This window comes from Dermacentor silvarum, chromosome 7 (assembly GCF_013339745.2).
Source record: "Dermacentor silvarum isolate Dsil-2018 chromosome 7, BIME_Dsil_1.4, whole genome shotgun sequence".
In the NCBI taxonomy this organism is placed as follows: Eukaryota; Metazoa; Arthropoda; class Arachnida; order Ixodida; family Ixodidae; genus Dermacentor; species Dermacentor silvarum.
In genome coordinates, this window is record NC_051160.1 from 162,554,477 (window position 1) to 162,656,387 (window position 101,911).

A 101,911-nucleotide genomic window follows, 5' to 3' on the forward strand; every position below is an offset into this window, starting at 1 on the left:
TCTCTGCTGTTGCTGGATCTGTTGTCTGAACTACACTTTTTCTCGTGCTGAAGTTATCCCTAATAACCTAATAACTGATGTACCGCAGCGCATCATCTCCTTCGTAGATGTTACCGTCTTCATCCCTTATAGCTGTTTGAGAGTTTTTAGTTGGAGCTCCGAGTGCTTTTATATGGTTCCAGAATATTTTTGGGGCGCCTTTGTCTCTTTTGTGAATGTTCTGCACCCAACGTTCACTTGCGCATTTAATTTTCTCTTGCACAAGCTCACTCGCCACCCTTTTCTTTTCTCGGTATGTATTCCATCTAAGGATCGAGTACCTCTTCTTGTAATCCAAACTTTTTGGCTTCTCGATGAGCCCTAGATGCCTCTTTACGCTCTTCTATAGCTTGTTTTATTTCCTTGTTCCACCACTTACGTGGTTTCCTCTTTCCAATCCAACAATTGTTTTGCCGTGTCTGCCTTATTTTATGCTGCATAACGTCCACCAGTTCCTTATATTCCCAGACTGCTGCAGGAAAAGCCTCAATTTTCTTCTCTACGACAGCGTCGCCACCCGGGCTGTCGGAGAAGCACATATTGTAGACGTTCGTGGAGGCGCCGCTCCACGAACGTCGGAGCCCTCCACTACAGCATGCCTCATGGCATGCCGTGGTGGAGGGCTCCGGATTAATTTTGACCACCTGGGGTTCTTTAATGTGCACTACAATGCAAGCACGTGGGTGTTTTTGCATTTCGTCTCTATCGAAATGCAGCCTGGATTCGATCCCAGGACCTCGTGCCCAGCAGCGCAACGCTTTAGCTAACTGAGCCACTTTTCTTACGAGCGCAGTATAAAAGACAGGTCACATTACATCAACACATGAAGCCAAGTTTATTATTATGCAGCACTGCACAGTGTGAACAGTTAATAATTATATAAGTGGAGTTAGAACACATGAACCTTGTAAATGCCACCTGGGCCACAAATATGATTGTGTGCCTTTATGCTAGAGCACTCTGCTTTAAAGAGATGGTGGTGCCACTAGCGAGACCTGCGATGATAAGGTGCAATGTCAAGAGCCTCCATTTGACGCTTTTGATGATGGTCCCTCAGTGCCATGAGCTGCAACAAAACAGAACTTGCATTAGCTGCAGTACAGTCACGTACGGAGCCCAACACTAGGAAATAATTTCTCCAACTCTACAAAAAAAGAAAAAAACTTCTTAAGCTTCACAAGATATTTACGAAAAACACGTGGTTGTTAAGTCTGCAAATATGTTTTTTTGGAAAAGTGAGCTTGGGTAGACTTTTATGCAAAATGATAGCAAATTTAGTAGTTTCAATATTTTTTTTTTCTAGCTTTAGAACACTTGGATTGGGTATTCGTGCTTAAATTGATGCTGTTTTGCAACAGTTTGTCATGCTTTAAACAGTGCTCAAAGCCCAACAAATGCCGAGGAATGACATCAAACCTAACTTGAACAAAAGTACCACCGAGCCTCTGAAGTACAGCTGAAGATACATCCACACCAATAATTAAAAGGATCATGTTGATAACAGTAATAGCAGCCATTTTTTTATTACAAGATAAGGCTGAGAAACATGATTTAAAAATTTCCCTGTAGTAAAAAGGAGTAATCTTTTTTGTCCAAAACAGTATTTAAAATCCCCAGACACAGAGTAGTTTTCCTGTAGTTGGCAGCACTGGCTAACCTAACCTAACAGTAGCATAAATTTACGCAAAGAGCTGTGGTGTGCAAGACGATGGTGCACGGTCCTTGTCTTAAACCAAGTACATCGACTATAACAAGACATGACATTTGGGCTAGTTGGTTGAAATGCATATTAGAATAGCAGCGCCAAGTACTCGTGCAACAAAGAAAGGAGGTTATTCAAGGTACGTAGTGCAAGGTAACAAAACACACAAGAACAAAACGAGGACGGCACAAAAAGCCCCACTTCACTCTTTTGAAAGATTTGCTGGAAGAAGCCTAGAGAAGCGATTATTGCATTAGCGTTTCTTCCGTGTCTCTTCATAAGAGTGAATTAAAGTTTTCAGATACTGCTCTGTGATAGCTTGTCTGTGCACGCTGCGATTGTAATGTTAACCTTCACACGTCACCTCCACTTGTATACTATATAGTGTGTTGCGTCCTGCAGTAAATTTAATTGCAAGCTGGTGCCCTTCTGTGCTCTAACCTTAAGCCACATACCTTGAATAGCTATGCATCAATCTAGCCTAACATGGCACGCTCTCAAACAGCAAAGTAGGACCACGAGACATGGCACTGTGTTGAGTGTGTAGTTAGCCCTCCCATTCTGACATAAGCACATCAACCCCACAAATAGCAGCACACTTACACGCTCCTCAGTCTCGATCGGAGAGTACAGCTATGCGGAAACCCCGCTTCAGGACCCTCTCCATGTACGACGTCCCATCGAGAGCCACACCAGGGCTGAGGACACCACCCCTAAAACAAAAAACCGCAAAAAAAGGGCACGTTAACACTCCAAGAGAGCAGGCATAGAAAGTGAAAAAAAAAAATGAAAATCTGCTGCCCTAGTGTGTGCACATGCATTGTGGCACAGTTCTCACTGATGCACAATCTAAATAATACAGGGCATTTCAGAAAGTGCATCTGAAGTTACTTAAATGTAGGGAAGACGAGACACCCAAACAATACTTTTTGGGATCACATTTTTTTACAACAGCGACACACATTTTAGAATGACTGTAGGAAGTAATTAGGCAGTCATAAAAAGTACACTAATTTGCAACCCGAATAATCAGATGTTCAATCCTAATGCGTCATTTGAAGAGTTCAGACAACTTCCAGATGCTGCTTCACCCAGAGAACTCGAAGTGAACAGCTGACGACTGCTGCTGTCATGCTCCTAGCAGATGCCCATGAGCGACACAAATGTTCCTGCTCCACTCTAGGGTAAGCACTAAGCCGGAGTGACCTCATGAGACTCTCTCATAATGGCAGCACGGTGTGGCTGAAACAGACACATCACTCCTGGCCATACCGTACATGCATTTGCACTCTTCAGCATTTCCTAACTGAAGCAGTGGTACCCAACGTATGATATAGCTGTGGCAGATGAGGGAGATATACACGTGCCCCTCTTTTACTACTTGAGGGTCGTTTCGCGAAAAGCAATGAAATTATATTTGATTAATGTGCCGAATTAGTCATGTTGGTATATATTTGAAAAGCAGATGTACATTTTGAGACGTACATATTGAAAATGGGAGATGTGTTAACGAAAGGTTAGGAGAGCACGTAAACAACATAAAATTCTGAGTGAAGGAAAAAATTTTGAGGGCTTTTCTCGCAAGTCACTGTCTGGCCTGCAAGGACTGTTCGCCCGACCTCTTCCGTTATCAAGAAGAGTAAAATGCCTGCCATGGCCGCATTTTTACATTTCTGCGGTACGCAGCAATGGGCGACTAAAAATGCTTCAAAATCATGGTGGCACTTGGCGGCAGGAAAGATGAGAAATGGCTCCACGAACGTAGGTGTCTCTGCGCGATTTTGAGATCTTTTATCACCGTCCACACTGACAGAATGATTTTTTCCGGCTTGTTAGAATGACTTTACGACTAAATCCTTTTGGTACAATGCAAATTAGGCATTGCAGATAACAAAACAAATTCCTAAAACAAAATTGTTGCTTACTTTTTTTTATTTTCAAGATTCGATCCCCGCATCCCCTCTTAAGGGGTTCAGGTTTCAAACTTTACCTGGTGACAACCTGAAAGTTCAGTGCTGTCCCTGTCCTATTGAGTATGCGCTTTAAAACGCAGCTGCCAAGGTACGCCAATATAAAAGAATGTTTATGGCAGATTAGTTCTGTGGAAGCTTGCAAGATGGAGGATGGCGCTTTGAGTTGTCGGTTAACTCACTCCAGCACTGTGATCTGCTAGGCTTCTGGTTGGCTCAGATGGCAAAATGACCGCCCCAGAAAAGCGCCGGGCTAGGGACGACTTTTTCTTCAACAACGATGCTTTCTTTCTGAGAAACGGTTTCCTTTGCAGCTTCGTGCTACAATCTGAGTGGATGACACTTTTTTCCTTTTATGAAAGGTGTTTGTGTCCACCACAATGCTACAGTAATGAGAGAACATCATTGGCTGGTATGTCTAAGAGAATTCTTATTTTGTTGGACAGGAGTCCATCTTTTAGGTTGTTGCCAACCGTAGCAGGGAAGAGGAAGAACTCAGCGGGGCACTCACTTGACAATCATCTTCTCCTTTTCCTTCAGCACCACCACCGCCACTTGCACCATGCACATGGCTGTCGTCACATATGCTGGATCTGCACACGATAGGCAGCAAGATTAGTGTGGCCGGAAGCAACCATGTCGTCGACATTATTATCATCACATCCAATCTATCGTGCAGTTTTCTGTACACTGTACAGAATTTTTTAAAAATTGCCTGAGGCAGATAGCACAATTCTTGTTCTTAAGCTGGATTGCTCTGGAAAAGCAGACATTACTTGAGCAAGAAGGGAACAAGAGAAAGGGGAACCGAAGAGCCCTATGTTTGTTAGCCACAACCGTATGAAGCCAACAGATAATGAAGCCTAGCAAAGCATAGGGGAAGTTATTTGTAGCTTTAATTGAAGTGTAGAAACGATAAGCTAAAGGGAAACGAAAGTTCATGAAAACAAAAAAGGACACAGTTTCACCCGAAAGGCAAAGCATCAATTGTGATAGCAAATTAGTAGAGAGCTATATGGAGTAAGGATAGTAGTTTTATAAGCTGTATAAACTTGGACATGCAGCAGCACCAGCAATGCGCAGAACTGTTGTCGACGCCGTCGGCATTTTGCCTGCGTTCGCACCGAACGCAAGCGGCGTTGGTGACTGTTGACAGTGCCTCTGGGGGCGGCTCGGAGGTTTTCGACGAGATCTGAACGGGACACCCGTCGAGCAGCGTCTAAAGTTTTTACCACCTTCTCGTCTCGCAATGTTTTTATATAATTACGCATTCGGTGCTGGAGCTAAATGTCGCCTCCCTCCATAGGCGACTAAATGCCAAAATTTCACAAATGATTTTACACGAATTATTTTATGGCTTTATTGCAAGCTACAAATTGTAGTCAGTGAGTTCGAAAGGCACAAAGTCTAAGAATTACACCAGTTTCAAGTTTCAAGACTTCATGTACTCAACAAAATACCTTGGCATTCCAGGTATTTTTGCAATTCAGTAATGAATGAATAAAGCCTTTATTTTAAGGAAGGGGACGGCTCGAGGCCACTGTTGGGGATTAGGTGGGAAAGGAATGTGGGTTCCCGCATTGTTGGCTGAGGCACATCTTCATCTCAGTCTTTGATCTCCCGCTTTATGCAGACTCAGGTGCATGTTCAGTTCCGCTGCTCTCGCACGGGCTGGTCGACCCCTTCTACACTACTCGAAACAAGACACTTTGTCTGCCATATCTCACAATGGCTTTCTGTGTTTCAGGGTTAGTTTGTATTCCAATTCCTAGTGTTCTAATATCTCCGTGCAGTAAATGTTGAATGTTGGATCTCCCTTGTAAAAAAGCTGCACAGCTCCAAATGAGGTGTTGCAAGTCTGCTCTGCATGACTCCTGACAAAGTGTTCGCAGTCGTAGCTTGTCTGGTTTGGTGCCATTTCTCAAGTATGTGTGGTGTGTATGCAGCGTTGGCCATAACCTTGTTCAAAAACACCTCTGCCATGCGAGTAAGGCCGCCCTTGTCAAACACATGTACTGGTGTAGCTTCTAATAGTCTCTGTTTACTGTCTGCTTTTATTTTAGTGTGAATGTAATGCATCAGTGCTCTGCTAGGAGAGCCTTCGGCCAATATCTTTAGGTATGGATTTTGGTCCGTGGGGTTTGGCGAGAAAATGGAGTGTGGGGAGCTGTACATTTATACAAGCCCACCTGCTTGCGCGGCAACTGCGTGAGCGGCTGTGTTTCCCCCATCCGTGCTGGTGTGCCCCGGTGTCCATATGATTTCAACATTTATCCCATTGTCCTGTATTCTCTTTAGCTTTTTTCTGGTGTCGTGCCCCACAGCATCATCTGTCGTAGGCACCGTTAATTCGGCCACCGCTTCGTACGAGTCAGTTAGGATCTGATAATTATTTCGCACACTCTGCTCTACAATGTCTCCCATGTCAATGGAAATGGTGTTGACCACTCCCCATATAGCTAAATGTTCTGTGTGCAAGGTTGCACCCCCAGGAAGCTGACATTAGTGATAGCCATTGTGTTGGGGTGCAGATGTGCTAACCCAGGCCATGCTTGCCATGTCGTTTTTGATTTCAGCGTCCGTGTAGATGTCAATGGTGTGCTGCGGCGTTCTTAGTTCTAATCGCTTTTCAAATATTTTTCCAGCTTCCGCGTTTCGTCTGGCGATAGGGCATTGTTGCCTCCGTATGCCCAGTGGTGCTTCCCATGGTGGCCGTTATGGTCGCTTCCGCGGGCTCTTGCTTCGCATGGACTTGTTTATCCCATGCCATGATCTGTTTTCCTTGAGTCGTGTTTTCCAACCGGGATCGCATTCGAATTCGTGCTTCATTGATTATGTCCCGTATGGGTGGAATTGTTACCAGCTTGAGCAGGTCCTCGTTCCTCGTGTGCTTTGGTAGCCCAGTGATCGTATGGAGGGTGGCCCTGTGTAACTTTTCGATGTCGCCGAGGTCTCGTTCAGAGAATTCGTACACGGGTGCCCCGTAAAGAATCCTTCCAATCGCGACTGCTTTTGCAAGCGTTTGGCATGCTTTCTGACGCGCTCCGCCATACTTGCTCGATATTCGTCTAACCATGTGCAATAGTGGTCTCCATATTCAGTAATAAATTCAGTAATAAAAACATATTTCCAGAAAAAAAGTAGGTGGAACAACACTACACTTTCACCACAATTCTGATGGTATCTCAAAACCAGTGTCATCTTCAAAATTTGTTCCAAATGAATATGCCTTTCAAATGCAGTAGCTACAATTTGCAAGTTTCAATATGTGCCACAAAATAATTAGTTAACATAATTAGTAAAATTTTGTTAAATGATCAATTAAATAGTTCAGTTTATTGTGCAAGTAATGTTCGTGTCTTCTAGCAATCCAGTTCGATGACTTGAATTGTGCTATCTTTCGCAGGCAATTTTTTAAAATTTGGTGCTATACAGTTGGACCCATTATAATGAATTTGATAGTTCCACAAAAAGTGGTCATTGTATCAGGGCGTCAGCAGTTACGATTCGACACCACTTTGGTTTGAAAATAGTATTTTCAGCACCTTCATTTTTGTTCCTGGCACGTTTCCACATTAAACCGCAAGTTTCCGTTAAAAACGTAACCTAAAGAACAAAACGGTGCCTGGCTGTTCCAGTCACCTGCCATTTTGAAATTATGGCGCATCCGGCATCGTTATGTCTTCAAAAGCAATCTGCATTGGGGGAAGAGTCTAGGCAGTGTAGGTGCGTCAGCGGCTCATAGCTGTGTGTTTTGATGCTCAGTTTGCATTGAAGCGACAGACAGCACACAGGTCACATCACTCGCTGCTCCTGCTGCGCTTCCTAACACCAGCGTTTCGACAGCGAGTGTCCGAGCTCATCGAGTGTGATGTGTTCATGCTTGCCTGTGCACGTTGACATCGTGCTTGTAGTTAATAAGCAAATGCTTAAAAGTTTACACGAACGATAAAACTACTATCCTTACTTTGTATAGCTGTCTACTAATTTGCTATCGCAATCAATGCTTCAGCTTTCGGACGAAACTGCGACTTTATTTTTTTGAAACGTAAGAATTAATATAAAATTGAGTTCAGTTCACCACTACTCTCAATTAAATTTTTCTCATTTCTTGGCTCTTGCATTTCCCGGCTCTTACGTTTTTTTTTTTCTTACGGTCCCGTGAAAAACGTATCGGCGGGGTTCTGCTGTATATGAGTGGATTCTGCATAATGACTCGTGTACTTATTTACCCTTTCCTCAAGAACTTCATTTCACCAGCTAACAACTTAATGTTATCGCTCAGCACAAGATGCGCTGGCATAATTTCGAACTTACTCGAATGCTATCGTTGATTCCATCTGTTTGTTCTTGCCAAAGCTTGTGTGATAAGATTGTATGCGCAATACGAATTGTGTAGTACTTTTTGGAAGACACATGGACAACAGTGATTATGCTGGAACCTTTGATGAGTTGTGTATAAAAGCTGACGCACTTGAGCCGCAGATGACACTTTCAACGATCACCGACTTTTCTCACTGCTATCGTTGTGCTTGAGTGTTAATTGTTTTGCTGGACACAAGTTCGCCCAATAAAGAGTTAAATTTGTAACTAAGTTCTAACACTGTGTCATTCTTCACCGTCACTACAACATGACAATACGATAGCAAAGCGTTCTAGTTGGCTGGAAGAAGAAACTACTGCATGCAGGCATTCTGCAAAAATCTTGTCATAACGGCTACAACCATCAAAAGGCACAGCACCGCAAAGCTACATCTTTTATGTTGCTTCAGCCCAAAAAGTGCAAAGCTTGAAAGGTACAAGGCCATCACAAACTGTTATCGACAACAGTGTAAACGAAGTGCTGACGAGCCGTAACTGCCGACTCTTTTCAACTCTGCATGGCAGCGGTGCATCGTGCTGCGGCCAGGCCAACTCGGGGCGCTTAAACATCAATAGCAACGCTTCAGCGGCTGTTCGTTCAAATTTGACCAAATCGTCTAACTAGCCTAGTGCATACGGTGCCGCACAGAGAACTGCGCAAAAACGAGCACCTAGATTGGTCGCGCTTTTATTCTTCAGAGCTTCGTGTGTACCCTCCTTTTACAGCAACCAGGTCTGACATGTTCATTGTAACAGTGCAGTGCTTTTGAAAATGTTCGTTATATTGGATGCAGTTTCAACAGGCAGGGTCGCAAAATTGTAAACGCAGTGAAATGTGGTTGTTATAACCGATAAATCGATATAGCTATAGCTGGGATTGTTATAAGTGGATTCGACTGTAGCATATATATATATATATATATATATATAGTGGCGCGATTTTTTAATGGGTCACCTGGATTTAGAAAGATGAGAAACACAACTTTGCGGTTATCTTTGGTTTATCCGACTGAAACTGTTGGGTAAATAAACCAAAGATAACCACACGGTTGTGCTTGCCATATATATATACACATAAATAAAAGCAGGTTCATGTTCACTGCAGGACACTTCTCATACAGTGGTCGACATCTGCCCAGCCTCATCATTTCACCTGGCCTTCTGCTGTCCACAAGACTGCATTTCACTTCCACAGGCATCATTTCTGTCAAACTGTTGGACAGACCACTACTTATCTGCTGGACAATCTGCATGACCTACTCAACCTCACTGTCCTAATCTGAACTAGAACATCAGCTACACCTGATTGCTGCCTAAACCATACCACTGTCTACCTTTCTCTTAACATTACGCCTAGTACTCTTAGCATTGGCTAAGACTCTTGGTCAAACTAACAGCCCTAACTCATAGTTATGCAGGTGCAAGACAGGGGTAACTGGAGATTTATGAAGGAGGTCATTGCCCTGTAATGAACATAAAATAGTCCAGTTACGGTGATGAACACAACTTAGGCCTCTACACTAACTGCATACCCCCCTCTACAGAGTCCACCATTCTACAGACCTGGTCCATCCAGCCGTATGGTGACTGAGCGGTCCATCTGTCCCCCGTGGCGGTCACTTGTCTCGGCCAGCTTCTCTCTCCAGCCACGGCCACGCATGGTCATCACAAATGAGCAACCCATGGCCTGGAATGCAAGTTCACTCTGTTCAGCAATTACCAGGCCTAAGAAAAGATTAACACTGTGGTGATGCTATGAAAGAGTTATTAGAAGGCAGATCCCAATGCAACAGGATGCTTGAGTTGGCTCATTGTGAAAAAGTAGGTTGTGCAACTGTGAAAAGCTGCATGTCCTCTTCTCTCCCAGCGTATAAAAGAAACCATATGAGGATTTAATTCAAAGTTCAGCAATCACATTACTATTTGACACATTGGTGTCAAATATTGACATTTCCAAATTAATGAGTTCACAAAACTCATTCACATTCGTTTTCATACCAAATGTGTATCCTCAACACCAGGAGCATACCGGTCAGCTTCACAAACACTATACAGTTGACACCTGCAATAACAAAATCCTGAGGCGATGAAATTCTTGCTGCGACAAAGATCCCCGGCGAATGCCAACAGGAATCAATGCATTTCATATCTCGCAACAACGAAACTTTTCTGACAGCAATCTTACCGTATATTCTGGTATATAAGTCACACCTTTGTATAAGACTCACCCCCTCAAACCGGCAGCTTTTCCAGAAAAAAACGTAAATAAGTCACACCGGTGTATAAGACACACCTCTTCATTCGTTAAGCGATTAAAAAAAAATCGCGACGTTTCTTTCCGTGAACGTGGGTCACGTGCAAGCGTAAGGGTGCTTCTAGTTCATTGTAGTAAGGGTACCATATATTTCCGCTCCAGGCACATTTCTGCTGTCGTGGTTGCCGCAATGTTCCGTATAAAGTCCAAGGGCGATAAAGGGCGATAACATCGTCCCCGCGCGCCATACTCTGTATGTGCGAGTGAAAGCGTCCGACGGTGAGCCGAATCGCGCACAAGGGAGGAAAGCGGGAAGGCGGTTTGTACGCTGGTAGCAACTACGTAGCTTGCACAGCAGCGCTGTATCTTGACAGCGATCTGCAGATGCGACAAATTCGGGGTCGGCCGACTCACGGTCGACCTGCCGCCGCTTGCGTTGCTGCTCCGTCCTCATCGCACGGCGCTCGGGAACTCGATCACGAGAACTTGGCACCTCGATAGCGCGCACAGACCACGCAGCAATTAAGTCAACCAGCGCGCTTCGCGTGGCCATAACATCGAATGCGTTTTTGACGGCAGTTTTCCCGAAAAAAAAAACGTACATAAGTCGCACCGTTCTATAAGACGCACCAACTAAAAATTCAGAAAAAAAAAACGCGTCTTATACACCGGAAAGTACGGTACATTTAAAAATTTTCTGCTGCGGCAGTCTGCATATTATCTACTCGCGTAACACTAACAGTGTCCAAAAAGTGCTCAATGCATTGGTTGTGCAACTAAAAGTATGCAAACTACCGCCACAACACGCTTGTATGGCTGCCACCATTTTGGTTTACGAAAAGCAGCAGTGGAGCAGTTGCATCTAGCAACAGGCGACAGTGATGACGATGATTGTGGTTTATCCTATGCAACGAGTGAGTAACATGCAGTGTCCTGACTGGCAATGTAATATAAATTAAACACAAAAACAAAAAGACAAAATAAAGAGGAGGTGGCTTCGCAGTGGGCACATTTATATCCTGTGTGACATCACAGCATGGGTCAACATGGAGCGGAACACCTGCGTGGCATGCTGATCCACAATTGCCGACCAAATCCGCATCCACACGTGAAAACTTCGATGGCACTTAGTGTAACTCGCACATGATCTGTGTGCGCAGTGTGTTCGATGTGTGTGGTTAGTGCTAGGATGCATCAGATGTGTGTACGACGACCAGACCGTCTGCCTTGCCAGCCTGCCAAGATGGCGCGCACCTCCAGCCAAAAAGCTGAAATTTTTTATGCTACAGGATAAGGCTGCAATTATTTGCCCAGGTTGAAAAGCACAGGAAGATGAAGATCGCAGACAAATTTGGAAATGCGTGCAGATCGCCGTCTACAACTTAAAAAACAAGGCCTCCACTCTTCGCATGCCTAGAAATGGTGCAGTAAAACGTGTCCTGCCGTGATTTCAAATTGTTTTAAGCACGCCGGCTTCACTGCCACTCGGCAGGCATTACGCACTGATCCAGCGGCATAAGAGGAATTCCCCGAAGGTGCACTCAATGACAGTGCTGCCGGTACAGTGGTGCCATCGCTGAACTACACATGGGGCGAACTCTGTGCTGCGGAAAATGAAGTTCCAGATGGTCTCAGCGTCGGCAAGTTCGTTTGCACGGATGAAGATGCTTTGTGCATGAGTGACTGACAAGCAAATCATAAATAATGTGTGCGAAGCTGAGGACCACCAAGGACCAAAATATCAATAAAAGAAGATGAATCCACAGGATGGGTTAGACCCCTTCAACACAATATATTCATTTTTCGGCGAGAACAACGACGACATGGCAATGGAGCACTTTTTTGCAGTGTGAAGGCAGAGCTGTTGAGTTTCTGCAAGGCAAGGCTCGGCAAAATAAGCTTACCGACTTTTGGCAATTAATTTTGTCTTTTGCAAACCATTTCCTTGTCTTTTCTGTCTCATTCTCGCACCAACAAAATTCCTGCGAGAACAAATTTTTGTGCATTCACCTGGCTGATTTCATTATTGCAGGTTTCGACTGTACGTTTTTTCATTGCATAACAAAAAGGATTTCATTTCATTATTAATTTACTGACGTTAGAGTGTATCACAATGCCTAATTACAGAAAGCTACTTTCAATCCATTGACCAGATGGGCATCTTCGGCTTTGGCCACACTGTCTGCCAAGTTTGTTGTTCGTACCATCCACAGCCACGTTTTCCCTCATTGTGGTGCTTGGTCCGGATTCACATGAGAGGAGCAATTACGCACAACTGCTATTTTCGTGCCTCCACAGCCAACGCATCTGTTGCCATGTTGCCTGCCTGATTTTCGTCTTGAATGGACTCGTGTTAGCAGTGTCGACATATTCCAAAGCAATTAAGTACCATACTTTCCGGTGTATAAGACGAGTTTTTTTTCTGAATTTTTCGGCGGTGCGTCTTATAGAACTGTGTGACTTATGTAAGTTTTTTCCCCCCCGGGAAAACTGCCGTCAAAATCGGATTTGATGTTATGGCCACGCAAAGCGCACTGGTTGACCTAATTACGTCTTCTGTGCGCACTATCGAGGTGCCGGGTGCTCCTCGTGATCGAGTTCCCGAGCGCCGTGCGAGAAGGACGGAGCAGCAACGCAAGCGGCAGCAGGCGAACCGTGCGTTGGCCGACCACGAATTCGTCGCATCTGCAAATCGCTCTCAAGATACGGCGTGCGCCGCTGTGCAAACTATGCAGTTGCTACCAGAGTACAAACCGCCCCCCCCCCCCACCCCTCCTTCCTGCACTGCCTTCCCGCTTTCCTCCCTTGTGCGCGATTTGGCTCACTGTCGGACACTTTCACTCGCACATACAGCGTATGGTGTGCAGGGACGATGTTATCACCCTTTATCGCCCTTAGACTTTATACGGGACATCGCGGCAACCACGACAGCAGAAATGCGCCTGTAGCGGAAATATATATCGCACCCATACGCTTGCGCGTGACCAGTGTTCACGGGAAGAAACGTCACAATCTCTTTTTAATCGCTTACCGAACAAAGAGGTGCATCTTATACACCGGTGTGACTTATATACGTTTTTTTCCGGAAAAGCTGCCGGTTTGAGGGGGTGCGTCTTATACAAAGGTGCGAGTTATAGACTGGAAAATACGGTATTACTGCGAAAGAATAATGATAATTAGACAGAAGCAGATTCAATGCTACTTATGCTTCTTTTTCTGACTCATCATTGTCATCATTTTCAATGACTTAGCTTTTGCTGCGTGACAGTGCGCGGTGATAATGACTAGTCTCAACAAATGTCAGTCGTTACAAGTGACATTAGATTTGCCATGTGACAGGGGTATCGCAGAATGGTAGTATGGCGTACCGTATTTACTTGAATCTAACGCCTTCTTTTTTTCCTATAAAACAGGTCCAAAAATTGCATGCACGTTAGAATCGAGTACGACCTTAAATCTGCGCTACCATTGGCATTTCAAAATGGCCGATGCCATCAGCATTTCAAAATGGCCGCCTCGTGCGTGCTTCGAGCCTAGCTGCTGTAACTTTCACCATGTGCTGCAGTACTTGTGCTTAGGCATTAGTCCACCGTCTGTCTTCCCGTTTTCTGTGTTTGCTCTATCAGCATGAACTGCCGAGTTCATCACGATGCCACACTTAAAAGGAAAGTGATCATGTGCGCGGAGACGGACGGAAATCCGAAACTTGCGTGCGTGACTGGCACAAACAGGAAGAGAGGATTTTCGCCAGCAAAGCAATGCAGAAGGGTTTCAGTGGACCGAAGCGGAATGTATTGTGCGACGATCCACTCGGCGATACGATCGCCTTAGCTCTAACTTGAAAGCAATCTGCGACAGGAAGAGCCAGCCATGCGCTGTGTTTTCACCGCTTATATTTCGCGTTGAAGCGAGAGGCGTGCTAGCGCGAAGGTCAATTTGCTCGCCGTGCTTCATCACTCGCATTTTGACAGCTAGTTTCTGCGGTCAACGAGCAAAATGTGTTCATGTTTGCTTGTGCGCGCATGACACCGTGTTTGTTAATTTAGTTAGTAAGCGAATGTTTGCAAGTTTATACGGCCGATAAAACTGCTATCCTTACTTCGCATAGCTGTCTACTAAGTTGCTATCGCAATCGATGCTTCACCTTTCGGGCGAAACTGCGACTTATTTTTTATTCATCGCAACTTTAGTGCATCGGGAGTAAATCTTTGTTTTTTTTCCAAATGAGAGAAAGTTGTATTTCTGTATTTTCGAAAGTAGGAGGTGCGCGGTACTGTAAAGGATTTTTTTTTTTTTGGTCACGGAAAACGGGTGCGCGTTACAATCGAAGGTGCGTTAGATTCGAGTAAATACGGTAATGTATAATGAAGTACTTTCACACCTGTTGCATTAGTTGTCAGATCAGATCATGCAGAGTTGCGAACACAGTGCTTCAAGTTTCCTGCCACAATTTTCAACAGTTCTATGACCTAACTAAGGTATGCTTCCTACAGGCGCTAGAATATAACTTGTTTCTTTAAATAAAACAAATTTCATTAAAATTACTTTAGCAGGTGACTAACTGCTAAAGTATTTAAAATGCTAAAAGCATTTTAAGCATGAAATGCTTTTAGCTCCCGTTGTCTGCAACCTTCGTGTGACCTTGAGCCAAAAGCCAGAGACCACCCGGGCAACCAGTCAAAACTTAGGAAAATGCGTACTCTCGCCCCCAACCCTTTGTACAGGACCGGATTACATACACTAGTTACTCTCCAAACACGTAACAAAAATACGAGGTTTATAGAAAAGTATCCAACCTTATTTTTTTTGCGAACACCTGATGGATATGAAACAAGCGTGCTTGCATCACCTGACCTTGAGCCTTTGTGCGGATGCGCAAATTTTTTCCCGCCTGCCGATAGCGTCAGTCGTTGGAACACAGCATTTGAGTGAGGTAGTGCGCAGTGCTCTCGTCGGTTTTTTTATTGCAAGGAAAGTGACGGAGCGACTGAAGCAGCACTACTGCATCAAATTTTGCCAGAAACTGGGTGACAGCCAAGTGGAAACCATTCGGAAGATTCAGATGGCTTTCGGTGATGATGCTATGAGCAGCACACAGATTAGGAAGTGGTACAACAGGTTTAAACAAGGCCGCACATCGGTGGAGAGCGAGCCACGCTTCGGTCGGCCATCAACGTGCTGAAATGACCAGAAGGACCGCCTGTTGGGCTAGTTGGTCTAACAGTTATTATCAGATATAGCGCAAATAAGTACACACACGCACACAAAGACACGACAGACGCGGGCGAGCACTACTACCAACTGTTTATTTCAATCGACAAACACCAGTGTCACGCCCCCTTTCCCATGCGAGGTGATAAAAACAAATCTAAAAAAGTTAACACTACTGTGCAAAAGAATTGACGCTTCGCTTATACAAATATCTGAATTCTTGTGGATATAGAATGCTTCTAGAGCCACTCGTGCAGTGTAGTTTGTAGATTTTCCTAAACTAGTGGTCTCATAAAATCGTGCCTCGCAACCACACGTGGGGATATGGGCAACCAAATGTGCATACTTATCCTCTTTTTTTAAACTTTTAGCACATGCTCCCTGAGCCGGTCATAAATGCACCGTTCGGTTTGGCCGATGTACACCTTCCCGCACAAGCGGACTGAGTATACCACTCCTGTCGCACACCTTACAAAGCGGCTATCATGGCTGGTTTGGCAACCTCGTGTGTGTGTGTACTTATTTGCACTATATCTGAAAGAAATGACCAGGTAATTGCCGAAGTGCATGCTGTGGTGATGCGGGACCATTGTGTGACTACCCGAGAAATTGCGGAAGAGGTGGGCACCAGCACTTTTTCTGCACATTCCATTATGACCGAAGATTTGGCCATGAAGAGAGTTGCGGCGAAATTCGTGCCAAAGCTGCTCAAGGTGGAGCAAAAGCAACTTCATGTTGAAGTCTCACAGGAAATGCTGGATTCCACAAACAGTGACAAACAGAAACGGTGACAGACTTCGTGAACACCAGAATCACTGGTGACGAGTCTTGGGTGTACGGGTATGACCCGGAAACCAAATCCCAGTCTGGGATTTGGCTGTTTCCCAAAATCAAGAGGCCATTGAAAGTAGCACGATTTCAGAAAAGAGAGGACATTATGGCTGCAATGACAGCTGAGCTAAACTCCATTCCGAAAGAGGCCTTCTCAGAATGCTTCCAACAATGACAGCACCGCTGAGAGAAGTGTGTGGAGTCCCAAGGAAACTACTTTGAGGGTGATTAGGTTTCCAACGCTCCAGTTATGCCAGTTTCTTTTCTTCGGCCAAAGGTCGGATACTTTTCTAACAGACCTCGTATTGCTTCCGAGTTCTTCCTAATGTTTCTTCACAATATCACTCAAGCTGTAACTTCTAGTATGATGAAGCTTTATTTGTCATCTCCAATAGTGACGTTCAAAAGGCAGATACAGGGATCCTAAGGCCGCACATTTGCAGCCGACCACTTCGATGCGACAAGAAAAAAAAAGCGGTGACAGACGCTGAGCGCATTGGGCTGTTGCAAGAAGAAATGTGGTTGAAGGTGGCGGCACCACAGGCAGCAAAAGACGCCATATGGTAGCCATTTCATGCTTACATCTACTCTCGATTACGGGAGAGCCAGCAATTCTTTACTAGGGGTAAGTGAATACTTTAATACAGTGGAATCTCGATGATACGATCACGGCTAATACGAATTTCTGGATGATACGAATTTTTCTGAGGTCCCGGCCGAGCCCCATTACTTTGAAACGTGCTAGAGAACGGTTGTTACGAATCGATTTTCGACCCACATTGGTTGATACGAATAAACGCCGCCCCACTGACGGCCGCGAAAGAGAACAGCGCGCAGTCACGTGCGTTTTCTCTTTTGGTGCGGAGGCGCGGACGCGGCGCCGGACAGCGCGGAAGCCGCGACACGGCGCGAAGAGTAAAGCGGTGGCGCTTTTGTTGCTTCTGTGCTTTCCCTTTTGTCTCTTCGCTCGCTGTGGCAGCCGCGCTTCCCCACACGCGGCCGCCGCAGCAAGCGAAGGTTCGTGCAGTCTATCGCTTCAACGGAAACTGAGCGGCGTAAGCACAGCGCATACAAAGGTCAGAGTCGTGTGGAGATCGCTTTCAAGATACGGTGTGCGCGACAACACCGACAGCCGGCACAGGCGCAAAGTACAAGAACGCATTTGTTGGCAGAGTAGAAGCCGCCCAACCGCCCAAACACACAAGAGGCTGATAAGGGTTCAGCTCCCCTAGTGTGGATCCACGCTCGGGCCCTGGGGCAATCAGTCGCTCACAAAGGCCAAGCGTTGCAAGGGGACGGCGTACAGCGGTCTCCATGGCTTAGTTTAGTCGCGGCCAGTCACAGGCTTGTCAGCCAAAAGACAAAAGCGCATCGGGGCAAACACGCTTCTCCCAACAGGTGGAGAGGGAGTCTGCCCGGTTCAAAGAAAGGGCAAAGAAGGGAGCGGGGTTCTTTGGCTGCGGCAAGGCGGGAAAAGCGAAAGTGCCCTCTCCGCACAACCTTTCCACAAGCTCACACACAATTATCTCCTGATAACCACGCGCTCCAAAGATATTGGAATGCACATGCATTCCCACAAGGTAATTTCTGCAGGATTCATCTTATTTATGCTTGCCAAGATCGGAGGCATGCTTCTTTCTTGTTATTAAAATCAGGAACATCCTGGATTTGAGTGCGGATTGTGTTCTACTTTACAGTCTGGTAAATACTGTCAAACTATGCGGCAGTGTGTTTGGATACTTTTTTTTATACCTTATGTTAATTTGACCCACCGGATAAATTGATCAATTCCACTGGTCCCGTCAAGGTCGAATTAATGGAATCTGCTGGAATCTGCTAATAGCCCTATTACCAGGGGTATTACACAAAACAAACAAACAAACACTATATTCTTGACTCGAGGACTAAGAGCAGGAAGCTAAAGTACACTGCAGCATGAGCGCATGAAAGAAACAATTCTTTGTTGTGTGATCTGCCCTCACACACTGTGTAGTAGCAATGCACGCACCTCCGAAGAAAAGCAAAAGCAAAGCCAGCTTTGTACCAACCTGCTCCCTGGTAGGGCCACCACGCTTCACCATGCCTGCAGAGAAGAAGCCCGGGAACTGCAAACAACATTTCATTGATTGATTGATTGATTGATTGAGTGAGTGAGTGAGTGATGGCTGCAAAGTCGCCGCTCACTCACCTTAGCTACAAAGCCACCTCTGTGGCTGGCACACAAGACACTCACAGCTGTAACATCATCTTCATGTGAGAAAGTTGGTTTATCTTGAAACTTTTCAACTGATGCAGACCAAAATATACATAATCTCAAGTGATAGTTCTGTATTATATTAATGCTCACATTCACTTGTTTTCTGTGCGCGAGAAAGGCTTACAAAGCTGAATTCCCGAATAAAATTTAATTTGCAATCATCGCTCTGTCTGCCTTCTCGCCCCGCCTTTTTTTTCATCTTTATTTCCTGCAGCTTAAGCTGATAAGGTTAAATGAAAAGCGGCTGCGTGTAAAGACAGAAGGTGGAAACCAGTTGTTTCCAAAACCATCACTTGGAGCAGTGTTTCTCCAACAAGTGGTCCACAGGTCCTAAGGGGTATCCTTAGGGACAGCTAGAGCATCCGCCACTACCCATTCACGGTGGCAGAGGCATCACCACAGGACACATCCTATGAGAGTGCCTCCCAGTCCTCTCCCCACTCCTCAATGCCTTCCACTTGACCCCAGGTGGCCGACTGTCACCTTTGTACTCGCTTGGGAGGTGGAGAGTTGCGTACATGCGCTACTCTCGATGGAGGAGAGACACGACTGGCGGCACAGCAAACAAGGATTTAATATGTACACAGACGGTAAAAGCACGCGGCACACAACACTAAAACCGTAACTCAAAACTAAAGCCACTCAAAACTAAAGACATAACTCAACAAAATGCTTGCTCAATACAAAATACAAAACTCTGACTAAATACCAAAACTACCAGAAAAGAATCTATCTCGGAGCCTAACTCCGCCTTAATGTCTCCAAGTCAGTCCTATCCTTGGCTCGCCAAAGTCTGGCCACCCTGGCCCCAGCCTAACTGCGTCGCAAATCAGAAACGTGGGCTCTTACGGACCAATGACTTCAAGTTCCTCTCGTCGGGTCCAAGTCTTATTCATTCGGGGCATCGTTACTGCCGTAGATGCCGACGACTCGCGTTGCTTCTTTTGTCGGTGGTGAGCTCGTCGGTACCTCGTCGATAATGAGCTCGTCAGCTCGTCAGCGATGGCGCTCGGCGTTGCTTAGGCCCACCTGGATAGGCCTAGCGTCGGGATGCGTCGCAACCTCTTCGAGAGTGCCGACGTGGCGTCCTGAGGAGAATCGAACGTGCCGGTCTGCCGCAGAAGGGGGATCCTCTCTGGGGTGCCCGGTCCTGCCGTGAGAGGCTGCAGCCAGTCCAGGAGCCTCGCTCGAACTTGCCGAGGTCGACGGCCACACCTTGGACGGCCAATGTCACGGACTCGGCCAGACCCCCAAGTCTCCCGTCGCCAGAGCGTAGCTGGAGATGTGACCTTCCTGGCCCGGAGCCACGTCGATAATCCACGGACAGCGCCGTTCGTCCCTCGATTATGCCTCGGCTCACGCGCCTCGCGCGCTCGCGCCGTTTGGAACGCTCTGTTTATATCGTCCTCTTCTTTTCTCGCCACAGGCGACCTCTTACATGTGACACCGACTGTGGCTTCACAACTTGAAGTTACAAAGCACCAGGTACGAGCACATTACATCAAAGCAGCCCTTTGACAAGCCACAGGCCATTGAATGCCTCTCTTCATTGAGTAGTAGCAGCTTAGCTCTGGACGTAAGGATCCAAGCTGGTGAAAATTGTTGCATTCTTAAATGTTACGCTCGATCGCGTGCACACAGCCCAAAGCAAATAAGGAGAAATAGAGATTTCTTGCACCCTAACTCGGGAAACGCCAACCACCAGGCTTACAAAAGAACGAAAAGAGTAGGAAAGAACACAGTCTTGTGCTAGTCATGTGAAATTGAAGGTATTCCCGAAAGCGACATTCCGAGAATACGGCACACCTTTTTAGGACACTTGGAATAAAGTCACTTATTTTCTGGCGAATACTGTTGAGTCCGAATTATCAGTCGGCAAATGTACAGATATGAGGCAAGCTTAAACAAAGCCATTCAACTCTAGGCATGGCTGATTTGCAAGCTCCCCGGTAAAGGCTGCCAGGCATGACTGCATTAGTTGGCGGCACTGTAGTATGATGCTTACTTCCATCAGTGTTATATGCAACAAAACGGTTTTCTGTCTGTAGAAGTGCACGGTACTGCTGAAAAATATGAATACTTTATTCTTTTTGCCTAAAAAGGATGCTGCCAATGTCACGAAAAAAAAAAACAGCAACTGGATATGACATCTTGGCAACTAAACATAAAAACAACGAAAAAAGAAAAAGAGTCGAGTAAGAATTACAGCATTTTCCTGCAAAATCTAGTAGTAGTAGTAGTAGTAGTACAGTTAAACCTGCTTATAACGAACCTCCATATAATGAATTCCTGGATATAACGAAGTTTTTCTATTCCCCGCCATTACTCCATAGAAGCACATGTATTTGAGACCTCTACGTAACGAAGTGGCAGCGGGAGACCCCTCGATATAACGAATTTCCCCCTCTGACCACCTAGAGATTTCGCCCCAAATTTTGTCATTTTTGCGCGAGCAGCAACCGGAAGCACCTTCTCCGCCGCGACGGAATGCGAAGCGAGCGCACGTGTGCGAGGTGGGCCTGCATCCCTCAACCCGGCGATCTTGCCGCCGTGGGCGTCACCTTTCCCCCTCCCTTCATTCAAACCTGATCCTGCCGCTTGCTGCAGCTGGCCTAACCCGCCAAGCCGGCACTCTCTCCTTTTCCAGTTGATGTTGCCGACGCGCTGGTACACGCTGTGACACATCACACTTGATGAGCGCGGACACGCGCTGTCAAACACTGGCGGCGGGTGGAAGCGCCGCGAGAGAAGCGAGCGAAGTGACCTTCGTGCTGTTGTCTATCGCTTCAATGCAAACTGAGCGCCGAGAACACACAGCACACACAAAGCTACGAGACTCTGCCCCAACGCAGATCACTTTCAAGATACGGCCCGCGCGACCACGCGCCGCCGCGCAGTACGCAGTTGATGCCAAAGTACAGTACAACGCCACCCCGCTATCCCTCCCCCCTCGCTGGTGCCTCGAGCGCAACGGAAGAAGGCGCGCTTCCTCCCTGCTTTTCTTGTGCGCGCGAGATTTAGACGCGGTCGTCGGCTCCCCTCGCACGTTTTCACTCGCACATACAGCATACGGCGCGCGGCGACTGCGTTATCGCCCTTGGACTTTATACGAGATATCTGTGAGCCAAAACCAATTTTAGGGCCACAACGCGTCATTGACACCATCTTTATATAGCAAATACGGATCTCAAGGGCCATACTTTTGCTGGCGGAAACCGAAAATACGTTATAGTTGTCGCCCCCGGCACTTTGGGCGGCCAATGCCATCATCAAGCCACCAAGCCAAGCGACATGAGAAGTCAAAATGGCCGCTCGGGCTGGCGCAGGGTGGCAGTTCGCAACGTATGATGTGGGAACGGTCCCACACTTGCGACACAACAGCGGGTTACCAATGCATTGGGTTCTATGGGAGCTGTGCCGGGACCGGCCGAAAACGAACAGCCGGGAAAACGCAGCCCCCGGGAACGTAACAGCGGGGTTCTACTGTAACACTATACGACGCTACGACGCCATCGTGACACTCGCTCTTCGTTTCCAATGCCTCGCGCTTGTGCGAAACGACACGCGTCCACGCATCCGGTACCTGGTGTGACATTCCAAGGATGAGTGCTTCGACGAAAACGGAAAACGGGTGCGCGTTACAATTGAGGGCGCGTTAGAATTGAGTTTATACGGCAAGCGTTTCTTTTTCAAATTTTCGTGCCCAACCTGCATATACCAAAATCCTCTTTATAACAAATTTTTTCGGGAATTTGTCAATTTCGTTATATCCAGGTTTAACTGTAGTAGTAGTAGTAGTAGTATATGAAAAGTAGTCCAATTATCAATTTCAAGGAGGATCCTACATCGACTGGAATAATGCATGGTGTTCACACAAGCAATGACCCAGAGAGTAGTCTGCATTCCATGCATCAACATCTCATTATAAAAGCATCAGATAGCAAACAAATGAAAATGGGGCATACAGGGTATTCAAGTGGCACTGAGCAAATGGCTTAACACTATTGTAAATTTGCTATTTACTGTAATTCTTTTTGTACCTATGTTGAATGTGTATTACCGAACTAAAACAACAGAATTCCCTAGCCATGACAATAGCATCCAAATATTCAAAAAATTTCATTCAGCTTCTTTGGGTTGAAAATAACTCGAAAATCCTGTTTACTAGTTAACAATAAGACTGGGTTTTATGCTTCAAAGGTGCAACGTGCCCTATGAGGGACACTACAGTAATTTTTCATGTTTAGAGCACTTGAACCAAAATGTTACTGCATTCTGTCTTGACTGGAATGTGGATGTTGTGGCCTAAGTTAGAGTCTGTGGCCCTGTGCAAGGTGGAAGAATGTTACAGCCGGTAAGCCACCACAGGAAGTACAGTGCAGTCCACTTATCATCATCATCAGCCTATATTTATGTCCACTGCAGGACGAAGGCCTCTCCCTGCGCTCTCCAATTACCCCTGTCTTGCGCTAGCTGATTCCAACTTGCGCCTGCGAATTTCCTAACTTCATCACTCCACCTAGTTCTCTGCCGTCCTCGACTGCACTGTGCATCACATGCCACAGCTGTGCGAATACTTATGGCAATCTTTTAGCGTGCATGAAATCCATGACAGACTCGAGTAACAACAGCACACTTTGCGTGAATAACGGGGTTGGGATCAAAGATGGGCCATTGTCAATCTCATCACTGCCACTGCTGTCATCGACTCCGTCACACAACGCCGACATCTGTTGTGCAAACATTCCCCTCGTCGGAGATCACTTCGCAGAACAAGGCCGCACTATCTGCGCCCATAAACTCCTCCATCGAAGCAACACCTGTTCCTTTAACAGTAGCAACGTGCTCCCAAACCTCAGTAATTGTCATGATATGTACAGAAGCGCGCGAAAAACAAAAAGACATTGCCGTGTTTGCCATGCGGGGGCGATGACGAAGTGGTGCGATCGTGTGGCGCGTGCCGGTGTTCTGAGCTGCTCAGCGTTGAAGGCCAGCCGGCTCTCACTGGACGCCCGGTCCAGACAACCCAGATCACGCACTACGCTGTCCTCGGATGGAAAGGACCTGCGTTCCTGCTAGGCAACCGGTCCAGGGAGCCAGGTGAGCAGGGCAACCGGTCTAGGGAGCCTCAAGGGCCTGTGTTCCTGCTGGACAACCATTCCAGGGAACCAGGCGAGGTGGCTGCATTCCCGGGCCACTGCCACGACCAGCCTGCTTCCACAGGAGAGAGCAGTAGCGAGAGCTGTTGCGCAGCTACCACGGCTGTGTCTGCTACCGTCGCTGCTGCAGCTGCAGATCCCACGATGCCGTGGGTAGGCCCATGATGATGTTGTCTAGCCATCAGCCGACCCTTCTGGACCGACATCGGCCTCTACGCGTCAACGGGCTGAAGGCAAAGGGAACGCACGGTGAGAGACTTCACATTCTACAACAGACACTCTAGTAGCAGCTTCAGGACTGCATGTGTTAGATAGCATACCTTTTAAGTACCTGTCCATCGTCAAGCTTGTAATTTGTGTTGTTAATATAGATGCTGCGTTTGTGTGTACTCGAGTGGTCGGTTTCGTTCCTTGGTGAGTGGTCCTGGGCCCAAACCTCATTACATTCCATCACAGTAATGTCAGCGGCTTCCACAGTGTTGGTTTCACTATCACAGGGAAAGCCCACCTCGTTGAAATAGTTGGCCAGTGGTTCCAGCCTTCATGATCACGGCGCTCTTGGTTTTCAGAATCGTCAACATCGTCGACTGCACAAGCTCATACTTCTTTGAGTCTTGCAAAATTTGCAGCTTCGTCTCAAGCGGCACAGCTTTATGCTTTGTTGGCGCCATCATCTGCAAACTGGGCTGTCTGCTGCTTTGGAGCTGCGTCCACGGCGCATTTCTGCACTCGCTGAGAGAGAGAGAGAGAATTGTAGAAAGGGCGGGCGCCACCGTACCATCACTTTCTCTCTCTCTATACGCATATGGAGCACAGTCTTATGCAACACACACGAAGCAGCTGGCACCCATCTTCTAGCGCAGTGCGCCAACTCCCGAGGCTCTCCGTGGCTTTTGAAATCAGTGCACCAAATGGCGGCAGATACGAACTCACATAGGCAAACTTTTTGTCCTGTCTCGGCATCGTTCGTGAACTTAGCAACGCAAATGTCAAGCTCAGTCTTCATACAAAACGGCGTTCACAAGGCACAATTTTGATTGCTGTATTCTACATGTAGTCATAACATAATGTTGTATGTTTTTTTTTTCTTTTTTTGCACTGCACCGCCAGATCTGTTATTTGTATCTTGAGCCTCTTCTGGCAATAGCTGAAACTACGCAAGAAATGGTGGAAAACGTGTTCTAAATCATACAGCGGCAACATTGTTGGACAGTAAGCCAGTAACTGAAAAAAAACATTAATAATAAAAGAAAAGAAGAAGTTGATGAAAGAAAATGACTTCCTAGGCAAGTTGGGGTTGAGCGGTCATCATCATCAATGACTTCATCACAATAATAACAATCCTAATCATAATCATCATCACGATCTGCTTGTAACTTTTTTAGATGGCTCTATCTTTGGGACTGGCCCATAAAAGAAGCTAAAACAGCGGTTAGAAAGAGACATACCTGACACCTTGGCGGTAACTTGCTAAGGAAGGCACTGTCTCCGAAAAAAGTGTGTGTGCGCACACACACACACACACACACACACACACACACACACACACACACACACACACACACATACACACACGCGCACACACACACGCACACACACACGAGGTTATGGTTGAAGAAAAACGTGCACTCGCCAAGGGAAGAATGAAAGAAAAAAGCTTTTTTGACATTTCGGTGCCCAATACGGGTGCCTTGTTCACAGCATCCAACGTACTCACCTTTTCGAGCAACCAGCGGCCACAGCTGCACATGCTCAGCAAGCCAAACATGGCCGCCACAATGACAAGCCCCACACCAGAGAAGAATCCTGGAACCCGCAGATACGTCTGGATTTGCACCTGCACAGAGCGCAATATAGAAACCTTGAGCCACGTTATGAGCACAAAGAAGTTTCAGTGCAACCTGCCTTCTTCTATGCCTATGCCAAACTATGCCTTCTTCTGAACACTCATGTCAATATCAATCAGACAGAAACTTGGGCCAGTTGGCACAGCCTACCACACGTACTCATGTAAGACCTGCACTCTTTCTCTCAGAATCTTAGCAGGGTGCACCTCATACACGAGTCAGGCATGCAACTACCCACTAAAGCCAGAGACGTCACAAATGATGTACAGAATAATGCCAACACTGACTGCACACACATTTATTCAAAACAACAACCACTGATCAGTTTTTTATTGCTCTAAAGGTTAGTCCATGTCTTCACCAGAGCTTACTACGCCTTGTCGGCACACTCCCAAAAATGGTCATCTTTGTTTCTGTCCATGCCATGGGACATTCTACGAACTATGAAACTTTTAGTGGCAGTATCCACCCTACCCAATGTGTTCAAGATGCAATCTATGGTGAAACAGTTTTTTTACGTGAAACATTGTTCATTTCGGTCAGCGTAGGGGTTAGCTCGCTAAAACCACATGTACAGTAAAAGCTGGATGATACGATCACGGCTAATACGAATTTCCGGATGATACGAATTTTTCTGTGGTCCCGGCCCACCCCCATTACTTTGCAACGTGCTAGAGAACGGTTGTTACGAATCGATTTTCAGCCTGCGTCGGTTGATACGAATAAACGCCGCCCCACCGACGGCCGCGAAAGAGAACAGCGCGCAGTCACGTGCTTTCTCTCCTTCTCTTTTGGTGCGGAGGCGCGGCGCCGGACAGCGCGGACTCCGTGACTGGGCCGAAGAGTTTGAAGCGGTGGCGCTTTTGTACTTTTCCTCCTTTTCTGCAAGCCGTCAGATGGAGTGGCTGCTGCGCTTCGGGCCGCGTTCTTCGTGTTTGCGCCATTTTGCCCAGTCGCAGCGAGCTATGTCTCGCAAGCAGAAAGCACTCTCCTTTAAAGAGAAATTAGACATTCTTCGAAAGGTCGATGAGAATCCCAAGAGGAAGCGGACGGAGTTGGCTAAGGAGCTAGGCCTCGCAACGTCAACACTGAGCACAATTGTTGCACAGCGAGACTATCATGAAAAACGTGCTTTCGTTCAACGTCAACGCGAAGCAAGTGAATTCGAACACGCTTATTTCGAACATACCGCGCACCGACAATGCTCTTAGCAGCGCGCGAAATCACGGGGCGGCGCCTCGGACCGGCATTGCTCCGACACCGCCATAGAGCAAAAGCTCAGGAGAGACCCCTCAATGCCGCGCGCGAAGGAACGGGAAAAAAAAACCCGCGGCGGAAATTTCACCCTCTCTCAAATTGCAAGGTCGCCGTTTCTGCATTGCACCGGAACAAGCGTGTACGTGCCGACTAGAGTGTTCTAGACAACCTATTCTAGCACACACTAGTGCCGACGTCTCAGCCACGCGAATAAAATGGCAGTGAACCCTTCTCCTCTATTTTCTAGTCACATTTTGACCTTGCACGCTGCGGCAGCAGCGCAGAGGGAAGCAGCGGCGGAGGCACAGTTGGGCCAACGAAACTGCCACGCCTGCAAACGCTCGCTTTCCGATAACGGCAGAAAACGAAACTTCAGGGGGCGGCTAAAATAAGCTGGCGCCAGCACGGCGGCGGGCGCGCACGGAGATGTGCGCACGGAGTCGAAGGTGAGAGAGCTACGAGGGAGTTGAGAGGGAGGGCGAGGAGAGCCACCGAAGCGGCGGAGTTGATGCAGCCAAATCCGCTTCCCTGCCGCCCTCCTCCCTCACCTTCGACGGTCTCCGCACGCACCCGTGTGCCGGCGCCACCCGCTCGCTCCCTGAAGCTTCGTTTTCTGTCGTTGTCGGGAAGCGACCGTTAGCCGGCGTGGGCAGTTTCGTGGCCCGCGCTTGCTATGCGCTTGCGCACCGCGATATTTCACGTCTCGCACCGTTCGTGCATCGTGCTATGGTGCACGAATACTTCAAAAATACGTCCTTTTAATTCGAACAAATTTTCGGGCCCCTTCGAGTTCGAATTATCGAGATTCGACAGTAGTTTTAATTGTGTTTCGATGATACGAATTTCGGCTAATACGAATATTTTTTGTGACCCCGTGAGATTCGTATCATCGAGCTTTTACTGTACCTTTACATGTATGTAACAAGATGTAATGAAAACATGTAATACACTAATATCTGTTTTATTTTTGCAACCGTACTACCCAGATGCCTTACTTTAATCAGTATACAGTCACCAATGGATTTTTCTAGACTCCAAAAATTTGGACTTGATGAATCTTGGAGGCCGCCTTGGTGTATTTTCCGTTGGCTTGGCCAGGCTTGACTACCAGTGGCCCGCTCTATAGCCTCCAAGATTGGGAGGCACACGCTATCAATACAGAGTGCGTGTCATTCTCCAGTCTTGGAGGCCATGCCCGCTCTTTCTTGGCTGACAAAACGCACAAGGGGATGCCACTTTTTTTTTTTTGTTCTTTTTCGGTTAGCCCTATCATCATAATCCCTTGATGCTGAATCCGTCTTTTTACTTTTGGTCACCATTCTGCACGTAGTGTGTCCACAGAGCAAGTGTGTCTCGGAGACGTCGCATCTTTGCGTGTCCTTGTGCGGCTTCGCATTTCTGTGCTCGGCACCACCTCCGGTGCCTTCGCGAGAGCCAAGTGGTGTGAAGAAACATGGCTTGTTTCTTTGATCTCCATGGGGATTTCCATTGACGAAGATCACCAACGCGGAGATGCTCTTGTCCACTGTATACGGAGACTACGTCACTTGCGTAAATGCAAGCAAATCTGATCGCCTCCAAGCATAGTATGATGCAGGGCATCATTAGAATATTCTTAAGCCATTCTATGCCTCAAATTTTTTCTTTTGGCTGAACGGATTTTTTGGACTTTGATTTCTCTATCTTTCAGTCCCCACGAAGTCCGGAAAATCAGTTGGCAACTGTATAATATATAGTCTTCTGCAGAGGCTGTGGGTTCAGCATTTACAGACAAGTTAACTTTTCTTCCACTTTTATTTCTTTTTCTATTATCAAAATTAGGAAACATTAAAGTACGTTCCTCCACAGTATTTGGGGATTCTGTCCAGCTTATGTCCTGGAAGAGGTGGTCCGTGAAGCATTGGTGGCGTGATCATGAAATTGGTCCCGAGTTTTCAACCGCCCCGTCACCATCTACACATTGGGCACGCATGATGTCAGTCGGGCAAACTATCCGACTGGCTGCCCACAGTTTGTCATCTATAATTATTTCAACTTTGTGGTGAACAAATGTTGTTCATAATAGTTGGAATGTTGGTAATTTGTTTCTGTTTTGTTAAGTAACAGAAATAGAACACACAACAACAACCTATCACAACACTCAAGCACTTCTGGCACACAGCAAGTGTCGTTTGAATGTGTTACAACGTGCTCCATGTTGACGCAAGCTGCACGGTCAGTGCCGGTCTCGAGCATTCTTTTCGTGAGGACCATGAATCACAATTGTTGCGTTGTGGGCTACAAATCTAGCGATTGGCGACATGTCAAGCTGCGACATTGTGTCTCTCCACAAGGTAACATGCGAGCAGAGTGGCTGCAGCGCATCGGGCTGTCGGTACCCGATCGGCACCACGATTTAGGCGTTTGTGGCCGTCACTTTACGCCAGAGGATTACTACCACAATAGAGAGGTTTGGTTTCTCGGGTATTCCAGTAAATGCAGGCAGACTGGGAGTTTTGCCGGATTGGCAAACGTGAGTGACCTGCAGGGTACAGCCCCTGGTGGCGCAGAGCTCAACCAGAGAAACAGAGAGCTAGTGTAACAGTAACCAAATGCATTCTACTTTGCTACTGGTGTAAATTTTCAGCAGCAGTGTAATCGTGATCTCGTTGTCTTTTTAAATGTTTAAAATATTTTACATTTGGTTAAAGCAATATTAGGGCCGCGTTGCTGGTTGAGCTCTCAACAGCTGGCTGAGCTGTGCACCACCAAGTGGCTGCACCTGCGCCCAATCGTCAAAACGCGCAGCTCACCTGCCGGAATACTGGACACGCTCAACACTGCAAAAGAACGCTCGCTATGTGCGCTGCTTGGATAGCTGTCGCTGGGGATCGATGGCCAGGCGGTAAGCGGAGAAGTTGGAGAAACTTTGTGCGCTGGCTCCAAGACACCGGAAGTAGACGACACGACATCACATCACGACGCTGAGCCAGTGAACGCAGAGCTTAGCCCTTATCGCTTGATGAATGAGTTGTGGAGGAAAAGCATGGCTAGGGAGGAGGGTAACTTGTAATCATCTGCAGCTCTCTTGATATGAGACATGTGGTACAAATGTTTTACTGTAGCCTGTAGCTACACCCTACGAGTCTACAAAATTCGTACAAACCGTTTCAGGGAACCTTCAACACTTTGCCTATTTCCATCGATAGCATGTTATCGATGGTTACAAATTCAAATTTTCGCGCTCTCTGAGCGCTTCTGGTCAGCTAACACCATCTAATGGGTTAAAGAGAAACTATTTTATCAGTTTTGCTTTTGCGTTTCTCTTTTAAACTGCACGGCGATTGTTAAAGTGCATTCATAGTCGGGGAGTCGAGCGCTCGTAGTTTCAAAGATGGCATCGATGTCGCGTGCCGCTGCTCCACGGAAACGGCGAATTCCAATGGATTCCGATGCATCCGGGCTTGAATTTCTGGATTATGACAGCAGCAGAGACTTGGAAGACGGCTTCGATTCATCAGACGTTAGTATGGACAGCGAAAGTGCATCAAACCGCCCCAGAACGTCAACAGGCATCCACGAGTGATTTTCGCTTTCTTCTCGGGTAGTTTCATCGCTGCTGCGCATTGATCTAAGTACATCCGACGTGTTCTAAAGGTTCCTTGGGCAGGCGAACAACGTCATTTGGAAATTAACAGTCAGAAATGATCAGAAATTAACGGCCGGCGGCCACGCAGAGAGTGGAGTTATGTGCACGAAGACGGCCAGGAGTGGACTTTGGCATTGCGCTCCGGATTGCCCCGCAGCGGTTCGTAAGGCCGCAGCGGTTCACTAAGGCTAATGTCTTCCGATGTATCTAAAGCAATTTTGTACATACAGAGCTTATATTTGCAGGATTATTGCATGTGGCCCTTGTGTTCAAAGCATATATTTAGAATATTTTTTGTTTGTTTTGTGCAAAGCAGCATTGATGTTTTTGTCTAACTTCTTTTGCGTTAGAATTTTTGTTTCGATAGCTTTTTTCAAAATGTTGTTAATAAATATGTTGTTTTAAATTAATACCATTGGAAAGATAATTTCCTCCTCTGCAATTTGATACTATACACTTTAACATCAAACATTTTCTGTGGCAGGAAAAAAATTGATATTTCCTAGACCACCTGAAAACTACTGATTTTCCAGTGGTCACGAAAGTGTTAAAAAAAATACGTCTGAGCAACTAGCCCAATGTGAGGTTCTCTCGACTGTTGTTGCCCAGATGGCGCTAATGAGCTGAAGTTGGCTGGCTAAAGGACTTCCCACGATGAGTGCACTGACCGGCTTGATGCCGCAAAGCTGGTGTCGGAACATCTCGCTGTGGATCATGACAGACCGGTCACTTCCCAGGAATGGCAGGCACCACCCCTGGGCCACGTCACTCCAGAACAGGGTATTCCTGGAACACACCGGCCTCAACATTTGAAGGCCAACTGCAGGATAATTTCACTCTGACTAAAAACATCCTAGGTCGTAAGATTGCTTGCTGCTTTTAAACACTTATTTCTCAGTGAAGATCAATAAAAAGCTATGTAGGATATGAGACATTTCTGAGTTGACAACAAACTCACGATTTGAGATTAATGAAAAAAAAGGAAACTTAAATGTCTATACCCGGTAAAAGCATGTCTGTTTGTAGGACAAATGCCTCTGCCCGAAGATTTCCAACAGGTACTCTTATCTTACATCAATGCAAGCTTTTTTTTTTTCGTTCTTTCTTTCTTGGCTCGTTTATGTAATCACAAAATTTCTCAAGTTTTGCCCCATTTGTCTGCTCTGAAAAAAATTTCTTCCCCTCTGAGTTGTGCACCAGTTCGGTTGTTAAAATTGCACAGATTTTTGTATTTATAGTGACACAGTTATAATACTAACTTCAATGACTGCTTTATATTTCAAACTGTTCTATTATGGTTGTATATCAATATGTTTTATAAATATTGTATAATAATCATCTATCCTCTAGATTTTTGTACACTCCTTGCTATTATCCCTGATGAGATTAGCAGTGGTCTTAAATAAACAAATAAATAAGTAAATAAAACTCACACCATAACCTACCTTCAATTGACTTAACCTCATCACTCGACCTAATTACCTGCAAAAGCTGTTTCTATTCCCTCAGAATAAGGGGTGTGCGAACACAGAATAGTAGATTTGAAATCGAATATGGAATTGAATCAAGCAATAACGCCAATATTGAATTTAGTGTCCAATATCATAAAATATATCACTAAGTTTAATGCTTACAAATTTTCAGCAACACACCGCTGCAAGCAATCAGTAACTTGGGTACATGGAAATCAAGACATACAGTCTACACTTACTAAAGAGAACTCCAAATTATTATGCCAGCACCGATTACAGAGTTGTGTGGGACGCGAGCGTGGCTGGAAATCAGCAGACAGAAGCGAGTAGTGCGTCCCTGAAGAACAAGCAACAAGTAACTTTTATTTTCTAATTGTACAGCCTCTACGGCTCGGTTGCGCACCCTCGCACCACTTCCCATTCCCGCACACAACGTGATAAGATTTCACCGAGTCAAAGATAGGAGAGGGTGTCTGGCTGCTGCTGTGCGACAGTGAGGCCGCCACATCCCTTCCCCTCCTAGTGAGTTAACGAACATTCATAGGACGATTTAAATTGTTCACAAGTCCATACGACGGGGCGCCTGAAGGCTCGTCCACTGCATGTCCTTGTGACTTGGCGTGTTTGAACGAGTAGAGCCTTGGAGGGTGGTGTCACAGGTGGTGTTGCATGTGAAACGGTGTCTGCATCTTCAATGTGCGCTTCTTCTTCTTCTTTCTGGGGTTTTACGTGCCAAAACCAGTTCTGATTATGAGGCACGCCGTAGTGGAGGGCTCCGGATTAATTTTGACCACCTGGGGTTCTTTAACGTGCACTACAACGCAATTCAATGTGCGCTGGCTTCAGCCGATCGAGTGATACCACTTCGTGACGACCGTGCATGTCGATAGTGAACTGCTTGTTACCTCGACGTAGCACTCGGAATGGCCCGTTATACGGTGGTTGGAGTGGCCGATGAACTGCGTCATGGCGCACAAACACGTGTGTGCACGAACCGAGTTCTGATGGTACGTACACCGCGCGCGGCGCTGCCCGTCGTGGTGGCGTAGCTCGAAAGTTTTCCATTATGTCTCGTAGTCTAAGTGCGTAGGCTGCGGTAGCTGTACAGCCATCTTGCAGTCGGACTGCCCGTGACGAATTCTCCTGGAAGGCGCAGTGTCGTTCCATAGACCAGTTCTGCCGCGCTGCAGTCGATGTCTGTCTTGACAGCTGTCCGTATTCCCAAGAGAATGCGTGGTAGTGCTTCCATCCAGTTGCGCTCTTCTGTTGCGGCGAGCGCAGACTTGAGCTGGCGGTGGAAACGCTCCACCATGCCGTTGCTAATCGGGTGGTAGGCGGTTGTTCTGATGCGAGAAGAACCAATGAAACAGGTAATGCTGGCGAAAAGTGATGATTCGAACTGCCTTCCACGGTCGGTTGTTATTATGGATGGTGCACCGAAACGAGCAACCCAGTGGTGCAAAAAGGCGCGGGCAACCGTGTCAGCAGTGATATCCGCTATAGGTATGGCCTCAGCCCAGCGCGTGAATCTATCAATGCATGTCAGTAAATAGGCATGCTCCTGGCAAGGCGGCAGAGGTCCGACAATGTCGAGGTGGACGTGGTCGAAACGCGCGTCTGGAGGTGCGAGCTTTGCCAACGGGGTCACAGTATGACGATGAATTTTGGCACGCTGACATGGTATGCATTCTCTTGCCCAGCAACGCACGTCTCGGTTGATACCTGGCCAGATGAACCTTGCTGTGAGCAACTTCTGCGTAGCTTTGATTCCAGGATGCGACAGCTTGTGAACAGAAAGAAAAATGCGGCGACGTAGATTGGCAGGCACGAAGGGACGTGGGTTGCCCGTGGAGGTGTCATAGCAAATCTGGCCGCCTGATCCCGGAATCTGCATCCACTGTAGTTTGAGGGCCGTTTTTGTTGTTAGGAGGCCTTTTAGCTTTTCGTCTTCTTTTTGGGCTGCCGCCAGCGCATCGAAGTTAACTGCTTCTGGATCGTTGACGAAGTTTATAGCGGTCCGCGACAGGGCGTCGGCAACGACGTTGTCGCTCCCTTTTACGTGGCGGATGTCTGTCGTGAACTCGGAGATGTATGCCAGTTGCCGAAGTTCACGGGCCGTGTGCGTGCCACCGTCCAAATGCATAGAGCAGAGAGCATAGGTCAGCGGCTTATGGTCGGTTAAAATGAAGAACTCGACGCCTTCCAAGAAATGCCGGAAGTTGCGTATACTTGAGTAGACGGCTAGCAGTTCACGCCCGAAAGTGCTGTAGCGGCGCTCAGTAGGCGTCAGCTTCCTCAAGAAGAATGCAGTTAGGTGCCATGTGCCGTCGCTCAGCTGTTGCAACACGGCACCGATGGCCGTGTCTGAGGCATCGACCATTAAACACTGGGGAATTCCTGGCTGTGGGCATGCCAGGAGAGCCGCATTTCCCAAGGCCTGCTTGCTTTGGTTGAAGGCATTTTTCGCTTCTTCGCACCAAGGCAGGTCATTCGAAGATCCTTGCGTTGCCTTCAGCAGTCCGTGAAGTGGTTGTATGATATGTGCGCATTTAGGCACAAAACGGCGGTAGAAGTTTAGCAATCCGAGAAATTCACGGAGTTGGCGCTTGGTGGTCGGCAGTGGAAAATCTTGTATGGACTGCACTTCAGATCGGTGTGGCTGTACTACCGAGTTCGAAATGATGTGGCCCAGAAATGATAACTCAGGCATGCCGAGTTCACTCTTGGCTGCGTTGACGATAACGCCGTGTTCAGATAGGCGCCGAAAAACAATCCACAGGTGCGCTTCATGTTCTTCTGGGGTGGTGCTCGCGATAAGCAAGTCATCCAGGTAGGTGTGACAAAAATTGAGGCCCCGTAGAGCACCGTCGATAAACCTTTGGAACGTTAGACCCGCGTTGCGAAGGCCAGCGCGGTCGTTTGAACCCCGGTGCCACGGCGGTAGCCGTGGTGCCGGGCGCCGACGCGAAGCGGCGGTCGTTGGGGTGCTGCGGAGCGCAGCGTAGCAACACCCCAAATAAAAAATACTGCTCCAGTCAGGTAGACTGCTCCCTCCCTGATAGTGAGATTATATTTGGATCATCAAAACAGTGATGCGTTTATAATACCACCGATCCCAACAGCAGGCTAGTCACCACCAGCCCAGCATTTTCTCCGTCAACGCCTCCTCCGTTCCAACGGCGGCGGCTAGAAACATGGTACGCGCGAGCGGCGCAGCGTGGCGCCAGCGGTCGAGCGCTGTATCTACTAGCAATTGGAAATACGCTGCCCGATCTTGGAGGCCGCCATGTTGGATTTCTTGGCTTCCAGTGCCCCCCTGTATAGCCTTCAAGATCAGTAGACGTACGCTATTCCCTCGTCTCCGAGGCCATGCCCGCTCTTCCTTGGCCGACAAAACGTTCTAAAAAGCTGCACTTGCTTTTATTTTTTTTTTGTTCGGTCCGTACGCTGTGTGTGGGTGAAAGCTTGCGAGGGTCAGCCAGCAACCGCAATTTATTCTCACGCACGCGAGAGAGGAAGGCGGCCGGAGGCGCGTGCGGACTTCGTTCGCTCGCGGGGCACGGGGAGAAGGCGGCGGAGACGGTGGGGAGTTGCATTCTGCTCTTGCGGCTGCCGACGGAGCTGCCGCGCAGGCACCGTATCTTGAAAGCGATCTGCTGTGTGGCCGAAGTGTGCGCCCGCGATCTGCGATGGGTACAAAGGGCGTGCGCCGAGTGCCACTAGCTTCGTATGCGCCGTTTTTTTTTTCAATTTTTTTTCCGACGTTCGCGTTGAAGCGAGAATAGACAGAGCGAAGGTCAATATGCAGTCATCGAGCGAGATGTGTTCATGTAACCTGTGCGCGCGTGACACCGTGATTATTTAGTTAATAAACGCATATTTACAACTTTATACGGCCGATAAAACTAACATCCGTACTTCGTATCGCTGTCTATTAATTGGCTATCGCAATCGATGCTCCGCCTTTTGGGCGAAATTGCGACATTTTTCTTAAGCCTCACAATTTTTTTCTCTTGGGGGGGGGGGATGTTCGGACTGCTCGATTTTTCAGTCCCCGCGAAGTCCGGAAAATGGGTCGGCTACTGCACTCGGAAAGTGAAGCATTCAACTGTGTGCCACCCGTTCTAAATGCAAAGCATCCCGATGCTCGTGTGTCACACAAGATTTTTTTTTTGGATGACTAGGTATCAAGCGCTGCCACAAAATCGTTTACACGCGTGGATATTATCGCTTTCTAACGTGGCTACTGATTTCACCGCGCACGAAATGTTTCATACAGATCTATTTCTACGAAAATAAACGGTCCCTGACTGCACTACAAGAAAAGGGATGCTAAAACAGAATTAACCAGGTCATGTTCGTGTTGTTTTAAACACACGAGAAAATCTATATTTTAATTTTCAACAATGACAGGTCGATCGATCTTTATTGCAGTGGTTTTCTCACTACACTTTGTTATTTTTGACACATTTTGCTCGGTTCTGCATATTTCTGAACATCTCCTCGCTTTGTTTACTCAAGGCAAACCGCAGTCTTCAAAGCAAATGCGCGAAGAAGCGTTTCCATCACATTATGGCATTTAGGGAGTTCGATGAAATACCGCAAGGAGCTTCTCAGCTTTGCGATATCAACAAGTTCACCAAGTGGAAGTGAACTTGTCGCTCTTTATCCGGTGCAGCCAGAGATAGCACGGCGCTTGCTGTCGCTCTTTCCGCTTAAACTGGTATCACGAAAAGTGCTTTCCCGGACTCCCGGCGGTTGCTGCACCCGAGCATGCAGCACCCGGGCATTTCCTTTCGTTTTGTTTTAAGTCTACGAAAGGTACATATACACTAAATTATACAACATGCAAAATCTGACCTCGTTGATGACTCGTACGCGTGGCGTGTGCGAGCGATGTCTGTCTGCTTATCTCCTCCGGCGCGGCTTAGATCCACCATCTATAGTGGAAAGTGATCACCTGACGGCAACTGACCAATCGGCGGCGCGGCGGCTAAGAGAAAAGGGCTGCGGTACTTTCTAGGTTCCAGTGACCTTAATTGGGACCTACACGCTAGAGCTTTCTCGTCTCCTGTTTGCAGCTAAGGTTGCAACTAAGGCTCGCCCTATCGTCACGTTGAACGTTTCAATTCCCAGGTGGTGCAATTGGCGATAGACGCCGTCAAATCCGAGACTGTTTGGCGCAGTTAGGCGCAATTTTCGTCGATTGTATCAGGATGGCGCAGTAAATCACAATTGGCGCACTTTGGCGCAGTTGACGCAGGAGTGGAATCACTGGTGTCAGATCAGAAAATTCGCCGAATATGGAAGTGAAGCAAAGAGAGCTTCTCCTTCTTTTTCCTTCCTCCATGATTGTGAGGCCCATTTGCGCGACAGACGAAAGTGCAGAGCACGCATCGCGTGACTTGATCATCCCTCTGCACATGGCCTTCATTGGTGCTGTGCAGGTCGACCACAGTGGGGGACGACATTAAAGCGTAGACGCCTTTTCATTGTCAGGTTCAGAGTGATTTACAGGTGTTGGCAAGTTTGCCCAACGCTCCCTGCGCCCTCTCCCCCTCTCGTCCATCTGCCGTCCGTGCGAACGCATGCAACTGGTCAGTCAGTGTCAGTGGCATAGCCAAGGAGGGGGACGCACCAGAATACAGTCAACTCCCGTCTATTCGACGTAGCTTAATTTGACTTATGGCTTAATTCGAATGCACTGAAGAGCCCCAGCTAGAAACCATACATTGCTATGGAAGGAAAACTCATTCAGTTTGAACGTAATAGCCTGCCACTTCGGTTCATTCGATTCCCCTCACTGAGGCCCCCTCATACTCATAGCGACTACTAAAAATGTGCAAACAAACTCAACAGACGATGCTACTGCCTTTCTCTCTTTTGAGGATTTTGTCAATGCCCACAACGGTGTTCAGGTTTGTGGATCACTCACCAATGCCAACACTCGTGGCAAGATGACAGTTGAATGCTACTGGGGCAACTTTAAACATGTTGGCACTCTGCCACACGCTGGTTCAGCCACGCTTCAAGAGGAAGAGGCAAATAGACATTACAGACTACTTCAAGTAGTAAAGAAACACTGTAATGCATTAATTTTGCTGCCATTTGTAATTTCGACCTTTCATATACTTCAACCAAATCTTGCAGTCTCCACAGGGGTCAAATTAATTGAGAGTTGACTATACAGGGTGTCCCAACTATCATGCACCAAGATTCAAAAATATGCAAATGTCACGTAGCTGGACAGAACCAAGGTAATGTTTGCCTTCGGTTGGAGATACTTCGATAATTAATCAACTTCTCAAATATTATAATTGGACAAAAAAAGTGGCAATGAGAAAATTGTAGAGAAACATGAAAAACTTGATACAGCTTTCTGTTGCTCAATACATGCTACATAAAAGTTTTTCCAAGTGTGAAAGAAGCCCGTGAATACAAGCAAAATTGCCAAGTGAATGGCTGCTCGAGGCACTTTGCGTGTATTTGTGGGCTTCTTTCAAGTGCATCTACATCCGAGTGAGTTCAGGACCTGACACATGCTTCGCACGACTGTTAATCAGCAAAAGCCGACTTTCTCCCCTCAAGATGGTATCACTTCCTCGCCTGGAGCTCCTGGCATGCGTAATAGCAGCGCGGCTAAGCTGCTACGTGAAAAGAGTACATTTCCTTCAGCATGCCCCAGTTTCCGCCTCAATGTTGGAATAAATGGTTGTTTCCGTCTCGCGTCTGCGGACCAGTTCTTTCGCTACACTCCGAACAAATTGCACTGACGAGTACCAGATTGTGCTCGAACCACAACCGGCCACACGCACTGCAGCTGGCTCTGAAGTTCCGGTTGAGAAACTCGCGTTGAAACCTGGCCGTCGCACCGGGGAAGGTGGTACTAGCATTGCCGAGGCATGCACCACCGTTGTCAGGTGCTTGGATGGCAAGACGACGCTGACATTTGGCCTCAACATCACGCTCCCGCAACTTGGCGGCGGCGGCTCTTCGCTGATGTTTCACCTGCGCTTCGGAATCCCTTGGGCTAGAATCAACTCCTCGATGACGAGCCTTTTCCCGAGCGCGTTCATTGTGGATGTATCTCCATCTAATTACTTCAAAATTAAATCTGTCCGTTATGTAAGACAATGAATGGCTCATATCCCCGTAAACGTGGCCTCCACATTACAACGACAAAAGAGAATTGAAATTCTATGCTGGAATGATTAGCAGCAACCCAGCCAGCTGTGGAAGCAGATGACAACGACGAATGTGGGAGCAGTAGCACGAGCGCAAACCGAGGGGCGCTAACGAGCCAGCTGCAGAAGAAGACGATGACGCTCGAGTTAATGCTGATGATGATATATTTTTTTCCTACATGGACGCCACCGAAATCTGTGAGTTATAACAAGTTTCGCTTGAAAAATTCCCGTCTGTCAAGGTAATTTCTGCACGTCTCGTTTTTTTCTGATTATCATGAGGAGGCATGCTATATCTTTTTTGATGAATCAGCAGTCTGTTACATTCAGGTGCACTTCTATTTTCTTGTTTAAAATCCTCAAAAATTGGCTGCGTGTTAAATTCAGGGGCACGTCAGAATCGGGTATATACCATGACAAATAATGGTTGCCAATATAACATTGGATCCAAAAGCACGACACTCATAAAGTGTGGAAAAATGGCAATTAGGAATGGTGTCAGGAAAGGAGACAATCCTTCTGAAATTATTCAGTGCATGTTTGAAAAAAGTATGCATGATGCTAGGTCATTGGCAACAATTAGTTGCAAGGACTAATGGGCAATACTTTGTCACTTGCAATTGTATAATGTCGAGTAATGCTAGATCCCAAAAATCAGCTTCACCACAATAGAGCGGTCTTACGCGGTGAAGCATACGCGACGTATTGCGGTGAAGCATACTAAAAGCGAAAAGGGGGCAACTGTCACCAGACACAGCATCTACTCCTTAATTATGCACACGTACACTGGCCACTTCCAGTCACAGCATGAGCACTGATATGCCTAACAAGTGTACTGGCAGGCCTTCAGAGCCATTTCAGATATGCCTGTGGCAATGTGAGCCCCTCGGAGCCCTCTTGCAGCCCCTAGGGAGTCTGCCAAAATCGGATGTTGACTGTACTTCACTATGGTGTGTGAACTGTTAAGCCATATTTTAACTACTTCCATTTTTGTATAGTGTTTATCTCATGAATTACTTCTGTTATGCTCCTCCTGCTTGGTCCTCGCACCGCAGGGTTTTAAATAAATAAATAAGAACTAGCCCACTTCGCAGCTCGTGGAGTAAAGCAAAGAATAATTTGAGGACACCTAAGCACTCCTTATGCATTGTGAATGCAAAAGCATTAATGTCCAATTGAACGCCGCTGAGCAGTCCTTAGAGTTACGAACTCCTCGCAGACAAGTGAGCATGTTGACATGCTTTGCCAATGCCTCCTTGATAGCACAAGGCCGGTGCACTTCGATCCGTGACGTCATGCTACCTTGCCAAACTGCCATTGGGACGCTTCCGAGTAAGCCGCGGTGATTTTGACGTCACCGCTTTCGTCACACCGGGCTTGGCAATGGCAATTTCGGTCCAAGTAGCAAGATGTCATAAAGCAGAGTGCACAGACCTGCTACTAGGAGGTGCTGGTTTAGTCCAGTTGGTAAGACACTCGCCTTTCAAGTGTGGTCGTGGGTTCGAAACAGACTACCGTCAATGTTTTTCCTTTCGGATTTATTCTGTTGTTTTATACACAATTTCTTTACAGCGATTACCAAGGCGAAGTTAGAACAGCAGGCAAGAGCTTGTGCAGACAAGGAACGCACTGATAACACAGGCTTGCTAGAGTGAGGGTGACACGGCGATGCCCTCTCTCCTCACTCAACACCTGGCATGCCAGTAGGTGTGCCCTTTCGCCCGCTCTGGTCCATCAAGGCGTGTGCATGACGTGGTGTTGCAGCCAATGGGAATTTAGGTGCCGTTTTACGGCTACAAACACTGGATTTCGCTCAATGGACCATTTGATGCTTTCACATAAAAAATGCAGGAGCCTATTTGCTGTCTGTGATGTGCATACCTGCGATCCAGACGGGTGTGGCGTGGAGGAAGTGGCTTGGTGAAGAGCTTCTCACGAGCCTGGCGACGCAGATCGACAAGCTCAGACGCATGCGCCAGCCCGTACATGGCACTCTGCCAGGTGCCGTAGTTGATCTTCATGCCCTACACACAGGAACACACACCCTCAACCACGTGTGACAGACAATCAATTACGAGCACAGGCCATAATTGCATCTTAGATTATGAAAAGATGTTGCAGTAGATGCCAGCATTCATGGAGGCATTGAATAGTGATGCACAGAGAATGCATACATTAATATCTCTGGATACATCTACATGGATTCTACAAATACTGTAATTCTTTGCTAAAAATGTGAGAAAATGGCGAATAAGAATGGTGTCAGGAAAGGAGACACAATCCTTCTGCAATTATTCAGTGCATGCTTGAAAAACTTATGCAAGACGCTAGGTTATTGGCAACAATTGCAAGGACTAATGGGCAATGCATTGTGACTTGCAATTTGCAGATGGCATGTTGTTGTTTAGCAACATTGGCTTACAACGGGGCTGTGCAATTACTCAAATATCACCAAACCGAATTAAATAGTGAACCCGCAATTAATTTGAGTTGTAAATCAACTATCTACTATATTCAATATTTAGAATATCCAGTATATTCGGTGTGGAGACACGTGCCGTGATGCATCTGATATGTACCACTAAGTTCCTTGTGTTCGATGCGGCGCAAGCAAGCACCTAACTGTCGTTTTCACTGTAAAAGAGCACCGAGTGCGCTGCAACATACCGCCCTGACTGATGCAGTTGCACACTTTGCCTCAGCGAACACTTTTGCCCTACTGGATGCGCTGCCCAATGTAAGCCTGATCTGGGGATTGCACACATCGCGCCCATACAAACATACTAGCAGCAAGCATTCTGCAACAGTTTGCAAGCCCTTACATCAACCAGCAACGAATTTTCACCATGGCCATTAGGCCTAATTGGCACTGCATCACCATGCGCAGGCGACAAAAGTTACGATTTGGTGCCTAATGCCACAATCTATTTGCAGCAGCTGTGCAACACTCGGAAAGCCGACAAACCGCCTCCCAAATGAAAGTGGGTGTACAGGATGGCAAAAAAAAAAAGGTTCATGGGCAACCACCATCTTTGCGATACAGCCTGCGGTGGCCTCTCATAATTAATGCCGTTGTAGCTTTGAGCAATCCTTCACAAGACTAGCTTTGGATATACACGGCAGGCACGAAAGTGCCGTGACTGGTGCACTGAGTACATTTGCTCGGATGGCAGATGGATGAGCAAGAGGGGGAGCGGGGGGGACAGCATTGGCCCTTCAGGTTCGGAACATTTGACAGGTAGCAAATGATGCTGAACCCGACAAAAAAAAAAAAGCATCTGCTCTTTATATTTATTTATTACATACTGACGTCCGAAGACCAAGCAGGAGGAGCAAAAAAGGGAACATAGTGAAAGAAATGAACAAGTTATACAACACGTTATACTAAACATTGCTACTGACAGACAAGCATACACTAACAAAGATGATTAACCGTTTCACTGCCAGGTTTTTTTCTGACTGCTCCTCACCCCCTGCCGGGTATTTTTTTCATGTTGGTTCAGTGGAAATTTCATGCTAGTAATGCACCATGATACTCCACAGGACATGTAAAAATATTCATCAGCAGTTCTTGAATTTCTTCGTCCGTCAAAGCGCGGACGCACGTAGCGTGCTGACTCGCCACGGTGCTGCGCTCTGCCGAGACGAGACGACGCGGGTATAAACACGTGCGCTCCATCTGTTGTCTAAAATTCAATTTACAAGTCCTATGTATGACCTTTCCATAGATGGCGAGATGAACGCAATTTTTTTTTTGCACGAGTTGTCTCGGGAGTGGCAGGGAGCGAGTTTAAAAAGCAACACGAGTATACTCGGGGGTAGCAGGGAGTGCGCATGGGTGGTTTCACGAGTTATCTCGGTAGTGGCAGTTAAAGGGTTAAATATACATGTGTAGAAAAAATTTGGGCAACTATGTACCAACAGTTTTATGCACACAAGGGTAAAGCAAACACAACTTAGGTAATGCGTTGTCATAATGTAGTATGGCATTAACAACAACGTAGTTTACACGAAAAGATGCATAAGTCGGGAAAGCCACGTTCTGGAAAAACATCTGAAGGCAGTGCATTCCCCCCATATGCTAATGGTTGGCAGATAAAACGGGTGTTTGAAAAGGTTAGTATGTGCAAAGTATGGTGTCAGATCATGATTGTGACAATGTCTGGTCTGCCGGGAAGAAAAGGGGGAAATGAATTGACCGGCATCGATATTGAACTGCCGATTTTGGCACCACATTGGCGCCGACTGTGGTCAACCCGCACAGCACCAACGATGGCGACGTGTGGAGCAGTGGTTGAACTACGTGATGTGCAGTCTGTGCTTTTGTCTTTTGTGCTAATTTGGCCTTACGATAATGCACCTGCTGTAAAGATGGGAAAGCCCTTCTGTATTTTGGAGGAAAACTGAAAAGCAAAGCTTTCTATGCAATAAAAGATTGCCATAAAACACAGGTCAACTATTCAAGGAGTACTGTTACATAGTAGTTTGTACTGCTATGGAAAGACGTTGTGAGGAAGAGGAAGGTGATGCAACGCTGGCATCGATCAGTGGTATTGCTCTGCCCTGTGTTATAGAGCTATGCAGTTTCCCTCTATACACATATCCTTTGTAATTATTCTTCCCCGTAATATTTGGTAGAGGTATGGGATAGCATCGTTAGCCATGGCAGCAGAACAGACGTGACTTCCGCTGCGGAGATCCAGATCCGAGTTGTGGCAAGTGTATTACAGGAAGAGATATTATGATGCTGCCCAGCCCACTCAGACAGCACCGCCAAGTTGTCCTCTCCTACCCATTTTGTATCGAGCGTAATGCACACAGTGGTCACTACAAGAAGAAGCCGTTTATTGATGACACGGGAACGCACATATAGCTGCGCTTGCGCACAGCTTTGCCCTCCTTGTTCGCACAGTGTTGCTGCCTTGGCTGGCCGTTGCATCCTCCTTTCTTTGAAGAATGAAAACACTGAAAACACAGCACTGAAAGCACTCAAAGCACTCAACATCGATGCGTAGCAGTCGACACTACTAGGCTGTTTCAGTCTGCTGGAACCCGTGCGTGTAGGCCAGGCGGTCTGGGGGTCTTCGCGGTCTGGTAGATCGTCGCAGTGAATCTGCAATGTTGGGCACGCCTGGTGTGCCTGCTGGTGGTCGGTCCTGTGTGGCCTGCGGAGGTTCTTGCCGCTGCTGTGTGACTGCGCTCGGAGATGAATCGGGGGCGTCGTCGCAGTCGTCCGCCTGGTAATGGATGGTTCGATAGAACGCTTCTGGTGTTTTGCGAAGGTGCTGTCTATTTCGACGGAAAATCTGGGCATCCTCAGTCAGAACGGTGTACGATCTCGGGGCCACGAGATCTTGGACTTGCACTTTGATATCCCATCTACCATTTCGGAGGATTCGGACGACGTCTCCCTTCTGTAGTGGAGCTAGTGGTCTTCCTGTGGTCCTTGCTTTAACATGTTTTTGAACGAGACCTGAGGATGACGCTGAAAAATCTGGAAGTAGCGTTTTTAGACTTCGTCCCATTAGCAGTTCCGATGGTGAACGGCCATCTTCGAGAGGACACACCCTATAGTTGAGAAGGCCCAAACAGAAGTCCTCTTTTTTTGGTCTCAGTCTTGCCCAGAAGCTGCTTGACCACTTGTACGCCCTTCTTGGCGAGTCCATTGGACCTGGGAAAACGTGGACTTGAAATCGTATGCACAAAGTCATAACGAGCTGCAAAATCTTTAAACTCTTTTGACACAAACTGCGGGCCACCATCATTGCAAACTTCTAGTGGTATTCCATGCCTTGCAAAGATCTGACGTAGTTTATGAATGACAGTTGTTGCGGAGGTCTCCTTCAGGTGCTCGACTTCTGTAAAATTAGAGTAGGCGTCATAGACAACTAAAAAATGCTTTCCGGTGTGTTGAAAAAGATCTGTACCAACTCTTCTGGCCCATGTCATGTCTGGAACGGTGCGCTGGCACAGGGGCTCGTCAGGCTGTCGATAAGCAAACTTCTTGCAAACGTCACACCTGTCGATGAAATGGGTAATATCTGTTGGCATTCCTGGCCAATACATCAACTTGCGAGCCCTCGATTTGCATTTTCCTAAGCCAAGATGCCCTTGGTGTACTCGTCGCAGCATCTTTGTTCGCATGCTTGCAGGCACGACTACTTTGGTTCCCTTGAGGAGTACTCTGTTGACTACAGAAAGTTCTTGTGTGAAGGACTTTAGCTCACCTTCTATAGGCATTGACGACTGCAGCCTGGAGATGACGTCTTGCGCCATTGCATCACTGGCAGTTGCTGCCTGCAGACAGGATAGGGTGGCTGGTCCGACAACGGCAGTCAGGGCGCCCATGGCATGAACTTCAACGTCCATTGTGCCTTTTTCTGGTTGTTCCCGTGATGGTATTCGTGACAAGGTGTCACCAACAACCAATTTGCTGCCTGGAACATACTGCAACTCAAACTCGTACTTCAGCAGTCGAAGAAACAGTCGTTGCAGACGCGGTAGCATGTCGCCTATTTCCTTCTTTGAAATTGCCAATAATGGGTTGTGGTCGGTTTCGATAACGATGTCTTCCAATGACATAATCATTGAACTTTTCACAGCCGAATGTTACGCCCAGGGCTTCTTTTTCCATTTGGGCGTACCTTCACTCGGTTTCTGTAAGTGCCCGCGACGCGTAGCTTACCGGGCGCCAGTCTCCTCCATGTAGTTGGAAAAAGCACTGCTCCGAGTGCAAATGCTGACGCATCCGTCGACAGTTTTGTGGGAAGCTCGGGATTAAAGATAGCCAGGACGGGTGCTTCCGTCAGCATCATATTGAGCTGCACCCACTCACGCTCGTGAACATGCGTCCATTCGAAAACTGTGTCGTTTCTAATCAGGCTGCGCAAAGCCTCAGTATGGGCTGACAACAGTGGCAAGTACTTCCCGAACTAGTTCACAAGCAAGCGTTGAACGTCTTTCTTGGTCGTTGGCGGAGGCTGGTTTAAAACGCACTTTATCAGGTCGGGATCGGGCTCAATACCTTTGGAACTAATCTTATCACCCAAGAAGCTGATTTCAGTGCATCCAAAAATGCACTTTTCTGCATTCAAAGTTAGGCCCCCTCTGCCTGTGCCCTTTCCAGCACTTTGTACAGGTGTTCATCATGTTCCTTTTGCGTAGAACCCCACACTAGCACATCGTTAATGTACACATGTGTTCCCGGGAGGTCGTCAAATATCTGGCTCATTGTACGCTGGAAAACTTTGGGTGAAGATGCAATACCGAACGGCAGTCTGAGATACCGATAATGGCCAAACGGCGAACTGAATGTGCAAACTTCTTGTCTTTTTGTCGAGAGGAATTTGATGAAAACCACTGTTGTCTGCTTAAATACTTTGCATGCGCTAGATCCCCTTCGATTTCTTCCCGGCATGGTAACTGAAAGTGCTCTCTCTTCACCGCCCTATTAATTGCCCGTGGGTCCATGCATACTCTTAAGTCTCCATTTTTCTTCCTCACGATAACCAGCGGACTTTTACCCAGTCTGATGGTTCTTCCACCTTCTCGATGATGTTCGCAGCATTCATCCGGTCGAGTTCTTTCTTAAGTGGCTTCTTGAGGGCGTAAGGTACACGCCGGGTTGGCTGTACCACAGGGACAGCGTCCTCGAAGCACCATTTTGTACTCGCGCTGTGTCCTGCCAATGCCGGTGAATAACCTTGTGATTTAGGCTTCCATATGCCTCGCCGCGTTCACTCTGTTGACCAGACCAAGTTGCTCACTTGCCCCGAGGCCCAGAATGGCTTGCTTCTTCTTTACTATGAAGAACTCAAGTAGCACCCGTCGTTTGTCTAACTGCAAGGCGAGGCAAACCTTTCCACTGTGTGGTATTTCACCACCCCCATAATGGCGCAGGATGCTCCTCATGGGGTACGGCTGCTGCTTAGTTCCGAGCCTTTTGAACAGCAAACGCGGCAACAAGTTAGCCTGCACTCCCGTATTGACCTTCAGCTGCACATCAGTTCCCTCAGTGTTCGTTGTTACAATCCAGTCGCGACTTGTGGGGCCACGCTTACTTTCCGTCGTGCTGATCTCCAGAATGTCGAAGTCACTGTCACTCTCCGCTCCTTCGACCACGTCATCAACGGCTGCTCGCTTGCTTGTACAGCAGGCGGCGAAGTGATTCAGCTACGTGCACTTGTTGCATGTTTTGCCGAACGCCGGACACTTCCTTGGCGCGTGCGAGAAGTTGCAGTACCAGCATTTTTGCTGTCCGCGTTTAGCTTGCGTTCGTGAAACAGGTTCAATCTTGTCTTCCCCCATCCACGCCCTATTTTGTGATTCGGCAAGTTCCTCAGCTTTACAGCATTCCACTGCTGTGACCAGCGTCAGGTCTTTCTTTCGAAGAAATTTTTCTCGCAGGGAAGTGCTGCAAATGCCATACACGATTTGGTCCCGCAGCATGGAATTTCGCAAATCCCCGAAAGTTGCACGTTCTTGCTTTTAGTTGCAGATCCCGGAAGAACTGTTCAAATGGCTCTCTGTGCTCTGTGTGCCTGACGACGCGAGCGGAACACACAGCATTCGTAAGTCTCATTACACTTAGGCAAGCAGTAGTTTTCAAACACTTTAACCAACGCGTCGAAGTCATTAGCTTCCTCCAGTGATAGGTTCCGGGTATTAAACACGTCAATAGCTTCTTGACCCGCAACATGCAAAAAAATTGCAGCTTTCTGCTCCTTACTGCGTGGCTCCGTTGCTATCAGGTACAGCTCGATGCGTTGCTTGAATGTCTGCCAGGACGCCGCTGCGTTGTCGCCCACTTGCAGTGGCTCAGGCGGGCGTAGGTCGGTCATGGTCCCGTGAGCGAGCTACCCTTCTGACACCATGTATCGAGCGTAATGCACACAGTGGTCACCACAAGAAGAAGCGTTTATTGAAGACACGGGAATGCATATATAGCCGCGCTTGCGCACAGCGTTGCTCTCCTTGTTCGCCCAGTGTTGCTGCCTTGGCTGGCCGTTGCACATTTAACCCGGGAACCTACCCCAGCACCGACGATGTCGACGTCTAAGAATGGTTGCCATGGTACGAACGTGTCAGCAACCACAATATGTGGGATGCCACACTTATGATAGCCAATGTTATATTTTTCTTGCGCGGAACCACAAAGGTATGGTTTGAGATGCACGAATTTGACCTTACAACTTGGACACATGCAAAGAGAAGCTACGCTATCTTTTCAGAAATGCTGTTGGATGCTAGTTAGCCACCAAGAAAGCTCGCGTCTCATGCCCAGACATCCATAGAATCATACGCCTTGTACATTCAGGACATTCTGCCTTTTTGTCGAAAAGCAGTTAAGAACATGTCGGAGGCAGATAAAGTCTGCCACATCTTAAAGGGCATCGTGTACAATGATTTCAACCTGCTTCTTTGCAAGAGCTGTGCAACGGTTGAATCCATCACAATGAAGTGCCGGCGCTTCGAGCAAGCTAAGAGCAAACATATAGCACAGCAGTTCGATCGGCTTCCCAATACGGCTGCCACCTCCTCCTGCAACGACCCAACGCTACATCAACAACCAGCATCACCAAGTTTGACGGAGGTCATCCGTCGCAAGCTAGGATCTATGGCTCCAAGCCCTCACTGTCCACAGGCGCACGACAGCTTAACCATCTCACTGATTTAAGCCATCGTATGCCAAGAGATTGCAAATATGAACATTCAGCCAACCGTTGGCCAGCGTTCTGTCCCTACCGCTCCTGCCATTGTCTTCGTCTCGACGGTTTCCGTCCCCACCTTACTCTGGCCGCTGCTCGGGAAACTAAACAATGCAGCTCCCAGAGGTGAGGTTGCATTGACGACCCGGACTCCAAAACCTTTGTTGATCCTTTCTCCCAGAAAGAACCTAATCAAAGTTTTTTTTGACAGTGTGCCTGTTAGAGCTCTCATGGATACCGCAGCTCAAGTGTCAGTTATGCGCTCAAATCTTCATAGTCGTCTCCAGAAAGTTCTGACACCCGCTGAGTCGCCTGCCGTCCGAGTAGCCAATGGCAGCACCACAGCCATGATAATGTCTACCGCTCGCGGTACCATTGCTGGTCGCCCAACATCCCTTCTCTTCACTGTACTCGCTGAGTGCCCTCACAAAGTGATTCTTGGGATAGACTTCTTGGCAGTCCATTCTACACTAATTGATTATTCAACCGGCGCTCTTTGCCTCGAGCTGCCCAAGTACTCTGCCGACAATGCCACAGGCCAGCCCGACTTCCGTGCGTTGAATTTGTCTAGCTGCAACCTAACGCTGCGACCTACGTCCCCATGCCTCCTTTCCCACCTCTTCATGATGGCCAATACAGTATAGACCACTTATAACGTAACCGTTTGTAGTGCAGAACTGGCTACAACGCGGCCTTTTCAAACTCCCATTTACCCTCCTATAGAACTCCTTAATATGCATACCGCTTACAGTGCAGCCGCGTGAGAAGAAATACCGGTTATAATGCGGCTTCCGCGGGAAAATCTCGCCGGCAAGGGCGGCAGCGAGCAACGCTTCTCAACAAGGTGTGCCCGCCAATGGGAGAGGAGATCAACGAGGGCGATGCGGAGGAGGAGCATGAGATGCGAAGCAAACGAACAGGAAAAAATGCGCGCATAGGTTGTCTAGGCGACGGAGAAACCTTTTGCTCGGCTGCTTATCAGCGGTGCGTTTTGCACTGAACGCGGTTTCAGTTTCTGTGCACCCATCGCGATGCGTGTCGTGAAGTGCAGATATCGCGCGAGGGACGCTGTCAATTTAAGCAGTGTTCTGCAAATTTAGTTTGGAGGTACACTAAAACCTCATTAATTTTGAAAATCGGTTAACTCGGACTACTTTTGGAGCTCGGTGAGCGAGGAGCGCCGCCAATGTGCGACGCAAAAGAGCAAGAACAGCGCTAACGTCCAACTGAAATGAAGCGGCGGAGTCCGCATCGCCACAGCCATCAGTTGAAATCGTACGTGAATGACAGCAACGCCAGAACGCTTCGAGCCTATTTGTGCCTTTAAAACCAGTATTCTTGCGTTTACCGCCGCGTGCTTTCGTAACTGCATAGTCGTCAGCCACGATCGCGTCGACAGTGGCCGCAGTTTTCTCCGCAGCGGTTGCGGCGAACAGTAGTTTCGTTTTTATTTGGTATGCGTGTCGGCCGCGTGCCTAAAAAAACTGCGTAGTCGCCATCGATGATCGCATAGATAGCGACCGCAGTTTCGACTGCAGTTGTTGCAGCGAATTGTAGTTAATTCGTTCAGACTCTGTGCGTGCGTCGGGCGCGTGCCCTCAGCACCGCGAATTTGTCGCCGTTCATAATCGCGTCGATAGCGGTCATGGTTTTTTTCCGAAGTAGTTGCGGTAAACAGTTGTTTCGTTTTGACTCGGGTCAAAGCTGTCGAGCTTGAAAAGCACTGGCTACATTGCGATTATGTTTTCGCCAGCTCAATGGCGAAAACGTAATCGCGATGTGCGCGCAATAGTACAAAGCGTGTCTACATGCTTGCTCTACATGTTCTGCATACGTGCAGGGCTTGAAAATCGTTTTGGTTATAGTGCGTTACCGCTTATAGTGCAGATATTCGTGACTCCGGCGACTTGCATTATAAGCGGTCTACACTGTACATAGTATCCCCTCTCTATGACGTTCTCCTGACACGATGTTGTCATAGTTACCAGCAATCCTGCGTGGCTTCCCCTCCTAAACTTTGGGTTGTCTCCGCAGGTTCTTGCTCAAGGTGTAACAGCCGCCGTTCTGTACCCATTAAATGACTTCTCAGTTTCTGCTTATCGCCTGATCTACTGTCTGACTCTGCTGAATCTTTGGCACCACCCAGCTCTGGTCAAGACCAGTTTGCCAAAATGATAGCTCCTGACCTGCATCCAGCCTACGCCAACGCACTGCGTTGTCGTAGGCACTGCGTGGTAGGATGTCAAGATGCCTTTGCGTCTTGACATCCTACCACGATCTATTGGATTTCGGCAATCGTCCGCTAGGTCGAATCAACGTTGTCACCCATTCAATCCCCACCGGCAACGCTCGTCCTATCCACAGACGGCTTTATCGCGTGTCAACAGCTGAACGCTAGGTATACAAAGAGAGGGGAATAAAATGCCCGCGAAAGACACCTTCGAGCCCTCCTGCAGTCCGTGGGCATCAACCGTAGTCGTGGTCAAAAAGGGCAATACCTGGAGGTTCTACATCAATTTTTGCCATTTGAACGAGATTACGAAAAAGAATGTGTATCCTCTTCCGCGTATCAATGACACGCTGCATTGCTTACACAGTGCCAGCTATTTCTCTCAGATCGATTTACGTTCGAGCTACTGGCAAATTGCTGTCGATCCATCTCCATCGGCTCTCTGCCATTCTTGATGTCTTTCGATGGGCCGCCCTACAACTAAGTGCCCTTTCAGCTGTCGCCAAATATGAGTACTCAGACACTTGGTCGCCACTACTGGTGTACAGTCCGACCCTGACAAAATAAGCGCTGTCAGCGAATTTCCGCCTCCTCGTTCGTCTGCTGATGTTCGAAGTTTGCTTGTGGTGTGTTAATACTTGTGACGCTTCATTAAAGACTTTGCCGACATCGCTCATCCTCTCATCAATCTTCTCAAGGACATTAGTTCCTGCTGGGGACACAAGCTTAGGCATTTTCAATGTTTACTGCTCGCTTCATAAATCCACCCATTTTGGGCCATTCCAATCCATCTGCCTACACGGAAGTCCATACTGAAGCAAGTGGCCATGCTATCATGTCTGAACATGAGGGACAACAAGATTGACGATTTAATTAATTTAATGAAGGACGACAAGACAGGATGATTTGATAAGTCTTTACCATAGACACCGACCACGGTCAACCCGTTCGACGCCAATGAACGCGCTGAGCGGCTCCGAGTGACACGATGTACATTCCCCGCTTTTGTCTGTCGCGCAGATTGGCCTCATAATGAACTGTCGATAATCCACAGAAACCACCTGCCGTAAAGATGGAAAAACCATCCCGTTTTCTGGGAGAAAACTGGAAATTAAAACTTTCTAAGCAATTTTGCTATTCCAAACAACTTCACTATTTCTTCAGTTTCAGAGGGAAAAAAGCACTTGTTTCTATTTGACACACATTCTATCGATAAAAAATCTTTTTCAGACCTTCATATACAAACTGAGTTATCAGTGCTGGCATACTAATTTTAGTAAGGCTAGAGCATACTATGCATCTCGATTCATAGGTACCCAAGTTACTGAAAGCTAGCAAGATTCCTGTTAAGTGATGTGATTAACCTCCTGAGCATGTGCAGCACTGTGTTTTTTACACGAAATTTAAAAGCATAAAAGTTGTGTTAAATTTTCTGATGTTCGATCAATATTCGATTCGACTTTCGGCGTTTCTTTCTTGATTCAATTCGGTGTTTGATTCAAAATATACTATTCGGTATTCGCATACCCCTAGTACAAACATTTAAGCGCAGGCAAACTTCCCATAATGGCATGCTGCCTGCCACATCCACCAGCTAGGCCTAACTAGTGTTGGCTCGTCAAAGTAGGTGATCAAAGTTTCGGTTTGGTGCAGACTGTAGAATAAGGTGATGATAGTGCCATTGTCTTCAGGACAACTAGTGTGATCTAGTAATGGCTAGCGGAAATTAACCAGCATGTAAGTATGCAGATGACGCTTAGTTAAACTTTTCTGTTTCATATTTTCGCAAATCAAAGGGCGGGGGGAGGGTGCAAGCCTAACATGAGGGCTGGCCTTACACGAGTAAATACGGTAATCACCAAGGGCTGCGAGAGGAAAATCTGCAGACAAATACAAATTTCTTTGAGTGCTAGGCAAGCATGCTCATGATGAATGACAGCATGATGACAGGCATGATTAAAGCAATTCTAGCAAGAGTTTCACGAAAAATACAGCTGCACAGACTTGGTATCAGTGCAAACTACTCACCAATGGCCCTTTCTTCATGAACACGAATGATTCTACTTGGTCCAGGTCACCTGAAAAACAATGGTGCTATGAAAGTAACAGTAGAAACTCATTCTAATCTTGAATAAATTTTAATCTTCCTCCAACTAGGAATATTTGCGGACAACGTTTGCTTCAGTTTTCAGGGGCAAAAATTTATAATAATCTACAAGAAGAAATAAAACAAGGAAATAATTTTTCGTCCGTGCTTAAAAAATACTTGCTTAGCCTGAATAACCCTTTTCAATGTGAACAATCATGATGTCCTGTATTGTGTTCGTAAATCGTTGAAGCCTGCTAAAAATACCATGCTTAATTGTTGTTAAAACTTTTGTTCGAGATTAATAATGTATGCTTTGATCCTTCATAATAATGCAGGAACATGCCTGAAATCCTCTTGTTAACTAGTGTTTTATATTAGAAATGATTAATACTGTAACATGCTTTTCACTATTTCGCATTTCCTTTGTACGCTTGTGATGTATCTCACTTGTTTTTGTACTTTTAATTTATTTATTTTTCATTGGGCCCGCAACTGGCCTTTGGCTATGGGTCCAACCAGTTTTGGTATTTCTGTATGTTCTAAGTCTGCAAATAAAGAATTGAATTGAATTCTTTCCTTGTACAATATTCAATGGCAAAGTTTACCTGAAGATGACAACGTCACAACAAGTCTGACAATAAATTTTGATCTGTGATTTCTTGCTCTGCTGCGAGAACACTTAAATATTGCAGTGATCAAAAGTGCTTGAACAAGCGATGTCTCAGTAGGCAACGTTTCGACAAGGAGTCCCGTCCTCATCAGGGCACAAACATTTTCTTAACAGTGTTCATATACTGCTTTCCTAGTAGTGTATCAAGGAACATAGTTGTTGTCCATGGCGAAACAGCGCAGACAGCGGGAAGGATAGAACAGACAAGACAATGCACTGTTTCATTCTCCGTCTGTTTCATCCGTCTAGTTGTCTGCACTGTTTCACCGTGCTGAACCAGCCCAGCTCAGAACCCTTGCGTAGTTGTTGCCCTAACAAAGACAAGTTCCTTTATCAGAACACTGGCTCTAGGGAAAACTCTTGTTCATGCACTCTTAACCCTCACTTAAGAGTCTCCACCTTCCAGTCAACTTGTCTTATTTGGTTAGCTATACTGCGTCACAAAATGTTTCACAGCAAAGCTGTATACCTCTACCAGCCAAGAAAATTTTCGTGTCGGCGTAAGCAAAAAACGCCAGGCTAAAAATTGAATACAAACAGCATATCTCCTTTGAAATCAGGCATACAGCACACAGCTCAGCACTCGTTTTCAAAAGCAAAACCACAAAAGCATCAAAACCACATGATGGATGATAAGGAGTGTGTGAACAATAGGAACACCCTCCGACGCGTTCCGGTAAAGATTAGGTTTGCAGCTGCTCCGAAAGGGGTTGACGTCACTCAAAATCCTCGTGAAACCAGTGTCTCTGGTTTCACTCTTTGTAGAGCTACGTGTGTGAATTCAAGTGACGTCACAATGGGTAATCGTTGTGGGTGTCGTTTTCAGCGTTCCTTCACCTGCGTGTGCTTCCCGGTAAAGATTACGGTTCCGTAAGCTACTCCGAGTGGAAAAGTACCCAACAGCATAGAAATCATGTAGTGACGTCACCACGGTCTAGCAACTCATTCAGTTCATTCCAGGCTACCATGGGTAGACCACAGAAAGTAAAGACGCCAGAAGAACAGCGTTATAATGTCGTTGTGAAGTAACAAAGGGTGTGGTTAAGTACATTTCACTTGTCTCTGGTTTCACTCTTTGTACAGCCACGTGTGTGAACTCAAGTGACGTCACAATGAGTAATCGTTGTGGGTATCGTTCACAGCTTCGCTGTCCAACCACCTTCACAGCGTGGATTGGAGCCACAGTTTTTTTCCATGAACATCTGTGTCGGAATATTATTTTTATTTAGTTTGAACTTAGACTGGGGTATGTTTTTTTTTTCAAATTGTAGTAAGAAATGCAGTCAGCCTTCAATATAACAAAGTTGTACTTGCAGCAGAAAACTGCATTAAATCGTGAATCTCGTTGAGCTGAGGTTTCTACATTCCAGCAGTAAAATTACTTCACAGCCTCCTAGAACAGTCCTGGAAAACAGCGTTTTCTAAGTAAACATTTATGAACAGAATCCCATAAAAACCATTACCAACGATGAAATAATTATGAGAACAAAATCACTGGCACATACAGTAATGATAAAGCAACGAAACGACAGACACCGACCAAAATAAAAGCTAAAAAATAATAAAAACTGAGTAAAAGTGTCTGTCGTTTTGTTGCTTCATGTTTCATCCCGACCAGACGGGCTTCCGTCGAACCCTCGATTACAGTAATGATATGGCATATACTACGCATACTGCTAAGAGCCGCTGTCATTGGCACAATGCATATGTGGTATCATCGTTACCCCACACTGCTAATGCTAGGCCACATTTTCTTTTACAATGGCACATGGAATCACGAGGTAGAGACCATTTCATTCAAGATGACAAAACGTCATAAAAACACCATTACAACAAGAGTTCTTTTTTTCATGTGTGTGTGTGTGTGTGTGCGTATTGCCGAGCCACTCAACATTATGCAAATATGTGCCTGTTCCAAACAGCCACCGGTACAAGTAGGAGCATATCTGTGAGACCATGAGCAACTAGGACATGCCCAGCATCATTTCTGTACTGCCAGAATGGATGGCAAAGTGGTGCCTTTCATCCTCCACATGTAAGCCGTCTTACAATTTGCCCATTAACATTTGGGCCCGAAAGTACATTTGCAAATGATGAATTCACTGTCTAGTGATGTGTTTTTTTTTTTTTTTTGCTTGTCCCAAAGGGTCCAGATATCTGCATGCCATGTGCATGGACTTCATTAAATTGCCAATATGGAACAAAATCACACTACTAAATTGCTGAATATATATACATTGTGTTTAAGAGAACTGTAATCCAGACATGAAAAAAGCTTGTGACATACAGTGGATTTCACTAAATCTAGGTTCAATATATACTAAGGTTTGACTCTACCTATATGCTTTACATGTTTTTCTTCTCAAGTGTGACTAATACTCAATACGTAAATGTGTTTTCAAAAGTATTACTGATCATGTATTACTGATGCGAATTTGTTTCAATGTGTGCACACACAATCTTTGTTGTGCAGATCTTTTTCTTTTGTTGCAATAACCGCCCTATATTCCCAACATCAATCCAATAGAGCTGGCCCCCCAGTTCCCACTGTGGTCATACCTAGTGCCATCCTGTGCTCAAATGTGGAAATCACAGCACCCACACTGCTGCCACCAGTAGACTACTTGCACAATCAATGCTAATTGGCACTGCTCCTCACATGTTTACAACAGAAGTTCACAACAAAATTATTTCTAGTGTTCCCTATACTTCTTATGTGCCTTATGCTGCTGAAGCTTAGAAAAAATGTGGACCAGTACTTAAAAAAAAAAGGATGCCTTTCAGAGGCATGAATTACATCCAACTCCGTTTGAAACATGAAATCACTGTTTTAAATAGCCTTTGTTTCTCACAACCGTAAGAAACTGGAATGAATGAACCAGCGACATACTAGTTGTTTAGCTTCCCGTGATACAAACCTTTTACTATTGCCTACTGTATCTGCTTGCCTGTGTGTTTGAGGCATCATTTTTGTTGCACCTAGAGGTTATTTGTGATCACTGTGATTTTGTAGCCTGTTGTGTTTCCCTGCCAGCTTGTGTTATACAATTTTCTCAATCCTTAATTTGTTAAAATCCCTTTAGGGATTTTAGTAGTAATACTCAGAAACAAATAAATACATGAAAATAAACTTTCTTTTTTCATCAGATGAAGTCAGGCCTACACCAAGACAAAGGCCTACTGTACAAATCTTTATCCCAGTCGTGCATCAACCACAACCACCGAATTTCCTTACCTCAGCTTAGGAAAGTTCTCATACATGTTACAAAGAAACTTATTTTTTACACTGAAAAAGTGAAACTGATGCAGCATGCTGTTCAGGCAGAACCTTGTGGAGCACCATTTTGCTTCTCAGCCGGTGTGTCCACCATGAAATTTTTGTAACGGCGAGGAAAGGATGCGCTGCCTGAGAACATTGCCCCGCATGCTTTCACAGGTCATTGTGACGGTATGGCAAGCAAGCAGCCCTCAAGCAAAGCTTGATGTCGTACCTTCAAAGTGCTCCCGCATGTACATGAGGCAAATCTCAGCAGGAATGCTGTCGAAGCCACAAGAGCCCAGGACCACGATGCCCTTCTCGCGGGCCTCATCGTAGAACTCAATTTGCATCTGCTCAAGGTACTGTGGGGGAACACAAGAGGAGCATCAGTCAAAGAAACTCAACTCCTTTCACTGACATCTTGGCTAATCTCCTAGGTGCAAATAAAGCTCCAAATAAGACAGCTTGACGAGGCCCACTAGAGGTCAACACATGAAAAATATGTACAGTGTGATCTACTGTTAATTGCGGAGCTCGGTCGCAGGACCAACATTTTTTTACAATTTTTATTCTTTCAGTTGCAGTGCTAAAAACTTGTATATATACACATCATTTTACGTGCTTATTTTGAAAATGAGGTTCATGTTTGTTTTTCATTTCATTTCAATTTTATGCACCATTTCTTCACTTTTCTAAATAAATTTCCGAAATATCAGTTTCTCAGATTTTTCTCTAAGGCTATCAAGAGCTTCTGCATTATCCAAGAAATCTAATAAGACAATCTTGTTGCTCTACTATCTACCATGGAATAAAAGTTGCGAGACTTCATGGTTGACACTCAGATAAAATTCTTAGTGTCAACACCAAACTCTGTTTAATCTTCTCCAAACTTTTCCAATGTTTCAGTTAGAAACAAAAGTAGTGGTCATCATACTTGCAATGTACAAGCTTGTTCACTCAAAGGAAGACCAAATAAGTTTGATCTAAACACCATACCATTGCTACCAGCCTGACAATGGTTGAAACACAATCAACATATGAGCAGGAAGAAGTGTCAAGAGAGCAAAAAGAAAAAAATTTTTTTTTTTTTTTGTGACATTCGCTCTGCTTGCCACTTGGTGCTATTACTCATTTTATCGAGATTCTATCACCCCCAACTCCCCCCTCCCCCACACACTTTTTTTCTTTTCATAGTTAATTTTTCGATGGTAGTGACCACTACGTTGTCTCACTTTTTTCATCCCCACTTCCTGCGGTGTGCCCAAACAACTAAGCCAACTTGCTTGACCTGGTTTTTCCCGACTAACATCCACTTCCTCTCCGACTTGCCATTTGGAAATGACAACTGGCATTGAGCAAATGTGTCCGGCCATTTTCTGCTTCTACATTACACCTTCAGAACACCGTCTTCAGCAGGCACGCCTATTTATTGATTTGTTTGACATGCCTCCAAGCCCTGAGGGCATTGCAGGAAGGAGTGGGGAATTACAAGCATTGCACAGTAAAAAAATAACATCTTCATTAACAATTAGCAAAATTAACAAAAGGCCTCATGAACAAAAGGCCTTGGAGCTCTTGATTGCAGTGATGGAGGCAGAAAGGCCATTCCATCTGATGCTGGTCTTTGGGATGAAAGAATTGTTAATGCATTGTTGGACAAGATGACCCACAAACTTTGGTTTAAATCTAAAACAAGAGAGAATTCACAGGAAGATGAAGACATGAAGTGATGAGCAGTGGTCAAAAAAGAAAGAAGGGGGAATCCTGCTGGAGCCAATGTTCTGACAGGGCAGCAACTGCTGTCCTTACACGTGGCTCACTCCCTTATCCTCAATGGGGGAGGAGTAGAAGAAACCTAGTTTTATAACGACCGAACATGGTTTTATAAAGCTCAGTTTCTTCCACCGGTGCTTGTTTCCTTCTTGTTCCTTTTTTTGCTCTTTTCTTTTCACATGTTCAAACATCATACCTTCATTATTTCTTGCTTTTCCTGCATGTTGAAAACTGTTTCCACTTTTATCTGCCAGGCTTCTAAACCAACAGCAGTTAACCAACTTGCTGCCTCTGTATAAATGTCCTCTTCCATAAAATCCTTTTGCCTCTCCATAAAAAGCTTCCTCTACCCACAAGATGGGCCCACAGTATTGCCAGCACGTGTCTGCTTGTTCAAAACTGTTTCCATTTTTATCTGCCAGGCTTCTAAACCCACAGCAGCTCCCCTACTTGTTGCCTCTCTACAAATGTAAACACTGTCCCCCTCTTCCCTAGAAATTAAATTCTGGGGCTTCACGTGCCAAAACCACGATCTGATTATGAGGCATGCTGAAGTCGGGGGGCTTCAGATTAATTGACCACGAGGAATTCTGTAACGTGCACCCAACGGCCGGTACATGGATGTTTTTTGCATTCTGCCCCCATCGAAAAACAGCCACTGTGGCAAGGACTTCAGGCTTATCAGCCCAACATCGTGGGTGATACCCACCATGGCAGCTATCACTTAACGCTCTATCCTGTCTTCTAATTGGTTTCCTTCTTCGTTTCCTTGCGCCACAATTCATTTGTTAAACTTACCCAATGCACTACCTTGCTACGCAGCTATCACCCTTCCCCTCGTTTCCTCGTTCCCACTTCCATGAACAACTTGACTTCCAGTTACTTGGCGCACCGGTTTATCCTCCTCCTCCCAGAGAGTGAGCTGCTAGGTGCACACAAAAACGCTGCTAACGGAAAGAAGCAGTTGCTGCCCTGACAAAGACCTTTATCGAAAGATCGACTCCATCAACACTCCACTTGTTCTAGCACTATTAAACTTGGTTTAAGAATGCGGACAACATGATGGCGTTGATGAGGCACAAAAAATAACACTGTGCAAGAGATTGCCAAAGCTTTCTTTATTCATAAGTACAGTGACATATGTCAGTTGTCAGGTCATCTGTGTTGCTGCAGCAGATGGAAATCTATTCTTGGCTGCCTATCTTTTTTTTTACATGTGCGTGTGCTATATAATATGCTGTATACTCAAGTTCTTGTCTATAAACTCCAGCTGTTAGTTCTGAATTCATGTCGTACTTTTTGTCCCTTGTGTGTTGCACTATTCTTCATCAGTATAAATTCCAAATAGCCCGGCACTCTGTACTTTGCATCATACGTCCTGTCCCCTTTCTGGTGTCATGTTAATGCTATGGTCATCTCCTAGGTTCGCATGTCTGTTAATCTTAGACTTCAAAGTGACTATAGTGAGGGGGCCCCTCACTATAGTGAACACTACAGTGATGAGCCAACAGCAGCCAATACAGAATCTGTGCAATAACCAACATTCCCGTATGATTTTGTGACTTCGTGAAAAAGCATTGCACTAATAAATGGAGAGTCCTGGGTATTATTTTCCAGGTTTGACTTCTACAGCACGTGTTCTTTTGTCCTATGCTTCACTGCCAGGCCTGACCAAAGGGAGTAAGAGACCCTGTGCAAAGCACGGAAGGAAGGGGGGTGGGGGTTCCTAGGGCCACAGACCAATGAATGATGACACGTTATGTTGTTACTGGGTGCCCGAGTGACACGGGCTAACCACTGACCAGCGCAACTCCGTGCCCATAACAGGTGATGAAATAAAAAGGAGCCCCCTCACTTTAGGAGCTGTACTACTGTGACGGGCAGTGTTTGACATTAATAGAGTCTGTTTTCCACATGAGGATATATTTTATTTCCCATAATTGGAAGCAGTGCCTGACAGGGTAAGTGGCAGCAGGTATCAACACAATTACATTCCTATTCACTTCCTACCCACACACCCAGTTGAGCTAGTATCTAAAAATGCCAAAGTCAGGATTCCCACAGCCCCCAGCAGTTTATGCACAAAATTGTGATGCAAAGGAAGAAAAAAAGCTCACCTGCGGTTCTCCACTGACATCAATGTGATGGGTGCCACTGGCAATGCAGGCCTTTACCACTGGGCGTCCAAAGAAACGGTACTGCACAGAACAAACGGGAACAATCACCGCTGGCATTGAGAAAGTGGTCCGCATTCATCACGAGTATACTTTCAAGTGCCCCTAGAGAAAAGGGCCGCTCAGCTAAAAACAAGATTGAATAATTTACTCCAGAGTTGATTAAAAAAAAAAGCAATCTGGCTCTTCCAGCAAACATAGCAATAAGTTTGTCAAATGTATTTACGGTTTAGTCCACATGGTTTCTTTTTCCTTGGGTAAAGTTTATTCACGCTGTTGCATTAATATGTTGCGTGAGAAACTTTTTTCCGAAGCCCAGCAGAATTTCACAAATTTTTCATGCTATATTCATTGTTCAGCACAATGCGTTGGTGGGCTAGTTGGTGCGAATCCATAATTACTTTGTTTAGTTCAAAACAACGGACACAAGAAAGACGACAAGACAAAGAGCTACTCTCAACTGACATCATTCTATTGCGTCACTCCTTGATAGAAAGCAGAATCCAGAAGAACATGTGCACTCAGCAGCATGCGCAGCAACCACCACAACATCCGATCACCAGAGCGCACTCATGTGACAGAATCTAAAAAACACTATTCAGCGGTGTACAAGGTTAAAGAAGGCACACTAATGAGCTGCAAACCCAGTGACTGTATGAAAAAAGCTTCCGATAATTCTCGGGCAGTGGTGTCACGGCTCTTTTTCAAAATCGTAGTATCATAAAACATAGCTTTGCACTTGCATATTTTACCATGCTGAGCTAAATGGGAACCTGTACCTGTTGCTATGGACCGCTCATGTTCTCTAATGCTCGTTAACATAGTGGCCTGACTTCCCTACATACACTTTGCCACATGACAGCGGAATCTTATATACCCCACCGACGCTACAATCTACAACCTTCACGTGGTTCTTTTCACAATCTGTTTTTTTTTTTTTTTTTGCTTGCTTTAGAAATACGGCTGCACAACATTGACAGTGTCTGAGGAGCAGAAAACACTACTGGGATTTTGTATCTAGTGGTGACATTCTTTAGATTGTGAGCCACTCTATGGCAATACGGCACAACTTCAGGCCTCTTCTTTTGTGTAACACAGTTACTTTTGCGACGCTTCCCTTTCAGTTTCTGAAGCAATACACTACACTAACAGGCACATCGAAAGGAAAGCAGGACTAGAAGACCAAGAACGGTGCCTCCTGGATGGAGTGGATTGCCTTTGTAGGACCGTCACCAAGAACACAACACCTTTGACAGCTGTGATCAAGAGAGTGGTACAATGAACTTCGGTTGTTACTGAGTGACAAGGAGGGCGGTTTTGTGATAGCTCCGGCTGCCATCTTCGACAAAAAAGCCACCCAGGCTGTCGACAAGAACTTCATTATGACAAACGAGAAAGCTCAGAAGGTAAAACGCAAAGCCGTTACTTTGTTGCAAAATATAGGCCTCACCAAAATTGCAAAAGATGTGAAACAATGTAAGGTGCTTGCTCTAGAGGTTTTTTTCACTGCAAAAACACACAAACCGGATGTGCCATTCCGCACAATAGTCAGTGAAAACAACTGTTCGCAGGTTTTGGTTAGCTGCTTTTTGCAAAAACAGTTGAAGCATTTAAGTTGTGATGATCCTTATGGCATAAAGAATTCTTTTGATGTTGTTTCCTTTCTGTAAGACAGCCATTCAGTAGTGATATTTTTTTTTGTTGATGTTGAAGATCTTTATTACTCAATACCGCACGATGAGCTATTTTGTAGCGTGATGACGTACATTGAAGAAAGTGGCGAGGTAGGTTTTCGCAATGCAACCGGGTTGTCCTCGGAAAATTTCTTGTCCCTTGTCGAATTTTATCTAAGTCCAACTTTTATCTGGTTCGAAAATAAGCTATTTACTTTAAAAAATTTTGTGTGCATCAGTTATGTGTCGCGCCTGATCTCTGTAATATATTTTATCGTTTGTCGACTGCGCTCTTAAGAATGCTTTAGATAATGACTTGGTCCAAATTTTTAGATATGTTGACAATTTTCTTGTGATAAAACAGACTAACAACGAATTCTCTGTTACGGTAGCTGATATTTGAACTCTGTTCATTGACAATGGCAACGGTTTAACTTTCACACATGAGCTATCTAGGGACAGTAATCTCCAGTTTTTGGATTTGCAGCTATCTTTACAAACAGTTCATGCCTGTTGTATGTACTCGGCACGTGGACGTAAGGAACATTTACCTTATGCGTCTGTGCACTCAAAGATTGTGAAACATGCCATTGCTTTGATGTGTCTAGAATCTTCGTTAATGAAATCGTGTCATCACACTGCGAACCAGAGTTTCCTTGCACAGTTAAATAGGCTGCAGGCTGTGGGTTACCCAAGTGTGGTGGTGACGTCAGCCTCTGAGGTATTGCTTCAGAAACTGAAAGGGAAGCGTCGCAAAAGTAACTGTGTTACACAAGAGAAGAGGCCTGAAGTTGTGCTGTGCGATCTATACATTCACAGCAGCGGCGGCACCGGCCAAGCTGAGGAAAGGAAAAAAAAATAACCAGAAAGCTTGCCTACTTGCATAGGGTTTGCCGCAAGCGTTTTCCGGTAAACATTATGGATGTGTAAGCATAAGTATAGCACCGCGCCTCGTGGCTCTGCCAGTTTGTGCGTTGATCGGTGCGATGCCTCAATATATGCGAAATGAAAACATGGATTTATTTATTTATGAAGGTACCCTAAAGGCCCTGAAGGGCATTACATAGGAAGGGCGGGGGAGGGGGGGTGCTATACAATATAATTCTGTCAAATATAGAGACACCTGAACATGGGAGGAAAAAAAAAAGATATGAATTGGGTAAATGGTTCTGAACTAGAATTGTCCTATCTGTCACAGGCAACCTATAAACATTTTTTTTTAAGTGTTCACTGAAACACCCTGTATATGAAGCTTGACACTTGGAACAGAACTCAAACCTGCTACTGTTGTTCTCCGTGTACTCTGGCACCAGTGGCAATGCATTTTTCATTGAGCCACATCTACACAAGAGGGAGCTAGAGACTCGAACTCTTTCTCACAACCGTCAGTATTAGCTCTGACAAAAACTCACTAGAGCTTTTCAAGTCCAATTGTTTACCTGTGGCAAAGAAATGTACGACGAACACCACAATTGCGGCGTTCAAAAGGGCAGACATCGTCCCTGCTGCCACCTCACTCCGAACCATCATTTTTTAAAACCCAGGGGAGCCAGACTTCTACTGCATTCAAGCTAAGTGTGTCCACGATTAAAAAAAGAAAAATTAAATTCTGGGGCTTCACATGACAAAACCAAGATCTGACTGAAGCATGCCATAGTGGGGGGCTCCGGATTAATTTTGAACACCTGGGGTTCTTTGCCATGCATCATGGTACATGGGCATTTTTGCATTTGGTACCCATCGAAATGTGGCTGTGCCTGCAAGAAATCAGTGCATTTGGAAAGCTGGCGCTGGTAATAGTGACACACACCAGAGCGATGAAACAACTGCCACTAGTCTTCGGTACTCAGTAGACGAAAGAACATCCCTGGACAAGCGAGACTCATCCTTGGGCATACATTGCACAATATTACTGGGCGCGCGAGACCCATCCTTGGCACAGAAATAGGCTAATGTACACCTTTAAGGTCATCGAGTATCATTGAAAGCATCACAAGTTGTAACTATGTTTGGAGGTACCCTTCATTAATTTATTTGGTTGATTGAATGAACCATTATCAAGAGAACAAAATGAAGAAAAAAGTTTTGTACAGGAAAAAACAAAAGTGGAGGTAGCAGATAGATTTTTCAAGCTGTTGAAGAATACACACATGCAAAGAGACCCACCCGCTCCTTTATTCTTTTAAAAATTTCTCCTTATCTTCAGCAAAACTGCTTTATTTTGTCAACAGTGCATTGGAAGACGGTGAGGACAAACTAAATTTCATTTAGACCGACCCTGAAGTGACATTGCAAGGTCTTTTAAGGCATCACATTTACTGACTATCGAGATTTCTTAATTAGGTGAGGAAATGATGATACAAGAGAACTGATTGTACCAGCTCTCATTAGGAACAAAGCAGAGGATGACAAGAAGATTCAAAAGTGACGCACCGCAGTCAAACAAGCAAAGCCAATTTGACTTGTCTTCATCAGGGCAACAAGTGCTTTCCTTGACAATGTTTACATCCCCTCTCTTTCAGGTGCCAGTGGATTCAGTCCATCGAAAATTTTCCATCACCAGATTTTTGCATCTTTATGAACATGAAAATCGTGCTGCTGCAGAATAAATAGAACATTTTCAATTCTTCAGCGAATTTTGTAACAGTTTACAGAATATGAACATCAAGCACGATTCCTCTACAGGAACGTCATACGTGAGAACATAGACTATCCTGTGTCTAGCACATGCTTGGAAAGCAGCCCTCCAGCCGCTTGAAATATCTGCTGGATGTAAAACATTGTAAAAAAACTATGAAATAAGGGATATGACATACTGGTACTGAGAGCAAACACCCAGACATTAAATTAAATTATGGGGTTTTACGTGCCAAAACCCCTATCTGATTATGAGGCACGCCGTAGTGGGGGACTCCGGAATAATTTCGACCACCTGGGGTTCTTTAACGTGCACTTAAACCTTAGTAGTAGAGGGGTGTTTTCGCATTTCGCCCCCGTCGAAATGCGGCCGCCATGGCCGGGACTCGATCCCGCGACCTCTTGCTTAGCAGCCCAACACCATAGCCACTAAGCAACCATGGCGGGTACACCCAGACATCAAGCTTCCAACTTGTCTTACTGAAAAAGCTTGCATGTGTTTATTCAAACTTGCAGCGTAGGTCCAATAAGAAATGTTTCAAGATGTTTACAACACATTTTAAATATCCCTGATCACATCAGTGCTTTTGCTTTTGATGTGCTATCTTGGTGCGCACAGTTATGCATACAATGACTCAACGAAATAAAGATCTATCACGTCCAGCTCACATGGGAGAGGAGAACAGAAGGGCGCACAGAGTAGAATGGGGATAGTTATGCAGCTGGTTCTTCCAAGAAGTCGTGGGCGACAAAAAGAGAAGAAAAAATTGACTCGCCATCCTGGCCATGCGAAAGTGGATGTCCAGCAAAGCTGTGGAATACAACTGCCGAGGGGGGTATTCTTCATAAATGCGAAATCATGATATGGCCCATGAAGCGAAAAATCTGGCATTAACATCCTAGGGTACCAAATCCCATGTGACCAAGTGGTGACATCATGTTTGACATGACGAAACGTGATTACGTCATCACCTGAAACATCGCGTGATGACGTCATCCCACCAAAGGTCGCATGATGACATCATCACATCAAACCTTACGTACTAACGGCACTGTCACGTGATGATACCGCCTGATGACGTCATGTGATGACAGCATGAAGCGATCTATTGACGATATACTGGATGTTTCAGCGAATACTTTAAAAAATTTTAAACGTTGCCTGTGGCAGATAACACCATTCTAGGTCATGAGCTGGTCTATTGAAGAGGCATACATGCACAAAAAATAAAAATGTGTAATAGACTAATTAACAAAAAATCACTGATTGAGTTTTTAACTAAATTACCTTGTGGCCCATATTGCAATTTACAAATTCTAGCCGTGGAGTTTGCAAGGCGGATCCACTTGAAACGAATTCTCAGGATGACACCAGTTTCAATTCCCGAACTATGTGGAGAAATGCATTGGCATTCCAGTTACTTTTGTGCTTCAATGCATAAAACAACGTTTTTAAGAAAGTAACTGGAACACCAATGCATTTCTCCGCAATGTTAGGGAATTAATATCTTGAAACTGGTGTCATCTTTAAAATCTCGAAACTGGTGTCATCTTGAGAATTCGTTCCAAGTCAAATCATGTATTTGTGTTCTATTCATTTTCCCCCAGTGTGCTCTGTTAGCATTTAATAGACTAGATGGACACGGCTAAGCATAAATAAAAGATTAGAATAGAGTAACTTGCAAGACACTCTAGATTAAAAGTAACTTTGCTCGGTTAGCAGCGATGTGCAGCATTGTGCTTGGTTAGCATGCATGCTAACCACACACGCTGCTGCCTTCGGCAAGCCACCTGTTCTCTCCTTGTGTGCACAACTTGAAGAACGGTGAGCTTGCACTTTTATTCCACCAGTGCATGCATTTTGAACAATACGTGCAAAGAGCACATGCTGACCTGGTGGTCAGCATGTGCCCTTTCACTCTTCAGTGTCGCAAAAAGTTTGTCAGTTAAAAAAAAAAAGCAACGATAAAGCATACATACCATGTCAATAACTAAGAGAAGCGCAATTCAAAGAGTCAATTTGCCAGCATGATCAAGAATCGCACGGAAGCTGCCTTTTTATGCTTCGTCACGAGTGTGACAGTGAAGCCGGATCGGTGAGCTCTGAAACTGGCGAGTAACCATAGAAATAATTTATTTGTGGCTCCTCAAAAATTACTTAAGCGGAAAACGTTCCGCCTTACTGCGGTTTTTTGAGCACACTATTTTCGTTTTGCCGAAACTTTTCCCTATTTTTATACATGCTGGCGGCGATCCCACCATAGAGTTCCATGCTTTCGTGCTGGAAAATTATGCCCCTCACAGTTACTGTATAGGCTCCCTTGAGGGAGCCAGAGAGTTGTGCCTCTCTTTAGGGAGCCATAGAGTTGCGCCGCTTGCATCCCCTCCAGCAATGCCAGCTTGTGGCTTTTCAGAGTGGCTTTCCCACATGGCTTTGTAGCCAAAGATGGCGTATCTTGATGCAACTCTGTCTCCCTAAAGGGAGCCTAATACAGCAACTCTAATGCCCCCTATCCTGTAGCATCCCTAGCAGGCGAGGCACAAACTACGAACACTGAAGGAACCAGTTGCCGGGCGTCATTGAGACACTTGTCTATTCTTCCACCATGCCCTAGACCCAAAGGGCTTCCACACAATCGCTGCATGTCTTCTTCGTAGCATGGGACGTCCGCTACGACTACTTCACGACCGCAAGGTGACAGTCGAGCGTATCATCACATTGGCCGCCTGCAACCGCCTAATCTTCTCCGACCACTGACTCATACAGTTAGTGCCATCCCAAACTGGACTGCTCGAAGGCCATCATCACATGTAAATGGGGAATCCTTTATTTGCTTGAGACTTCCTTTGCTTTGTGGGAACGCTGACATGAATAGTGGATAGGAGCCAACCGTGGACAAAAGAAGAGAACGGACGTGCGAGCGGTGGTGCGAGGAACACGCGAGCTGCGGCTGGGCTCCCTTGGACGCGGCCAGCCGAGACTGGAGCTGCTGCCATGGACCGCGGGACCGAGGCGTTGTCCCACAGCTTTTATTATTCCTTGATAACTTATTAAACTCTTTGTTGACTCCATAGCTTCTTAATGTGTCCCGTGGCATAACGATCGCTGTGACTTTTTTTATGGGCTGTTGTAACTCCTAGTCTTGGTTTCTTAGTGCTCATGTTATCTTTTGTTGATAAATTTATTGTTGCATGTGGTTTAAAGCCAGCCTTATCTTTCACTGGAAGCACCGAGTTACAACACCTCGGATGCGCTTAATAAAATTCTTAAGTGAACCTTATATAAGAGTACACAAGGCAGTCACAGACCAGGTTTTGCTTTCCTGCTGCTAGTAAGCATTGACACAATGCATGGCTCCATGCATTGGCACAGATGAGGGAAATTGAAGCTGGAAGACATGTTTATTAGATTCACTCAGGATAAAGACATGTTGCCCCTCCTTCGTGCAAAGACGTCAGCTGAGCATCATCACTCGGCAAGGCACGCTTCGGCAGACGCATTAATTTCTCAAGCTCAGCAATTCTCCCATGCCTTTAGTAGGTTTTTCCTGTGACTTACAAGTAAGCCGTACTCTTGGTCAAGTTGTCTCAGTCAAACCTGTCACCACAGCCAACGAGGCGTGCATCCATTTGTCACAACAATGATGTACACACAAGGTTTTTGTGTAATTTTATAGGACAATTCAAGAGAAAAATACTTTCAGAATTTTCAGCATTAAATTTTAAACAAAAATAACGCTTGAAGTCAAGGGTTTGACAGGTTTGCCTGGCCAGGATCGACAACTCCAACAACTCAATAGACTCAAGTCTAGAAAAGGAACCACCAAAACAAGGAATGTTAACATCTGTCAAACAGCTTTTGTTTTCCACGTGATATCTTTGCCTCCTTGATTATTTGAGTTGTCACTGCATTTCAACATTTCCAGCTGGCTGACCAAATCACTTGGAACTGTTTTTTTTTTTTTTTTGTCTACAAGCTTGTCATCTGTGTGTTATATAGTATACTTTGTATGGCTTCAAAGAAAACTCGGTCGAATGTCATTGCATATGCCCTGATTGTATCATCTGCACTGCTGACCATGTCAAAGAAAAAATAACTAGCTTAACTTTGTACCCTCATCTACACACACTATAGTGGTACTACAACTACTAATACTACTCTTAGGGCACAAAATAGAAATTCTGACACAGCTTTACAGATAGGTGCATGCACCGTGTCAATTGGACAAAGCGAGAGCACATCTGGTGGGAAAAAAAAAACAACACCAATCTGAACTACGCTCGTCTTCATACTGAACCATGGCCGACTAATTCCATCACCACCACTCAATTTAATGTCCACTGCAGAACAAAGGCCTCTATGTCTCATGCAGAAAAGGTGATAGAGACATGAGGGGGACATTAAGAAACAAAAGAAGAAACCTGACACCTCGTAGCAACATTTCACACATTTGTGACTTTAATTGTCAGGCAGAGCCCTTTGTTATTTGTAATCATTAATAGAACCGGTTACTTGTCTGCACCATTGTGTACTGTGTGTTCATCTTCCGATTAATTTTCTATTCTGCAACCTTCCTTTCCAGCACAAAATTATTAAGAAATACACAAATAAAGCATATTGTATAGACAAATCCAGGTGTACATTATCATTCTAGCTAAACCACTCTGATTTCACATAGATGTATACTCCACAGTGGGCTTCATGTACTACCATGTTTGTGAGCATCACTTGCCTGTGGTGTATGGTCTGCAGCGATTCCACTTGAAAAATATGTATTTCACTAGAAAATGGGCGTGACATCTGTCACCGCTATGATGGAACGTATCTTGTTTGTAGCAGCAACAGATGGCACCTCTGTTGTGCTGCAGCTGAAGAATCAACACTTTTTCTTTTAGTGTCATCACAGCAAATGGTGCTCCTTTTTGTTTTAGTGTGAATGAAATAGGCAAGATTTATAAATGCTCACAAACACAGTATTAACACAAAGCCCACTGCAAAATGTTAACTCTGTATGAAGCCTGAGCAGAAATCAGTTAGCTGAAAGAATGGTGTAGCCTGGAGCTCCTACTTATGCAACACTCGGTACAAGTACAGCCAGAAGGCCGCAACAGCAGAACAGACACTGACCGGCCCAACTGTGTTGAGTACCAGGCGCGTCCGCTTTGCCATATCCCGCAGGGACTCCTCATTTGCCACATCAGCCACAATAATGGGCACGTTGTCCAGGGCACCCTCTGCAACACAAACATTGCTACATCAGAAGGAAGGACTGTTTCAATTTAACACACATGGTAAAGTTACAAAATGTGGCTTACCGTATTTACCCAATGCTAATGTGTCCCTGAATCTAACATGCACCCAATTTTCAGGGGTTTAAAGAAAGAATAAAAATGCAGCCGAATGTAACCTGCCCAAATTTATAAAAGAAATATATAGCATGCCGCCCCCCCCCCCCAAAAAAAAACAAACAAGAAAAAACATACGCATCGAATGAACCTTAACTCTCATCTTGGCATCAAACTAGGAAAGCCCATCAATGTCATCTGATATAGTTACACTAATGCTATAGGATACCTCTCTTGCTAACAATGCAACAGTTGACTGGGTAGCACATATAACTATTTTCAGACAATAAACATTGCATCAATGATTACACGTGTTCTCTGTTCTTTGTGAGCAAACAGCAGTTTCGTATCATTAACTTCTTTACATCCAATGTGCAGACAAGAGCGAATTTCCATAATTTTTTTTATTGATAATAAATGATTGCGCAACCTCATATTCACACAACGGCCAGTGTGGCTGACATACACTTTGCCAACCTGGTATTGTGTTTACACAAGCATGCATTATCCCCAAACAATTTTGGATGTTCACAACCTCCGTGCACAATTTTAATGATACAAAATTTTTGCTTGCTCAGAAAGAACATGGGTAACTATGAAAGCTATGTTGATAATGCTGACCACGTGAAAATAGTGACTTGTGTTAGCTAGCCATCCATCAATGTTGCTAGAGCAAGAGATGCAGCAAAATGCCTTTATAACTAAGCGCTCAGGATGTCCAAAATCCTTTGTTACAAAGCAGTGTTGTACAGAACGGCATTCCAAGGAACGGCGTTCCTGGAACTAGTTCCTTTTGGGAGGAACGGAGGAACGCCACCGTTCCATTAAGGGTCGGTGGAACTGTAACGGTAACTCGTTATGTTTACGAAGGAACGGCAGAGGGAACGGCATTTCTTCTGTAAACGTTCCACGGCATTGAACAGACGTATGCACGTATGCAGTAGATCATGCAGGATGGATGGGCAACCGCGTGAGGCGCAAAGAACTACAGCTTGCCTGTCACTTGACTATAGTGCATTTTCTTTCACGAGTTCTCAGTTATATTTTTTTTATGACTAGGCTTTCAAGATTGTCACGTGACGCTCCCTCCTATAGTTTCTTTCCCCCATGCCCGCCTGTCGAACACCAACATCGAGATGTAACTCTTACTAAGTTCAAACAAGGGTTCTTACTAAAGTGCGAATATGTATTCTGGACATTTTTCCTACTCATACTGCAATATTGAATCAGCATTCATTAAACGCCTATGTATTGTTCCTTTAGATGCGGTTTCTTGTGCAAGAAATTTAATTATATCCACCTAAGACCCCTTGTACAGTACACTGCACTCAGAAATGATTACACAAAATATTCACACTGGGTATGAAGTACGGTGCATGTGTAACTGTAAGGAAGTGATTTACCCATATTTTTGTCATTCGCTTTCGAGAAATTTGACAACAAATTCGTCTAGACCTCTGTGTCGACCCAGACGGCCGAGAGCAACCTCGAGGCATGTTTCAAAGTCACGGAGATTGCGTGAAAATACCGGACGCGGCAGCAACATGGCAATGTGCTACACCCCCCCCCATAGTTCCATCTTCATCTCAGCATTTAAATAATGAGATGCAGTTTTTACCACAGCTAACATGCGAAGATGGTGGAGATAGTCATTTTTTTTCCACGTACACAAAATGGAGCTTTCAACCCCATCTAGCCATGATATTCAAATTTTAAAAATTGTTTTTAAAGTTCAAGACACAACAGTAGACAATAAAAACCACCTTGAAGAGAGATTATGTACAGTTGTGTTCGGGTCTCAGGAGGATATTGGTGCATGTAACTTTTTATTTGCAGATCTGAAGCGCAGTATCCGGACTGCACATTTGAAGACCGAAGTGGAAAGTGCTATATGTGTTGCACTTGTAATAGAGGATCACCGAAGTTGCAGTTAGGCATGTCTGGTCCGCTGCTCCCTGAAAAAATTCTAGGAGCATTTCTTCAGATTCTTTTTATCTCCAGATAAAGTACCGTCGGCGATGTTCAAATTCGTATAATGTATGTAGTTTGATGCGAGTTTTAAATTGCTCACTTTATTTCGCCTCAGGATTAAGTGACACTATATTTTAATTTTTTTTAAATCAAATGTAACGTTAATGTAACGACACGTTCCAATCTTCAAAGTGTAACTGAAACGCGTTCCTTTCGCATTAAAGGAACTTGTAACGGGAACTCGTTCCATGATTGGGAAGGACCGAGCTTTCGTTCCTGTTTCAGAGGAAAGTGTACAACACTGTTACAAAGGTAATTTCATTGTAAAGATTGTGCATCGTACCTCTCGCAATACGACAGGTTAAACATGCTCAATAAAGTAAAACGCCCATTTAACATGAACTCTGTTGTATAGGAAAGAAGATGAGAATGGTGGCACGGGGACACTAAATAAAGAAGATGATGTTCAGGCATCAGATGCATCGTTCCTCTGTGTTCTAAATACAACATATTGGCGACGAGATTTCAACCCATGCAAGTGCAACAGTCCTGGTGATTTCTGCTGCATCACCACAATGAGCATTCCGGGATTGCAACCGCCACCGCCTTTCCTGCCTTCGCCTGGTCATCCGGCTGTCCCATGGGACCAGTGGAAGCAGGCCTTTCAGACGTACATGGTGGCTTCTGGAGCTTCAGAGCTTCCAGCCGAACGCCGAAAAGCTATCCTGCTCACATGCCTTGGTATGGAGGGGCAGCGGATCTTCTCTAGACTGAAGCCAGCGGACTTGCAGTCTGGCTCTGCTCCCGCTACTAGTCCTTCGAGCACAGGTGACACCGGGTCGACGAATGACGCGTATGACTCTGCAATCGCCCTGCTTTCGGATCATTTCAAGCGTTCAGTCAACGTCATCGTGGCTCGACAACGGTTCAGTCGCCGTGCTCAGCATGCAGGTGAGACAGCGGAAGAATACGTCTCTGCTTTACAAATCCTCATTGCAGACGGTAATTTCGGAAGCCTCGCTGATGAGATGCTACGAGATCAGTTTGTCTCGAAAACGACGAATCATCATTTACGTGAGCGGTTACTTTTTGAGGGCTCATCACTGACGCTCTCACGAGCTATAACAATTGCTAATCAGTACGAAGAAGCCGTGAGTCATGCTAAGGAATTTTGCGACGAGGCTTCAGTTCATCACGTTAAAACCGCGCAAAGCTCTTCTCGGTCTTCTGAACAACCAAATGAACGCACAACTTGTAATAAGTGCAAAGCCAAAGCATCTATCTGAGCATCCCGTACAAGGTGCCACGAACCTTCGAGCTTGCTATCGTTGTGGAGCGACTGATCATCTTGCAAACAGTCCTGCATGTAAGGCCCGCAAGCGCAGATGTCGTCGCTGCGAGAAGATTGGCCACTTAGATTTTATGTGTAGGTCGTCTGGATATTCAGCTGAAGTTCGACAAGTTGATGACGACGACGACGCTAGCTCCCAGAGTAGCGGAAAAACAGTTTGTGTTGTCAATGGAAACAAGCATGGCATTTACGCATCCGTCGCTGTGGAAGGTCACCCTATCTCGTTTCTAGTTGATACGGGATCTTCTGTCACTATCCTGACTGAAGAACTCTATCACCAGTTTTTTGCAAGCTCTTACCCTTTGAAACCTACCTCAGTGCAGCTTTTCGACTACTCAAAGTCAAAGATAAGAGTTCGAGGATGTTTTGTCGCTTCAGCTGCGTTCCAAGACAGAACTGCTTGTATTCTTCTGTATGTGGTATCTGAAGGCACCACTGTACTGGGCTTAGACGCCATTGCGGCACTACAGATGAATATTGAAGGTAAATCACTTCAGTGCCTTGCATTGGCCTCCAGCACTCCTACATTGCCAGCTGAGCTACGTTCAGAGTATGAACACCTCTTTGACAAACAGCTCGGACTTGCCAAAGGATTCAAACACAAAGTTAAGGTTCGTGATTCCGTGCCACCCGTTGCCAGCAAGCTACGACGGCTGCCGTTTACCCTTCGTGAACAAGTGTCGGCTGAATTGCAGAAACTTGAAGCCCAAGACATAATCGAGCGCGTTGACGCCTCTCAGTGGGTTTCTCCTATAGTGGTTGTTCGCAAGAAGGATGGTTCAATACGAATGTGTGTTGATCTGCGAGAGCCCAATAAAGCTATAATTGTTGACAGCTTTCCACTACCACAGACAGACGAGCTGCTGCACAGCTTAGCTGGCGCCAAGCGATTCTCGAAACTGGATTTGGCGTCTGCCTACCATCAACTAGAGCTCGATCCTGAGAGTCGTGATCTGACTACCTTCATCACGCACGACGGGCTTTTTCGTTTTAAGAGAGTATGTTTCGGTTTGGCTTCAGCCCCATCAGCATTTCAAAAGATGATGCATCTCATACTGAAAGGGTGCAAAGGTGTACTTTTCTACATCGACGACATTATCGTATATGGTCGTTCTCGAGAAGACCATCTTTCAAATCTTCGCATCGTTTTGCAACGACTTTCTAAAGCGGGCCTGAAACTCAACCAGAAGTGCGTTTTCGACGTCACGGAACTAACGTTTCTGGGACATGTTGTGAACGGCAAAGGACTCTTTCCACTAGCGTCATCTATCCAAGCGATGAAAGAAGCTCCGGCGCCTTCAAACATCAATGAACTTCGTTGCCTACTTGGTCTGGCGGGATTTTATTCCAAGTTCGTTCCCCATTTTTCGGATGTTGTGGAACCTTTACGGGCATTGCTTCGAGGCAACGAGCCATTTGCTTGGACGCCAGCTGCCGAAGAGAGTTTCGTTCGTTTGAAATCACTGCTGACAACTTGCAAGGTTCTACATTTCTTTGACCCGAACCTACCCGCCATCGTCACGACCGATGCCTCCGGGTATGGACTGGGCGCTGTGCTGCAACAAGATAACAAGGGAATTCTACAGACGGTTGCCTTTGCCTCCCGTACCTTGAGCCCACAAGAGAGGAAGTACTCTGCCGGCGAACGTGAAGCCTTAGCATGTGTTTGGGCCTGTGAACATTGGCACATGTACCTTTGGGGTTGCCCCTTTGTCTTGCGAACCGACCACAGTGCTCTTGTCACCTTGCTGTCAACCAAAGGTGTTGGACATCGGCCATTGCGAATTTCACGTTGGTCAGCGCGACTTCTTTGTTACAACTACACCGTAGAGTACCGTAAGGGAAGCGATAATGTGGTGGCTGATGCGCTCTCTCGACTGCCTTTGCAAGGAGAAACCAATGAGGTTGCCGAAGATGAGTTTGTTTGCCTTCTTTCTCCGATATTAACCATTGCAGAATTACAAGCGGAGAGTGCATCTGACAGTACAATCGCAAAAGTCATGGGCTTTGTTTTGTCCTCTTGGCCGGATAAAAAATCTCTGGAAGTGGAGCTAATGCCATATTTTCATGTACGTGCAGAACTATCTATTGTACACGACTTGCTTTACCGTGGTGACAGGATCGTAGTTCCAGGTACCCTTACTCGTCGTTTGATGGAGGTCGCACACGAATCACACCCGGGGATCAGTCGTACGAAAAGCCGTTTGCGAGAGTTGTACTGGTGGCCTCGAATGGATAACCACGTGGAACAACTGGTTAAAACGTGTTGTTTGCCAGTCATGTGACAAATCAGCACGGCCAACCGTAGCACCTATGCAACCAGTAGCTTTCCCTGACAACCCTTGGGAGAAGATTGCCATTGATATTATTGGCCCATTTGAGCAAGCTCCCATCAAATGCCATTATGCAGTGACGCTTATTGATTATCACAGCAAATGGCCAGAAGTTTATTTTTCAAGACAAGTTTCTACGGCGACGGTCAAGAACTTTCTGCTATAAGTGTTTTCTCGTGAAGGCTACCCGAGTGAAATAGTTTCCGACCACGGACCGCAGTTCAGCTCGGCTGAATTTGAAGAATTCCTTCAGGAACGTGGCATACGCCATTACTTTTCTTCTGTTTACCACCCGCAAGCAAACGGGCTTGTAGAAAGGTTCAACAGAGTCCTCAAATCTGTTGTACAGATGGCAGTATACGAGCGGCGTGATATCCGTGTCGCCGTGACAGACTATTTGGGGGTCTACCGCTGCACACCTCACGCCACAACGGGAGTTGCACCCGCCGTTTTGCTGCACGGACGACTGCCACGAACACGCTTAAGCATTGTTGGATTATCGGATTCTTCATTTCACGAAAATCCAGCACAAGTGATGAAATGGCTGCGCCAACGTGTCAGACAAAACCAAGCATCTTCCAAACTTTACACAGACTGCCGTTGCGGAGCCCAGACAAGACACTTTGCCGTCGGCGACTACGTCCGCGCGAGAAAGTCGTCAGTTCACGGGAAAATATCTTCGCGCTTTTCGAAACCGAAGCAGATTATTGAGCAACGAAGGCCAGCTTCATTTCTTTTGGATGACGGTCGAGTGTGGAACGCCTCCAAATTTCAAGCGATGCACCCTGAAGCTGCGGAGAAGTTCACAGGCAATCGACCTGGTATTCTAGAATGGACTCTACCACTACCTGACGAGTCTCTTCAAGGTAGTGCATTTCCTGCGAGTGAACAACATGCTGACTGTCCATCTACGTCACAGGCAAGAAATATCAGCACAAGCCAGCAGTGAGTCAAGTACTCAGCCGTCTTCACTGCAGGACAGAATGACCGGCCAACCCCCACGGAAGAGTGCACGAGTTAAAAGAACTCCATTGAAGTTCAGGGACTATGCGTTACGCAAGCGATAGTTTTTTTTTTTTTTTTTTTTTTTTTTTTTTGTCGACCTGGAAAATGTTGTATAGGAAAGAAGATGAGGATGGTGGCGCGGGGACACTAAATAAAGAAGATGATGTTCAGGCATCAGATGCATCGTTCCTCTGCTGTTCTAAATACAACAAACTCTAAAGATACTTAGTGAATGAAGCCATTAATTTTCTTCTGCATACTTCGTCCGATGGAATGTGAAAATGCAGCCGGCCTTACGACATCAAGTTCTTGGCAAACTCTGCACAAAACTGTGGAGCAACGCAAGGTACGACTTGTAGAGCACTGAATTGTGCTCTGTATTGCCTCCATTGTGAAAATTCTGCAGGCTCTTCATGGCTGATGCCTTCATAGAACTTCCCCTTGTCACCATTGTCGGCTTCAAAAATGCCATCTGTTTTCAGTGGCATCACATTTCAGTGACACATTCGTCAGCCATCACACCATTTGCTATGTTGCAACACATGCCGTAGGAGTTGAGCGACTCCTGGCGCGCTCAATGGAATACCCATTGGCACACTCCCACTGCACCCACTAGTGCTGACTGCGACATTCAATGCGTTCAATGTAAAGCAACAAATCCAGGAGGCCTAAATTCCTTCATTGTACAAGCAAGTTTGTTCTAGTGGTCTTTGCTGTAGAGGCTATCACAATGCATATGATAGGAATTCACCCAGGACAATGGAATTCTTCGTTATACAGGTAATTTCATTGTACATGCATTCATTCCAATGGCCTTTAACCTGTATCCTATATTAACATAATTATATCAAGATAATTTTGCAAGTGCTTTCCTGGTCTTTACTCGCGTTAGGGCATGCGCAAGTTAAGTTGCATCTCAGGTGTATGTCTTCTCCTGTTTTTCTTGCTTTTCTTGCACACGTATAAATATGGCTCATGTCCAATAAAACCTCAGTTGCAAGTTAATGCCTGTCCTGTCCTGTTCCTCTCAACTTTGTGTTGCGTCTTTTGCGCTGCTTTTGTCTGTTTTGTTTCTGCATATCTGTTTTGCATCAAGTATTGGTTTCGACGTGCACATACCATCCAGTCCTGCTAGAAGTCCTTCCAAGCGACAACAGTCAAGCGAAGCTATGATAGTCGAATGGAAAGTGATGAAGGCATGAGCATCGGGTTGTGCACTTCACGAGAAATCCAAAGCAAGGTAACGACGTGCAACAGGCACAATGTTAGGGACGATGAAAAGGACGATGGACCTGCTAGGGATCACGAAATACAGGCAGATATGCACATTTATATAGTGAAGGATATTTTGGATTCTTCACACAAAATCTGCAGAAACTTATGAGAAAAATTTGGAGGATGCTAAAGCTTCGCTTGTAAGAGTGGGACGCTATAGCATGTAAAGATCCCTGACTGCTTCTCACGCTTCCCGACAACTGCAACTTAAGCAACCGTAATGGTTACCGCGAAACACTGGCGGCGAACGTTATGCACGAAGATATGCACATTTATATAGTGAAGGATATTTTGGATTCTTCACACAAAATCTGCAGAAACTTATGAGAAAAATTTGGAGGATGCTTAAGCTTCGCTTTTAAGAGTGGAACGCTATAGCATTTAAAGATCCCTGACTGCTTCTCACGCTTCCCGACAACTGCAACTTAAGCAACCGTAATGGTTACCGCGAAACACTGGCGGCGAACGTTATGCACGAAGGCGAGCTTCTGGTAGAAACGCGGCCTGTTGCGTGGGGCGATCCCGGAGATATTGCACAGCCACGCCAAAAAAATTTCATAATTTTCAGGTTTCCGTCTTTGTTTTGTACTTTTAATATTTCATTCTGAGAAGATTTATCATAGAAAGCATGCGCTGTGGGTGTTTTGTTTCATGACACTTGTTTGTGGATTGTCATTCTCAAAATTCCGAGCAATAGCTTTGCCAAGAATGCAAGACAAGGTATGAGCAACATTAATGATAGAATGGTACGGCATACCTAAATATATTTGGAGGGCCTGCGTGGTTGGGGATGATTTTCTCGGCAGCGGGCGCCAAAGCCGACACCGACGCCGGATTTTCCGCGACACGGGGCCCTTAACGCTAGCGCGTTAAATGATAAGATTTATTGACTGATTGTCCTAAAACAATGCAGGGGTTAAATAAATGAAGGGCTTGAAATTAATTTTGACTGTATAAATTTTAAAGGGGCCCTGAAATACTTTTTGAACATAGTAAGAAAATGGTGCTAGTCTGTTGAGGCTGCTGTGAACATGAGCCATTACTGCACTACATGCAGCAAGGAATTTACTATCTACTGTCAAACAATGAAAAATTGCTTGCTCGCACTTCCGGAATGTTGTCATGTAGCGTCATCAAAAGCAACTGGCCCACCAGTGCTAATGGCCGAATCGTGATCGCGAGAGCATTCTTAGTGATACATAATTGCCAATTTTGAGTAAAATAACTGAAAAATATGTATGTCTGCGATCTCAAAAGGATAGGTAAATAATTTAACCTTTGCACTGCACATAGCTGCATCTGCTGCATGTGGCCTCTGAGATGGCAGCAGCGTGCTGCGCAGCATAGTCGCAACTATGTGACAATAGTCTACCGCAGCCACCATGGGGTGCCACGACGAGCGCTTTCGCTTCCGCGAAACTCAACTTTTGGCCGGGGCTTTGCCCTCTTGGCTTCTCTGCTGTGCAGCTTCCAGCGTGGTAATGGAGACAAAAACAGACAGAAAGCTGGGTACCGGTGCGGTAACTTCACTCAGATTCAAAGACTTTTTTCGGCATAAGATTCGTGAGAAAGCTTCCTTTAATGAGGCCATGTTATGATTACTCGGAAAAGTGTTACAGGGCCTTAAACAAAGAAAGCGAAAGTGCTCTTGGTCATGTTTGTTTCCAGTTATATCAAAATTAAAAAGGTCCTTCCCCTACCACTGTAGAAGGCAAGCTGTGTGAAATAAGCAAGTCAATCAGTGCAAAAAGTGCCACAGCCAAAGAAAAACAAGAACATGGGTTTATATAAATCAGCCATTTTAAGTGAAGCATCAGAAGATTAAAAGCAATCGTGTTGAACTATCTTAGTTCATTGTGCACCCGTAATGTGGACAAAAAAGCATACATTTCACTGAAAAATTATAAAGTGAAGTTTTCACTGATAGTGTAATAGAAATTGTAGGAAATTAAGTTCTCTCAGAAAATGCTTTCCTGGCAATCACAGTGCCAGAATTCTCTCTAGAAACATTAGTAGCAAACTCTACAAGTACTGCCAGTGTGCTCAGCCCCGTAAAGTTTGGTTTATGCATTAAGAGACACACGAGGAAAAGTTCAACTTGATACGTTGCACTGACCCCTTTATCATTTTGTGAGCCCACAGAAACATAACAAAATGCTCCGACAGACACAGCCAGGAGGCGCACATTCGGATGGCCCTACCGCACGCAGCTGAGAACAATAGGCAGGAAAGTGAAGGCAGTTTCCTCGCTGTATTTATTACACAGAGTGGTGCACTCGGTGGAAACAAGCAGACCTGCTGTTCACAGATTATTCAGTGCAGTGAGCCATACACAAAAGCTCTCATCTGCCCTGCACAATCTGACCAGTGAGCCATGAAGCTATCACTGCCTTGCATATAAACCTGATCGTTATTTGCTTCAAGAGCTGCTGAGTACAATTCAGCTGCATCCCCTTGAACTAGCAAGAGCACAGCGACGGGATGTACACCGAATTCACAAATTATAATCTGCATCTGAGAGCTTTAAAAGACTTCAACAAAGACACTCCATAGTCAGCGGCATCAAGCCTGCCCAGCAATAAGGTTTTTTACTATTACTTAGAGCAAGAAGCGCTGCTGTTGAATGTGTGGGAGTGGCAGGAAATGAGGGCTTTGATCATGCGTCTGGCAAACATTGCTCCACCTGTAACAACGGTTCAGCCTCTATTAAATCATCATTTAGAACTCAAGCTTTTGTGTATTATTATGCAAGAATGTTCTTAATTTAAACATAGGTACTCCAGTAGGGCACACAGTTACGCTGAATGTGACCAGTACAGGTGGGTCGCTAAAGTTGGAGTAGAGGATAGAAGGTCCACCTTCTCTAAATGTTGCAGTTTTCATGTACCTGTTGGCAAACATTAAGAGGGCACTGCAACACTTTTTGAACACTGCAACAAAATGCTTGCTATCTATAGACATGCCTGTCAAATATAATTCCGCTGCAGGCAGCACGGCACCCGCAATATTGCATAAAAGATTACACCCTTTCTCCTGAGGCTTTCGAGGCCCCCTTTATTATTACGATGTCACAATGTGTCCCCACCCCATGGACAGTGACACCACAGGCTCGCACTGCAGCCCATAGACACCAGCCATAGGACGATTATTCGTCACCACGAATTGCTCCCGAGCAAGAGCTCGCACACGCATGCACAGGCCTCTAAATCTTCTAGCAGACGGAGAGCTGGCATACTCGACTTTTTTTCCTCGATGTTTTATTTCTATTTGCTGAGTGTGATTGCCATTAATGTTTTTCGCCTCCTTTTTTTTTTTTTACCTTGTATATTGTTTTAAAGTTAGCTTTGATGATGTTGCATTCCCCCCTATGTAATACCCTCCAACTGAGGGCCTTTAGGGTATACTGAAATAAATAAATAAATAAATAAATAAATAAATAAATAAATAAATAAATTTTGTTTTATCACGCCCCGCCCATCCTGTCATTTTTGCTCTTTGGCACCTTCATCAGACATCACCCTTGAAGGGCTGCCATACCACAGAAAAAAAGTCTGGGATTTTGCGTGCCAAAACCACGATCTGGTTATGAGGCACACCGTAGTGGGGTGACTGCGAATTAATTTCAGCCACCTGGGGTTCTTTAATGTGCATCCAATGCATGGCCCACAGGCGTTCTTGCATCCTCTCCCCCCCATTGAAACAAAATAAGAATAACTAATGAAGGAGCAATAGGCATGGCACAGCTATTGGTGCCAACTTGGCCGAAAGGAAACATGTTGAGGTGAAATGGGGGGAAAGTAAATGGTATATCCATTATTGCTAGGACCTTCCCAAAATTCCGCATAAATATATTTATCGAACTGCATTTTACTCACTCAAGTCGCTGCTCAGTTTTGAAAAAGTGTTGTAAGGCCCCTTCGATGCAAATTACATGAATAACTTCCAAAAGAACTCCAAGTGCAAAGAGCTGTGACAGTATTTAGGGCGAAGCCATGTTCAGGACACGCTCCCCCATCCATGTAGTCCAGCATAACCAAGGTTGTGCAGTGCCTTTTAGGTACCTCGCACAGACGGTGGCGCCAGATTATCGTCTAGACAACAATGCAAGGCCCTCAATGTGCCAAGCATTGAGCATCTCTTGCGCACACTTTTGGCAGCACGCAACCTCCTCCCACCCATCCATGGCCACACTCAAGTGTGCACACAAGTTTCCCTTGGACTCCCAGCTGGACTCTGACCGCGACAACTCAGACTAAGAGTCGTTAAGAAATAAAGTTAATTCCTCTCTTTTTCCTCACTGCCTGTGCTAATTCTGCCGGAACTTTCCAGGGACACGACAAGCATGCGTGGCTCACTGCTCACCAATGTCCTTTGCAAGGAGTAGGAGGCAAGCTAGTCGAGAAAGCTCAATGTAACATGGATATTCTATATTGGAATGATCTACACTAAAGAACTGCAAACATTATTGATCTTAAGACTTGTTGATCCTGCGATCAGCAAGTCTGTTTATGTATGTTCAGGTATTAGATGCGCGTATCTACATACAAATGAGTAGGCCACAGTTCATCATTTCCTTGATATATTTGCTCAAGTGTGACACGTACTACCATATTGCAAGCATTGAATGTGTATTCTACGTAGTTGTTTACTGCAGCCTAACTGACTTCTGCCGTTAACTATTGTATAACTGTCATTTTACAGTGCTGAATTTTATGCAATGAGTTATTTCTGCTCCTCTTCCTTACATTTAACGTTTTCTAACCCCTCTCACACAATACTCCACCTGGAAGCCTGTGAGGACTTTGAATCAAATAATTTTCAAAAATATCTATTGGAGACAATCAACATTTTCATGATGCCCTAGCCAGAATTGTATACTAACACACTACTTGAGTTTTGTTCATGTTTATTGTTATTCACTGCATTTTGTTCTATTTCCTATTATTTTTTTGTTTTACCCACTTCCCTCTGTAATGGCTTTGGCCTTTAGGGTCAAATAAATAAATACGAAAAAAAAAAAGTTGTAATGAAGTGGAAGTGCAAGCTTGGTAACACGGGACAAGAAGTGATGGAGAACTGGAAGCAGTTTGCATGGTCTGCCGTTCGGTGTTGTTCTTTTACAGTGGCACAGTCGGCTTATACTGAGATTTCGGAAGACCTGGCCCCAAGCATCGCACTTCTAAGTGGACAGACACTACTGGGACCGCATGTGTCACCACAAGTATTCACCACATCATCCGGGGACGGCATCCAGGCCTCCTCAGTGGCTCTCGCAGACAGCGGCACTAGTGAGTTCGCGCAAGTCATCTCCTCTGTCTCACAACGACTTAACCGAATGCCAGACGAATTTGCTTCAGTCATCGGACGAACTGCGCTTTTATTCCAAACGGCAACGACTCTTTTCGACTTCTATGGTCTCCAAGAGGACCCCGTAACCTGTGTGCGTACCGTCGAGTCTATCGCTATTAACTACGCGTGGACAGACGCCAAGAAGAGGTCCATGGCAGAAGGGCGTCTCCGAGATGCAGCTCAACCTTGGTATCTATTCGAAGGGCATGCCTATCCAACTTCATCCATCTGGACCGCGGCGTTGCTTTCTACTTTCGTAAGCCTGCCAAGCGCCTGTGACACTCGCTTTATGCAGATCCGGTCACGCCAACAAGCTCCAGATGAAGACACGGTCGAATACATTTACGATAAACTGCGGCTCCTTGGCACCTGCAGCCTTACCTTGGCTTCCCCAGTGGCCAATCAGTATGTCATAGATGGCAACCATGACCCCACGCAGGCTGTCATCCTGTGCATGCATGCATTTAAAACATTGCCCGACTCTTTCACCCGTTAGGCTTCAGTGTTACAGGACACAGCTAGACGGCGTCGGGCTGCCACCAAGCAGCCGTGGGCTACTTCGCAAGCTTCCCTGCTGCAATGTGAACACTCTGGCGACGCCAGCCACTGCTCTCGCAAAGGGTTGCATGCTCCAAGACAGCAAATGCAATACCAGAGCACCACGCTGCCGTTGCTGCCAATTCGAGTCCACGGCGGCTCCCCTTACTGACCTGATCAAGAAGCGCAGTTTAAATGGGGCCAATCGCAGGAATGTGCATTCCAATTGCTCAAACGTCAGCCAGGGCTAGCCAGGGTCAGCCCTCGTTCAGTACAGGGCTGACCGATTGCCCTATACTGAGCCACTTCAACAAAAACTGGACCACAGAGGTGCACACAGACGCTAGCAAGGTTGGGCTGGGGGCAGTATTTTGCAGCATGACCCAGATGGTGCTGAGCATGTTGTCGCCTATGCCTGCCAAAAACTGCCAGATGCTGAACACCACTACCACTTCAACGAGCTAGAATGCCTAGCCATTGTATGGAGCGTTGACAACAAATTTAGACACTATCTGCTTGGTCGCCAGTTCACAGTGGTACCAGATAATGAAGCAAATTTGTCCTGCGCGATACAACTCTATATCGTTGTCCATGGAAGAATAAGAGGCAAGATGAAGAACACCTAGTCATCCCTGCTTCGTTGCGTATTGTTCATGCTATCCACGACACACCTGAAGGCGGACACATAGGTCAGCGAGCGACGCTGAAAGAAGTGCAGGAGCGTTTCTGGCGGCCCATAATGGGTAAGAGTGCTCGCTCTTACGTCGCTAGCTGCAAAATATGCCAGCAACACAAGCGTTTCCTAGGAAGTCAGCCTGAGCTACACACACTCACTCCACCAACTGCTACTAAATTTCATGCAGTTGGCCTCAAACATGTTGGCCCCCTTCCAACGATAGCAGCTGGCAATTGCTACATCCCGATTGCTGTTGATCACCAATCCAAATTTGTGGGGGTAGCCACCGTGCCTTCTCTGGCACCCAGCTACGTGGCAAAATTATTGAAAGACAGATTTGAACTGAGGCATGGTCTTTCGAACAAAATATCACATCGGGCACCCATCTTCCGCAACTCCGAACTCTGCGCCTACCTCTCCAAGCCAGAGTTGAGCACCACCATGCCTCAGCGTACCATCCGCAAGCAGATGGCCTGATGGAGAGAGCTAATCAGACAATTCAAGCACGTTTGGCTCCCTACTGCAGAAATAGTAAGCCGGGAGAAGCAGACTGGGACGAACATCTCCAGGCTGCTGCTTATTCAATGAAAACTACACTACAGTGCTCAGCTGGGACACTGCCGTACGAAATAGTATATGGCCAGCTGCCCCAACTAAACGTGCTCAATTTGGATACCTCGATCAGATTTGGACGACCCATCGTGTGACAGACATCATGCCGCAATATTAGGGAAAAGCTAGCAAGAGTGCTGCGAAAACAGACGTTCAAAAGTGGCATTACAACTGTCGGCATCATCCCCCACTGCAGTACCAGATAGGAGATGAGGTATGCGTCCAACGAGGTAATCAGCCACCGGGCAAGAAACTACACGCCCAATTTGAGGGTCCCTTTGTGATCACTGTTAAACAACAAGGAAGCTTAGGCATGAGAAGACAGAACTTTGCCATGCACATGTCTCGCCTTAAAAAGAGGGTCCACTGACCAATGTAACATTGCTGAGCACTTAGCTTCAATAACGCCGTGTGGCTGAGTGTAATGAAGTGGAAGCACAAGCTCGGTAAAGAGGAGAAAGAAATGAGGAACAGGAAGTGCTTCGCATGGTCTGGCGTTCAGTGTCTTTCTTTTACAAAGTAAACAAACATTTTCTTGCCAATATCAGCATGTAATGAATATATGCTTATAGTAAAAATTTGATAGAACAAAGGAATTTTTATGCCGGGTGCAACTATAATGAGGCTTGACTAATGAATTCAGATAGCTTTACATCATTATTATTTCAATTACTCCCATAATCATGTCAAGTACAACACAAGCAAAAGCTTCAGGAATTAAAGGGACACTGAATAGCTATACTATGTTAGTTTGGTCTGGCAAACTATCTTTCGAGAATCAATTTTCATTTATTTCACCGGAAAACCTTTGTTATTAGTGGAGAAACAGGAATTTTTCACATTTTTTTCCATTTCGCACTTGAATTGCTGTGCAGAATGCATGAGCATGATGCCACCCATTCTTGTTCAGAAAAAGTTTTCAAAACTCGCAGGTTTAGCCTTTGGTTCCTTTAATATGTAATATAGTCTTTTTTCATGGTTAATTAAAACTTTTAATAAGCAGTGCACAGACACTGTCCAGTGACATCTCAAGGTCTAGGTTGGAAACTTTAGTAGTGTTTCAGTTTTCAAGCATCAGTTCTTGCCTCTTCTCATGATTACCAGGGCTATGCTAGTACCAAAACTGACATTTCTGGTATTTCAGAACTGTAATTCACCATGCTGCTTAGCATTCTTATCTGTGGCCTGTTCAATTATCGTTTGGGCTGCAGTAAATCAACCACTGTGTATGCTTGTGCAATCTTTACAATAGGGTAACATGCTTCTAACCTGGACCAACATAAACTAATCCTGCAACCAAATCATACACACTAAATTGGTATCATTAACTGCAATGATCTTCTATTTAGAATAATTTCTGAGCACAGTTTGCTACTGATAACAAAATTACACATAAAATTAACGCAGCCAGTTCTTCAAAGCACTGGTGCAATTCCGCCTAAAAGTGTGTACCGTCTGCTGAAGCTGTTATCTGCAAGTTGTGCTAGGAAAGGAGTGAAATAGTTTGTTGATCAAAAGCGCTGCTCTGTGGATAAGGCTGTCAGGAGGAAGGGCAGAGATAAACAAGAAGGCCACTCAGGTTAACAATAGCAGTGGCAACTCCTGCCAACGAGACGTGGGAAGAATTACCATTTCCCACAAACACGTGTACGAGTCCTTTGGGAAAGAATTGGATGCAGTGATGTCTTCTAGTGGTGGAGAGAATCATGCCTGCTTGATGCTGGCATATAAACCTGCGGTGCTGTGGTACTTAGTTCGGCAACCTTGTGTATATCTACCCATCTAGTCACTTTACGCAGCTCTTCCCAGTGACCCAAGTTGTCTACTAGCTCGGGCCATTATAGGTATGTGTCCAAATAGACAACCTGCGACTGGCTGACCTACAGACAATTTGGGTCACTGGGCACATGCCCAAACAGACCACATAATTCGAATCTTTACCAACAATGAATTTCCAATCCCCAAAGTACATATGCACCACCACTTGAATGCTAATCGCACTAATGTAGATAATCATCTCCAAAGGATGCGTCCTGCCTGATTTCTCCTCAGTGATGCTGGTGAGTGCAAAGAGTGTGTTGCAGTGCAAGTGTGCTCCAGGCTCCCAAGACCCCTCATACATTACATTGCAGATTGCCATCAATGCTTCTCAAAGCGATATGTGAAACAATTGCGTAAAATATTTGCCACAAATATGAAGTGGAAGTGCATGGAATTGGTTTAGTCATATTTTGACTGTCAGCGTTTGAGAAAATTGACAATTTCATCTAGACCCCTGAGTCGTTGCAGATGATGAGAAGCGCACGTGAAGACCGCTCCAAATACCACGAGATGGCATGAAGCCCACTCTGAATTAAATAGAAACATATTTGATTTGTTATTCAAATTTTTTTATTATTTGTAAATCCGTATAGCAATAACCATCCTACAACATGCAATTTGTTTTTTTTTCTGGCGCTAGATCCTTCCTTGTGATTTAGAGTTCTACTCTGTGTTGCTGTATTTTATGAGCAACTGCAGCCAGGATTATCACATGGCATACAAAGACGATGGGCTCTATATTCTGTGCGGCGGAGTAAATTTGTCTACTGCACATCATTGGCCTTTCGACCCGCAGGTCGGTGGTTCGACTCCCGTGGTTGCTGAGGCAATTTGTTTATTCCTTTTAAAGGAGAACACCTGACGGTTCGCATTGGCACACTTCCGCCACTGAAATGTTTAGCTCGTCTTAATTTGCTTGGCAGGCATCACTGCATTCACGCGTCGCTGGTACAAACCGATATATTTCATCTTATCACAGTGACCGGCGATTGAGGCGCAAATGCCTGTAACGGAATCGCCCTAAAAATATTTCCGATTGCCAACAATAAGTATTATTTATTCGTTTTATAGCTCTTTGCAAAGCGATCAGTTTTTCTCAATGCCAATGGTTTTTGTTCAGGCTACTAGCCCGCTCGCAATGCTTGCCGATTTATTCGATCGAACTACAGTTTTAATTGTAGAAATGCATGTGTGAATGATAAATAAGCGAGCTGCAAATCTTAAGCACCAACACACGCAGAGTGAATGGAAATTTAACAGCCGCAGTACCTGTGTTTGAAGTTTCACCAAAATGTTTCCTGAGCACGGTTCGCGTTATCAGCAGGCAGCCAGTTTCGGCTACTGTTTCGCGGCGTCAAGTACGTGTGTCGAAACCAACGTCAACCCACCTTCGAGGCTGAGGTTCTTGGCGGCTGCGCGCAGTGTGCTACGCAGTTTGTCGACGTTCCTGCCGGCGACGCCCCAGCGCAGGCCATCGGCGGAACGGTGCAGCTCTTCGACCACGTAGACGCCCGTCACGCCCGTGGCGCCGAAGAGAACGATGTCGAGCTCTCGCGAGGAAGACATCCTGCCGTTGTCGACGCCGCTCACCCTCTGCTCCAGTAGGCGCGTCGCTTCAGAGTTTCCGCCTTGCGCACCTTTTCCGTGTTGTACGGTGTATAAGAAGGACAATCGCTCGCACTACCGGGTCTGTCGCGACGGCGTTTTGTTTATCGTCCCACGTTCGTATGGGTAGGCGTGCCGAGCCGGCCGAGCGTTCGCTAGAGCATTGGCTAGAGTTAGCGTCGAAGACAAAACGATGCCAGCATAAGCGTAAGCATGGTCGTAAGCGCCCCCACAGTGCATTACAGCTAGATGGATGCATATGATCATTTCAGGGAAGCTACGCCGTTTCGCTTTCGCTGGCGCCAAGGTCGATAAGATTACAACTAAAACATATTTACTGCGTCTACTGCCGCGTAAGAATGGATCGAAAAACTTTAGTTACAACCACGAGGTAACAACGAGAAGTCAAACACCAGAACATCAAATCAACTTATCACATTGATAGCATAATGCAATGAAAATACTCGCAGAGTCCCTGTTTCCGCTTCACTGCAGGTCAATAATAAAGTCCCTAGATGTTCTGCTCTCTTTAAAAAATATCTAGGGACTTTAGTGAATAAAAACTTGCAGGACGTTTCAGCTTCGTTAAGATTGGAACGCGATAGCATTGAAAGATCCCCCATTGCTTCTCACGCTTCCCGGCAACTGGAGCTTATGGTTACCTGCAAATGCTGGCGGCGAACGCATTGCGCGAAAACGAGCTTTCTATTTTTTTTTTTTTTTTCCCCGGCACGGCGGGAGCCGCCGCGGATGCGCGGAGGCGAGCGCCATCTGGATGGTGTTACAAGGAACCGAGCGGGGCGCACCGCTCCCACTAAGACAGACCTCAAACGACAGCTGGAAAAGTGTTTGTGTCTGCGTAACAGAATGATATGTTTTCTCGTATATTCAAATTACAATCCGACACTATCATGTCTGTAGGTTGTGTGTATGAATTGTACTTTAAGAGTTTTCTGACGCATTTTACTTTGATAAATTCAATTAGTTCAGGAACGCCTATGCGCCACATGAAGGGCCAGCATGGTTTGGGATGATTTTTATTTACAGACAACGTCGCCGACATTGGAATTTCTGTGATACGGGGCCCTTAACGCTTTTGCCTTAATACCACGGTTAATTTTCCCTACGCTTTCCTTGGCTTCGATAACTGTCCGTTGGCTTCATATGAAGGTGAATAACAAAAATCGAGACTCTAGGTTCCCTTCTTGGTACTTGGTATATATGTATAATAATATAATAAACATGTTCCATCGCTGTTTTAAGAAGCTAGCTATTGGCAAACTCTGAGTGCTGCCCATATCAGTGTACGCTTACACTAGGCTGGTTTTTCAGGGGTTCAATCATACCTTTTTTCAAGTTCATACAACCTAATGCACTAATCCAACACTACAAAGCGTCACACTGCCGTAGCACTGAACAGAAATGAACAACATGAAGAAGACAAGCCGGTCATGTCTTCTCGCGCTGCGCACATGCTTCCGTTTTTTTCAGCGCTGTAAATACGTCCAACTACAGAAACTAAGCACAGCTTTATGCTTTAATCATACCATACCACACAAACGTCTGCAGCACTAACACAAACCTACAGCGTACAGGGATCGCCATATACATTATTTGTTTCACTCTGCGTACTTCTGTCCGATGTTAGATTCTTTACTTTGTGTAGCAGCACTTATAATAGGGGAGGGTTTTTGATTAATGCTTTCAAGTGGGTCTGCAGAAGCTAATTCTTGTAGTACTAAATTAAGCTAATTCAGCAAAGCAAACGTTGAGTTCATTTTTTCTGCTTAAGGTGAGACAATTAAAAGTACCAATTAAAACATATAAGTGCTACCTCAGAGGGCCTGGACACGAAACACCGTGCAATGTTGATTTCTGTGCTTGTCAGAGACGTTCAATTCCTGGCTGCACTCCAATTCAGGTGGAATGAAAAAAAATCCTCGCATCCCACACTTTGGGTGCACACCTGAAGTGGTCGAAATTACTCTGGAGCCGACCAATACAGCACCTCTCAAAACTCACTCAACCGCCACGGTGGCTCAGTCAGCTAAGGCGCTGCGCTGCTGAGCACGAGATCGCAGGATCAAATCCTGGCCACGGCGGCCGCTTTTCGATGGAGGTGAAATGCAATGCCCGTGTGTTTGCGTTGTAGTGCAAGTTGAAGAACCCCAGGTGGTCAAAATTAATCTGGAGCCCTCCACTACGGCATGCCTCATAATCAGAACTGGTTTTGGGACGTAAAACCCCAGAAAGAAGAAAAAAACTCACTCACTCTTTTCTTAATCGCCTTTTATATCACAAATGTAGTACACCATTATCTATCTGCAATGAACCAAGAATACAAGAACGCTTCAGACAGATTAAGAATATGTGCTTTTACACCAGTACACAAAGATGATTCATAGCACATGCTACTGAAAGAACAAAGTAAATCACAAGTTCTTGAAACTACCAGAAGCTCTTGTAAGGTCTTCACATATTAGAAATCTCTTTGCACAACCTACAGGACAGGACAATGCAAGGCACCTCCTGACCAAGGCAATGCTATATGGAATAAGCATACGTGGGTTTTGAACAATTTTATTTAACGCAGTGCTTTACAAGGCAGTGTTGCATATTGGCACTAATACGATTGCTGAACATTGGCTCAAATTTTTTCCTCAGCGCTTCATTTTTATCAATGCTGATATGTTCCCATGCACCTTAACTGGAAGGAAGATAATAATTGCTATGTCAGAAATGTGACACATTATTTCGAATATATGTTGGAAAACTGAAACATATCTTTAGAAGTAGTAAGTGGCTTTTAAATGAGGGTGAAGATAAAAGTGCAGCGCTGTAACTGTCTCTCGATATGAGGTCACCTCAACAGCACTGCACGGGGAATGGATAATGGGAGTTAAAGAGTGAGGAGTGAAAAGAGGAGAGCGGTATGACCCTGAAGAGGGGAAGAAGTAGCTTGGAAGGAATTAATCATACTATGTTAACGTACGTATTATTATAGTAACTTATGTTGAAAAAATGCTGAAGCACCAGCTAGAGTCAATGCGTGTGATTCTTTGTGGTCTCCATACCATGGCCACTAAAAGTGTCGTGCATGTCCTCTCCATACTAGAGCTGCTTTAGCTGCACTTTAAATGATGTAAAGGCCTTTCTTGGCACCTGTGCTGCTCATGCAGGAGAAGCCCACACACAAGCTTCTTCGTTGCGCTTTTTTTTTTTTTCAAGTTCCCATTGAATAAGTGACACCAGCCAAGCTCTGGGGAGGTATTCTGTAAGAGTCCACCTAGTGGACATCTCCATTTAATCTGCAGTTGAAGTTCTGATTGGCTGGGCTGGGGGTGCACTTTAGCACGCACCACAGCCAATGAGCACTTCAGCAGCAGACGAAATGGACATGTGCACTAGGTGGACTGTTACAGAATACTTCCCAAGGAAAACCACAGCCAATGGCTGCAAGCGAGATGCATGGCTCTTGAAAAAAAAAACCCAAGATATAGAAAGACGACTGACGCAGTCCGAGCAATATTCAAGCAATGCAAATCTTGAAATTCAAGTAGTTGTGAGACAAGATGAGGAAGTTCTGAATGACATGCTCAGTAATTTAGGTACTGCGATTAGTGAGCCGATTGTGGAGTCGGACATCAAATGCTATCACCGTGTCCGAACCAAAGCATCAGATAAAAGCAACATAATAGGTGACCCATAAAAGAGTGAGGGATTCTGGGATGCGCCGCCTGCTCGGTGTTTCCGGTTCGAGGAATCGCAGCCGCCGCCACCACTTCGCCATTGAAGCCTATTGATGCGCTTGCAGTATGGCTTTGTCACACTCGAAGATTACCCGGTTGCAGGCGCCTAGCAAAACTATGGTCGGCTGTTCAGCCGTTGTCTGCTCAAATCCAAGCGTTAAAGGTAAACTCATGTAACTACTGCCTTGCAGCATTCCTTGCTGAGTCAGGTGTGCACAAGCATCAGAGGCACGGCTGACACTTCCAAAACTAAACCATCAGTGAACAGAAAGAAAATGAACGTACAGTGGCACTTCTCAGGCGGCGATGAGCTGTGTAAGGGCCGACGCAGAATGATTCCGCAAGATATTTCTTTCTCTAACATTGACTCAAGCAACAATAACTATTTCAGTACTCGCACGCACATATAGAGGTATTATGAAACATGGTTTTACGGCGGAAATTAAAAAAAATTAATTATGGGGTTTTAATTGCCAAAACCACGATCTAATTATGAGGCAAGCCGTAGTGGGGGACTCCAGAAATTTGGACCACCTGGGGTTCTTTAACGTGCACCTAAATCTAAGTACACGGGTGTTTTCGCATGTCACACCCATCAAAATGCGGCCGCCGTGGCCGGGATTCGATCCCGCGACCTCGTGCTCAGCAGCCCAACACCATAGCCACTGAGCAACCACGGCGGGTGGCGCAAATTTAAATAGGAGACAGCGAGATACATACATAATACTCGTATTCAACTAGCCCACCTTAGTTCCATTAACAGAGATAGAGATAATGCGCAGCCGTAATATGTTGGCAATACGGCCATTTCCCCATCTTGTTGACAAAAAGGCGAAAACTTCCAACTACGTGCCACTTCAAATGAACCTCGAGTATCGACGAAGAAATGCCTTTGACAGCGCGCAGTTTTCAAATATTTTCAGCCCTTCATTTTCTAATTACGCTAGCTGCGCCGTTACTGACGATATCGGTTGCAGCGACGATCACAGGGCACTATTTACCAGCCTGCTATAGCCATCGCCTCAGCACCCGATTTTCTAAGTAATGCTTCTATACGCTTGACAAATTATCGGATAAAGCTGGCTTTTTTATCTGTCTGACAGACCCGCTGGCAGAACAGTCAGTGACGGTGCGTCCAAGCAGCGGCAAATGTCGTAGAGCTAAACCTGGCAGAAAAAAAAAGGCTGCCCAAACGAAAACCAGAGTTCGTTTATGAATAAAAGCGTATCCTTGCCTTCCTTGGCTTGTCATCGTCGCGCCCAGAGTGAACTCAAACCTAGAAATCAGCTGCATGCATGGTACGACATAGCTGGTCGACAAAGCGAACAGAAACCTTCGCACGAATGACAGTTGAAACCGCATAGAAAAACACGTGCACCGGGCATGCCGCCGATGCTGCCACGTCGTCCGTCGAGCCGGAAGCTGCTAGCAGACGGCGCGCCCCACAATTCCCTGCAATTGTTCGTTTTACGGGTCACCTATTGTGCGATTCAAGTCCCGTGTAAAGCGAGACGCGGCACTTAAGAAAGCAAAGAAGGTACAGCTAACTAACAAAGACATGGGTGTTGAGAGCACAGCTCAAGTATATGTAAATGAGCATTTAACACCCGAGAACGAACGGCTTCTAGGCGCATCCAACGCCAAAAAGAAGGCTGTGTGCTGGAAATATGTCTGGACAAAGAACGGCGTTATCCTCGCTCGCAAAACAGGCGATTCTGCAGTTCTTATCCACAATGAAGCCGACCTTTCTAAGATGACGTAGACCACGTCGTTGTACACAGTCACGTGCATATTTCTCTTTAAAAGATGGATGGAACTGTTCTCTTAACTCCTACTCAGTTCAACAAAGCGTTTCCAGGCAAGGATGGTTGTTTTCAAATTATACATTTAAACATGCAATGTGCTTTGAATAAAGCTGAACAACTCGCTTCACTTTTATCTAGCTTCAACACCCTGTTTGACATAGTTTTGCTAACGGAAACGTGGTATCGTCACGATTATGACGTCATACGAATCCCGGGATACAACTCATTTTACCTTAATCGCACTTGGCAGCATAGTGGTGGCGTTGCATTGCTTGCGAAAGAAGGCTGCACATGCGTTCTGCTATCAGAACACTGCTTAAGTAATAGCACCATAAAAATGCTTACTGTCCAAAGTGGCCGATATTCTTTTTCTGTCGTCTACCGCCCTCCTCACACGAACTCGTCTGATTTTTTTAGTTACTTCGAACCCGAAATAACATTCCTTGCTGATAATTTTTTATCCTACATTGGCGGTGACTTTAATGTTGACATGGAGACCTACAACCCTGCTCAAGAGCAAATGCTGGTCACAATTCAAAGTGCTAATTTTAATAACGTCTTTAATCGCCCGACGTGCGTGATGGCCAGAACTTCTTCAACTCTTGATTTAATTATCACAAATCATGCAACAGCTTCGTAGTCCGGTTCTATAGCCACAGACATTAGCGATCACCTACCTGTATTTTTACGGGTTAAAAAAAAGCTCTTTCATGATGTCGCTGTGAAATCAAGGTTCACAGGGTTGTCCTGTGATGACATTTCTGAATGACAAACGGATGACATTTCTGAATGACTTTGTTGGACTCTGCCGATAACCATCAGAATGGTGAACTTGCCTTCATCGCTGTGCATCCCTCTTAATTCTATGTCATCATCATCCCTCATCCAGCCTCGACGTCCCCGTTCAGAGTAGCAGGCTAGAGCAGGCTAGCGCAGGCCGACCTCTCTGCCTTCCTTGAAATAAATCCTCTCTCTACGTGTATCTTCTGTTGAGAGTCTTCGCTGCATGCATGCACTAGATGAGTCCACCGTTTACAGCAAAACTTTGCACATCTGAGTGTGCTTTCCTTGCACATGTGCTATTACATGGCCTTGTGCATCTTGCATGCTATGGCATGCCTGTAATTTGCTGTGGAACCTTCAAATTGGTGCGGCTAAACTACAGCTCTTGACTCCTTTTTCTTGTCATTGAATTTCTCGTCTCTACTTCTATCACAGGTTATTTCATTCGATGTCACGTGACAGCCAGCTGATCCAACAAGTGCATTGTGCTCATCACAAAGGCCATACAAACAGTGCGATTCCACCGTAAGCCCGCATCGCTACGTTCCTGAAGTCATTTTTTGCTTAGATGGCCCGAGACTGGAATGACCTTCCGAGACAAATTGACCCATTTGTGATAGTGCACGCTTAGGTCTGCCATCAAGTATTTAGACTCATCTGTGTATCGTCATTGTCATCAATCCCGCCTTTTCTATGCCCACCGCTCATGTAATGCCCTATTGGAACCCTCGAGGTATGAATGAATAAATAAATGCCTTGCAAACAATAAAGCGAGCATTATGTTGGGTGTGGAGGAATAGAGAGCACATCCTTGTAGGAGGAGCTTTTCGCGTGTCAGACAGCACTAACATGTTCCTCGTCAGCCTATTTTTATGTCCACTGCAGGATATAAACACTAACACAGCTAACATATTTCCAAGTAAAAGAGAATTTGGAAATACAAGACCCTGGCAACCTAGAAGATGATCCCTTATGAAGCCACTAAATTATCAAGCATCACTATAATTAACCTTTTTTTATCTGTGATACCCAGTGCACATGCAAAGTCATGAATGTTTTAATGTTAAGAAAGATGGACAGACGGACTTCACCAACGGCTTCCAATAAAGGGCCACGTACATGCTATCACCTGCTAAAACACACAGTTTTGAAGCTAGCTATGGTTACTTGCTTCAACTTAGTCAGCAGCAGTTACAAGCTGCAGTTTTTTTTTTTAATGAGTAGCTCCTAACAGCTGCACCATGGAAGTTAAGTGATCGCCAAAGTCAGCCGTGGCTTTTTTGTGTAACCTGCTGCATATATAGCCATGCCATTCGTGATCACGAAATCTTAGTGTCACATCAGCAGACACACGAAGTGGCAGTCTCACTGCCAAATACAATGCCATATTATATCACAACATAGCACATCTTGTTGTAATCACTGCAGCCAAGTTAAAGCTCCGCAGCAACTCCCACTATGGCTATCCATCAAGTGGCCAACCTCGAAGCAGAGGCGGAGGCTGCGGAGGGGGTGCTATAACATATTTAAGGCCCATTGTGTCACCTTCTCTACTACTGGGGGTCGGCCAAGAATGGGCACAAAGCAAGTGAGTGACCCAACTTGTCGGCGAGGTCCGACAGCAACCAGCACATACCTAGCTTGTCGACAACTCGTGTCACGGGGTACGTGCCACAGTTTATTGTGTGAGATCGTCCAACCATCCAAAAAGAAGCAAAACAAAAGCGGTCACCATGTGGTTTTTGCATGGTACGACATTCTGGCATGCTTACAGAAAACCTGAAAAACACCTTGCAATTTGCAAATGCTCCAATAACACAAGCCAGGAAATTTTGTAGCTGTGACCAAGTTCCCTAAATGTGCATAAATATACCTAATCGACTGTTAAATTGCAAGCACCCTTCACAACTGTGGGAATAAAGTTAAGCACTACTAATGTTGGTCCAGTGTATACGGTCGAACCCGGATTTATCGAACACACATATAACGAATTATTGTGCATACGAAACAGCTGTAAAATCTGATTGAAAATTGCTGTATAAAACTTTTATTTCATATATTGAATTACCTATATATCGTCATTTTTTGTGATTTTCTTCAGATTCGATATATCCAGGTTCGACTGTATTGTTTCAAGATTTAACTGGGCAGGGAGAAAGGCAACCATGTAGAGGAAGACCCATGCAGGTATCGCACGTATTTAAATGAAGCATACAAACCAAAGCAAGGACTTTGTGAACAGCATGTGCAGCGTTTGTTAAACCACACACCTCTTTCGGAATAGGGCTACATTATTTACATACAAAAATGCTGTTGCACTTTCCATTGCTCTGATTTTACTGAAATCTTGCAGAAAGATGGCATTTTATGGCAATGATTGTTAAATATAAAACTTGGCACAGTTACTTGCCTGATATTCACGAAAACAGACATGCGAAGTTGCCTTTGTCTATGGGGAGGCTAGCTGCTACCAAGCCAGCATAGACTTGTGTCGCTGCCTATTTATTGGCAGCTGCAGGGAGCAGCTGCTCCGAGAGGGTTACAGCACGTTACAAGAACTCTCCCAGCACAGCTGCTTTCTACAGCTGCCAACAGGCGGCACCACGAGTCTATGCTAGCACAGGCTTGGCGGCGGCTAGCCACCCCATAGACGAAGGCAACTTCGTATGTTTTCTTTTTTTTTTGAATATCAGGCAACTGTGCCAAGTTTTATATTTAACAATCCTTACCATAAAATGCGATATTTCTGCAAGATTTCAGTAAAAAGAGCAACAGTGAGTGCAACAGGATTTTTTCAACGATTTTTAAGAGAGAAACGCGTGTCCCTGCACTTGTGTTGAAGGGAAATGCGATCGACACAGTTCCACTGAAAAAGGAAGAAATAATGACGCAAGACATCTGAAGTGGTACTTTTAATTAATTTCAACCTGACATGCGCAGTCTATAGGCAAAGCCCACAAACATTGATTGTTCCGTGCAGCTGGACAAGCCTCTATTCTTCATAAGTCAGAGATGGTTTTCCTCTCAATGTGAGGTTTCACAAAGATTCAGAATCTAGGAAAACAAAAACGTTTGTTCAAGTGAACCTCTAGGAATTTCATGCTGAACTGCCCCATGGACATACTTTAAAAGATTAAAAATGGCACTTGGCTAATCAACAATAATAATAATAATAAAAAATGATGACCATGGTAAGACAGTGAGGAGCCACAAGATGTGTGCATATTCAGAGTCTCTTGCTAGAACTCATTCTTGTAGATGTTATTCAAACCAGTGAAACTAAGATGCATAGATAGAAAAAATGCAACTCCTGCAGGCAAAGGAAATTTAAAATCACAATAGTTTCAAAATATAAAATATATACACAACAATACTTGATAGAATAAACTGCACAATAACTTTTTCTTGGGGGAGATGGTGCTAGCTATATGACATAATTTCTGTTGCACAAAGATACAGGAAAAGAAAAAGAATAACTAGCGAGGGAAGGAGCAAAAAGTAGGACCAGCACTGCACTTACAGAAACTTATTAGTGTTGTGGTGTCCCCGATCTTATCTTTTTAACTGTCGTGTTTGCAGTGACATTACGGCATAAAGGTATAAAAAGCACTCGCAACGAATTAAACAATTACAATACAGCGCTGCAGAGTTAAAACAGATACCCAACGTGAACCCGAAAACAGACAATGAAGCATTTCATCGTCTGTGCTTGTGTGCACGATGTGTGTCTGTTTTAACTTTGGAGCACTGTATTGTAATTGATATTCCAACTAGCCCCAACACAAGCCTTAGTCAAATTAAACATGCCATTTTCTGCAAGTCAACGAGTGTGGATTCACAGTTTCCAACCCGGCTTGAGATCCCTGCCTAGGTTCGTAACCACCAAACAGGGATCACGAACGGCAACGATGGACTTCCAGAGTAGCTTCATGTCACGCAGACCAGACGAAGCCCCACGCACCCAAACAAACCAACATAGAGCCTTACATTATTATTGCCTCATTAAACAATCTGCGGTCATCAACAGCCACGAATGACCCACGCTTCCTCAGCAACCTGCACATCTAAGGTCAACAAGGGAATGACGTTTGTCGGACTGGCTCCACCTGAGAGGTGAAAGAGTGCTGCGTATCTTATTTTCTCTTGCCTGCCATGCATGACGCTGGCAGTCATGTTACAGCATAATACAGTGTAGACCGCTTATAATGTAAGTTGCCAGAGTCGCGAATATCCGCACTATAAGCGGTACCGCACTATAACCAAAGCTACAATTTTCAAGGCCCGCACATATGCAAAACATGTGCACCGAGCCGCCACGCATATGCGACAGCCGAGGAATGCGGCTAGAACGTTTGCATTCAATTTACAGTCGAATCTCGTTAATTCGAACCAAATCACGCGGCGGCGCCTCCGACCGGCATTGCTCCGGCACCGACATTGAGAGACCCCTCAATGTTGCGCGCGAACGGAAAAAAAAAAAAAAAAAACGTGGCGGAAATTTCACCCTCTCTCAAATGGCAAGGTCGCCGATTCTGCGTTGCGCCGGAACATGCGTGTACGTGCCGACGTCTCAGCCACGCTACCGTAGCCATGTGTAGAAAATGGCAGTGAACCCTTCTTTCTCCTTTATGCTTCCTTGCACGCTGCGGCTACGGTGCAGAGGGAAGCAGTGGCGCTGTCCCAGGCCGGCCAACGAAACTTCCCACGCCGGCAAACGCCCGCTTCCCGATAACGGCAGAAAACGAAACTTCGGCGAGCTGGCGCCGGGCCGGCTGGAGCGGCGGGCGCGCACAGTGACAGTCGAAAGTCAGGGAGCTACGAGGGAGGGCGAGGGGAGCCACCGAAGCGGCGGAGTTGCCGAGGCAAAATCCGCTTCCCTGCCGCCCTCCTCCCTTACATTCCACGGTCCCCACGTGCGCCCTTCGCCGTGATGTGCCGGCGCCGCCCGCTCCCTGAAGTTTCGTTTACTGCCGTTATCGTGAAGCGAGCGTTGGCAGTTTCGTGGCGCTCGCTCGCTATACGCGGCGTGATATTTCACGACTCGCACTCAAGATTCTGGTTTCAGCCTCACTGGCTGTTCGTTCGCACCGCGTGCCCTTCTCCTCCACTTCGTCTCTCTTTCTTCCTCGAGCACTCCTTGGGGCGCCCGTTTGAGGGGAGTGTTCGCCGTCTCCGCTGACTTCTGTACTCCCAGGCAGCCACACTGTAACCGGTATTTTGTTTCCCACAACTGCACTATAAGCGATACGTGTATACATGGAGTGCTGTGGGAAAATTAACGGGAGTCTGAAAAGACCGCACTATATCCGGTCCTGCACTATAAGCGGTTATGTTATAAGTGGTCTATACTGTATAATTAAAAGCACTCGCACTAAATAAACATGTTCTTTCTTCTGTTGTTCGTTCAGCCTGCGGCTTGCGAGATATTAATTATAAGCAGTCTTGCTGCACATATACTGCGCAAACATTCCGACGTTTCCAATAACAGTTCTAAACATAACATTCCAAAGTACCGAAAGTCGGGCGAGTTGGTAGCTATTCATCTTGAAACTGCAGCGTGCACACAAGAAACGAGGACATTATTGTCGTCGTTTCTTGTGACAGACAGCGCTTGTGAGCGTTTCTTGTGACAGACAGCGGCGAAGGTGACAGACAGCGCTCGTCTGTCACCTTCGCCTTATTGTCCTCATTTCTTGTGTGCGCGCTGCAGTTTCAAGATAACGTTCCAAAGATTCCAATAATGAGCAGTGTTCCACTGGAGTGGTGTACCAGACTTCCGCTAAGCTGTGGAAGAGACTACGTCAGGCAAACTGGCCGCCGTGTCGATGACCAAATGAGGGAACACGTGAACAGTTTAACGAAGGATTTGAGCATGCATCTTCCAGCGTTTTGTAGATCTTGCTCCTGTGAAGTGCATTTTTATGAAATGAGGATCTTGGGCACAAGTAAAGATAAAACTGCGTGGGAACTTTTACAGGCGCATCACATTAAAATCCATGGTCAAGCCTGTGTTAGCCAAACCTTTGTTTCTTTCTGCGATGTGGACATGCTACCATATTTATTTGATTCTAAGCCAACTTCCAAAATTGGGGATGTCAGAAAATAAAAAAAGTGGTCGCAGTTTCACCTGAAAGGCGAAGCATCAATTGCGATAGCAAATTTGTTGAGAGCTATACGGGGTAATGATAATAGCTTGATCAGCTGCATAAACTTGGACATGCAGCAGCGCCGGCAACACGCAGAACTAATGTTCGACGCTGTCGGCGTTTTGCCAGCAGTTCACACAAAATGCGTGCGGCGTTGCTGAC

At 45.7% G+C, this 101,911-nt stretch overlaps 1 protein-coding gene across 1 annotated transcript; it reads right to left on the reverse strand.

The window, feature by feature from the left end:
* Positions 1 to 855: 855 nt before the first annotated feature.
* Positions 856 to 89,431, reverse strand: LOC119458638 (saccharopine dehydrogenase-like oxidoreductase). Its single transcript, XM_037720482.2, has 13 exons — positions 89,050 to 89,431; positions 70,514 to 70,620; positions 61,019 to 61,099; positions 57,361 to 57,490; positions 53,139 to 53,188; positions 41,055 to 41,197; positions 31,186 to 31,303; positions 25,503 to 25,622; positions 18,418 to 18,474; positions 9,637 to 9,760; positions 4,223 to 4,304; positions 2,345 to 2,454; positions 856 to 1,105 (listed from the first exon to the last, which is right to left on the reverse strand). The coding sequence occupies exons 1-12, from the start codon at positions 89,225 to 89,227 to the stop codon at positions 2,352 to 2,354; spliced, it is 1,293 nt and encodes a 430-aa protein (XP_037576410.1). The 5' UTR covers positions 89,228 to 89,431; the 3' UTR covers positions 856 to 1,105; positions 2,345 to 2,351.
* Between the last annotated feature and the right edge of the window lie 12,480 nt (positions 89,432 to 101,911).

Excerpts from the sequence above, each read along its gene's own strand:
- LOC119458638 (XM_037720482.2), bottom strand. The coding sequence starts at position 89,227 with ATGTCTTCCTCGCGAGAGCTCGACATCGTTCTCTTCGGCGCCACGGGC. Across the intron at positions 57,491-61,018 it reads ATGTCAGTGGAGAACCGCAG|TACCTTGAGCAGATGCAAAT; the intron begins GTGAGCTTTTTT and ends GTTCCCCCACAG. Across the intron at positions 2,455-4,222 it reads AAGGAGAAGATGATTGTCAA|GGGTGGTGTCCTCAGCCCTG; the intron begins GTGAGTGCCCCG and ends TTTTTGTTTTAG.